The 144,179-nt window shown below is 40.1% G+C and overlaps 1 protein-coding gene across 3 annotated transcripts; it reads right to left on the reverse strand.

Moving 5' to 3' along the window:
* Positions 1-57,059: 57,059 nt before the first annotated feature.
* Positions 57,060-104,746, reverse strand: PXYLP1 (2-phosphoxylose phosphatase 1). 3 transcript variants are annotated; one of them, XM_064666558.1, is made up of 7 exons: positions 99,359-99,471; positions 96,631-96,760; positions 90,304-90,435; positions 69,440-69,601; positions 68,442-68,568; positions 60,872-61,011; positions 57,060-59,414 (listed from the first exon to the last, which is right to left on the reverse strand). In XM_064666558.1, the coding sequence occupies exons 3-7, from the start codon at positions 90,380-90,382 to the stop codon at positions 58,483-58,485; spliced, it is 1,440 nt and encodes a 479-aa protein (XP_064522628.1). In that variant the 5' UTR covers positions 90,383-90,435; positions 96,631-96,760; positions 99,359-99,471; the 3' UTR covers positions 57,060-58,482. The 3 variants fall into 3 exon arrangements, with proteins under 3 accessions (XP_064522628.1, XP_064522626.1, XP_064522627.1); XM_064666556.1 differs by lacking the exons at positions 96,631-96,760; positions 99,359-99,471 and adding an exon at positions 104,627-104,746; XM_064666557.1 differs by lacking the exon at positions 96,631-96,760.
* Between the last annotated feature and the right edge of the window lie 39,433 nt (positions 104,747-144,179).

The raw sequence follows: 144,179 nt of genomic DNA on the forward strand, positions 1-144,179 counted from the left end.
CACCTGGATCAGAGGCTCTGAAACCACTGAGCACACACAGCCACACTGGAAACTTTGGCAGGGGGGGCTCAACTCACAGCCTCATTGTAACCAACCTCCTCTTCAAGTAAACTAAGAGCCCATTTTACTGGTCAAACTCAGAAAACAAGAAAGCATGAAATTGGAATGGATTAAGTTATGAAAATGGCTTGCTCAGCACAGCTAACCAGGCACCACGGTTATCTTGTACAAAATACAACAAAAGTAACTCATGGCAGAACATATTTGCTCTATCCCAGCATTAAAAGCATCACCATGGTTGTGTCACATCTCAGAGCAACTACCTGTCAGACCACGATCACAGAACTGTTGGAAGGGACCTCCAGAGATCATCCAGTCCAACTCCTCTGCCAAGAGTCACCTGGAGCGGGTGACACAGGAACACACCCAGGTGAGTTTGAATGTCTCCAGTGTGACAGCAGTGAGATTCCTTGTCACATGGAGGAACTAATCTCTGCTTTCTCTCAGATAAAAGTGTATTTATTTAGGTAGGAAAAAAAAAACAGCCTGCAATGACTGTTGTTGAGTTCTGGTATCTACTGTGTCATCATCCAAAAACATCTTTATCAGAAGTCATCCTTCCACTCAGTCACCCCAAAACCAGGGGGGAAACCGATCTTCCAGTTTTGTTTGCCTAGTCCTCAGCCACACTGACCATCTATTCACTCTTACAAATTAAAGTATTTTTGTAGCATGTGATTTCTCATGCTGGAAAGAGAAAGGCACAACCCCTTATCTCTACAAGGAATAACCTTATCCAATGGCATTTTCATGGGCTTCAGTCTATTTAAGGAGTAAAAATTCAGCATTATAAAAGAGACATTGAAATATAACAGTGCCATTTTGCAACTCTTCTCCATCTCTCCATGCTGTCCATCAGGTCTGATGCTTCAGTCATAAAATTAAGTTTGGGGTGATCTCAGAACCTGTATGGACTGTATATGTTCACAGTCAGGCTCAGTTCAGTTCCTGCTCCTTGAAAGGTGAGCAGATAAATGACATGCAAGAGGATGTTGATAACACTTTCAAAAACTTCTCTCCAAACTAGAGCTTACTGAATCCAAGGACACCAGCCAGTGTAGAAAATACAACTCGTGTTTTACATCTAACTCCATGCAAAGTTTGAGTCTTGCATAAAATGATCCTATACTGTGGAGAGTTTGGTGGGAATTTTGCCTCAGATCAAAAACTGAACATCCTACTGTGCAAACAGGCTGGCAAGTAACTAAGGGTCGAGATAATTTCTTTTAATATGGTAAAATTCAATATGTACTTACATTATTCCTTTCCTGCAACAGAAGAATATATTTGGATGCCTTAACAGGAAAAAATATTTCCTCACACCATGCCCAGGCCTTATCCTATATGGGCTCAATCTGCTCGTGCCTTGGCTTCTTGGCTATAAGAGACACCCTAGAGTCAGCATAGCAAATTCCTCCTCTCCTGAATATTATTCTAAGCCCTTTTAATTATATCTTTTTCCTCTTCCATGTCCTGGGATTTCTAGAGGTCAGTGGAACTGCTGAAGTAGGTGTTCTCCATTTAGGCTGGGAACTTGGTGTGTTTATCTAGGCTTTCATGTCTTCTTTCTGCTCCTGGCCTCTTTGCCTCAGGACTTCCTAAACCATAAAAACTCCTACCAATTCTCCTCTCTTCAGGCTCATTGCTCTCAAATGTGACAATCCCTGAGGTTGTCCTCCTTGAATTTTCCCAAAGAACAAGGTATAACCTCTTCCTAGCAGTAACAGGCTACTTTACAGGCAATCACTACTTTAATCCTTCTTAAGTCAGCCTCAGTCAGAAAGGAGCCCGAGTAGTACAGCCCAATAGTACAGTGACTATTTTGCAACATTTCCTGTCACAAAGTCCACAGAAATTGACTTTGCTTACCTAGTCAATGCGTGTTCCCTAGAGCCATCCCTTCCTCTTCTAATTAATTCTTGAAATATTTGATGCAATCTGTCTCTCTCAAACATGGAACAATAAACAAATCTTAAAGCAACAGATTCCCAAACAGCTACTTTTGGGTCTGATTTTGAATGTATGGCAGTCAATAGCAAGAGTCAAAAGTAGCATGAAGAATTCATGCTGTCACTGGAAGAAACATCTGAAATAGCCTGCCAAGTCTCATTATCTTGAATTTATTTGTAATGCTGTCCCATATAGCACAAAGATGTACATGTATTATTCCACCTATTTAATATACGACACTTTTTCTATCAAATTCATCCTCTGAGATATTCACAACCCGAAGCTTCCTTAGAAGGGCCACAGTTCATTGAAATATCTACTGATTCAATGAAAATATGTCTGGCTTATATATTGCAAGTCCAGTTGAAACCACAGAATTCAGTAATTCAGGTATTCCACGGACCAATGCAGAAATATGATAGGTTTTTGTGGGACTGTGATACTAATATTACCTGATTAAAAATTTGGGTCCAGCTATGTGTATTCAATTAGCCATTATCTGACTAAAATCTAGTTGAGGACAATGGAATTTAATGAATTTCACATTAGTTTGCTCATTCCATGTACAGCACCTGCATCTAGCATTTTCTGTGTTAATTCAACAGCTAAAGAGGCCAGACATCTGCTGTGAAGCAGCAGCTCATAATGATCTGCCATGAAAGATCAACATTTGAACAATAGCATTTGGCTTTAGAAATGCAGAGAATTTAAAAGATTTTTCTGCTACTTTGCAAAATATTTTACGTGCTTAGAAGGGTTCTACTATAACAAGACAGGTGGAAGTCTGAAATTCAGCCACAAGGTTGAAAATCAGACTTCTAACACTTCTGTGAATAACCCAACAGACAAAAAAAGGGAATACATATATTCCAGGGGGAAAAAAAGTTGCAGCTCCTCTTTTATGGCAGAGGAACAATGTTCTCTAGGTGAAGAAATTTTCTGGTCTTTATACCAAAGACAAGATCAGTGAATTTGACACTATCAAATTCAGATCCATCAATGACAAAGAATATTAAATCCAAGTTATGATTCAGGCATAACAAAACTTGAAGAGATAGAAGAGATTAAAACAGAATTATAGCTGCATGAGTTTTCCCCTGAAACTTTCTTCCTACTCCAAGAAAGTGTCTTTCATAAAACATCCACTTCTACTATACCACATGCACTTCTACAATCCAGGCAAAGGCTAAAGAAGATGATCTCTCTCCCCCATCCACGTGCATTTTCTCAGAGCTCCTTGTTCTTAAGCCTACACTACGTTAAGGAAAAAGGGCAAGATGCTCACAAGCTCAAACTGTGAAATACAGTCTTTTAAATACTCTAGGAAAATTATCATGAGTGTTAATGGGTTCCAAGACTCTCATTTCCAAATATCATTTAACTTCCAGGCACCAGCTGCAGGCTGTGATAGAAGTTCATCAGTATTGAAGAGTGGTTATTTTTTCTGAAAAACCATGAAAATGGCACATCCGTGTGATACATACATGTGTTATGTATATACATGCTTTTTTCACAAGTCTGAAGAAGCATACATACAAGTGTCAAAGAACACAGTATTCCCTAGCACTGACTGTTGAACATCATATAACAGCTTTTCAAAATCTGTCTGGACAAAACACTGGAGAATTAACTGCACAAAACAATCCTGCTTTGGCATTCGAATGTACTCAAATTGTACTTCATAGGCCCTTTCCATTTGTAATTTCTAGGATTTTGTAACTGTTTAGGGATTACAGATTCATAAATTCCTTGGCCAAATTGGCAACAGGCTGCAACAATTTCCCACTCTTAAATCAACTACAGACCACAGACCTCCCTGGGAAAAGTACAGGGGAATTAGTGTACCTGAGAACTAAACTTACAAGAGGATAATGTGCCAAGTCCAAGTCCTCAGGTACCTTCCATATCCCTCCAGTGATGTCAACACACGTATGCAAGGTGTGACAGCACTCTTTGGGCTCAGCACGTCAGTCAGTGCTTCAGCACAACAGTTTTGACTCTCAAAGAAGAGAAGCATTTTAAAAAGAAGGGAAGTGGTGTTTCTGTGATATAAACTCAGATATAGCTATTGTGCTCCACTGATACATTAATTGACCATTAAATAGTTATCTAACCTCACTGAAGCATTCAATTTGTATTATGACGGCTTTTATGCTAACAAAAGCTGTATTTTTAAGAGGTACAAAGGAAAGCAAGGCATTCAACTCACTATGAAATTATGATCATCCTTAAGGCTGACTCTTTGCTGTGTAGATTTCTACTCATCTGACAAAAGGGGCATTAGAAAGTGAAATTCTGCCCCTTTATGTAGAAGGTTACCTGCAGCCCTAATGCCCAAGAGGGGGGAGTTTAACATAGCTTACAGGTTACAGGGGATTGTTAGGTTCCTTACTTGTCCTGTTCTCTCTCCAAAATAACCTCCTCACAACAGAGTCAACACACACTGCATGTTGGGGGCAAAGAGTGCATCTATAGGGTCCACAGCTGAAGCAGGCTCTCCCAAAATCTCTTGCTTGGAACTTTGCATGTAACTCCACTTGCATTAATATTAATTCATGAGCAGAAACCCTACCCCCAAGTACTTTGCTCAACCTCCTCAAGGTTTCATTACTGAGGTCTTAGATCTTATGTCATCAATTACATTAGAGCAAGTGAGCACAGACCACAATGATGTTGAAATAACTACTTCACACATGCCTGCACAATGGCACATGTAAGAAGGACAAGCAAAGCCTGTACCAGGCTTTAGAGACTGGGAAAGGGAAGAACTATCCATAAGCTTGGTTCATTTTGACTTACATACATTTCACACATTTTCTCTCTTCAGTCAGGCTACATTATAAAAAACATAAGACCATAGGAGCTGACAGATCAGATCAATCCAAAACACAGTAGATGCACACAAAACAGCACAGAAAAAGGAAAAACATGCATTGAAATACCCTCTAACAGTCACAGCAATTTGTGCTGTAAGGACTCTCCAGTCTGAGGCATTTTCTTTGCATTTAGTTGTTCTTGAGAGATTTTTCTTTTGTGAATGACGTGAGTCTCCTTTTTAAACCATGCAATATTTTTCAAAATCACTTAATCTTTCAATAGGGAGGGCCAGAGTTTAACTCACATTATGGGAGTAACTCACACTGTTTACTTTGAACTTCTCACTTCAGTTGTATAAGTTTCCATTGGTATCAGCTTCTAGATTTAAGTCACAGCACAGCAAGGGATCTATTTGGGCAGGTAAATAATAAAAGTGTCTTCTATCCCTTAGTTAAAGAAAAAATTACAAACAAAACCACATATACAAATTAGTGTGCCTACATAAAATCAAATAGGCAGGAGGGCACACTCATTTGTGATATGGAAAAATCACTGTATGGAAATAAAATTAAATTATATGACACAGCACATGCCCTTGGCACATTGGTGTAGGCAGTAAAACACTAGAGTGTAAAGGGTGCAGACATTATTTCGTTTCCCTACTACATTTTGATGCCATAAAATAAAATGAAAGGCACTTTGTCATTGCTATAAATACCAAGGAGAGAAACAAGCAATAGGATTAGCATGAGAATCGTCTTTGGAACTAATGTATCACTTAAACACATCTGTAGTATGCTGTATGTCAAACAGCAGCAGGGAACAGAATTTGAATCAAACTTAAATCTATCAAGATGATAAAAGAAACTGTCTCAAGAATCCACAGTTTGTCGCTTGAAATGGTGACATTAAAGTATCTTACACATTTACCCATTATATCTTAGGTTTTATCCTGGAACTTAAATAAAATAGCCTGAGACAATGACCAAAATTAGACCATAACCAGAACAACATGCAAATGCAGGATCTCTGTGCTAGCCCACCATACAACAGCCCACCTCATAAATTATAGCTTAATAATACTTTTCTATATGATGATATGGGTTATTGGTCATGGGGTATTAACACAACGATGCCTGCAAATGGGAATTTTACGATCTCTTAAAATGCATTTGTCACTTCACTTGGTCCAATTCATTGTTCCTTGCTGGGTAATTATGGGTGCTGTCTTAGATTAGGCAAAACTACAACTGATTTGAGCAAATATTTTGGTCAAAGGGTGCCTGTAGTTTATTGTCCTGTTTCACTTCCTACAAACTGATGCTAGCATTATTTAAAAGAAAAAAAGAAACAAGAAACAAAACAAAAAAACTAAGCACTTATTCCCATTCCTGGTCCCAAGGAATTCACATCAGCAGCAACATTTTCAACGAGTTTGGGTTGAGCCCTTAAACTTGCACCTCCTACTGAACAACACTAATAGATACAGGTAAGAGAGCCAATTTTTTATTCAAAGATATTGTCCTGAAATCTGAGGTTACTAATTACTTAAGATATCTGCTGGTATAAAGTCATTACACAAATATTGTGAGATTTCAATAGCCTACACAAGCATGAGCTTGAGCTTACAAGTTCTAATATTTAACAATGTTCAGTGTCTGCAGCTTTGATTGGTCTTGATCTGCCATTAGATTTGGAGTCAAGAGTACCTGCCCCCAGCCATCTCATTCTCTTTGTAAACCAAGCACCATTTGCTGGAGGTAGCACATGCACTGCATGTGGCTCAAGCTACTAGCAAGCAGAAGGATGAATGTATTTACTTAAACTCCCTCAAAACTTATCTTTTAGAGTGGGGTTTTATGTGGCATGGTAGCTTTCCAAGTGCAAAGGATTAAATCACCAGGAAGTGCCATCTTTCTGTTTTCAATTCCTTTTTAAAATGTGTTATTTTGTGATGCCATCGGATATCAGTAGTGATGCTTGGCAACATTACATACTGCTGTTTAATTGCCTTAAAAACTATTTCCCTAGTAGTATCATTAATAATACCAAGCCTAAATTGGATTAAGCACTACACCACTATAAAGTTAATTCACTGTGATACTAATGAAATGTCATGTGAAGCTTCCTGTAAATCCAGCTAAACAGTCACTGCCAAGGATCATTAAATCAATGGCACATTCAGCTATTCTGCTTAGAAAGTATTGTTTTAATTGCTACCAGGTGATTTTCATTAATGTAAGCATCTTCCATTTTACTGACTTTTTAAGTCTGATGGTATATAGAGCCTTTTGTAGTTCAATAATGACAATACTTTGCCATTTCTAGGAAAGGAATGAAGCTCACTTGAGAAAGTGGTTGAACAGGAATGGCGGAACTTCAATCAAATTATTCCACTGTGTATTTATGAAGCACCCAAGACCTGCTCTAATGCTCAAGCAAGTGAGCAGGTTTTGGCACAAACATCATCTGAAGCAATCCGAAATGTTAAGTATCTACAGCTCCTGCAGGAGATTTCCCTTGGACAGCCAAGTTTGAAAAACTGCAGCCTTCATCTCTCTGCATCAGCTTACTCAGATAGAAAACAGGAAAAACATTTCTCTGCCCTTGTGAAAGACTTCTAATTCATTGAGGGAAGAAGACAACTGACAGTGCTGGGCTCAAACACTGGCTAAAAACGTTTGCTAAGTGGTTAAAAGTATGCCATGATCTTGACCTGCACAACACATTGCTTTCAGTTTATTGTATATTCTCAGAGGAGGCTGTCTTAAAATTTAGTTTTGCCCAGATTCCCATTGGCTTTGTTCTGCTTTTTCTCTCATTTTTTCAAAAACTATAAGCATGTGAAAACAGCCTTTCCAAGCACTGTATCCCTTTGGCTCTGGGGTTTGTTATAGCAACAATTCAGAATCTGAAGATCTTGGCTACAATCTTAAAGTTCTTAGATTGCAAACAACTGAGGTGGGAGGAGGGAGGGGGGAAATAAAGGAAACTTTTTCCTTAAACAGAGAGAAAAGGTAAACAGGAATGCCCAGAGGAGCTCAAGACACACACACCAGCTGTTACACTTTTCAGATATATAGGGTAGGAGATGATAAAGGTCAATTTACTGCCCAGAAGATAAGTGGGGAGAAGTAGCTTTAGAAGACAAAGGTGAAGTGGTCTCACCCATCTCTGAGCCTCTAACTCTTACTAACAAAACTACCTCTCAGCAGTCTCTTATTAGCTTAATAGCAGGCACAGGCTGAGACAATTAAGGGGCTTTGGACAGAGTAAGCTTGCACATGTCTAGAGAAGATCGTGCACACATGTGATTTAGCACTGGTTGATCCAGAAAGTGGTGAAGCTCTTGTAGCCTTCAGTTACAGCAGCCTCTTTGGAAAGTTAATTGTCTCTACTGTCAATGTTACCTCTTCTGAAGCCTGTGCTTTCTCTCCCTGCATATGCCCACTGGGCAAGGCAAGACAGCCCTTGGAACATGGATATGCTCTGGTTTGCAGCATCTGCAGGAGAACTTAAGCAGGTCTGAGGTTTACAGAGCCTTTCCTACCAGCTATGCAAAAAAAGCCAAAATTTGGGCAATTATTTCCCATGTTCCACACCATTTACTACATACAAAAGTCTAACTTCTGATCTGTGTTGAACCATGTATGCCTTCAGACGTAAGGGAAACACTCAGTAAAAAAAGTGGAGCATAGAATTTAAGAATGTGATCATCACCACTTATTTTGGTCCATGTATTCAATGTTTTTGGTCCCCAGACCTCAATGGAAGTTCTACATTAGATAAAATGATGTAATTCAATCTGAATGTCTTATCAGTATTGGTGGAAAAAAGCAGGATTTTGGTGATATTGCACAAACATGCAATGAAATCCATGTTTTGCTAAAGGGGAGGCGAACAGGGCAGAAATCTTATTCCCACTAAAATCAGTTGTAAATGCTCCTCTCTTCTTAACAGCCCTTCTGTATTATAATTTTCATCCAACTCAAGGCAATGATAGAACCTCATTTCAAAGAAACTGCATTCAGGATCACTTTCAGTAATGACATTGCTTTAAATCTTGCTAATCTGACACAAAAAAATCATTGCTAAAAAAAAAAAAATCTCCCTTTTCTCTCCAAGACATTCTTCAGCAATAGTTACATTTCAAGGCAGCATTCTTTCTCTTCTGTTGCAACCCTGCCTGCCCAAAGCACTGATAACGTGGACAAGCTGCAAAGAGAAAGCACTTACCAGTCAGATCTCACTGCACCTCTCTCTGCTTTGTAGCCAGATTTCCCCCTGGGGGTTCAGAGCCATTGGGTAATGCCCAGCAGGGGAAAAACAACTCTGAACCACCTGTGGACAATATGCAACTAAGAACTAAAATTTTCACCAGTGAAAAACTAACTGTTCTGTTAAGCAATAGGACACACACCTGGCTTTCTATCCTCACATCCACCTGTCAGCTTTCAGGGATATTTTAATTTTACACACAATACTTGACTTTTAAATAATATTTTTAAGGATTCCCCTACAAAACTGCAGATTAGCCCAGAACACCATAGTCTGAAATCCTCTCATACCATTTCTTTGATAGTAAAAGTCCTTCTGGTTAAACACCTGCCCTCTAATTTTATAAAGCAATGAATGAAGGTCACAGGTTTCATACAGCTGAAAGCTAATTTATGTCAAGTATGGTAAAAGTGTCTCAGGGGCTGCTGTGGCTGCTGTTACAATTACTGCAAGCTCTTTGCTGGCCTGTGGATGTTTAGCTTGTCTCCTGAGCAGTCAGCACAACCTCTTGTTATAAAGAGGGCAAACTGAATAACAGGGAAGTCAAGGACACTACAAAGGACACTGAAAACAGGTTGCTTGGCACTAATTTTGACATCAATACTCCTGGAACAGGAAGGTGGCCTCAGCATAAATGAGGAGTAGACTTTTAACATCTTTGCCTGAGTTTTCACTTTATGAAGTGATTAGATTTAGTTCATGTTTATAATACACTGTGCAAATGCTGATTCTCTTTATTGATTTGTATACATACATGTGCTTGCTCACCCTAGGAAAATTAAGTCATAAGATAATACTCTCAGCATTCAATGTCAGCACAGTGCTTTTCCCTAAAAGTGCAGAAAAGCCAAGTTTCCTTTTGACAGAGACCTATACAGTAGCAGTGAAGTTTTTATTCTCATTCTTTTCACCACATGCCACCAGATCAGACTTAAGAAGCAGTCAGAGCACTCAGAGTAAACACAACATCTATTTGTGTCCTGTGTTGCCACCTCTTCAGCTCCATTTCTCTGTAGCAGTTATTCTTTTATCATGAATGGCTTATCAAACATCAACTCCACATCTCTCCAGACAATTAAAGGCTGTAGATCATATAATAAACTACTCCACTGTCAGCTGGCATCATAAACCACAAGGAGACAGTTGTTTGGGATGTCATCCAGCCTCTGACCAGAGGAGAGATGAAAGCTGAACTCTGACCCGAGTGATTGAGAATATACTGTTTGTCACTGCCTAAAGAAAACGTGCACTGCCTTCACTGGCACTTTCTAAATTTAGTTCCACGTTCAAGTCTTGAGATTAGCAAAACCTTTCAAAGAGGAGATGATAATGCTTTGTGTTTTATCCCAGGACAAAGCTAAATCATGTTCTTTCCTCGGGAGACCTTACAGCACATTTCTAAAATAAAATTCTGGATGCATAAATTTGGACAGGAGACATTCATTCAGGTTTTATGCTCAAGTAAATGGGATCAGCAACCTAGGCTTGTCAGTTCAGGAATTCAGGCTGCTAAAACACTCCATCACAATATCTGATAGTTTACCTTCAGATAATTATGGTGCTTTCTGCATGTGCTTTCAAACACTGGCCTTCCATGCATATGTTTTACATGTTTGTTATGATTCAGGAAGAGCTGCAGTTATGAAAACATTGGAGTCAGAACTGAAAGCTTGGTGGTGGTGCTGTTGCAAGTAACTGTCAATACCTGTCAGTCTTTGCTGGGCTTTGACAGAATTTCCAAATGCCCTACCAAGAGGATCAAATGCAGTCCCTCATCTAAAACAGCAATTCTTATCAGTCTTTCTTCTCTCACCTTCTTCATTTTCCCTCCCCAGCACACATCAGGAGTGTGGTGCTCTCCATCCTACAATTTGCTACCTTTTTCAGAGGGGAGCCTCTAGTCATTTTACACCAGAACTTGTCCTCTTAGCACCTGCCTCTGATCTGTTTCTGGTCCCTCTGTCTCTGAAATAACTGATGTAACATTCACCTCTGAATTCACTGCTGTAAATGTGGAGCTCATCAAGTCAGAGGTGGCAGTTAAATATAATTGTTCCCTTTCCTCCAACACACACAGACCAACAAGATTTAAGTTAATGGTAAAACAGCAAGACTAGGATCCAGGAACTTGATATTGTTTCATCTGCCCCTATAGCTATCCCAGCTTGCATATGGGGCTTCAGCCCTCCTCACTGAAAGTAATGGGAACACTGAACTGTTTTCAAAAATCCCAGATCAGACACAAGCCTATAAAGGGTGTCTGCTCTGTGAAGCTGTCTGTGTGAAGCTTTCCAAAGCTGATAAAAGAAGTTTTGTTGAATTTTTTTTCTTCCCAATTGAGTCCAGTGTTTTCAGTTCATCCCAGAAACTATGAAACACATATATATATATATAAAAAGTTAAATTATGCAAATTTTAGGACATTAAGCCCATTATAACTGAGCATTGATGCTTTCCTCCCCTTCTCTGTGTTGCTGTCTGATTATTTGACTGTGCACTGCTGGCAGTGTAATACCACCATGGGCAGCACTGACTCATAGCAATTTGTCACACAAAATAAAAAACACCACAAAACACACACCTTTCTGCACATTTATGCCATGAGGGAGGACTAAGGTCTGTGTGGCCCTGTGTGACTGCAGGATTAGTCAATATGCGTGAACTTGAAGGAGTAGAGTCTCCAAATATCTAATTTCATGCACCCAAACAAGTGTCCAAGGTCAGAGAGAGAGTCACTGTCACTCAGAAATGGAAGTTAAAGACTCCTGATTCAGTTCTTTGAGCTGACCACCCAACTGTGCTTCATTTCACATCCTTTTCAAGACTCATCAAATGTTTCTTTGAGTGTAACATAAAATTACCTGTATTGAGTACCTAATTTTTATGCTCATACCAAATTTATCAAGTCCAATGTTTTGTTAGCATCCCCAAAAAAAAATTGTATCAAGAAAAGTCACATATTAGTCACTTATTTCCCTGTTTTATTGGAAAAAAAGCAAAGGATATCTTCTTCCCCATAACATATTCACTAACTATAGGCCATACTAATTTAAAACACAGAAAGAAATATTTTTTGGAATGACAGCAATAAGAGGTGACCTTGCCAGATTTAAGTTTGTATTTGTAACTCGAAAATTGGTTTGGTGAATTCTTAAAAGACACTTCTGATAGAAAAGTCCATTAAAGTGATGTGACACTGTATGTATGAAACTACTATGTTGCCAAGCATTTTCCAGCTGCTTCACCATTACAGTTTTAAACGTCATTTCTTTCTGTTTGACAAGCTCAGCAAAATCCAAAAGCAACAAATACTGAGTCAGTTCAAAGTGGCTTACATTGTGAAAGGCTTCTAGTTTTCCACATATAAGCAAAATCACAGTGTTTTTCTTTCTATCTTTGCAATTTTAATTACAACAGTAAAGTGTTCTATAAAAAAAAAAAAAAAAAAAAAAATGCCAAAAAGTAGATTATGTGCTTCACAACCTACTTGTAATGCAGTTGCCCCTAGGTGGCAGGGACTAAGAGTCCCTCTGCCCTATTTAACCCTAACAGGGAAAGAATTTACTTTATTAATTATTAATATTTATTATTATATATTATTTATTTACTAACTTGGAGTCTACTGACTAGGTCAGACCCAAACTACTGACCAGGCACCAATTTGCTAATTCCAGGCTTCTTGCACTGCAACCACTGCTTTCCATATCACAGCTACAGCATCAACTGTCTGCTCTACAAGGCAATAGAGTCTAAATAACTGAGGTACTAAACCTTACTGATTGCAGCACACACCTCCTGTGCAAACTCAAAAGACCAATCCCTTCCCATCTCCCTATTTTCACCCTGATGTCCTATTCATCATACCACCACCATCCTATTGTTTTGTGATGCAGCATGTGTCCAGTGGGAATTCCATATCCACCATTCATCTGTGGAGCTGGAAGGAGCAGTAAATGTTGCATAAAGCCACAAGGGAAAAGAAAAAAAAATAAGGTAGCAGGGGTTTGGAATCCAAGTTGCTGCCTCCCAGTAATAAAACAACACCATCTGAAGTCAACTTTGGCTTTTCCTTTTTGCCCCCAATGTGGAGTGAGTGACAGTGTTGCACTGGCACGTAATGCACAGATTATTAAATAGAGGAATGAGAAGAATTTCATCTCATGATGAGAAGTGGCCAGAGCTGAATGGCCAGAGCTGACATGCCTTAAACTGAAGGTCAACTTCCTGATGAAAGATACAGCCCCCTGGTTCAAGCAGTATGTTCATTTATAAATGTGCCCTAAATTTTCATAGGAATTCATTAATGGGAGTTACCTGATCAAGAAAATAAGCTTAGAGCAGGGCAAACATTTGCAGTGATCAATTTATCTGCCATTTCTAGCCACTTCTGTTCAAGCAGAACAACCTTCTTAAAGGCAGATCGACCCACTTCAATTTAAAACAGCATTTTAGTTTCTTGAGTTCTCATGCATGGGTTGCTGTGTTGCCACATATATTCCTTATTTGTACGTGTGAGATGCAACTGGTTAGAGAAGTTATTCTCTGGATTTGTATGATATTTGTATGAACACTTCCAACATGAATAAGCCAGAGTCACTCCTCTTAATTTAAGTCGGTTACTTCACCTCTCCACAAACACTGTGCAGAACCATTCCCACAAATAATAAATAAAATGGGACCAAAAAAGTCATCCAAGGAAAGAAATGATCCTCATACAAATACATCTCTGAAGAAAGCTCTCACTTGTGCATCAAAAAGTTGGATGCACTTTATGACAACCTAATCACCTTCCCCTTACATACCTGTGTCAGAAGAAAACACTATTCTGCAGCCACAGACAAACACCACAAATGTCTAGAGATGCAAAGACAGTAACTGAAAGAAAAACTATGTCTGGGCAGCACCCAAACCCAAATCCATAACTTCTACAGGCAGCAACCAAAACTTACACAGTAGTCAAGTAGGTAACATTCCCCCAAAACAAGCCTTTTCCATGCCCATCAAGTGAGAGGTGTTTTGAGCAGCAGACCAGCTCATTCCCCTTCTGAAATTCCCTAAAATGGAATCTTCTCTCTCTGGCCAATTAAAATCTTTCCCTCACCTTTAAATTCCCATTCCCTTCTAAAAAGTTAACTAACCCAAACAGTGGAGATTAAGGTTATATTGGCATCAAGGATCATTTGGAAAAGAAGTATTTTTAATTGACAGGAAATCGCTTTCAGACAAAATGAAGGCATGAAAGAACTTGGCAGGGGGAATGACAAGAAGAGAGAAGGAGAAAGAGCAGGAATGAGGAAAAATGCCCTAATACCTCTCCTCATGAAAGGATTTCCTGCTCTTCAAGAAAGAGCTCTTTGATTCATCTAATTAGTAACAAAAGATGAATATGACCACAGTATTTTCACTCCTGTACCTCCCTGCTGTATTTACAAACCCTAAGGTTTGCTGACCTTAGCATAAAGGACATTGAAAGGATGGAAAGAAGCCTTCATATTTTATTGTTTTCAATATGGCACATTATACTAAATTACAGCTAGTTACTATTCACAAAAATTGAATAGTAGAAACCAGGAATATCAGTTGATGCCTGAATTAACTTATCAGCATTCTGTGGTGCACCCTGTCCACAAATGTTCTGTCTTAGTCTTTAGGCTGTTAAGGATAGCTGTTACAGAACTAGGAAACTACTCGAGGTCACCTAAAACACACTTCCAGAGAGCTTCACTGCTAAGTCTGTTTAGAAAAACAGAGAAATACCACTGAATAATATTTAAAAAAAACAAACAAACACACAAACAACAACAAAACAAACAAAACAAAACAAAAAAAACACCAGTTGAGATTTCTCTTGCTTCTGGTTTGGGTCACACCAAACTGTGCCTAAGAGTAGCAGGTCACAGTGAGAGGTTCATTCATTGCTACTCAGAAGCCACCAAGCAAGACCCTTTTTTCTGGCCTCTATACCAGGAGAGGGCAAAGAGGCACCGAGCACTGGGAAGCTGCTCCACCAGAGGCAACTGTATCACAGAGAAACAAACACACTCCAATATCTACTGTACCTTTGTTCCAGATGTATTACAGCAGCTCTAGCACTGACTCTGTCTTCCTCTGACACCCTGTGACCACCAGGAAGGAGGCAGCATTTTAAAGGGTGGAGTGGGTGAGAATCACACTCCTAATATGTAACACCTGCAGTTAGAGATAATAAGGCACAAAACAGCTGTAATTAGTGATAATACTGAGCACCTTGTTTCTACCCTTACTGTTTCTTTAGCCACAACCACCTCCTGAGGGGAGAATTAAGAGCCATCAGCTCTGAGGCTGGCACTGAGGATTTAACAGTAAGGCTAGTAAAGCCAATGATGTAAGAGTCTTACGGTCCTCTTTGCTCACGTTTTTAGAAAACATCAAATGATATATTTACTGATAAATCAGACACAGATGTGGGCAAGCTCCTGGCAGACAGAAACACACCTCTTGCTTTTGCAGAGATTCCAGGGACACCTCAGAGCCCCCTTAAGAATTAACTTTTGTTCCAGCTGGTTCCTTAAGGCCAGGTCCTCAGCAGGCATAAATTATTCTAAGCTCTAGTGAATTCCTTGTAAACCCACCCTGATTTACATCAACAGAGAAACCGGTCCTTTTTTTCCTCCCCTTGCAATTCCAAGTGTTTGTTTCCTTTTTATCCAGCAGTTATGCTGCTGAATGCTAATGAGATGAGACGTGATTCATTCCCAATCAACCATTTCCAGAGTAATTAGCACGAGCATCTAACCTTTACTCCCCCTGCTTTTTCAGGTACTACACAGCCTCTACTATCCACAGATACTGGGATACTGCATGGAGTATTTCAGCTGTATCCCAGCTGTAATTATTTCCTCAAGTATACAAGACATTTTGAAGAATCACAACCACCCCTTAGTGTTCTGATGGAAATGAAGTTGTTATTTTTCTATGTAATTATTTCATCATATTTATTACTTAAACCATCTCTAAGAACAAAAGCTACACAGCAAAAGCAAGGCTTCATTTCACCAGGTGCTCTCCTGACGGTTTGAGGAAAGCTATTTAGGAAAAAAAAAAAAACAACAAAAAAAACCCTTTTCTTTTAACTTCACTGCTCTGACAAGCACAAAGGCTGCCTGACATTCTTGATAGCTCTATTTATGATGTTACATTATCCTTCAACTGTGAGGAATTCTGTTTCTACTAACCAGGCTTAGGTCTAAATAGAGCTGTGAGACAAACTCTCTCTCTTTCCAACCGTGTGACCTCCTGGAGAGTGAACAAAAAGGGAATCAGAAACTACTGAAGGGTTGCAAAGAGGGAAACAGTCATGTCCCACCTCATCCTCCACCTGGAGGGCAGTGTGTCTGAGGGAGTCTTAGACTGGGAAGTTCCCCTGGTGGGGAAACAACAAATCTATCACCCAGCTGTGAACAACTGCAATGTACACCACGACAAAGAAAGCCATTTCAGCAGCTTGTATTCTTTCTTTTATATGACTTCAAGTAGAAGAGGTCTTGGACATCCGTGATGGATTGTGGCCTTTTGGAACTTTAAGACAGAAAAAGTAAGGCAGTGGATTCCAGAACAAGAGAATCAGAGCCTGTAACCCCCCAGGTGACCAGTTGTCTGCAGACCCCAGATTTACTCTCTCACTTAGGCTCATTTTTTTGCTTGTTTGGGTTTGGTTTTTGACTTCTTAATGAAATGGAACTGGTGTGATTGAGCTGCCTATTCTCTCTAATGTTCTTTGGCTCTGCTAATTTAAACCAAATATAGAAAAGATATGGAAGTTTAAAAGTAACTACATTCCCACAGATCTTAAGACTGGTCTCAGGTAGTGCAGGGCTGGAACCAGATTAGTCCTGTCTTTCAAAGACCCTGCCAGATATGGCAGCAGACAGAACTTACAGAAGACAACAAAAACATTTTAAAAATCTATTTTTGGTGTTCATTTTTTAATTTATCCTCAATTTCCTGTTGTTTACTGTGTGCATGAGTTTGCATTTCAGTGCACTGGGCAATTTGAACATAGCCTATCTAAAAGTACAGCAGGTTCTCAGGTCAGAGCTGATGTTTCTAAGCACATTGAAATCCATGTAGATGCTTAGCAGTAAAAATAACAGCTATTAACTGGGTTTCTGGTTGATTGCTTTATTATCATAAAACAACTAATTCATCAAATTAAAATGATTAATTGAACAGCTTAGAAATTTCTAAATAAATAAAGTTGTAAAGCTTTCACTTTTTGGCAGTTGCAAGACAAATTATTACCAATGTTTCACAATTTTTATTCCATTTCCTTCAGAACAGCTATCAGAGACTAGGCCTTCAGTGTACCACAAACACTTGGTCTTAATTTGGCCAAGAATTTCCAAAATTATATCTTCTTTTAAAAATAACAGATATTAATATGTCAGATCTCTATTGTTATTTCCACAAACCAGATTTAACAAAAAAAACCCATTGCTAAATTTGTGGAACAAAATCTGAACTCCTCTGTATGTTAAAAGATCACCCTGATGAAGCTGAAATATTTGTAGGTCTATGGACAGAAATAAACTACTTTTGAATGTCAACATAGTCTGAAACACCATATCACATACCAGCACCTTTTGTAGCAAATCCCCCATATAGTTTCTCCTATAGCTCCTGTCAATTATCATGCAGCAAAATCATTCCCTCCACAGCACTGGAGCTATTTTTAGTAGTTCTGACTGTTTTCTATTAACTCTGTTAAAAATTGCCTATTGCCCTTGAGCTTCATGTCTAAGTAAACTGAATAAGTTGCTGAAACACTAATATATGTCATTCTGACTTTTGCATTATTTCATCAAGAATAACACCACAAACATTCATGAACATACTGCAAAAAGAGGATGACGGTATAGATACCATACAATTATTTGGAAATTGAAGGCAGAGATGTTAAGAAATGGTGTTAGAAATGTGTTAGAAATGGTACAGCTCAGTCTGCTGTCGAAGATGAAGTTACCAGAACAGCTTTCAGACATGCAAAACACAAGAGAAATAGAAGCAACTGGTGATTTTGTGTACACATAATAATTACTCATACAGGGTCAATATTCTGACCTCAGATTCTGACTTCCATTAAGAAATTTGACCATAAATAGAATGAAGTACATGTAGATGAGAAACACTTCTTTCACTCTGTGACACCCTTCTCTTAGGCCATGAAGCCTGTGGCTTAAGTACAATCTTGGTATTTGAGATTCAAATGGGAAGTGAAAAGTTTTCACTGCAGAAGTGTTGCAGTTTTGTTTTTCTGCTTCAAATCCTCTACAAGTCTCCTCCTTGTGCTGGTGACCAATTTGACACTCCCTTGCTTCCCAGGAGAGCAGGGAAGCTGAAATCCCACCACCCCATTAGCACACCCAACACAACAGACTGCCAGGAAGGTCACTAGCTCTTGCCACCCCAATAACCAGCTAAGCGACTAAACTCCAGGCTGGGTTGCCATTGCCTCTTCAAGTTCTCTCAAATAACTACCAATTTTATTTTTTTTTTACTCACAGAGATGGATTATTTTGGGGCATTTATGACCTTTACAGTGTTTTCTACATATACTTGATAGCCAAATACAAATGGTAGCACTTATGGCTACCCATAAGTGTTAAGGACTCTTCTGCCATGACAAATCTCTTGGTCACCCCGAGGGGGTGTGTTGTGTCATGGGTGTTTGTCTTTACCCCAGGAAGTCACTCAATTGCACTCTTTCACGTTTTTGTAAACTGATGAAAAACCTGATTTTCCTAACATTTAAGTTGAGTAAACAGAAGTATCTTGTCAGAAGTTAAACCTGTAAAACAGATCTGCACCAATGCCTAGACTTCCTCTAGCAGACTAACAAGTTTGCAGGGTATTAAGAACATTTAACCAGAAGCTGAATTATTGAATGTTAATTCTTTACAATTGCAAAACTGAGAACATCCATGAATTACTAGAATGGAAAAGGCTGTTTTAGCTGGGTGGAAGAGCAAAGCTACATTTGTCAGCACTCAGTGCAATCCTGCTGGTAGCTTGGTCCTTCAGGGGTTCCAACCAAACAGGTTGAACTATAAGAGCAGGTACAAGCCAGTTTAGAGGAAAGTTTCTCCAACAATATTTACTTTGATTGTTATTTTAAAATCAGCATGTTCTTTCAGAATGCAGAATCCCTTTCTTTAAACTGCTTACTTTCCTACCTGTGGTTTACACCTTAGTCAAGATGATCTTTAAAGTCTCTCCCAACCCAAACCATCCTACAATTCTATGATTTCTGTGGAAATCTTGTGAAGTAGCAAATCTTTCAATTTCAAAAGTCAAAGACACTCACAGTCCAATATCATCACCTGAGGTGAGGTGTGAGTTCTGGTATGTTTGGCAACACTGATACAGTGAAGCTCTTTGCTGTTTAGACAGTTGTGACCTTCCCAGCAGTTCTGATAACAAGGTGAAGAGTGGAATACAGATGCAATGGTTCATTCATGGACTGAGGAAATAACATGTTTTGTAGAAAGCACATTTTATTGGTACTTGCTCCTGGATAGAAGCCACAGATGTCACAGATATTTTCTTTGTCTGTAGACTACTATTCCAGAGGAAGTGCCAGAAAATGAGTTGTTTAGTGATATTTAAGCTATGCTAGACAAATGGCTTGAAAATTCACTACAGGAAAAGATTCCCTATTGGCAAGGGAATGAACTGTATTACACAATTCTGCTCACACTTACTTTGGATTCACACTAGCGTTGCTGAGATAAGAATATGACCCCAAGGGCCATTTCCATCTCTCTTTCTCATGATCCATTTTCCTGCAACAGAGCTTTAAGGTTATGAATACAGTGACTTATTTGAAAGAGAAGCTGCTAGAGACAATGAAGAAAGTTCTTATTCAAACACTTGGGTCTTCACTAAGAACAGACAAGGAGAAATTACTGTCAAGCTATTTGCTTTATAATGTGCTTCATTGTCTCTTAAAAATAAAGACTCTACTTTTCCACACTCGCATGTGCAATTTAACCATTATTGTATTGTACTCGTTGGAATGTCAATTTAAGAACCTAAATTTGTTAATTTTTTTTTAATTGTCAAGGGGAAACAAACTTTCTGTCTCTTGTTCGGTTTCTTATTCCTTTTATTGCAAATTGTCCAATTTCACTGTAACTCCAGTTTTTTGTTTCAGTCCCTAGAAATTCCCGGCTCCCTCAGCTCCTGAGCAAGGTTGTCTTGTTCTGCCATCTAGCGAGCCCTGCTCAGGATAACACGCTCCTTACCAACCAGCTAGGTTCAACTGAAGAGCTACAAACCAGGGGGATTCTTTAAAATCTTTATCTCCTATACATTTGTTCTTTCATAAAACCTACAAATAAAAGGTTCCATCATGTTGTAGATTAAACATCCCTAAACATCTAAACCTATTATTGTAGTTTACCATTTGATTTACAAGGGGTTTAACAGGATTCATCTTGTGACAGGCAGTAATTTAAGCATTACTCACCACTGTATCATAGCAGATGGTTTGATGCAGTGTCTCTTTTCAATAGGTATATTCCTGTGATGGGTATTTGTGGATAAAGGTCCTGTTGTGCCAAGGTAATTAAACTGCCAATACGTACATTGATATTAAGGAGAAAAGCTTTTTTATACCACAAAAGCAAAAGTATTTCCTGCAACCAGCTGAGCTTCCCTTTTGTTAGTAAATCAGATTTTGGTCTCATTTGGACCAGGTGGCTACTGGTTTTACCATGTTAGATGACTGTCCTATACATACAACCCACTAATAAGTATTTCTTAATACACTTACTGTCAGATCCAAAGCCCATTGCAGTCAATGAAAAGACTTTCAATGGCCTTAAACTGGCTTTAGTCCAGGTCCTTGTTCACTACAGAATTCTTAATTGAAAATTAAAAGATGCAAGTAAAAAAAAAACAATCAGGTGGGAGAAGGGGAGAGCATTTTTTAACCAAAGAAGTGCTATTCAGGCATCATGCTGGGATTAGACTGGAATTAAAACCCCACGAATAAGATCATCACTCACAGGAAGCAAGGTCACCAAGCAGCTTAAAGCAAATACAGTGAAATACTCTCTTACTGCTACTATTGTAAAAATCTTTAAACAACACAAAGTATCTAAGAAATCACCACAGGAAAAAGAAAAAAAGACAACCATACGAGAAGAATCTCACATTTTCTACCTCCTAGAACTGAATTAACTTGTGCAGAAGGTCCATGGCCTTGGTTAATATTAGTGATTTCATTTTGCTGTTTGTATGGGAGTTTCAGAAACACACTGGGCAATGTTTGAATGCACACACACACACAGAAAACAAACTGATCACTTCAATCTTTCATTACTACCATTTGTTTGGATGGTGCAGGGAAAACAAATAATATCCTCAAACCAAAAGATCTGGTCACTTTAGAGCTGCATTGCCAAATTAGCATAATGCCTTTGGGGTCTACCATAAACAATTTGTTCACTTGAAGGTATATTCTGCCTTGGAAAAGGTTTTAAAAGCCAAATCAGATTTTCATTTGCTGTGAATGACAGAAAAAAGGTTTTTATCCACATGGATAGGTATTTTCCCAAGTCTAAAGAGAGAGGAGGAAGACAGGGGTAAAAAAGTATACTTGGAAATGTACTTCTAAGCTACTTCCAGAAATTTAATATCCTTAAACTGCCTGCCACAGTTCAGTACAATGCAAAAACATAAACCAAAGCCAGAAGCAAACATCCATTTCAACTGCAGAAAATGCCCTACATTACACCTTACTGCAGGCAATTCAAAAAAAGCAAGTTTAATCTCAAATCACCTTCCATGTTATTGTGCTCCTTGTAATAATGTAATATACAACCATGAGTAAAAATTACTGACTGTGGAACTGACAGCTGCAGTCAGTAATATATGGGGCTCTTTTCCTTCTCCAGTTGGAGTTTATGTATTTCTACCTCCTCCTGGCACATTCATTCATAATGACATCCAAGGCAGATTCCACTGTAAATTTTCCTGCTTTGAACAACTCTGATTCATTCAAAGCACAAATTATTCTTAATCTGATTTCCCAAAAACTAAAAAAAAAAAAAAAAAAAAAAAAAAAAGACTAAAAACTGAAGTTTCTATAATGATATTCTAGATATACTTGTTTACCTGTCTCTCCGTTTCAATCTTTCAATATTTACTATTTGTTTGGATGATGGGGGGGAAAACAAGTGCTGAACTTATTGGCCAGTTTACAATTTGACAAAAAGGTTGGAATCCAAACAACATTAATTTCTTAAAATTACATCAAAACCAGGAGGAATTAAGAGAGATAGATTAGTGTTCTGGGGAGAAAAAGAGATCTTAGCCTGCTATTAGATATCAGCTACACTACCCCAGTGCTCCCCTGCAGGACATAAGTCTTGAGAAAATCAAGTTTCATCAGCTCTGCAGTTGACAGGAACTGTTTTGCCCACGCTCTCACTTGTGTTAACAACCCCTCCATGCTTTGGGCATGCCAGTTTGTTCCATGGCAACACCTGGGATCTGGCTGTGTGAGCCATGCACAGTCAGGCACAGCAGCACCGGGACACGCCTGCAGGCTCAGCATTCCTGAACAGGAATGCTGCAATAAATACCAGCCAAGCATCTGCATCGAACACTAACTACTACTACTACTACTTCAGGAGCAGTTACTTGTAGTAAATTGCACATCTATCAACAGAAAACCTCTGAGCACCAACAGCCAACAGCTGTGGCTTAAGACACTCCAGTTGACTCCAGGAGTAAATGGAGCACGGTGGTGCATGCAGGCACTTCCCAGAAATGAATGCCTGCTTGCTGCAGGTGCAAAATGTTTAACACACAACTTTGCAGCAAAACTAAAGACTCTCCTGGACTTCCAAAACACAAGGATCTTTCCTCAAAGTTTATCAACTGCTAGAGAGGTTGGACATCAGTATCAGAGACACCTTCCAGCAAGGGAGAAAACAACCAGTGTCGTAACATGTATAATATTCTGGGGTTCAGTGTCTGAATGGAGACATTGTTCATGGATGTCCTACTCAGAGGACTTCTTGCCTGATCCTACTTTCACTGAAACCAAGAGCCTCATGTTTTTAGATCCTGTGAGCATTGGGATTCAATTCCCAGGGAGTGAAAGCGGCACGGTGGGAATGCAGCCCCTGCGCTGGTTGGCACAGGAAGGTATGGACAGGAGCAGGAGAGACACAGTGACTCTGAAAGGAGGGAGAGACAGAAACAATCTGCTTCTCACACAAACCACAAAGTTAACAGCCAATCTGACAAAATAGGCTGGATAATGCTTTGCTTATCAATATTCTTTTAAAATACGGAATTGTATAACTCTAATAATTTTATAATTCAGGTATTTATTAATGCACTGGAGATTTGCTTTGTTTCTGTGCTGAAGAGACTCAGATCTAGTTGGAGATATGTATATTTTCAAGGTGTTTAATTTCTAGAATTTAGCCATTTATTTCTTCAAGATTATGGAACTCAAAGGAAATCCTGGGTTTACTGAATTCACTGAGGAAACTCCCTTATACTTCAAACTATCAAACAAACAAATACAAAAAGCATCTTGATAGGACAAATAAATCTAGCTGGAAAATATTTTGCATATATGCAAATTTCCAAACATATTTTATGTATAGAAAAATCAATAAATGTGGAAAAGTCGATTTTGGAAAAGAATTCCTTCATCGGGTAGAAATAAAAATGTATTCATTTTACCACTCTCACTTTCAGCAGATGTGGTGATGCCAAAAAACATGTTTTTACCTTTCAAGAATATGAATTGTCTGGGGGTTGGAACCATGTGGTCTTCAAGGCCCCTTCCAACCCAAACCATTCAGTGATTCCATAACACTGGAGCAGAAACTAGAATTTAACTCTAATTATTCTTCTCAATATTCTTTGTCAAATTCTGGCCACATTCCAATCTACCAAACTCTCAAGCTGGAAGAGGTAAAATAAAAAATAAAAATTTAAAAAAAAAAAATTAAAAGAAAAAAAGAGAGGGATAAAAGGAAACACGGACAGAGAGCAAGAAAGAAATGTTTGTCTCCTATCTTCTTCCAAGCTTGACATCATGTAATGTCAACACCATGCCAAGCTGAAATTTGGCATAAATAGTAGAATATCAATCATTTTCTAAAAATCACAATACGTTTTCTCTATTTAGTATTCACATCAAAAAATCAAAATATGTGGAGGTTATGCTTTAGAGTACTGTCACACCTTAAATAAGTTCTGTTGCAGACGTACTTTTATTGATTTTTTACTTCCTTATATTGTAATTCTTTCAAATAAGCTAGAAAATATTCAGTAATTTTGCAGCTGGGACCAGAATACTATGATTACATAGGCTTACAAATTCAACTGCAACTTCTGAGTTTGTTTTCTACCCCTGTCAACATTATCAGCAACAGCAGAATATCTTCTGAAAATCCCTGGTCCACACTCACATCTCCACATCTGTCTACTGACAAGTAGCACAGAGCACACAAAACTTAGTCAGGGATTCTTGGCAGATAATGTCCTGTGAGAAGCTTCCCAGGTTGATTTCAGGACAATGTGACAGAAATCAAGGCACGTACAGAGATATTCGAAATTACTGTGTCTGGCATACCTGGTGAATAAAGAAAAATCAGTTCTAATCATAATCCCTTTAGAAAGGGGGAACAAGGAGAATAAAATCGCCTAAATTTTAACTGAGCACAAATGCTGTGATCTATTTCTTCCCATACAATCAGCACAACTGAGAGCAGATACCAACAGAGCTGATACCAATGAGCAAAGAAGGATCTTACTGCCTACAACCTCTGTAGCAAGAGGGCATAGCTGCAGTCCTGGTATGCCTCTAAAAGAGGTGCTGGAAATCCTGCACTGAACCAGATGCATCCCAGTCCCTGAATGTGGCCGTGGGCTTCAGATAAGCACCAGGTTTGTGTTGAATAACATTGTAGCCTGGGGTTTCCATTGTGGTTTCACAATCTGCCCCAAAGATGAGGGGAAACTTCTAAAAGATGTTTGGATGCTTTGCTACTAGATTGTTCAGATAAAAGGGCTCCTTTGTGCAGTGTTGGAGCTGCTGTGGGTACTAAAGGTTTCTGGAAATGCTGTTATAATAATTCTGACTTGCTGGAACCCAGAGCTTCCGCCTTGTGGAGATCAAGGCACTGCTGACTGGTGATACCATGTCTCTCAAGATAACCCACTTCAGCGGTTTCAGAATCAAGCCTTTACTGTCCAGGCAGTCCCAGTCCCACACTTCTAGGATGGGGTGCTCTGTACCTCACCTCTGGCAAATTTTTGAAACATTTTTGTGCCAAAAGTTTTTAAAAAAAATCAAAACAAAACAAAACCAACAACCAAAAAAACACACAACATACAGAACCCCTGTATATTTTAATCCAATAAGTGGCTTAAAAATCCTGCATCACCTGACAAAGGCACAAGACAGAGTGTGAAATGCATCATCAAAGCACTAAGAGCTGCTGACACAGCACATGAAGTCATTGCTGCCTAAAATGATCCTGGCTCAGACTTGCTGAGAAGCAGAGAGAGCTCCAGTTTCATTTTGATTGCTTAAAGCTGGAACGTAAATCAGGATGGTTCAAGAAAGGTGAACAAAGTCACCTCCATATCGGACCAACATGGGAGATCACACACAACACTTGCTCTCTGGTCCCCACCCAGGACTGTGAAACATTTCTCAATATTGTGCTCTCAGTGTATCTCCTGGATACACTTCTACCCAGGCAGCCAATTGGGCAACAGTGTGTGAACTTTATCTAGGAATTTAAATAAGGTGCAACCATACTGGAAGTCCAATGAAAAACCATGATGGATCTGAGCGTGTAGTTCCACTAGGATTGCATTAGTTCAGTGTGTTTGCAGGTGTTCCAGTGTACTATCATAGCAATGGAAAAGGAGGAGAGAATTAGGTGGGAAAGGAGTGGAGTGAATTGAACAATAATCTTTTACAGATCAAAACACTGATACTTCAAATCAAGGGTTCCTGTGCCGTGGCAGATTTCACCCAACTAAGCTGCACAGTTCAGGAAACCTAAACACTGATCACCCATCCTTTCTACCCCACCAAGCATTGTGGCTTCTGTGCCCTTACTTCCAATTCCTAAGAATGCAGTCTGAATCCTGAGCTATTCCAGCAGCACTGCTTCTCCTGTTCCAAACTTCACTGCCTAGGAGCTGGCCAGCAGCGTGAGGGAGGTGATTCTCTACTCCACTCTCATGAGCCCCCCACCAGTGTCCAGCTCTGGGGTCCTCAGCACAGGAAAGACATAGACCTGTTGGAACAGGTCCAGAGCAGGGCCACAGAAATGATCAGAGGGCTGGAGCACCTCTCCAGGCTGAGAGAGGTGGGGTTGTTCAGCCTGAAGAAGAGAAGGCTCTGAGAAGACGTTATTGCAGACTTCCAATATTTAAAGGGGTTCATAAGATGGGGAAAGACTTTTTTGCAGGGCCTGTTGCAATAGGACAAGGGGGAATAGTTTTAAACTAAAAGAGAGTAGATTCAGACTGGATATAAGGAAGCAGCTTTTTACAGTAAGGGGGATGGAGCACTGGAACAGGTTACCCAGAAAGATGCTAGATTCCGGAAACAGTCAGGGTCAGGCTGAGGCTCTGAGCAACCTGACCTAGTTGAAGATGTCCCTGCTCATTCAGGGGGGTTGGAATAGATGGCCCTTAAAGGTCCTTTGCAACCCAAACCATTCCATCATTCTATGAGGCTTTTCATGTTCCATGTGTGCTTGATTATTCTCCAACACATAAATGACAAAACCAATTTGAATACTTGCAAGCAGACACAAAAAATGCTCCTTTGGTTGAGATAGAGAAGGTCTAACACTGGGCAGAAGTGAGCAGCAGCAGTGTTCCTACAATGGTCACTTACTAGGATGACTGTACTGAAGTCATATGTTTCTTAACAAGCAAAACAAACACCATCATCAGAGTGGCCTTACATGTAATTTCTACACAGATGTTCACATTTCTTTCCTTTTTTTTTTTTTCAGCAAAAGTAAAGCTTAACAACAGAACAAAACCCCTTTGACTTCACAACAAAATGAAGACAAATGCAGCAGAACTTGAAGTGGGGAAGCAGACTGGTTTATGCTACAATTGAACAAAAAAGCAGAGGCTTCCCATCAAACACAAAGTCTCTGCTGGCCCATAAAGCACTTAGGTGATTTCCTGAACCATGCCCATGTTCAAATGTGTTTTGAAAATGTGAGCTTGCAACTCCTTCTTCAGGGGGATGCCTCCTGAAGCAACAGCCATGAGCTCTGTGGTAGAAATTTGATCAGCAACTTGCAATAACAATAAGCAGAGAGAGAACCCTGCACAGTCGTGACACTCCATGCAGGGAAATTGATGGGATTTAGGCTAAACCAAACAGCTGGCAGCTTCTCCACTAAACATTTTGGCTTCAGCAAAAACAATCAAAACCAGAGTCCCAAAAGAAAACAGAACAGTGCAAGTTCTGCTTTAGTGTGTTATTTCAGAGCCAACATAATAATTTTAATAGTGCTTCTGAAGAAAGAAGATGTAGTCGTAAAAGTATAAAATATGAGATTTCTCCTGTTTGTTGCAGGGTAATACCCGCTTGAAGGATATCCTGTCGCTAAAGCTTTTAAAAAGACAGGGACATCAGGCCCTTCTGATCTCATCACTTGCAAGTCACTACGCACACTGTGCATTCTCCACTGATTGTATCTTTAGCTTTGTTTTGTTTTAAAACCTTATGTTACCACATTAACTATAGCCTTAGACAGCTTCTTGGCCCAGGCTCTGAGACTTTTGGAGAGTCAGGACAAAGCAGTAGAGCTCTTTATGATTTCATGACAGACCACAAAAAGCACTGCACAGCCACCCGCTGGCTCTGTTTACACATTCTTTTAAAAATGCAGAACCCCTCCAGTCTGCTGTGCTGCTGAAGGTGTGGCTGGTGTCATCCTGCAGGGGCCATGAATCCCAGCTGAGATCTCTGAAGTGCTGTTTCTCATGCTAACAGAGAGGACTGTCAGGACTGGAATACCAGCAGTACAATGCAGGATTCTGAAATGGGAACGCTTATTCTAACATCATTTCAAATAAAAAGCAGGGTGAAAGCCTGGATCCACTGAGATCACTAAAGGTTTTTGCCAGGATTTCATGGACAGCTTTACTTTAGCTCATCAACGTAAAAAGATATCCTATAGGAAATCAATGCCATGAAAGATTTAAGACAGCAATAGGTTTAGAAAATAGAGTATAGCAAAGTCTCATGTCCTTCCTGCTCTGAAAACATCTTGCTAGGTTGGCTTAATAGAATAGCCATCCTCCTTAGGTTAGACCTGGGCTCCTCACAGCGTGTCACACAACTCAGAATGGCCAATGGCAGCAGAAATGGCCCCTCACCCTTAATGAAACCAGCAAAATGCCACAGAAACACTGTGACAGAAAAACACCACTGCAGTGTGGTGGAGAAAGAATAGCAAATATCACTCAGAAGACCAACAGGATTGAGAAATAGGTCACATCTGAGAATGCTCATGAGGTGTGCTGCTATAGTAACTCTGCTATGAGGGACTTGAAAGGAACCAGCTTCCCCTGCTCTTTTGCTCTGCTGATGGGTGTTTCTAGCCATGGCCATTTCTAAAGGATGGTGGGTTTCCATTGTCCCCCATCCCACACAGCCATCAAGGCTTTCTGCTAGGCCAGTTCCAGCCTAGTAGCCCAGCCCTAGTGGGTGGTGTTGATCCAGCCAACTGTCCAGCAGGGAGCAGAGCGAGGAGGATAAATCACATCCTCAACATGCAGAGGGGAAGAATTGGGGAAAACATTAATAAAAATTAGCTGCTGGAAGAGAGAGCTGCAGCAAGACAAAACTAGATCAAAGGCACACATTGCTTAAAAAGCTCCCGAGGGCTTTTCTCTGCCACAAAGGGCTCTGTATTTGAACAGCCTGGAACACAGCACTGTGCCAGGAGCTACAGAACCACCAAGGAACAAGCTACTTCTATTGTAACACTAAACAATCTTCCACTTACCATGAAAGGTTTGTTTGATAGTTCATAGATACAGACTGCAGATCACTTATTATCACACAGGTCTGCAATTCTAGCACTGCCACAGTTATTAAAGGTAGAGCGAACCAAAAGATGAAATAAATCTTTGTTCTGACATGTTTTGATTTCTTAAAAAATTGTGAAAGTAATTTGTAACAAAAAAAAATGCCCATGTAAACATCAAAATTCAGCTGTTTCATTCAGAAAACACAAGGATATAGCACGTGTGTCTTACTGCAAGAATCAAATCCAAGGGAGAACAAAATTCAGCTGTACCTGGGCTGACAGTAATCTTTTACGGAAGATTGGGCCTTAAGAACCTCCTAATATTGACTTGAGGTGGGGAAATCAATGCAACTGGGATGTTATTACAGGAATGAAAGTTTCCCAAAGTAATGGGGACTCCATTCTGCTGCATCAATGTATTAATAAACACAAACCCCAGGTGAAAGAATCCCTGCTCACCTCGTCATGGGCAGTGATGGGAGGGGAAAGAAAAATTAAAGCCCAGAGTAGTGGCAAGGAAATGGGATTTGCCTGAGGTTGTAGAACTAAGCAAAAGCAAAATAATGCCATTGTATTCCCATTCCCTATTCTCTGTGTTCCACAGGCATGCTTACAGGATGATGGCTGAATATACTTAGAGTTAACTTTTAGTAAAAACAACAAATGATTTAAAAAATTATGCTCCTTCACCTTTGAGCCTTCAAAGAGATATAAAACCAGGCAACATGTCAAACACTCTCAGATACTGTTATATCACCTCTCTGACCTTTGAAACAACATACTAAAATATTTCATTTTTTAATGTCACACAAGGTGTTCAAATTGTAACAGCTTTCTCTAAGAAGCCACATTAATGGCTGAAGAGCATGGAAGATTTACTACCTATTGCCTTTTTTTATGTTCTGAGAATTAATTGGGTGGAGGTGTCTTGCCAGTTTTCAAATGTTCCTTTTCTGTTTTATGCCATTTGCCTCCCTTGTTTCAGGGGATCATTTGAATGTCGAATCTCATCAACTTTGGGTGTTCAAAGCTGTAATTCTAATTAAACTTTTGCAAAGGTAGATAATAACTTTTACAATAGCTGTAAACTAGAACATGAGAAAAATACATTAAAAAAAAAAAGAAACAGATAAAACTATAAGAAGAGTGAGCACCTCAAGCATTTCTGGAGGATGTGCCCATTCCCCCAATTTGCTTTTCTGCACTTGACACCTTTCTTCATGCAGTAAGCACGAGTGCTTATTCCAGTGAGCTTTCCTTTGTGCAGTTTCCTGGCCCCAACATTGGATGTCTCTTCCATTTCATCTGGGTTTTTTTCTACATACATTCTTTTTCACGTTTTTGTTTGGGTTTTTTTGTGTCTGACAGCTCAGAATTCAAAGGCTGAGCCATTTCTGAGTAATAAAGTGACTAAGAATTCAAACCGGAATAGGAAGAACCACCAGAAGATTACGACCTGATCAAGAAGTGGAGCTATCAGAAACCCTCTGTACAACGTGGAATGATGCTTACAGGCCACACACAGCTTGTGTTTAAAAACAAACAAACAAAAAAAACCCCAAACAGCATTTTCTTGGAAACAGAATAAAAGGTGACAGCACAGGGAAAGATATTCTTATCCATTGTGTGTCCTGAAGTAATATTGTCATCTGCAGATCTGTATTCAGGTGCAGTCAAGCACTCAGTAGGAACTGCCTACAGAATCCTGCAAACAGTCTACCAAATGGGAACAACATACAGACAAGCAAGGAAATAAAAGCTTTTATGCATATTCCCTTTTCCTAAGGACCACAGAGGTTTGTAATAAGGCAGATCTACTTGAACCATGCTACCCCACAGGCAGGTTCCAACCACAAAGAAGTATCAATCTCGACAGTTTGACTAAAACCCAGTCGTGTTTATAGGCTAGTTTAGCAAGGAAAAAAAATGGTAACTTAGTCTTCTAAACCATGCAAGAAAGTTTTCAGATGTAAACAATATTTTTTCCTAAGGTACACCTAGAAAAATGTTGCACTTATAGTAGAAAGTCTTTCTGTTTCAGCTACAAAATGATTCTTGGGTCCATAATTATTCTAAATTCCTTCCAGGGATGGACACTTACAGAACAGAAGGACTGGATATAATTAGTGTTGATGTAACACCTTGGTTATTAAAGGATCCAGCAGTTGACATGTGCTGTTATTTCTTGACAAGTACAGATTAACTGCAGGACACAACATTTTGTCCTCAATCTCACACATGCATTTTGGACCCCCACAAGGTATGTCTGAAGCTCCAGAATAATCCATCATGTAACACATCAGATACAAATTATTGCTCATCTCTAGTTAAATAGATTTGCTTTCAAACAAGCATATTCTTTTTGCCTGCATCAGTCTTTGTGGAGAAAAGAAAATATGAGAGTAATTGCAAGCCTTGGAAGATCAAACAGAAATATATTTTACAGTAACTTCCAGAACATATAAGCTTTGATGAAACAAAGAATCAGCCTAGGGCCTGACTAAAAGATATAAGCCAAGTCATCACTGTCCCCCCCCACTGTATTCATGAAGTTAAATTTATTAGCTGAAGGTTGGAATTTTAAAGGCTGCAAGAGAAGCACCTTACAACGACCCTCCAGAAGACAGATGCACTGAAGCTTTTGAATATCTTCCTGGTAGTCTGGTGTAAAGTGATTTTCAAGCTGCTTCTTTTGACAGACAGTACAAGTGGGCCAGGATAAAAGCCCACAGTGCACTAGTGCAAAGCAGTGTGTTTGAATTGATTTCCATAGAATTAGGAACCCTGGTTTGGGGGTGGTTATTATGATTTTTAAATATCCTCACAGACAACTATGAGTTGTTTCAGTATTTATGGGAATGTGCATATAAATTGAAGAGACTGGTGGAACAAACCTTTCGGTAGCATTTAAGAAAACCAGCTCAGTAACCTTAAAGGAAAGTTTTCATTTCAAGAGGACAGAGAGATGACAGGAGGGGGGAAAAAAAAAAAACAAACCACAAAAAAACAACAACAACAAAAAAAAATAAAACAACACCATCTAAAAATCTTTCCACACATTAGAAAACGCTCTTTAAAAAAATCATTTTCTCCTTCCTTCCACAATTTTCTCAACGGACATCCAATTCTTTTTTAGAAATTACTCTGCTCTGGTGACACAGCAGGCACACCTTTCAGCTGGGTTCCAATCCTCCTCGTTTTTTAATGACTCATTAGCAATATGCATTCCTACACATCAGCTTGTCCCTATAGCCACTAAGCCAAAATGTAAATGTTAAGGTCGGTCATATTTACATGTCACCACTTATGCTAATAGCAATCCCAGTACCTTACTCTGTAAGGAATGTTATCAATCATCTTGAACATGATTAAGCAATAAAGTGAGCAAACAGCTCACAAGGTGCTCTCCCCTACTTCTCAGCCAATTAATGCAGCCTTGTACTCCATCTGTTTGGAGAAATGCTTCCTATTGAGTATTCCTTGCCTCCCTCCACACACAAAGAAGTAAACAGGAGCAGCACCATTTTATCATTATTCTTGATAGCACAGACATGCACCTCCAGGAGCTGCAGCTCCCTGAGTGTGTGCTTTCCCAGATGTAGTCCAGATGCCTCCTAAATGCATATGGCAGGAAATTCTTTGCAATCTTTTCTGTTTCCCGTATATTATTGGTTTATAATTGCTGCTATCCATCATAATTTTTTTTTTAGCTACTGACTACTGCCCTGCTCTGCAGGTGTGTAGAAGGAACACAGGCCTAGCACACGAGCTAGTTTTATGTCTATCCTGGTGGGGAGCAGTATGGCCAGTCTTAAGGATGTCTTATGGGCAAAATCTAACATAAACAAGATTAACACAGTGTTGCACAGAGTCTAGAAGAGAAATACATAGTATCTAACAGACAATTAGGCTGTTTTCCTGATAACTGAATTTATTTGACTGTTGTTTGGCTGGAACTGTGCTAACCCAAAGCTCAAACACAGTGCCTGCTAGGGAATAACAACACAGCATAATGCTACCCCACAGGTACACATTCTAGCTCTGAGAACACACAGGTCTGTAGTACAACACACAGGTCTCATCAGTGCTCTCAGCAGCAGTCTGGTTGTGCCAACATGGTGCTGTGCTCTGATTAGTTAGCCTGTCTCTACGACTGCCTCAAGGCTTCCCAGTAGATGTAGGAAAATTGTATCTGTCCCCAGAGCACAAGGCTGGGCTGTTCTTATGGTTGCAAAAGGCAGGGAGGGAGAGAAAAAGGACAGAGGTACTGCACAGGGACAAAACTGGATTGCACCACATCCTAAATGGAGAGTCCTGGTGAGCAAGGTTAGATACCACTGGAGATGGGTGACACAGAGGTCAAGTTTATTGATACACCCACCACAGCTTCTGAAAGGAGGGATTGGCTGAGCTGGCTGTTCCCAGCAGAGTACTTTGAGTGTTGTCCTAATTTACCTTGGGCCCGTTTGCTTCTAAGTTATAGACTATAAAGTGTATAACTTAGAAGCAAATGGGCCCAAGGTAAATAATAACACTATTCTGACTCTGTGGTTTCTAACATTTGATTCATGCTTTGTCTTGCAACACACAGTACAGACATATTATGAAAGATATAATATGTGGTGTGATCAGCCTTGAGTCACTGATTTCATTAGGTTATTCTATGACCTGCAGTTTCCCATGGTTTCTGCAGAGCTTTGCCCTAAAATAGTAAAATTACTGCATTTCTCGTGCTTGGAACCTGGACAGAGTTTCTAAGACAACAGTTATACTGTGATCTTTTCTGGAACATCTCACTAAATACTCCACCAATCATTAAAACCTGAACTATGAATTAAGGAGCAGCTTATCCAGTTTCAATTGATCAAAAAAGGGGTGAAAATCTCACCAGGTCATTCTAAAGTTCTCAGGAACTGACACTGCTAAGCACAAAAGGCCAGTCCCTGCAAAAGCAAGACAGTGAAATATTCAGAAAAGAATTGACAGGAACAAATAGTAAGGCATCTATCTCTCTCTACCATTTTATTTTGTATAAAATCCTAAACAAATTCCATCAGATAGTGCTAGCTTACTCTCTTTGAGAAAAAAAGTAAATCATAAGGGTTGGTTTGGAGTTCATGCTCTTTTCCCCAGTCATTTAACTCTAAGATTCAGCACTGTATTGAGTTGTAATTGTGTCAGTGTACCCCTTACAAATCCTTCTCAGTCAACAGATTGGATAAAAACTGACTGAGGACCTGGGGCCATTATTAACCTTTCCAGGGCCTTTATTCTTGCATGACCATAAAGGTTTGCATGACTAGCAAAGATGTATAGATTATTAATCAGTGCCTCTAATCCCTTCCCACGTCCACTTTTAGATCAGCAAGGACAACTACTCAGCACTGAATTTTTTCTAATCCATTTCAGCTATTTACAGACAATTCAAAAAGTCACAGAAGGTTTGACAATACAAGTCTTTTTTTAAGTTGGAAAGAAGTCTTAGAGTTTATTAAAATAAAATTTCTATACTTTCCACCTAGAAGTGAACTTATTATTAAGAACTGTACCAAAACAAATCACCTTCACTACCATATCTCATGTTTGACCTCTAAAGCAGTTCATAATTCAAGTCATGCATCTCCCTGGAGCACAATTTGTTCACCAGGCTTATTCAGAACCAAGATCATACATTTGTTGATCACCAGCTTCAGCCCCTGGGTGAAATTATCAAATCCTATTTAATATCCTGACAGTAAGCAAAGTTTAATAAAATAGCATGGAGTTTTACTTTACTCTTTTTTACATGGATCCTTTTGAAGACTATTAATCCAGGAAAATTAAAGTAGCATAAAATATCACCTCACTCCATAGAAAATCAACCCTAGAAATCTTCAGAGAGTCCTAAATAGAGACATTTAACATCTTTGTCTCCTAGCAGTACATATGTGGATGTGTGTATTCATGCACAACATGAAGAGGAAGCAGTTCTGTTTCACAAAGCCCTTAGCAGACCACATAGGTAGTAAGTATGTGTAATGGGGCTGAACAGAATTTTTAGGAATATATTTCAAAAATCATGTTCTTGGAAGAGAATTCTTACAATAGGGTTTGAATTTATTGGTCCTTTAATATTTGCACCATAATTTTGCTTTAAAAATGCAACAACCTTTACAGCTCTGCTGCCTACCAGAACAATACCTGCAGAAAATAGACCTTTATGAATGATTGCTGTCATAGTTCATGTTCTTAGTGATATTGGTTGGTTTCAGCAATCAGACAGGATGGCTTCAGAACTCAAAAAAGTCAGCAAGTAAGGAGCATCTTTGTCTGTAGATTCACACACCCTTTGAAGGTAGCACTGCCTTCCTGAAAAAGTCTTACTCGACAGCTGCTTCTTCCTGTCCTTCACCACCACATTTCTCAACCCAGCAAAAGCATTTGTACAGCACCATGGCAAAACATACTATGTAACAAATGGAGAATAAAAACTGACCAGTCTAAAATAGCACTTAATTTTAACCCAGACTATTTTCCGCTAGTAAATCCAGCTAAGAGTGCTTGAGTGCCAGCCTTGGTCTTTCCCTGGCTAAAACATACAAAGACATCATAGACAGTTCTTAGCAGCATTTCTCGTGAGTTAAGGCTTTCTAAGGGAAGGAAGCAGACAAGGAATAGAGAAAAAACTATACTGATTCTCACTGTTCATTAGAGTCCCAGTTCCCTCCACTGAAACCTAAGTAATCTCCTGGAAGCTGTACAAAAGAGATCACTTCTAGCTCCATGCTCTGAGGATGCTGCATCTCATGACCTGGGAGGTTCACACATGTAATCTAAGGGAACCCATTGCAGTGCCAGAATTGGACCCCCCAAGGTGCTCCTTAAACTTCTGAAGTTAAACTGATAAATTCATGTTTCCTGATATATGTGAGCTCTGGACAGTCTACACCAATGTGCAATAGGTGGGCTCTCAGCTCAGACCACAAAGTAAGTGTTATAAGGAATATGCATGCACATGCAGGGAACAGAGACAATATATGGCCTTAAAACCCACTCTGAACAATCCCAGAAGAAAAGCCAGCTTCTTCAGAGGGTGATTCAAAGCTCTATTAGATTTGTCCTGCCACATTGGTGTCACTTAGAAGTTTCCTTCAAACCTTTTCATGTAAGCCATTGCTGTCTTTCTCTTTTCCTTAATTGCTCTGCAGTGTTCTCCTGGAAAGGGTCATCTCTCCGTAATGTTTACCAGCCTAATTGTGAATGCCTTCTGTCTTCTGAGCCCCTTATTTAATCTTTATATCCCCTCACCCTCCTTTCCTTCATAGCTCTTTGGAGCAGCTCTCTATTTATTAATATCCTAAATGCACTTGGTTCTGCTGTCTGCTTGGCCAATCTCCCATCTATCAGCTCACACATTCTTTAATTCAGCTGCACATTCTCTCATCATTCATCAGTCCATTTACACATTCTTCTATCCGTCCTCAAGTTCTCTCTCTCTCTCTTCTTCTCACTTTGCTGTTCTGTCACCTCTCTCATTTTTACAGAGCTCTGCTGCTTGTCTCCTGTGGGCCTCTGCAGCCCTGGCTCTCCCAGAGTACCAAACAGTGTGTCATTGTATACCATCCTGCCCTCAAAACTGCCATGAAACATTTCACAGCTAATCATACCTGCAAATCCAAGTATGTTTTATACATTCAGTGGCCCTGATTCTGATTTCATTCACTTCACAGCAAATTAAATCAATGCTAGTGGGAATATACAGGTGTAAAATTAGTTTAAGTAAGATGAAAAAGAACTCATATTTTCTACCAATAACATAAGTATTAAAGGGCTAAATAGGAAGTTGGATAAGTTAAAATCCAGCAACTGATCTTTTGAGGAGACTGAAAGACCCTGGAACATTGGAGGATTGTTGTTTTCTTAGCAGAAGTGTGACATAGAAACACTCCCTGAGCTCATGTCATTCAGTCCCAGAGATTGTAATACAATGGAATATGTCTTTCTGAATAAAACAGACACGAGAAAAACACATGAAAAATAGTACAAAATCCAGTACAAATACAATTGACTCCACAGAGGTCCCTCTCGAGGTTCACAAGTGAGGTCCCTAACTAATGGAACTAACAGGCAGAAACAGTACTTGTAACAAACAGGAGAATCCGTGGAAACAATGGAAAAACAAAAGAAACATGGACAACTTTGTTCTGTTAACAGTCAGGGAATGCATGAAAACACGAGGCAGATTCTACACACACACACACAGATGAAATTAAATTGATGAACTAGACACCCACAACATCTAAGAGACCAGATGAAGATTTAGTTGATCCTAAGAAAGCAGATCTGAAATGGGCCAGTCTAATAGTCCCCAATATAGAAATAGTCACTGAATTCCATTTGTATCAATAAAATAAATCAGAGACAGAAATGTTCACTGAAAAGGTGCAAAGAAAAGAGAGGGTTCTGTGTCTCACCCTCAGACCTAAAGGAGGAAGAAAGATCTCTTGAGGGAGCTGCTGGAGATGTACCCAGAGTGCAAGAAAAGGACAATCATCAAGAATTGGGGACTGATAACAGATGAAAATCCAAGGAGGAAGAGACTGCAATGCCAACATTCAGAGAGTAACAACACACAGGAGAAGAAACGAGAGAGGAAAACCACAACATAACCTTAGTCTAAGGATGATCAAGGAATAATATAAAAAGACATTGAGAACCCATTTGGTTCCATCTCCCAAATGTAAAAGAATAAAAAAAAATCCTCAAGCTATGAGGAAACAAAAAATTGCTCATAAAAAAAAAAAAAAAAAACAAAAAAAAAAAAAAACAAAAAAAAAAAAAAAAAAAACAAACCAAACCAAACCAAACAAAAAAAACCACAGAAAATGCCACATGATCATGGAAAAAATTAGGGATCCAGAGGTTATGTCAACACTACATAATCACTTATCATCAGGATAAGAAAAGAGATATGAATGGACATTGCAGATCAAACTTCAAAAGCCAACCATAATATCATGTACAAGTTCTGTTCTCCCATTTTACTCATTTCACTGAATTGAACAGAGTTTGGTGAGACAGAAGAATGAAATTCAAGTGGTTCTTTTACATAAAGGTTAGAGAAAAGAAACCCATCAATACCAGGAAAACTGAATGAGGAAAACCAAGACCACCGACAGACTACAAGACCTGACAGAAAACGCTCAAGAAGCCAGCCATTATCACAGAAAAAGAGGTAACATGATTTTGCTTTCACAAATAGCTACCACATCTTGGAGAGTTTGAAATGCGTGTAAGTGGAACCCAGTGGAGGCCACAGAGAGGAAGAGAGGGCAGCAGAGGTTATTTGAACCCAGGAATATGCATCTTAACTGACACAGAGTCATGTTCAGCGAAGGTTTTAGAGGTAATGGAATGCAGATTTAAAGATCATGGAAGAAGTAAGGGGCAAATGAGTTCAAAGAGACCTCATTGACTCTGCCATTCATTCTTGACCTCTGAAATACTTGCAACTTATGATGAAAGCAGTGACATAGGCTTTGCCGTAGCCTTGTTAATTAACTAATTATCTAAGGCCACAACCATAATGAGAACTATTTAAACAGCATTCAGAACATATTGTCATTCACCAGATTAAGTTACAGTCAAGGAAAACTATTTTTGTGGTTTATTTCCCCCCTTTCAGACTCCTACAGAATTATGATGATGTGTTAATGGCTTAGAAGTACCTTTAGCAAGTTGGTACAAGGCTCAGTTTTCACTGATAATCAGCAGTTCCAATGAGCCCATAATGATGCTTTAGATTCAGTCCTGAGTGGCTGAGGGCCTTTCCCCTCTCCAAAGCATTCATATGGTTTTGATCTCATTGCTTTCTCCAGAGAAGGCTACCCCTAGTTTGCAGGGGAGAAGGAGAAGGGATTTTGGAGTGTTGTTTACATTTCCAGGAGACAGTTTTCTGATCTGGATGTTTTAGGAGCCTGCACTTGTTTCATGTAGTTCAACATTTCAATAACAGAAATGACTGGGCTTTGAAGTAACTGCAACCACTCAGGAAGGGAGAAAACCCAAACCCAACCAAAACCAAAACTCTGTGTATCAATGCACACCTCTGCTCAATGTGCATGAGTGTTGAAGAAAGCAAACCTGAGGCTGGCTAAGGGATGGTAGGGATATAAACACTAAAAATATTACACCTGCATCAGTTACCATTAACTTTCACTGGGTAACAGTGTGTTATGTTCTGATTATGCTATGGAATAAAGAGAAATAAAAGTCTTGTAAAGCCAGTGATGGGTATAAGCACAGACATGAACAGGTTTCTAAAGACAGATCAAAAGAGCCGGAGCTACCCACATCCATCTCTCCAGGGCAGCTGTTCCCTACCACACTGCCACACAAGGCTGCAGGAGGGCCCATGGGATGGGAATCACTTCTCCATGAACATCCTGCCAGCTCAGTCAGCACATGCACAGCACAACAGCAACTTAAGCATGCCCTTGTGCACTTCTGAGGGAAAAAGTCACAAATCAAGAAAGCTTAAACTTAAACAGGGATGGTTTTGCACCCACAGAACAACTGAAATGAGTTAAACTAAGCATAGAAGCAAGGATCTACCTTCCAGCACTGTGGCAGGAGTGGGAAGGGGTGGGGAGTGGGGAACACGACTGTTTATCTAAACTCTTTTTTTTAGATGCTGGCTGACTTGGACATTATGAATTTTGTGTATTTATAGAGTTAAGTATCTCAGCTTATGTTGTAACACAACTTGTTTACTAGTTGTTAGCTTAAAGCCTTTGCTTCTCTTTAGAAGATTATGACAGAAGGTTTTGGCATGTTTTTTCCCGAAGCTTTTACAAGCTTGAGGTCTTGTCACTTCCTTTTACAACAGGGAGGATGTCTGCAGGCCTGCTCCATAGGGTCTATGGCCTTTCATTTCTTTGCATATATTTTATAACTGATGTCTCACTTAAAATGTTCTATTGTGCTGTATTTCATTGCAGAGGCTAAAGGGGGGATACTTTGCTAGAATTATGTTTGAAAACCAGTCTCAGATTTCTACTGCTGCATGTGATAGATGAAATAACAGAGATGAAAGGAGGCCATGGAAATTTTGACTAATGAGGAGAACATGAAATGCAGTTAGCTTTTGGAAATACCTTAAAACAGCAAGTCTATATATACCATGTGCTCTTTCCTAGTCATACAGAGTTTTTATACAGGATTTACCACTGCATTACCTAAGCATTTCAAATACATCATTTCCACGGCATTTTCCTGGGGCACACCTCACTTTACTTGCCCATGCACACCTGGGACACGGAGGTGTTCTAGAAACAGAGTTTGGGCAGTGTTTCTGAAGGGAAGTACACAACTGTTCCACCAGTTCCCACGAAGCAGAGCATTGCTTACAGCACCTCTCTTTGAGAGACCCGGTACTGGCCTTGGGACACCTAGCAAGTACAAAGCAAGGCTAGAAATAAACCCCTAACAGATTTAATTAGAGGCTGGTATTTAAACTCTCCTTTTCCCTGTCATCCTTCTGACCAATGGCTGAAATCAGGCATTGACAATAAGAGCTTGAAACTGGTTTCAGGAGACAATTAACAAACGATCACTCTATCTCTCTGCATAGCTAAGCAGGCATATCAGCAACATAAATCTACCCAGCTCTCGGGCTCTATTTATCACAACTTGTTTGATGCTACTCAAATCACCTTGGGAAGAAGGCATGTTAAAAAAAAAGAAAAAAGAAAGCATGGATATTTTCTGAGAGCTGCATAATGTGTGCATGATCAAAATATTTTGGTCTCTTAGTCTTCTACAAGTTGTCAATACAGCATTTTAAAATAAATATTTGTGTTATTTAATTCACATATTATGCTAAAACGTCTAGACTGGAATTCTGAATTTAAATCTGAAGTAGTACACATACTGTTCACTGTATTTCTGACTTATTTACAGTGGTTAACAAACTCTTTTATTTTCTTTCTAAAATTCAGACAGACCTCTCAAAAGTGCCAGAACGTTTTGGCCAAAATCGTCTGCTGCTTTCTACACTCTCCATTCAAGAACATTAATTCTAAATTTCACATTTTTCCTCACATGGGCCACTGCTTACATGACTACCAGCATGACAAACAAGCCAAGGAGTAATTTAACAAGGTATGCTTCTGAAAAGAAATACAATTTTCATCAGTTTTTCCTCACACTTCTGGTAGAGACTTAATGGAATAGCTAGAATTTTCTCTCCAAGATGAAAACTCTGTCAAGAGAACCAGTAAAAATATGGACTGTTTGAGAGGAACAAGCAGTTTCTCACTCTATTGCTTTACTGTTTTAACTGACTTCCAGAATCTCTCTCATGGTGACTGTTCTTTTAGGCTACCAAAAAGTGCATTGATCTCTGTCACTGAAGGAGAGCACTGTGTGTCCACCCTGGGCTGCCACGATTAGACACGAAACTTCCACATCTGGACACCTGTGCTGTGACACTGAATCCCTGCCACACCAGCTGAGAATACAGAGCCAAAATTAGACAAAAATATTAAGTATGCAGACAGTGACAGAGAGCAGCCACTATGCGGGTATAACACAACACCAGCTGGTCTCTATGAGCATTTTTTTTTCATTTGTTCTGTTGCAAAACTTGTATTTTTGCCACTCAGCTTCCTTTGCAGACTCGGGGGCCACATGTCAGTTGTACTGAATTTCCAGCTGCCACAGCTCAAACCAGGGCTGTTGCATGTCAGAGTTTAGAATGAAACCTGTAGAATGCAGAGAACAGTTACAATACATCCTTTATGATGCTAATGAAAACATAAATAAGGAAATTAAAAAGCCCCCGTCTAAAATAAAAATAGCAGTCACTGACTGCATGAGGCGAAATGAGAACTACATTTCAGCAAAACTACACACTCCTGCAACCAGACTAGAAAAACCTTCTCCTTTGCTCAGTGGGATATTAAAGTTTATAGCTGTACTTCTTATTTTTAGATAGTTCTTTGAATGCATAGCTTCTGGCTTCCTTAATTTCTTTTGTATGTAATATGTTTTGATTTTTTTTTATTTTCATTTTTTTAAAAGAGCTGCACTGTCATAAATCAGTCCAGTCCACGGAGGTCTTAAAAATTGTAACAGTTACAACTGTAACATTCATAAATACTTTTATTATCCCTTCTAGGCTTGTGGAATGTCTTGACATTCATGTCTCTAACTTGGCACAATAACCAGCATGATTTTGGACATGTGCAAGCACACACACACCCCATCTCACTGCAGGCTGCTTGAGCAAGTCAGAGAGCCCGTGCACACTTCTTATGTGCAGCAAGTGCTTTAGTGCTCCAGCGTGCATGTGACATAAAGCAGGAGAGGAATCTCGAAGTCATTTCTCACAGGGAAGAGTCACAACTGCTAAAGGCCGATTCTGTGCTGCCGACAGACACATTCTGCACACCTACATCCACTCTGGCTGCTGCTTCCAGAGAGCACAGGCTGCGGGGGAACCCCGCTGAGTGAGTGCTAATGAACCTCTGCAAGAGAGAGACATCACCACGGCTCTCATAACGAGTTGGCTGATGATCTTTCAGTTCCACCAGCCAAAGAAATGAAAATGAGTCCAAGTACAGGATTTGTGATCCATGTCCAAAGAGCCACGCAGGGGGCTGAGGGAATGGCTGGCGTGCTTTAGATGTAGCATTATAATTGATGGGTCTGTTTGTAGCTGTGAATGGAGATCTGAATCACTGTAATACAGAGGATTTGCAAGTCGTTCTCATAAGACTGGAACCAGGTCCCTTTAGGAAACTTCAGTGAACGCAGCCAAGCATTGGTTTTCCTCAAATGTCATCTTTTCCATCGGACACATGTAAGCATGTGTTTGATACCACAGCAAGGTGAGTCTCTCAGCCATGCATTCTAATAAATGTTAAGCTTCAAATGTAAAACAGGCTCATGCCACAAAACCACATTTAGTTCTAATCCTTTAACTGCTACTAAACTAAGTATTTCCTTAGTTTGCAATCAAATTCACTTGGTTCAAGTGAATGCTCGGCAGCTGTGGAAAATATCTGAAAGAATTAGTGCTTGTTTTGTAGGAATCTCAGAAGAAACATTCCCCTTGTAGTCCTTTGGGGCAGCCACACAGCAAAGGCTGAGAAAACAAAAACACAAAGGGAAAGTCCAGAGGGGGCTACATTCATGCCCACATGACATGCAAGGTGTGCTGGCTATTTCTAGGCACAGGGAGGGCAAGGATCAGGCCTAGCAAACAGCTAGAATTAGCGGGAGAAAAACCCAAACACTACATACAACCTTTGAAGAAACACCTGAACCACAATTGCCAAGTACATAATGTAGAAATCGAGTACAACACACACACTGCCATCAACTACCCCTTTAGGTCCCATGAGTTCAAAATCTGAGTCTGGATTTGATTGATACTACAATTCATGAGCCAAATCAGGACTAGTGCTTTGATCCAGGTCTAATAACACCAATTTAAGTTACTTCTGTGACATTTGAGCACCACAGAACAGAAGCCTTGAGATTATCTATTCTTTTGAGGTGACTCAATTGACTTCCTTGATTAGGACCTATGCAGATTCCCCCAAAATGAACATTTACTACTGCAAAAATTAACTGCAAATGCCATTGAGAAGGCATGAGACACTTTAACCATCTTGAGAATGCTTTTGTAATATAACATTGATTATATTAAGGCTCTTATAACACAAGTGGTGTTAGTACATATAAGACTTTTTATAAAAGAATGATACAGAATCAGGGAGGGAAAAAGTATCAGATTAGGGTTCCCAGACTTGGCTGCATTTGCAATCCATGCCAAACATGTTCACTGTCAAGCTGTCATTTTACATCAGAAGTTAATTTTCCTGCTATCGATCCTCTCTCTGCTTATTCTTTTTCTCATTCTTCAGCTGCCAGGATTTTGGAAAACAATAACCAAAACTATAACAAAGAATTTGAAGCCCCAAATAAATTTTGCACACATTCATTCCACAGCCATCAGCAAGCCTGAATTCTACAGCCTCGTGCAAATTTCCATTAAAATTTCCATGCATTTGAATAACGAGTCACTGTTTAAAAGAGAAAAGGGTAAAAGAGATGTTGTTCTTTCATGTTGAAGAGCAAGCTAAAATCAAACAAAGGGGCTTCACAGCATAGGTGTATGTAATACTATAGTGGCTACACAGAACACACCCTGTTTCTGAAAACAACATCAGACAAGGACAGAAATATGGCCCACAAATCAGGTGCTGGATTTTGATAAGGAGTTAATGAAATAACAGTATAGGACAGATTGTTACATCAACAGAAAAAGAAGGTTGGTAGGTGCAATTGCCCTCAGTGCATTCAAGCTGCATTCTATGTTCCAAAGCAGGGCTGTTAGGAATATTCCTGGATGTTAAGTGAAGGAGCAGTATTACTCTTTACATCAACCTTCTCAGACACATTATTCTTTCTATTCTTTTTTATTTACTCTCATTTCTTCAAGTTGTTTTTGGCTGAGAGATATAGCATGGGAAAAAGCAGAGCAAAGTATGTTTCAGTAGATGTAAGATCCTTCCGGCACGCAGTGATGGGACACCCTCTCCTGGAGAAACAGACACACTTCCTCTGCTCCACCACTTTCAGCAAAGGAAACCAGTGATATTCCTGGGATCTGGAGACAAACAGCCACAACGAATCTGGATATAATGAAAAGAACTAGGAATGCTTCCCTTTGATAAACACAAGATTCCTCCCTGTGGCAAAAGCAGTTAAATACTGCACTCCTCAGAAAAATAATCCGTTCACATTTAAACAATTACCAGCTATATTAGAATCACAATTGAAGAGAAGAACCTCTAGATGAAATCAGTCATGATTTTTCATTCAAATTCAGATCTTCCACAAGAGGGATCCCATTTGTTGACTGACTACCTGCATTTCAAAATATGTCACCTTGAACCTGGCAGCACATCACCATTCAGGTGGCTACCTCCTAAAGTAAGAAATTAAAATAGCTCAGATGGAAACAAAGGGTCATTTTCTTTGGCTAGAAGTCCAAGGTCTACACATTTTCTCCACCCACTTCTTTAAGATGACATGGTTTCACATCATTATGGATTATGGCAATTCTCCCTGATCCATTCATTCATATTTGCTTAGAATGGCACCTGCAAAATTTATGTAAGGTAGGGCTATGAAACTTCTTAAAGGAATGCCTGCAAGAGGCAACCTGGAAATAATAATCAATATGCTATTGCCTGTGGCAATAAAAAGCAGCAAATAGAGCAGGGATTTGTGATGCCACTGACCAGGTTGCATGTGACAGAGTGTAAGTTCTGATTGTAGCCTTTGAAAAAGAAAGACCTCTACAAGTGCTGTGCTCCCAGATGAGCAGCCTGGCCTCCAACATGGCATGTTTCCACAGCAGTGATGTCTTAGACAATACAGTGGAACAAACACCTAGGGGATTCATTTTTACACCCTGAGCCCTGCTGGCTGCTGTGCTGTGTGCACAGACCTGGACAGCTCTCCAGGTGAAGCTTCTGACCTGGACACTGCTGACTTGTATCTTAATTAGATACAAAAGAGAATGGGAGGAGGGAGAGAAAACTCACAGTTCAGCATGGTCACTGATGTGAATTTTGAACTTCATTTGACATTGCTAACGTATTTCTCTCATTTGGAGAGCTTCTAACCACAGTCTCCTGTGTTATAACAAGTTTTCAATAAATTACAAATGATCAAACTGCAGGTACCTCTCTCAGTTTGCAGCCCAATTTAGCAAAAATATCAGCAGAACAGCAGCAGCACACAGAGGCTATGGCTGATCAAAGGGGAATTATTCCTCACAGCTTTGGGAGCGTTCAGGCACTGTTTACCTCAAGGCAGGAATGAACAGCAAGGGTAAGGCACTGCAGCCCCCAGGAAGTCCTCACAGTCTGCAGAGAAAATTTCTAAGATGCATTAAGCACAAAGGTTCTCAGTGCCCAAGGCAAACTGGAAAGTATTCCTTCCCTCAAGTTACTTGAACGTTAAATCATCACCTGCAGGCTCAAGCTGTCAGTTCACACCAAGTCCTGTCGTGGTATCAGGAGTTCTACTCAAATCATTTACTCTCCCCCTCCCCTCCTCAACACACACAGCAGTTTCCTACACAAACATTAACAGAATACTGAATTACTTTAAGGAAGGAGTGAGATTTATATTCATATATAACATACATTAAATCCCTAATTAAATTCAGCCACTTCCTTCCAGTCTTCAAACAGTTCTACATTCAATTACAGTTTGGGGTTTGTATATATATTAAAAAAAAAAAATAAATTTCTCGTCATTTCCTGGTGCAAGTGCTACCCTCAGAATGAGTGATCTGGTCTACAAACAGTAAGAATGGACCTTCAAGAATCAGAGAGGCAAGATGCAAATTAAATGCAACCACCTCAGAGATACTCCTGCACTGTAGGATTTATAGCATCCAACTGGCACTAGAGGAAATAGCCAAGGTTCTGGTGAAGATCAGGAAAACAGGACTTTGTCTTTCACTGTCTAGTCAAAGCTCTTAGTCCAGTTCACTTCAGTAAAAGGGTGATCTCTCAGGGTATATACACTAGCATTATGGCAGTGGGTCTAATCTCATCTGGCAGTCTCATGACTAAAAACACAAACACATTAAAAAGGCAGTCATATGTAAGCAACTCAAATTATCACTCTTATGACCATGCAAGCTCGATTAATGGAGGGGAACCAATAGAGTAAACCATTACCAGTTTAGGAAAATGGGAAAATTTGATTTACACACAAGAATTTAATGCAGTCTGTAATGTTTCACATCCAGCATAAAGCCAAAATTCAGGCTATAGATGCTGGAAGTTCTGCATTGCTGTGTTAGCAGTAGTGTGCATTTTGTAAATTCCCATCCACAGAACAGTGAACGCTTACTTTAAAAGAAAGCAATGCAAATGTCTTAACTCTGTTGCACCATAAATTACTAACTGGCTTCTTGAAGAAAAATCCTTTACAAAATTGTAAAAAACTGGTAAAGCTAAAGAGCCTTGCAGCAACCCACCATGCAGAGCAGCCCTCACATCACAACCTACAGAGTGACAAATACAAGGTAATGCCTGCATTTACAAAAGCACAAATGAGGGATGGCACACACTTGGCATCACCCAACTGCAAAGTACCTCTTTTTTTCACTGCCTCTCCTCAAAATAGAGGATGAAAGACTTTCTATTCCAGGTTACTGTGCAATGGGAGCACATTCTTTCACAGCTCATACCCACCTGACCAGCAAAGAGAACTCAGCAATTGCTCCTAAATGAGTTGCAGGGATTCTCAATTTTATCAAGAGGACCTTTCTCTGATCTGCTTTTAGGAGACAAGCTGACCTAAGTTTCAGGACACTGGACTGATGTTTGCATACACTGATCATATGTATAGTGCAGTTACATTTTAAGTTTTGGCAAAACACACAATTAAGCATAACAATTTAGCATCCCCAAAAAGTTAACTGATCAGCCAGGTTGATTAAAAAAAAAAAATCTCTTCAAATAGTATCTCATTTCTGCTGTGCATTTTATCCAGAGGAATCCCGAAGGGACTTTGAAAACTGCAACAAAGCACTGTATAAATTATATACATTATATTGCCATTTCCCTCCCAGATGAACTCTAGCACCTGTCTGACACTGAGCAGCAGAGCTGCACAGCAGGGTGCAGCTTGAAGCAGAGCAGCTTTTTATATGGAAACTGCAGGTGGAGTTCAGAGTCAATGTAATTACAGAGTCTGGAATTTCATCAGAATGCTAAGGTTTAAATTCCTTTCACTACTTCTTGTAAAAGGCTTTAGAATTTGAATTAATAAAAAGGTTTCCCTCCAGCCATTCTTGATTTGAATTGACATTTCTTCACTCAGCTGGCAATTTCAGTGGTCAGTAAAATAGCAAAGGAACTGTTCTCTATTAGGGCTTCCCGACAGACATTGCACGTTGGAATGAGTTCAGGACTTTCAATCGAGGTGCAGGTGAGCCTTTTCAAAGTTTAGTTCACAGCTGTGAAGGGGCCATGCTCATTTGCTTATCCTAGTAGCATCCATCAGGGAGATGCACGTATCATTTCTTCACACAAATAGCATGCTAACATTTCCAGCAGACTCATCTGGAATTGCTTCTTCTCTTGATATCAGGAAAGCAGACTGCCATGTCAAAAAAATAATTTGGAATGTACCCACCTGCTATCCCTACAGGGGCCTGTTTCTTCAGGGCAGCTGTCTGGGAGCATAGGCAGGATCTGGCAATGGTGCTTATTTGAACCACCCTTATTGACAAATGTCTACTGATGGAAAACAACAAAGTATGTTCAGGATTTTCGCAGCCTCGTGTCTGCGCATTTTGATCTCATCTCTGATCAACTTTAGTGGCTTCAGAACATGATTTAACTTCCCCTAGAGATGCAGCAACTGCAGGATCTCTTTCCTCTGCCTGGTCATACATTCTTACAAAATCTGTAGAACTCAGTAATTCTACATTCCTGTCAAATGCTGTTGAAATCAACTCAGGTTCAAAAATTACCAAAGGGAGACCTCTCCCCAAACCAGTACCAGGTGTGATTACAAAATCTCCTCACTTCTGTGTTAAGATGCTACCAATAGACCAGATTCACTCAAGTACTAGATTAAAGTGTCAGAGATTTATGCTCTTTTCTTTCATATACCCAAAAAACTGGTGATTTACAGAGCTGCCTACCAGGGTAACAGCAGCATATTGGCATCCTGTTGGACTGAGGAAAACTCTTCAATAAAAAACACATCTGTTAAGCATGTTTGATAAGGGCACCTAACTTAGATCAATATTTAACAGGACTGTAATCCCCTCTTGCAGAGAAGTTTTGTCATTACAAAAATTACATTCCATACAGGAAACATGGCTGGAAAATCACACAAACAAAATTTGAAAATTCACATTTAGGCGGGCCAGAGTAAAGAGAACAGTACACACAGAGAAAATCTCAATTCTGACTCAACAGATTTAAGAGCTGGGCATAAATAAGACCATGGTGAAAAAAGCTTTAAGAGAATCCTCTATTAAAAACTGTATTTCTATGCAGTCACACAAACAAATGCACATGAAGTCCCAGGCACCATTTGGATTCTGGAAAAGCCAAACTTTGCAACCAGATTAAATAAGAAGTTTAAAATAAGAAATTTATAAAATTTCTAAAAATAGTGGATCAGAGTCCTTCTAAATTCTGTGTCTGAAAAGAATCCCTCAAACACATACCAATATTTTGAAGTTGCCTGAGCTGTTACTGATTTAACAGAATAATATTTAAGCTTCTTTAGAAACAGAGAAAATGGGGAGGGAGGGGGAAGATAAGGTAGGAAGGAAGTAATGAAAGGTAATGGATTAAGATGATACAGATTTTTCCCTGAGGAGGTTTTTGGCAGGAACCCAGGAACAAAATCTATACTTGCACACTCCCATGGGAACTGAGAGAAATCCCAGCCCTGCCAAGTTCTGTGGCTTCATTTTGATGGATGAGAAGACATCAGATAGCTAGTTGAACATGGCTGGGAGACTTGGGAGAAATGTGCAACTTCCAAATATCTGAATTCATGAGTAGTTTGCCAGGAGGCTACCAGAAATACATGCCAGAGGTATTTTATGTGGTAGACATTAGGAATGTATTTCCTTAGAATCAAATTAAAATAAAGGTTGGAAGAGACTTGAAAGTCACCTGTTCATCTCCTACTACAAAAAAAAATAAATGCTCCCAGAGAGATATTTGTATTCCCCGTTCCTAAAAACACTGAAGACCTGTGGCTTCAGACTGCTCCCTCCAGTTCGTTCTGCCATCATGCTGTGCTTACTCTCACAAGTTTTTTCTTAAATATTCAGCTTCAGCATTTTTAACTGCAATTACTTCTAGTCCTAACCATAAGGAAGAAGAGTTTCAAATTATTTTTTTTCTGTCTTCATAGTAACCATACTTGCATTTGATAAAATCCCTCTCCCCATTCAGTTTCTCTCTGGAGTCTGTCTCACTCTGGGTTGTTTCACCATATTTTTGAGCTTTCTCATTGTTCTGGATGTTCTGTTTTCATAAGTGAACATGTCACTTGAAGTAAGTCCTTCACCAGCACTGAGAAAGTGGAAGGATTGCTCCATGGATTCCATAGGCCATACCACTTCTTTTGTACACCATCCTTTCCTCCCTTTGACTCTCCCTCATGCAGTCCCCAGACAGTATCATCACTTGGCTCTGATTCTCTCTCTCACTCAGCATTCAGGGTCCTCAAGAATACAGCCCCATCTGTGGTCTGTTAAAGACCCTCCTTCCTCCTTTGACAATGTTATTGCTAAATATTTGTATTTTGTCTTAATTAGTATAATCTGCAGAGCACTTAGTCTTTAAGTTATTCGGAGAGTTATTTTTAATAAATATAGATGGGAAAAATCTTCAAAGATTGCACCAGATATTTTAACACCATTTCAGACTAGCAAAATAATACATTTAAAGATCTTCAAGAGGCAAGAGGAATTGTGACTGTTTCCATGAAAAATTGAATGCTTAAGAGAATGAGGATGAAACATGTTTCATTCTATCTATATTCATTATTTAAAAACACAGACTGAGAAAGCACGACCTGGATTCTGTACTGATGAAACAGAATGTCATTTTAAAAAGAAACTGTACAACACTACATTTCCTATTCCAGAGCAGTAAGCAAATTGCTCATAGTATATTTAGAGTTGAAAGTATGCACAGTAAGCCATCTACTAATCTATCATCTTTCCATCCACAAATTAACCACAATACAACTTCATAATTTAAGTGCCACATCCAGAAATATTCAAAGGGATTTCATGACATATTTCAGTTCTGAGCTTTCATGCAAACTGTTCCCTGCACCTGCTGTTACCAGTGGTTAATATCTGACATTCTGTAACTTTGTCATCTCTTTCACATGCTATGAATATTTATGTTCTCTGATCAGACAGGTTCCAAGCCCTCCATACAACTACAAAAACACCTTCACAACAGCCAAAGATGGATGAAATCTATACTCATATTCATAGGGAAATAAACGTTTGTACAAAAGCTGATGACTCTCTGTCAAGTGTGCCAGTGCTCGTTTAGTCCCTCCATGGATACAGCAATTAAAAAAAAATTATTTGAAGCTGGAGTGCAACATCAGCATAGGACATGAACTCCACCTATATCCAGATTTTCCGGATGAAGCAAAAGGCTCATTGGGGTGGCATTCAAGTTACTTGGAGGAAACACCTTCTGGGGGTTTGCTGCAGGGAGAGGAGGTGCTCTCTCCAGAGAAACCCCCGGCTTGCACACTCCATGACACCCTTGCTGCTCAGATCTGCTCACTCAGAGAGCAAACATACACACAGAGTTGAAAACATATTCTCGTAACTCTGATTATTTGTATCCAATTAAGGAGTTGGAAGACAGTAAATGGGTCTATTACTCTGACAAAAAGCAAGACGTGACATTTGCATTGTCATCTAATGATGAGGAAGTATCATTACGACCCTATTTAAAACTGAAGCCACAGATGATGGCTTCAGGAACAGCAAACTGCCACTAAACGGTGCCGCTGCAGCGACCGAAATACTTACACGGCCCACAGGCAGCGTTTCTGTGTTTGCTCCACACCAGCAGAGGAGGGCAGCAGTGAAAAAGGGGACGGCTACAGAAACAAAGAGGAGCAAACCCGCCGGGTTTAACCTGGTCCCCGCTGGGGCGGGGCAGCAGGGAGGCGATGGCACAGCTGGGGATGGGCAGGGACAGAGCCGCGGCACGTCCCGACTCCAGCGGCTCCAGCTGAAGGTCGGGCTCGCAGCCTGAAAACCCACCTGCCAAGGAGCTATCAAGGACACAGAGGCTGTTTTCCCTCCTTCCAAGGACTTCTTCCAGGATTTGTAACAAGTTTTCCTCCTGGCCCAGCAGACAAAGTCAATGTCTGCATCCCTACAAAGTGCTTTACAAAAATTAAGGATGGCAAGCAGACAGTCCTTTGTGAAAGGGTGAGATTCAACCAAATCCAGTGGTTTCACATAGATACCAGGACACATGGATACTGCTGTGACAATTACCTCCCATTCTATGCCAGTCAGAACACTGTCAGAAGCAGCACAGACACACAAGCCCTTACAGCTAATGAGACCCTGTCTGTGTCTGCGTTAAGCTGGCTGCCTTCCTCCTTATAACCACCACTTCAGAGCAGCATTGGCTGGTTCCAGTCCCCTATTAAAAGAAAAAGTATTTTTATCACTCTTCAGCAAGCTGATGCATTTCAGTGCTCTTTCTTGCCAAAACCCCAATTACCACATCCCAGACTGAAGTTAAATATTAACAGGTAAAACTTTCCACAAACCTACTTAACTGTGGGTTCACATCTAAAGGGTTAGGAACACAGCTGAGAGCACACTAATTGCTGACAAATGTCATCTTACACCAGCCCTATTACATAGTCATGGACATCATTTAAACCCCTATGGAAGAGATGTAAGCAAAAAGATACATCTCTGGCACTTGAGATAGGACTCAAGCCATTATTGTTGCCCACTTGACAGCTAGTAATGACAGAAGCCATTAATCATCCTTCAAGATAAGCCTGAACTATGCATGTATGAATGTAGCAGAAAAGCACTGTAGCCTATTACTTATAATTGTTTAGTTGTTAGGGTTGTTTTAAAACAAAAAAAGCACTGAACAGGTCAAAGGGCAGTTATAACTGGCATTGTTAAAGGAGAACATTAAGTATGTGACCAGCTCAAACAGGAGAATGAAATCAGCAACCAGTGGGCCAACACTGATTCACCAGAAAACAGGCTCGGTTCCCTCTCTGTTACCACTTTTGGAGCAGACAAACTTTTTAAAAGATGACACAGTCCTATCAGCATTACAGTCATCCCTCTCATCACATAAATCTGCAGAACACTCTTTTCAGATCACACTGTTTCTGATGACAAAATCGTTTGGTCCTGTTTGATCCACTAGCTCTAGAGAGGCAAGACTGCTGCAGCACTGCCTGCCCAGGTCCAGCCAGCAGCAAGTCAGCACTCCATCTATCCAGCACTCCGTCTATCCAGACCCTTTAATCTCCCAGTTTCCTTCACACACTCCCGGGTACACATCAGCCCTCACACATGCACACTGCAGATACCCCTGGAAATGACCTTGGCACTCTTCTGTCCCGTAGCTGGCCCTGGATCCCCAGTCTCGTGGCTAATGTGCTTAAAACAGCTGCTTCTGTGTACCTGCTCCAGGGAAGATGCATGCAAGAATTTGCAAGAGGCCATATTTTCTACTTGTTATCTATTTTTCTTTTTTTTTTTTTTTTATCTCATGTATCCTGTTTTGCAAGGAACTACAACAGTAACAACTTCAGCTCCTAAACTTTTCCTCTCCAGATCCTCCAACAACCATTTTACAATGGTATCGTAAAAACTGGCAAACAGAATTTTTTTTTTTTTCTCTGTACCACAACAACTGTTCTTAGAATGAGATCTGGACTGCTTTACATTACAAATGCCATCACTTTTCTTTCACCCTTTTTACTTTCAACTGAAAAAAACCTTAAAGATGACTTTTGTCAGGGGATCCTAAAAGCCTAGCTGAAGTGTAATTCTAAATTGCTTTTGAAAACAACTGTCCAGGACATTTGGAAACAAAGGTTTAATGGTATTTGATTTCAGTTTGAAGGAACTTTGCAAATTCAGAGTCTGTCACGTCTCAGCTACCTGACATAATACACACATGCAGCTGCTTTCATTGTGAAAAAGGGGAAGAAACAAAACCACATGGCAGCCAAACTATCTGAGACCAAACCAGAACACTGACAGGCAAAAAAATATTCTGCTTTACACTTCTGTGTAGTATAGGCTTTACTGATTTCAAAAATAGCTCTACTGAAAAGTGTAGGACTGAGTTCAGTACACGGGACAGCACAGCTGTAGTGACCTGCAGAATACACCTGCGTGCAGCACTCTGAATGACTTGCTTCAAAATAACCACCACAGTTGTTGTCGTTACTCCTTCTTCACCCCACAAGGTTTTGAGCATCTTCCATAAATAACCATTCGCCGAAACCATGGAGAAAGAGGCCTCTTTTTCAGGCTGGAGGGTGAAATCCATCTACAACTTCCCTGGTTGTACAATTTTTCCAGAGCGTTGCAGTTCCAGAGCGAGGGCGCATCCTTCCCGGTGTGATTCCCCCAAACCCGATGCTGTACCGCACACAGCGGCCGCGAGAGCGCGCCCCAAACCCGGCTGTGCTGGCGCGCTCCCGCTCCCAGCGCGTTCCCACGAGAGCTTTCTTCCCGAACTACTTTGCACCCGGATATTTTGCATTGAGATGCCTTCTCGCCCACTCCCGAATGCAAAAATAGAGGACGACAGCCCAAGCCAAGCCATTTGGCATTCACGGTGTGCGAGGAGCGTTTGAAACTAAAACTGTTTTATACGTCTGAGAACAGAAACAGAGAAAGGAGGGAGCCGGCAGGGAGGGACGGCACATCAGCACCGCGCTGGAAAATGAGCCGAGCTTTGTGAGGAAGCACTACACACATTTCACTCACAGTACAAGTACCAAACAGGTTTAAACATCAGCTTCTAAATATTGTGTTTAGCACACAGCAAAATACCACCCTCCTACATCAATTTCAAGCCAACAGCAACATCTCAAGAAGCACTTAGAGCAGCAGCTCTTACTTCTGCTCTACCATTTGATTAAATTGTGCAACTGCAGAAGTCAATGTTTCCCAGGTAGGTCTAATTCATCAGTGCAGCCCTATAGAAAAACTATTCATAAATTTCAGCATAAATTCCCACCAGTTTCTCTTTTCATTGTTCAGGTAGTTAGTTACATTTGTTACCTTAATCCAAATATAAATCAATTTGAAATTGCAAATTGAATCATAAATTAGGTCAGACTTTGAAAGCTAATGATTAACCAACTTCAGTAACGCAGTTTGCTTATCATTTTGTCTCCACAGCCAGGTAAGAGGTTTGTGAGAATGATCTCAGTCTTGCAACTCTTTTAGCACTTCCAGTGGCACTGGAGATGGATCAAGTTTTTCATTGCTGCAGACCCTCTGAGTATGTGGCTTAGAAGAGATGAGCACATCTTAATGAACTATGTATATACAGAAGAATAATTAGCTTTTTTAAAATTTATTTTTACCTTAGAGATTTGGTACTGCCCACCCAGTGACCCCCAGACATACAGGTGAGCAGGTGCTGGTACCATGGCAAGTGAGTTATTGCTCACACTGAAAACAATTTATGACATAAACACAAAAATATTAAAAGACTGGAAAAAAATACCTTTTGCTCTTACTTATCTGCACCTTCAGCCATCTAAACAATATGAAGAACCTGACCCTTCTGTAACTTAGAAATTTTTGTTCCAGATTTTCCTTAAATTCCCCAATCCAGGTTTCTTGCCACTGCCCTGACCACAGTGGAAGGCCATGCTGGCTGAAACAGCTGCCATGCTCTTTATCATACCCAGGACAAGAGATGGAGCTACTGGAGATTCCCCACTGATGGGCCAAGGTGATGAAGGGACTGGAGCACCTCTTCCATGAGGGTAGGCTGAGAGAGCTGGGTTTGTTGGCCCAGGGAAGAAAAGGCTCAGGGGGATTTCATCAATGTGTATAAATAATAAAGGGTGATTAAGAGAGAATAGAATTGAGTGAGGAATAGCAGTTCTCATACCTCTCTAAGCATAAGGAAAATTCTGGCTAGAGGATATCAATACTTCATATTCACAGTTATTGCCATTGCTAAGGACACCCTTCAACACAGCAGCATTGGCTGAGATTAGACAGGACGAACATTTGACATCTGGGGTAATCTGAGGAACTGCAGCTACTAACAACCTGATCTTTCTGCATCTCTCTCACTTTCTTCTATGGCTATACAGATGAACACATTTTCTGGCACCCAACTCACCTGATTTACATAGGGGAGTTAACCCCAAGGTCTGTGTGAGACATAAAGCAGAATTCTTGCTGGTTGACCAGCTACCAGTGGTGCATAAAACCAGTGCTTTTTTTGTTGCTCTGCAAAAAAAGTTAAGCGAAAAGTTTGGAAAACTGCTGTGATATCCATTAATATCTGGGATTCCAGTGCTTCTTTGAGCCTGACAAATAAAAAATCCATCCAAATTCACCTCTCCTCCAATTCACAGGCCTACAACAGACAAAAGGGATCTTTCCCCACAAGGAAATAAAAAGAAAACACTTCTATGGTCTGTCTTTAAAAGAAGATGCAAATTAGCTGCTACTCCTAACATAGGCTTTTGAAGACACCAAGACTGGCATTTACAAAAGCTGTTAGGGGGGTTCAGTGTTTCTAAATAAACATCAATTATAGGCCTATGGTAATGTTTTCTGCCCTTCAGGATCAGTCCTGCAAATGGTCACAAACAGCATCAAAGCTCCAACAGATAACACTCTGAAGAGCTACAGGTGCCCTCTGTTGGTACCTCAACAGCTCTGGAGTATTTGCTTCTAATATTGGACAAATGGTCACATTCACCTAATTTATACACTGAGCTCAACTTTCAGATTCTCTCTTCCTGTTTGCCCTCCAGCACAAACGTGGATGATGGAAAACAGAGCCAGTTTCTTAGACAGAAAGAAAATGTTTCGAATCTAATGTGGTACAAAAGCCCCAAATATTTTATCAGGATTTCTAGTCCAGTATTTACAAAACACATACTTGCTCCTTCTCAGGCTGGGACCCAGAACATATCAAGTGCAGAAGTTACAAATGCAACAAACAGCTTAACAATACACACCCTGTTGCTGCAAAGAGCCAAAGAAGTCACAATAAACATAACACACAAGTATACAAAGAGTCCCCAGAATTTTATTTAAAGATATATGTTCAAATGCAGCATTGAAAAAAGAGAGAGTGGAATGCGAATAGTCAGAGAACTTATGCAGAGTTATGTTTTCTTTGATAAACTAGCACCATTGAATCACAAGTCACAGACTAATTTATTTCTAGAGGTGTAAAAACCCTCCACCATTATAAAATTTCTATGAATTCTAGTAAAAATTGATTCTCAATTTACTACTCCTACAGAGATGAAAGCAGTCTGAAGTACAAGTTTTCACATCTACTCATTGTTCAAATTACCCATAAACTACAGTTTTTTCTTGAGTCTAAACATCCCAATCAAGGGGAAAAAAATGTCTAAAAAGTGAACTTCACAAGTCTTTACAAACTAAACAAGTAAGAAAAATCTACTGTGTTATAAATATACACAGTACAATATGTACAAGTCTGGTCTTATAAAATAAGAGCTTCCTAGTCCATAAAAATACTAACTCAGCTACAAAATTTTCCCAGTATTTAGTCAAGCTGTCTCAAGCAGTCACCATAGCAAATTCCTAAACCACTGATTTGTTCCATAACACAACAGTTTGAACATGTTCACAATGGGAAAGAGCCCAACACTTCACCATAAAACTGCTTTCTAACCCTAATTTCCCACTCAGGTTCAGTGACGCTGCTAGTGTTTGCTATCTATTTTAATGTCACGAGACCTTTACATATTTCTAGACTGTGTTTGAACTATTCAAAGTGCTGAAAGTGCAATCAAAGAATAGAGTTCTGTATCCATTTTCCAGTGCATCCTTCTCTGGCACTGGCAACAGTAGCCACGTGTTTATAGGTCTGTGAGGTCAACAAGGCACACACTCATTTGTACATGCTCAGGTAAGTATGCACAGACACACACATGCACTTTGCTTTAAAGACCTGCCCCGTAACATTAGAAGGCTTCTTTTGAATAAGGAAATTCAAAAATTCCTTACAAATGCCTTAATGCAGATCCTGGAATTCATAAAAGACCCTGACACAAACTGCTTAAAATGACTGTGAGATGGTGGTGGGAAAAAAAAAAAAAAAAGAAGTTTTGGTTTTAAACTTATAGTATCCAAGTATTGCTCTGGAATACAGAGACACAAAGTCTATGCTCTCTCACTCTTTATCAAGCCATGTCCAGGTTACAGTAGCCCATGTGATTTATCATTACAATTAACAGCATTTGTGAGCACACACATACGTAACACTCGGTATTTGTTCTTCTACTGGAGACCATCTGCAGCCTGAATGAAAATGAAACCATTTGAAGAATGTTTCAAGCAATATCCTTCTGTACTTACACACACAAGTACAAGAAATAACAAAGCTGAGTTGTGCCTCAACCAGAAAACAGATTTCACTGAGACAAGTTAACACTGCCTCCTTTTCTCTCTCCTTCTCTACAGTGCTCTCCTCCGACAGGCATCATAGTAACTCGTGCTGTTAAAAATTAAGAACATATCCCTCTTGACAAAGTTGACAAATTTTTCTAGTGGGCACATTGGCTTGCTGGAATGTTTATAATGATCCTTGCAGAACGAGGTCTGGAATGTAACGTCAGCACCGTTATACAGGATGCGGATGAAGTGTTCTTTGGGTCTCTTCCCATCCTGCCACAGCTCAAAAACTAATCTGGCAGCAAATCTAGGAAATCTGGCCTCTGTAATGCCCAAGGCACTGAGAACAGGTGACAGTGTGACATCATGTGCAGAGTAGAGAACAAATACTTCTTCTTTCTTGCCTTCAGCGACACGTTGCAGCCGATCAACAGTCTGGTTGAGGAAAGGATGAGTGGCCAATAGCGCATACAAGAAATAAAGTTTCTTTTCCTGTCTTTCTCTCTCATCCTCCAGCTGATGTCTCTTGATTACTTTGAAGTGTTCCATACCAATGCAGCCAGTTTTGGTACACGGAAAAGTGACATTGTGGCAAAAATAGCACAGGAGAGAATCTATAGGGTTAGAAGCTCTCAGCTGCCGGGTGGGAATGCCCACAATCTTTGCCATATCCACATATATTTTCTCCAAATCATTGTTTTTCACCCGCAAGCTGTACTGTCTGCGCTGCTCCTCCTCTAGGTAGTGGTTTCTCATGGGGCAGTCGCAGCTTCCAGAGCAGAAAATGGTGCTCCACTGAAGCCTCATGTTAATTTTTTTCCAGTCAAAATCTGGCAGAAAGGTGTAGAGCAGGGCCAATGCACTCTGCAGGGTTCGACTTTTCCCTGTTGTCTCCAAGTAGAGCTGTTTTGCTGTCCAGTCACTGGGAAGCAGTTTATGTTTGTTTATATAAATTTCTCGTAATTGTTGTCCATTCCTCAAGTGTTGTACAACCCCTGAAAGAGAATTTTTGAAGAAATTACAACATATGATTTGAAACTTTGTAGTTTTGAAAAAAAAAAAATACAGCTAGTAGCCTTACTAATAAATGAACACTTAGTTAAAAGCTTATGAACTTACAAAACTGAACTTCACTTATGATTGAAGATTATAGTACAAAAATCATCTGAAATATGAGATACCTATTATTCTTCAGTATCTCTCAGATTCTAGGAACTAAACTGAAATATAGGCAGAAAAACCTGGTTCCACAAGATTTGTTTAAAACTTTAGTGGCTTAATATTTGTTCCTTGGACCAAGACAGAGACTGAATGGATCTAACATGACTATAAAAGTAGTTTTGAAGATGGACCCAGACAGGCAGAGAACGCTTTGCTCCCTGAAAATTTATGGCAGCCAGTAAAACCACCAACAGTCACAAAACAAATACACAGAATGTAAATTAGTGTGTAAACTCACAAAACAGTGGTGCCATGTGCCAATCCCATCAAACTTTCTCCTCCAGCCTCCTTCAGGAGGCTTTTTTAAACAAAAAGTCGTTTAAATTTTAAACAATTTAAATTGTTTGATAATTCTTACACTAGAGCTCTGCCAGCTGGGAAGGAAAAGGTGTGCATCCTCCTGACACACCAAGACCTTTACTCCAGAATCTGTGTTTCCTGTATTAGCCTCTCACAGCAGCAAAGCAACAGGTAGGAACCATCTATGCACCATAACATACATTGCTAGAGGCAACAGGAGTCCCCAAATACCAGTTACAATCCCTGTGTTGTGTGCAATTCCACATACAACAAGCTGTGCTGGGAAGTGTCGGGAAGTGGTCCATGGTATCCTGCCTCAATTTCTCCTGACATCACTTGGCAACACTTGACACTGACCAAGTTTTTTTCCCCATGGGAACACATAAGGATTTGACAGGCACCAGATGTATAAAGTATTTCTGTAATACAAGCATCCAGTTTGTCTGTTACATCAGAACCCCTTGTAAGGGACACAGCAGCTACAACACAGGTAAAAGCAGGCCACTAAGTGATTGTTCTTCAGTTCCAGGGCTCCTCTGAATCACAAACCAGTCAGTAACAAAGCACCAGAATCTTCCTCAGGAGGTACTGAGCAGTGCTGTTTGTCACAAGGGTAACAAAGCAATTTTGTGGTGTAAAGCAACATGATGGAAAGGTGCTCTGACCTGCTACAAATAAAGTTAAGAGATGCCAAGTTTGACCAGTCTGTAACAGAATTGTCAAGCTATAGGATAAACCATGGTTTCTACAACTGCTGCCACTTTTTACAGTGGAGAGACTAATACTTTATTCATATCCCAGCATAACCTATGCTATGACCAACATGATAAGCTTCCATAAAAAAGCATTTATGTGAACATAAAGAAAATAAATCTCTTTCAAGCAGACTATGTTTAAGAGAGCAGAGGACAGAGCTGCTATGGAAACTCACCTGTCTGTGTAAGCTCTCCCATCTCACACAGAGAATGACTGGGGTAGCGAGGGAGGCTGCTCAGGGAACCATCCATTTGGGCTGCAGACCCTTTGGACATATGTTTAATGAAAGCTTCAAGCTGAGGATGAGAAGGTTTCCTAGAGAGGTAAAAACCAAAATGTGAAAACTCCCAAAAGCATATGGGAAAACAGCTCTAGAGAGTCAAGTATTCCAAGTATGTCAGCTCCGAAATTTCATGGTGTGAGGTTATTTCCCACTGAGACAACATCTGCACTTACTCAGGACTTTTGCAAGTATGGAAAAGAAATCCAACTAGTCACTATCTACCAAAGAGATACAGTGAAACAGATGTCTTCTCATGTTAAGACTATGATACCTTTCAGTAAGCAATTTGGAAAGATTTTTTTATTTGTTTTTTTTTTAAATGCAGTCACTAATACTGGTGTGAATTTAAATATATATAAAATCCTTATAAAAAAAACAAACCTCTCTCCAGTTTCTGAAGTACCATTGCACTTACAGCACAGCCAAGGGCACTACCAATCTAAAGGGGTTCAAACAACCAGTATTTTAAGTAGCTGATCTTGAAGGAATTTTTGAATTCTGTAATGTACAATGCTGATTACAATCTCAGCCTTTCTTTCTAATTACTTCAGACCTTAGGCACATGTAGTCTCCATTAAGTAGTACCTGGAAAGTAGTATCCAGAGGCCCCATTAAAATTGAAAGTCATTGTTTTGGGTATTGTACTATAACTCAGGAAGGAAGAGGCCAACACTGTTGGACACTTGAACAGATAAGATACCCCCACCATGCAAATAAAGAATACAGCTGGAAAAGAAATATACACCAAAATGCCTAACTTAACTCACTGAAACAGAATTCAAGTCCATGAAAGAACTCTCAGATCTCCTAAACTCATCTGCAAATTTCAAAGACACTCTGGACTCAGCTCACTGTGGTACTGCTGTGCAGAAAACTACAGATACAAAAAAGGCCACAAACAGTGTAACCCAAAGCGGTGTGAACCTTTAAAAAATAAATCTGTGCTCACATTTCTACAGCAGAAATGCATTACATAAGCAGGGATTTCTTTGTTAAATGTCAGCGGTTACCAAATGTCAACAGTTACCAAATGTCACACAGTCACTTCTCTGCTTTTGTGCAGAACTAAAACAGAAACTGTTTGGCAACCCAATCTGCCCCAGATGGTTGTCATTTTAATAGGACTTTCAGCCTGAATAAGGTCAATATTTTTGAATGTTGCTTAAAAAAACCACTAAAATTATATATATAAGATAAATTTTGCCTGAGATATTTTACAGAAGTCTGAGGTTTGTGTTTATTCCTCATATTTCCATTTGCTAGAATGATAAACTATTTTGATATAAAAACCTCAGGTCTAAAAAACAAAAGAGGAGAGCTGCAGGACCCACCAGAGGGAGCAATAACACTACTAAAGTAGGAATGAGTGTCGGGAATCAAAGTTTACTGGGACAAAGACATCCCTGCTTATGTAGAAGAGCCAACTGAGAAACTCTCATACACTAGAAGACCTCTTGCAGAGCTGTGCTCACAGCATGAATATACAGGAGATCTCATAAGAGTCAGTGCCTGTCAATAGAAAGGTTGCTCATATCATTTTGTAAAACTTGAATTTTCCAGTATTTAATTTACCTTCAGGAAAAAAAAAAAACCTTCTGGAAGGAAAATGTTACAATAAATCATGGTACAAGTGCCAGTAACAAAACAATGCAAAATGAGACAAAAAGCGTAATGAGATAAAAGGTCAGATTAATCATTCCATTTTTCCTTCAATTAGAAAGGAAACCCAGCCAACTTATGACATTGTAACTCCACAGCTTCTTTTGCGTATTACAATTTTAACAAGGCAAATGAAGATTAATATTTGCAAAGCAGAGATACATAAATCAGGCTTTGTTCCTTTCTCAAGCAGTCGAGGCTTCCTGTTGTACAACTGTACATTAGAAGCTCACTCAAGCTCCAAATGAGAATTTCAAACTGAACATTTTGTACATTACACTATTTTCACAGCCCAGCACTGCAATCTAAAAATGGGAGAAGTGGAGAAAATTAAATTAAACCCACTAGCAAATTGCTCTTTAAGCTTATCACAAAGGTAGGAGGCTGAACTACCAATTTTCTAAATCTTGTACTTTACAAAAGTCTACACATGAATAAATTGTCAACCTCAATTTTCCTTAAACTCCATTTATTTAATTAGCAAGTTCTGCAAATACATGTGAAAGAAAACTTTGAGCAACTGCATTATCCATTTAACTTCTTTTGCTGCTTTGTTTATAAAAACCTGAAAGAATTCTAATGGAATCAAACCTGTGCTGACGAAACTGCCAGCAACCACTTGTGGGAAGGAAGAAAGGAAAGAAGAAAGAAAAGTATTTGTCAGTGCTTTGCAAAAAGATTTCTCTGAAAAAATGGCAGGCAGGTCAAATTTTTATATAGGTATCTAGATGCAAGTTACTTAGCTTTGAATTGCACTATATTTAAAGTGAAGACAAGATAAGCACATGCTTGCAGAATCAAATTATGAAATATGACAAATTCAAAGCTTACTACTTGATAAATATATTCCAGGGGGAAAAAAAAATAAAAAAATCAAACAAGGGAAATAAGAGCCATTCTGCCTGAAGGAGACAGACATCTCAGGCTACAGAATACTTTTATCCTGAATGTAATCCTCATGTATGGAACCAAATTCTGAAAATACCCGAAATTCTCCTCAATTAACCCTGTACAACTGGGCAAATAAACACATATTTTTCTCAGCAGCAAAATTTACAACAGCATTCAGGCTGCCAGCTGACAAACCATTCCCCCTCCCACCACAAGATTTCTCTTTTATTTAGAATATGAATCCTCCTGTTGAATTGGCCAATTTACAGATGCTGCAGGAGATGGAGTATCCAGGCAACCCGGCTGGGGCTGCTGGAGCAGGAAGCAAAGGAAATTGCTCAGTTGTACAGCTGAAAAGACTGAATTATCCTTGAAATTTTATTTCCATAAAAGTAATCAGAAAATAAAAATGGGCTAAAAGGATATCCTTCTGTAATTTGCCCAGCATTACAATAGCAAGCTACCACATTTGGTAATAGTATTAGTACAATAAATATTTCAAATTTTGTCAGAGCATAAGCTTTTCACTTAAATCCACTAGCAATAGCCACAATTCCTAATTTTGAACATTTGTTTCCCATATTTCAAGTCTGATAATTTGCCTTTTAATGATTTTATTTTCGTAAAATAGAATGAATTTTACCTGTAACAAAACTGAGGATGCTTCTTTTCCCTCACAGTAATTAATTCAGCTTATCTTTTCCTTATTTACAAACTAAACACTGGGATAATAGATGCCAGATTTAACACTGTGGTTGTCATGCACTAGCATTAAAATGGACCAACATTGAAATCCTTATTCAACACTTAAATATCTTATTTGTAAAGGTCTTAAAAAGCTTTAATACTGAAATATCACCCCTTTATTGCTACACTGTAACCAGTGTACATGGAAAGAAATCACACTGCCCAACTATTTGAACTCTATGTGCATTTCTGCCAGGATCTGAGCTGACATCCTTCAATAAAAATTTGCTTTTTCCTTGAGGCATTCAGATACACAAATATGTATGGCACACAGACATGACCTTTCTGTAAGTGTACCTTTCTGCATGTGATTCTGTCTGCAAACTGTACCAAGCAAGCCCCTTTTTTCTTTACTTAAAATGCAAATTATTTTATAATTTCAAGCAAAAATAACGTGTCTTCTCTGTGAAGCTCGAGTAGACAAAAAAAGTGTCAGATCAAAGGACTGCACTGTTTCCTTTTTGGAAGGCAAATGAATGGAAAGAGCCACTAAACCCAACAATAGATCAGTGTAGTCTACAAAAGAGATCCTAAGGCACTAGTAGTACTGTTGGGGATTATTTATTCATAGAGGTCTCACAGCTTTTACATTTTTATAACAAACTCTACAGTGCCCCCCTGGCAGGGGCCTGGGACTGGATGATCTGTAAGGTCCTTTTCCACCCAAACCATCTTTTCATTTTATAATTCCACCTACTTCACTGCTCTTCTGAGTCTTTAGAGTCGAGAGGAGACCTTTCTTCACCTAATTCTGGTCTGGATTGTACTTTGACCTCACTCCAAGTCAAATCCACACCTCCTTTAGCTCACAGTATGATACTTTCCTCTCCCACACTTTTCCATCTCATTTTTGTGGCAGTTTCAAAACATGTGCCTATTGAACATAAAATTTCAGTATTTGTTACTAAGCTTCTTATGATTAACATCAACACCTCTCAAAACGCCTTAAAGCATATGCTAATTAACCCAGTTTACTATCAAATTATAGCAGTCTTCTGAAATCATTTTAGCATCTTCCAAAAAACATTTCTTCTCTCTCTCACATACAAACTCAGTGAAGAAACACTGCATATTTTTTTACTTTTGACACTGTAAATGTGATCTACATAAGGAACAAAAAGTGGGAGAATAATTCATTTCCCTCATAAGTAAACACTACAATGAAAAGATTTTCATAACATCATTCAATTGATTTTCTCGAGGAAAAAAAGTGTATATTATTCAGTTCCCTTTGGAAATTTGCATCCAGAACAATGAAAATAATAATAATAATGTTAATTGAAGTTTTAGACGGAAGAAATCTCCAAAGCATTTAATCCATTTGCTTATATTCATTCCACACTTATATGTCACAATCCGTCATTCGCAAAACCAAAGAGTGACCTCAAGGCTATTTTGCATATCCATTAGAAGTCCACGGGGCTGTAGCATAATCTGCTTAATTAATGAATTCCATCAGCTGAATGCCAAGTCAAATAAAGAACAGCCTGCATATGAGCAGCATGCTTATCTGATGCTATAAGTCCAAAAAGCCTAAACAAGCCAGACTTTCAATCAGACATCTCAACTGTACAGCACCAAGAAGCCTTCAGTTCAAAGGCAGCGATCACAGACCTTGTCAGACTCCCCTTATAAATATGTTTACAATCAAACACCACGTTTACATCACAAAGAAATATAAGCCCAACAGCCAAACGCAGCAAATCACTTCCTGATGCTAAAGTAATAAATGTTCCCTTCAAAACACCTGCCAAAGCAGAAACAATTCCAGCCCTATTCAGGAAGGTCAGCTTTAACACCTCTGGACAGAACAGTGCAGAGCCAACTCCTTTAATCTTTCTGCTGCCCTAAAACAGGATATTCTATTTTACCTAAGTTCTGCTCTTGGGGAGACAAGGTCTTGCAGTGGCTGTGAACGTTAAGGGATGTGTACAGATGTATCATCTGTACACTGATGCTCTAATGCTTCATAAATGGTGTGAGCCAAGGGTATCTCCCCCGCTGGGCTCCTCCGAGCCTGACACTGTGCTCTCTTAACTGCTCCACTTGGTCATTCTGTGTCAAAAGCCACACTGCTTCCTTGCCTTTTATGAATAGTTTTTATGACTCCAGGGCCTTCATATTGTATTCCTTGACTGAAGCTGAAGTGGAAATAGCTATAAAAGCTTCTCTGACAAATACAAAACTGAGGTCTCATGTGGCACTTTAATATTGAGAAATACAGCTACTAATCCAACATTGTCACTTGCAGTTAACATCTTCTCAATAAAGCTTTCTCACATACCTTCTAACATGACAGATATTAAGCAAGATCAGAAGATCAGAGCCGCTAAGAACTCAATGGAAATCTGGATCATATTTCTTTACTTAGTACCGCATGCTGAAAATAGTCTCACCCCTAAAGGCAAGTCATTAATAATGTTATCATAGCTATTAGCAAACGATTCATTTTCCATCTTGTTAGAGAAATTAATTGCCCACTCAGCTCTATGGCAGAGATAACTGGAGTTTGGTCACCATTGACCACAACTCTCTCTGCCTCCATTCAGCCAATTCCTTATCCACTGAGCAGTCCATCCTTCAAATCCATGTCTCTCCAATTTGAAGATAAGGATGTCACGTAGGACTGTACTGAAAGCCCTACAGAAGTGCAGGTAGATCACACTGGTCAGTCTTCTCTTGTTGACTGTTGCAGTCACTCCATCATAGAAGGCCACCAGATTGGTCAGGCACAATTTGCCCTTAGTAAAGCCATGCTGGCTGTCTTGGATCATCCCCTTGTATTGCATGTGCCTTAAAATGCTTCCATGAGGATCTACTCCATGATCTTCCCAGGCACTGAGGTGAAATGCACTTTCAGCATGGCCTTAACACTTCCAGCATGACAGAGAAAAGCCAATTCTGAATGAAGAAATAATGCTCTTGCTTTTCTGGTGTAGAATTAAAGACAGAGGAGATTCCATGCTATTCTGGGAGAAGGTATTTATGGTGTATCTACAGTGCTGTGTTTATCTATTGTGCCTCTTTTCCTGAGTAATGTATGCAGGAACACAAAGCAGACCCAGCCCCCAGTCACTTGGAAATCTCCACACCTGACAGCGCTGAGGTGGCAGCAGCATAAAGATGTATATTTGCCTAAAGGTTTTGCTAACATATCTGACAGCTTTTCTTGATATTTTTCTTTTAATTGTAAGTATTCAGTAGGTTCACTGGTAATTTCTTTATTGGAAAAAAAATAATACCACAGATCCTTTTAAAAAGGAGAAAAAACACATGCAATCTAGGGCAAAGGCTGCAGATTTACATCATCACTGTTTATTTCTACTGCTTTACACTATAATTCATCTTTATCAGCAAGTAAACTCTAAACAAAAAGAAAGGTTCTTCCATGGGGAAGAGAAGCAATTCAGATCATATCTACAGCTCAAAGTGGTTCAGGTGAGAAAACAGACATCAGCAACCTACATAGACGTGACCTCAGGCAGAAGCACTGTACTGATACAGAAAGGAAACCAGTGTTTTAAGGTCAGTCAGACACAAATAACTTAGTGTGACAGTACTTAACAGTGAGTGCTAACTACAGGAAAAGGGTAGTTTACAAGTCACAAAATGCATTTTCTGTTAATTTGCATTTTTAAGTTAAATGTACAACTCCCATTTTTTCCTGAATTTTGGCACAAATCATTAATTTAAGGGAACTCTGATAGCCTATATTTCTGAAAAGTAAAAGAAAAAATAATATAAAATACAAATATCAGTTTTCTTATGTAGTGATGAACTGACTGAGACCTTTTTGTATTCAGATGAAAGGAAGCATGCTGAGCTGAAATGGAAGAGACTATCTAAAATGCTGCACTTACATTTTGAAAATGTGTAAAAGCTTATCTAAGAGGAATGGTAACCTAAATATTCAAGTAAATAGCTTTTTCTTTTTAAAGAAATACGAAGAACTTATTCTGATCTGAACTGGTAACAGGTAAAAGTTCTTGTTTCAAGGGAGGTATTGTACACTACTGAGACAGGGATTGTTTTTTTAAACTATAACAATACACAAATATCTGAAGTCACAACGTACTTCAGGCTGCACAAATTGTTTCCTGAAGAAGAACAAAATAATTCTCAAGCAAAACAAGCATTTAGGAATGACAAAACCCAAGAATTTTACCTGCTGGGCACCAACATACAGTCAATGTCAGGTCTCTTTGTCTTGGGAATGGCATAGAGTGGATACCTATCACCATGTCGAATCAACACTTGAACTGACACCAGCTTAAAATAATGAGGTGCATGACCTAAAGTGAAGAAAGAGGAAGAAAAAAAAAGAGACAAAATATGTTACCTGCCCACACTTTCTTTAATAAAAAAGCAGGTATAATTAGCTCGATAGCTTTGTTATTGCAATGAAAGAAAACGCCCCTAAGAAATTATAACTTACCATCCCAAAAAACATTTCACTTTAAATTGCAAGATAAATTATGCAAGACTGAGTTTCTTAGAACATCTCCATAGGACCTCTAAAGTCCAACAACCACACAAGACATTATTCAAGCACCGAACTCTGCCAACACAATAAGGTTATTCCACTTTCATAATGCCTCTCTCTTCCAGACCCCCATCATAATGCTGGATTTTGCAGCATGTCTAATCTGGAGCTTTTTGATATACTAGTTTGTAATTTATTTTATATGCATTAGTGGGATATGCTAATGAGGGAATTCATTCAGACTCCCTTGCTGCTGCAGCCACTGTAGGGTAAAGAATGCAAATATGCCTTCTAGCTGACCATGTCTAATGGTTTGGAATCCAAAATTAATTACTTCTGTAGGGTTGGGTTTTTTTCAAAATTCCAAGTCAACTGTTTGCAACGCATCTCACTTGTACTAAATATTACAATTCAATTACAATTAAAATTCCCAACCCTTTTAATTTTAGACCATTGGCTGGAGACAGAACCACTTCCAAAAATCAAGACAACATAGAGGATACAAAGAGAAGAAAAGAAGAACAGCATATTTTGAATGACTTAAGGAAATTCAGCAACCAGTTCATGTTTGTTGTACCTTCTCCAAGTACCAAAGAATGGACCATGCACAAAGTTATCACTTCCAGTGACAACACACAGACACAAGCAACTAAGCTGTGGTTTGCACTCCCAAAACTTACCTTCCATGCTGCGTTCAGCAATGGTGGGAATATTGCAGTAAACATGAGCTTCATAAACAGGATCTATGGCAGGAGGCTCTGTCAGCAAATCAGGCATTATTCTCTTTCGACTCTTAGGATTCAGCCCATCTTCCCTGACTGGGTTTACTGGTATTAAATGCACTGAAAGATACAAAACATACACCATACATCTTTAGGAAGGTTTAAAGACATAGAAGACTATGGCTTTTTAAAAATTATTTTTAAGTAATTAGGCACAAAGACTGTGGTTTCCACGAGAGGATGTCTCTCAATAGTATACAACTTTGTTGTGATTTTTTTGCTGATTTACACAGCCCAGAAGAGCTCCTTGGCAAAGTCAATGCTTGGCTAAGACTTCAGAATAGACCTGGATGTAGAACAATGCTGCCTTTTACACTCTTCTTGAAGGTACTTTTTCTGTCAGTCTCTGATGAAGCTCTAAGAATATGAATTGAAGAAAAAGGGCCACAACAGGCCCAGCTGTTTCTCATCATTTTCGCTTAAAAACTGACACTGAAGGACATCAGCACAAGACACAGCACAGTTATGATGATGGTAGTACAAACCATTGGGAATATAGAGTAGTCAAGATTGAAGGATCTGGAGTATTCATCATTTTCCTCACTAATCCCTGCCCTTACTTTGCTACTTTGCCAGCCTTAAACAGTCTGGTTTACCTAAAAAAAAAAAAAAGCACACAAACTATATTTCTTGAAACATAACTCAGACTACCCAAAAAACATGAAACACAAAAAAATGAAGTTAATGCTCATACACAGTGGGGGAACTAACAGAAATACCACCACTAGGTCTTCCAACACAGAGAATCGAGCTGAAGCATATCTGAATTTAAGGCCAGACTTGTAATGACAACATCCTTTACATCCTTGATGTGAAAGCATTAGTTAATTTATGAGGCTTACAAAACTACACTTGTAATAACAAATGCCCAGATTTATTTTTTTCTATTAGTATTTTCTGATATTTTAATCGGAAGTTTTAAAGGTAAAAATTAGGAGGAAAAGTGTCTGTATTTTTACCCCATTAGTCTTCTATGGTGGGGGGGGAGAAAAAAGAAAGAAAGAAAAGAACAAATTTCAAAGCAAAACTTTACTAATTCTTCTGGGTCAGTTCCTCAGTTCCATCTTGACTCCCAACTCCAATTTTAGAGGTTAATTTGTTTCACAATAAAGAGTTGTGCAGAACAAGAACACAACAACAGCAAACCAAAGTGAAAAGCATGTAGACTCTAAGAGCACGTAGCCAGTAATACAACAGACTCTTCATTCTTACACTACACTTCAGATATTTTTATTTGGTTAGCCTTTGCCTGCCAAAACCAGAATCCAAGCATTTTCCATAGCCTTGCTAGTGCTGTTGACAAGGCCAATACCCACAAAGTGCAGCGACCTCAAACTTTTGATTAAGCTGTTTCAGTTCATGCACACAACTGTGCTTGGTGAGAATATTAAACTATAATTTTGACTTTGGCCACTTAAACTGAGGAGCTCAGCTGCCATTCCAGCATTTATCTACCAGGTTCATTTTTTAGCTCCTTCCATGCTTAGTCTCATGTTGTTGAGAGACATTGCAAACCACTGACCAAGAAACCAGCAGTAACACAGAGCCTTGGCAATATCTGTCAGAGGTTGGTAACTCTGGCTTGAAGGGGCTTGCAGCAAACCTGGGTTTGGGGTATAAATCCCAAACCCAAGACTGTGTTACAACAGTTGCTGGACTCTGCAAATAGAAGGCAGTAGTTGTCTAAAGAGTATAAATGGCAAACTACAGCAGTTACATTATGTTGGTCAAGTTTCCAAGCCAGAAAAGGTTCCAAGCAACAACTCTCAGCTTTCTGTAGCAATTTTCTCTAGAGCCACCCACAACGTTGCTACTGCTCACTTAATGTCACAGACACACACAGGCTGAAGTACTGGAAAGGTGATGTAACTCAATCCAGCTTAGACACATGAGGGTTTCAGAAGACAGGGAAACCACACCCCAATGGCAAAAACTACAAACTCTGGGGCTAAAACTTAGTTGGGGGGGAAAAGGCAAAATAAGGATCCTAATCTTTTACCCAAGGTAGTTTTAGCTGCGAAAAAACGTGAACAGATTACATTTTGCACTGAGACAATTAACTGCAGAAGCCAACAGATGCATACATTAGCTTATTAAAATCAAGTGCCTATGATTCCCGGGGCCAAATAGTCTGTTTGCAGAGAGCAAATCTCATTTCTAATCCAACTGGTTGAATAAATACTTTAACACTGCCAGACAAATTTAAGGATAAGGAAAAGAACTAAATCTTAAAGAGAAACACCTACTGCCTTTAAAATATTAAAAATAAAACTGAATATTAGAAATAACAGCTACAGGATTGCCAGATTACATGTTTGAAGTTAAAAAAGCCACTCACAGAACACCCTTAAAGGAGACTCAAGTCAGCACAGCAGCAATGGGTGCAATTTAAGAATATTTTGTGGACTGGAAATGGACTCAGATTAGGAATAACAATAGTTCATGTAATAACTCCAACTATTGTCCTTACTGCACAGTGAACAAGCTTGCCTTATACCAGGGAAGGAGGAACAGAGCATTTCCTCACTAAACTATTACCACTCTGTCCATGTTTGGGTACCTCAGACAGGGACCAGGCTAAAAGAACTTTAACTTTAAACCCAGGGGTTCAAAGCTGAACTGGACTAGATGCTCTTTCAAAGGTCCCTTCCAACACAAACTACACTATGATTCAATTTAAATGATTCAAATTGTTCACAGGTTTGACAAAAAATAATTGCCAAGGTGGTCAAAAAATTTCAGCTACTTGAATTAAGTGCAAATAAACACTGCCATGACAAGTAGCATCTACTTTTGGCACACTTGAAATAACAAATAGTGGGTGAAAGCAATAATAACAAAATCAACCAAACTGCCTGCACAAATGCCTGTGTCTTCTGTTTAAATACATTAAATAGAAAATGACAAAATCATATGAACTAGTCACCAGTTTAGGCAGTCTACTGGAAATTTCCACTGAATGTATATACATGAAAATAGCAAGTATTTCAGAATGGAGGGGTGGGGGCACAATGAGGGAGAATGATGCCACAGGGCCAAGGAGAGATGAATTCCAGTTGGAGATCTGCCTTCTCTTTGCTCAGCACGGTGACCCTGAAGAGCCCACTCAGCAAGGCTGGTCCTCCTTGCCCCTTGTTAAAGCTCCTCAGAACCCAGAACAATCCTGCACTTTCAGTGCTTTGGGATGAGGCCCCTAAGTGACACAGTTCCTCTTTGTATTTCTGCCTGCTCCAAACACAGAGGTATTTTCCATATCAACAGCTAAACTCTCCGTTGTTTCTCAATTGTTTTCTCATCTTCTGCCATTCCCTGGACATTGTTATTGCCTCACGTATTTAGGATGTTTTCTCCTGTCCCCTTCTCATTTCAAGTGCTTGGTCTTTATACTCCCTTGCTGTCTTCATTTATCTCCCTTCCTGGCTCTCAAGTCCTTCTTTGCACATCTTATCCTCTCCAGCTCCCTATGCACAGAAGGCTCAATTTGTTCCCTCAATTTTGTACTCCTTATAGCACATAGAGCAGTTATCTAAAGCTCTTTGAAGAGCTGACTTTCTCTCCGTATCTGAGTATTTCATTACTGAAAATCCTCCTCTGCACTGTCAAACCCACTTCTGTCTCCCAAGTGGGTTTTCTGGTCCACATGTAACGAGCAAACCTACAAACAGTATTGGGCTGACACAGCTGAGAGGGGGAAAGGGAAAAAAAATAAATAAAAATGAATTTTAAAAATCCCCCCATATGAAGTTGAAATTCATCTTTTTTTCCAAACTCAGTTCTGCTCTTCCAGATGTAAATCATTACAATATCAGAATTCTGTTACAGAGTTTTCACATCACTTTTTATAGCTTAGCACTATTTTATATGACTTGCTCTATTAGTTCACAGTAACATGCACTTGCCCCAAACAGAAGTCTGCCAACGTGTACATAGTCATACTTAAATCTATGAGCTTTTGAACAGGAATTTTCCACTGCTGTGCCTTTCAAAGCTCATGTTTTACTATGACAGGAATACAGCAATGTAAACCAGAAATGGAACAGATGATTTTGATGTGCATTTCCCACAGCCAGAGCAGTTAATAAAATATATCTGAAACATATTTCATCATCTAACTGGAAGCTCTGCCAACACTGAAACTATAAAGAATATGTACATATTATTACAGAGGTAGTTTGGCAACAGAAGGGGAAAGACAATATTTTTTATTTCCCAATATTCACAAACTTATTTTTAAAACTTAAGAAGCTACATAAAAACTGCTTTGAAAACATTAATTTTGAAAAATTTATTTCTAGGAACAAAAAGTAAAAGGTTATAGAAACTATAAAATTAAAGAAACCTCAGTGAAACTCTGCCCAATGTCCCACCGAGCTAAAATTGCTTGAAACATGAAGTGAAACTAAACACGTGGGCTGGTATCAGACAAAAGGAAGATCTGATTGAACTTAGCAGCAACTTCTGTCCTATGAGAGACAGAAGGACACTGGTCACATACTATTACAGCTAAATACTGCCACAGAATAATTCCTTCAAGAATTCTTGCAGCTCCAAATGGAGATTATTAAGTCAACAAAATTCAGAAGAAATAAAATCCAAACTCTGATATTAAGTTTAATTAAACCAAAAACCTCCAACAATTTTTATTTTAATTCATACCACAGAACCCTAGGACCAAATTTTAAAATTAGGTGACCAGTTTGACTAAGAAAAGTCTTTATGAACAAACCCAATGGTATCTCAAACATTACGACATACAGCTTTATTCCCAGTGTACATTAAGGACAACCTATTTAAAGAGCCAAAAGTTAATTTGCCTGACTTCCATACTCCCCTTCCCTACCCCCCACCCAAGTTCTGAATGCCACAAAATATACCAAAAAGACAAATATTAGGTAAGTAGTTTCTAAGCAAGAGAGGCAGTCATTCAGAAGTGCTTTCAGTGGAACCACCATTACAATTCCTACATAGCAACTAATCCCCTCTGGAAGAATGTCAAGCTTACCATATCAGCTATTGTGCTCAGAAGCCAAAGCAGAGAGCCAGTCTGAAGCACATTAGGGCTACAAAATTAACATGAATTTGACAGAATTCATTACAGCAGAAAACCAAAACACAAAGCAAAGTGCACTTCATGTAGAAGAAACACCAAATTAAACGCCAAATCACTTCATTATCAATTTCTCTCCTTCCTGCAGTCCTACTTTCAGCTTGACAAGCAAAAGGTAGCACCCCTTTTGAAAAAAAAATAAGAAAACAAGACTTATCCAACAAAAAAAGACTTATCCATGAAAAAAAAAATCACTAACATTTACCTAAAACCAGAAAGATGAGCAATAAAACCGGTTTCCATTGCTGTTTTCCCTTGTAGCTCCAACCAGCCTGAGAAGCAGCAGCCATGTTAGTCTCGATTTTCTGACTAAACAGAGACCTGAAGTTTTCATCTATTATAAAACAGAAGGTTCTTTCAGCCCCATGCAAACATACTATTTCAAACAGTCAAACAGAAATTCAGCCACACAGCTGAAATGAAAAAAAAGCACAGCAACCCCACTGTAGGTAACCTTATGCTGATGGGTCAAGAAAAGCAAATGCGCATGTCAGGGAGCACAAAAAGTTATTTATCCACTTCCACCTTCCTCCCACCCCCTTTCTGCTCCTACCAGGGCACTAACAAGGCTGCCTAGCACAGAGCAGAACACTCAGGCTTCTGAAAGTCTGGTGATGAATATGGACTTCAGAGATTCATAGACTCATTAAGTTGGAAAAGACCTCTAAGATCCAGCCGTTAACCCGACACCACCACGTCCCCAAGTGCCACATCCACATAGTTTTCCTCATATCCAAACTAAACCTCCCCTGGCACAACTTAAGGCAATTTCCTCTTGTTCTATCACTTGATACGTGGGAGAAGAGACAAACCCCCACGTGGTACAACCTCCTTTCAGGAAGTTGTAGAGAACGATAAGGTCCCTCTGGGCCTCCTTTTCTCCAGGTAAAACACCCCCAGCTCCCACCTGCTCTTCTAATTATTTTCTCCCTGAAAATAATGGAAGCTAGAAAAGGAGAAGTATAGGGAGGAACAACCAGAAAGAGGCAGGAATGCCTCAAAACAACTGAGATGAGGGGAAAAAGGTAAAGATGTGTGCAGCAAGAAAAACAATCTGGACAAAGTAGATAAGGCACACATGGGCTGAAGAGCACACAGAGCAAGACCGAAGGGACACGGTGCCAGCTGAGAAGAGAAGCAGCCTGAGCACAGCACTGCCAGAGCTGTGACATCCTGCCATCCCAGGTCTGATCCCTGCCATTCCAGGTCCAGTCCCTGCCTCCCTGGGTCTGATCCCTGGTGCCCCACACTCCCACCTGAGCAGGACATATCCCCAGGGACAGTTTTAGAGCTCTGCTTCAGATTAAAAATGCACATTTGGACATCAGTGAAGTTCAAATGCGCCCGTGTGACACACAATACACTCTTCTCATTTTCTTCTTTTGGATAGCTAAATAAAGGCTTTGGCAGTCTCGAAGGTAAGATCCCTAATAACAGTGAGGGCCTTCATCCATAATGCATAACATCACTGTCACTAATGTGCTGTATTTGAATGCTGAGTAATCACACAAACAAAAAAAGGCTTATTAGCCTCACACTGGTCAAACTATCAAGTACTATTAAGAAAAATAACCATAAAAATATTTTAAAAGGCTTTCTAAGCCTGTGAACATAAGCTTCTAAGTTTCAGATTTTATATTTATATAAAATATAAATGGAGCTACTAAATTTTTACTTTTAAATTTTCACAGGCTTTCACTTTATTTAGAATGTGTAACTTAATTTATGAAAACACTCCAGTAATTTTTATTTTAAATCAAATCCCTTGCCCTACAGACCCTGACGAGAATTTTTTTTATATAAAATCTGTCCATACTGAACTTATGAAGACGTGACAGCCCTCATTGTCTTTGCAGTCTCTACCCCTTAACCAACCATGTCTGAACCTACTTCTTTCACCATATCCCTGCTTCCCCAAGCTTTTGCCCTTCCATTTTCCCCGCTTCTGCCATGTGTCCTGTATGTTGTGGAGCAAGTGGGGCCCCTCAAGCACAGATTTATTCTCCACAGGCAGCTCCCTGTGCAACCACAGCCCTTTCTACTGCAGAGCAGGCTCTGAGCTTCAAGGTTTTCTTCCCACAGTGCTGCTAAATTCTCTGAGCACGACTACAAAGAATAAAAGAGTAAAGGGAGCTATAGGGAGGTGGGTAGTAGAAAGAAAAACAGTGGGGGGCAAAAGGAGACACACACCTTAATTTAACCCACAATAGCAACAACAAAATGCTCTCCCTTGACAACCCCTGACAAGATAAAGAAGGTTCTTTAGAGTGTAATTTCTCCACAAATACTTCAACCTAACAATTGTGTGTGTTTGAAGGTGACATAGGTACAGCCTTCAGATTGCAGCTGTACCAGGGTAAGCACTTCCCTCCTCACACACTTCAAATGTTACCAACCCAGATCTCTGAAAATGGATGATTCAAATACAGACTCATCAACCTCAGTACAGAATTGGGCAGGAACTTCCAACCTCACAGCATTCACTGAGCAGTCAAATGTGAGCAAACAGAAAACAGAGACTACAGATCCCTTACTCTGAGTTTCCAACAGTTTGCAGACATTCAGCACTAGTGATGAGTTATGGACTGAGACATGCCCAGATGCATATACCTATTTGAGCCATCCGATTTCTGGATTGCTGCTGCTGTTCTTCCTTCTATAAGGGAGTTCATAATAATTTAGAGACTTTTCAAAGAGTCTGTTGACTTAAAACACAATCTTCTTGCCAGCACCCTATGTGTCAAGTTCTAGGACAGACTTTCAAAAATATTCACAAAGAATGCTTAAGTGTAGTAGCCAAGTAGCAGATATCATTGAATAAATATTCTTTTCAAGCCAGTGCTTCTAATAAAAAGTGCTGAAAAATGCTTGCTACAGCAGCCCTGAATACCTGCATTTCATACTGCAGAACCAGAGTGCTGCCACAGCCTTCAGCACAGCATATTCTGACACCAGAAGTTAAAGCCCACTAGAACAGTTCTATCGATCCTATCAAGTAAACATAAACATAGTCCCTTCCTACAGCAAAAGTAGCAATTACTTTTGAAGACCGTGAGGAATCCTGCAGCAGACTTGTGAAACACAACATCGTATTTTGAATTCTTACATCTAAATTTTAACCTGCCAAGAGAAACTGATTACATTCACAAAGTTAGTGAGAGGGGTGGATGGGGAGATGTGTCCATTTTGGTGCACTGGTCTTTGCAGAGTAAATTTCTGCATTACTTGGGTCAATAATCAAAAAATGCTGCTTTTAAAATTCTGTTCAGTGCTATGCTTGTATTTCCTCATATTTCTTAAACTACATCTTCTGTTTCAAAGTGACGACAGAAGTTACAGTCTTATTTCCTTCCCCAATTACTTCTTGTGATTTAATAAAGACAAGAGGTGGATTTCCCTTTTCTTTTACCCTTGCAGACTCAGCCACCACAGAGCCTGAAGCACCAGGTCCCTTGCTGTCCCCCTCCTCCACCTGGACAACTCAGCTACAGTCACTCTTCACCCCAAAACATCTGGTGATGGGAGCAGGGCAGCCACCATAAGGAACCACTCCAACTGGAAGAACACTCATGGGAAATTTGAATTCAGATTGAGGATAAACAGATAGTGATTCTTCATAGACAAAGCGAGAACTTCAGCATTGCCTCACCTGTTCTTCAGCAGAGAAACATTCTGCAGGAGGAACCCCCAGAGCAGCAAAACCCAGAGGGGAGCCTGCAGGGTTCCACATGGCCCTCTGCAGTGAGCACACCACTGCTGTACCAATGCTCCTCAGCTCCAGCAGCAAGCTGACTGCTAGAAAACATCAGCTCATGCCACATTTGCTGTCAATAAATACTTAAGAGTAAAGGCATCTCAACTGTCTTTTAAAGACTGTCAAGGACATCATTAGAGGATAAATCGCAGCAGACAACACAACTAAGCAACAGCTACAGCTGCTCACTGTTATTCAGCTCACAGGGAAACAAACAATAAAACAGATGCTCTCTTTGGTTTGCCTGCTACTTTTTAATTTGTAATCCAAGAAAAAGCACCTGTCCCAGGCTGAGACGGACATATCACAGGATATTCTGAGCTGGAAGGGACCCACAAGGATCACTGAGTCCAACTCTTAAGTGAATGACCCATACAGGGTTCGAACCCACAACTGGGCACAATTAGCACCAAGCTCTAGCCAGCTGAGCTGGTTTTCAGATCCCTAAAGTTTTTCACTGGAGATGCCAACGTCCCTGTGGACACCTGAGAACTACTGTAAGTTAGCTACTTTTCTTAGCTGTTTTTCACAGACTTGGACAGAAATAGCCAAACCTCCCACCCCTGTCCAGAAGTGGGATATTTGTCTGCCTATTTTCTGGCTCACAAGTTATGAGCTTCTTTAAAGCTTTTCCTCATTTTGTGACAATTGCCTTGCCCACAGAGCCATAGCTTGCAGGTACTGACCCAGGGCCTTATTCCATGTCATACTCAGGGAAAAAGACCAGATTGCCTTGTCTGTGTACTCATGTTCAAAGATAAATAGAGCAACTACACACAACCAGCATGTCTGATAGCTTACCAGCTTTAAAAACTCACACCAGTATTGTAGAGAACAAGTTTCCTATTTCCAGCTGCATCAGCTGCATGCATTGCTGATTTTTTTTACAAGGTCCCAATTGGACTTACACAAGGAAAATAAATACATTAAGAAAATCCTTTTTGCACAAAACACAACATGGCAGGCCTTGTACTATTGTGTTTGAGACCTAATTTAAGCAGATACATTAAATTATATAATGGGTGCTTGCATTTATTAAGTCCAGATGTGGCTCTGAAAAGAGCTTTATAGTTTTAGAGGTTCCCCCCCACTGTTTTTCACTGGACAGCTCAGAAGGGTATATGGCACTGGTTAAATAGCTTCCAGGATTTTCAGCCTGACAGCAATAACACAGCAATGCTGACTGCAAATCTGAGCCTTTTCAAGCTCTAGAGATGACAATCATCTTCCACTTCTCCACCCAAAGTAAAAAATTACTCCTGTATTTTATCCTGTTTTCCCACTACACTGAAACTCTACAATGTTCACCACGGAAAATATTTATATTTTCATCAAATAAATATACCTGCATAGTAAAGCTTTTCCTTTCCAGCTTGTCACTAATTACCTCACTGCTTGGCTCTGCAGTTTGTCTGAAGGGGCTGGGGGAGGTTCCTACAAGACATCGAGACAGATTTCCTGCTCTATAAAACACATCACTCAAGCCAATCTTGCTTGTTCTCCAGGTTATTTAGTAACAAGATGCAAAAGGAGCCCATCACCGCTCATGCTGAGGGAGTTACGTTGGTCCCTTGCCCATGGCAGGCTCACTGGGGCTCACAAATGAGAAGAGCAGCACTAAAAACCACAGCGCTCTGAATGAAGTCCCTCCTGTGTCCACAGAGCTGCCACGTCTCAGCAGGTTGGGAGATGACTTCAGCTATATCAGATCAGTGTGCTGAGGGCCACCAACAAGGCTTAAATAGACAAAGACTAAATAGGGGGGGATTTATGGTCTATGTGCATGATTTTTGTACATACAGTAGATCTAGCCATTGCTACTTATCTAACAAGATTCATGAGCACTACAGTAAGATTTTAAAGCTCTGTCCTGCTTCTGTCTACAAAACTCAGCAACTGCTCAATGAACAAATCCAGCTGAATTGTCCTGGAACACATTTTCAGAACAGCTTTTATCAGCTGTGTTCAGAAACTGTTGGCAACTCTTCCCACTTCCACAGTATTGTCTCAAAATAAAGATCAACATGAAAAGGTAGCTGCTATATGCTGATACACAATGTACTGAATGCCACACTGCCATCCTTTGCTGGGGGGTGGGGACCCTTGTTTTTTCTTTCTTTGTTTTGTCCTTTTGTTCTGTATGATTTCTTTTTTGTCCTGTATGATTCTCACAAATACTGGAGTGGGAAGCTGTGCAGCAGTGATTGCAACATGACTGAAAAAGAGATGCTTGGCAGATTTCACATGTGAAAGGAACATCAACAGAGCAGCCAAGTACACTAAGTGTTCAGCATAGCAGAAGAAAACATGGCAAAAAGTATTTTCTCAGGAACATGGACCACAAATCCTCTGCCTTCAGTGAAACTTTCATCTACAGCAGCTGAGAATGATACAAAAACATGCCCCATACAGTAGAGTTCAACATAGTTCAGCAGTTGCTCCTGTTCTCTTACCCAGCACTCTGTTGCTAACACTTCACATCTTTGATATGGGCGCTCTGCAGCTGAAACCATCGTGCTCCCTGAATCAGTCTTCATGGAATTCACCAATGGATATATCCTCAAATGGATATGAAGGGGAAGTCTGCACTACTGTTTTCTATAATCCCAGACAAAGTGGGTTTTCCCCCTTTGAAAGACCAAATAATAGGAGCATATAATTATCTACAGCTTCAGGTGCATGTCATTCCCTCTTTTCCTTAAGGTTTTCCTGAGACAGCATTCCAAAATACTCAGAATGTCTTTTGACATTCATGTCAACTATTATTAGGGCGTGTACTAGAATATCCAGCTACTGAAATAGAAATCACAAAATACATAAGTAAAGCAATGCAATAAAGGGACTTAGAAGCACACCTTTGCTCTGCCCACCACATCTTTACAAGCATTGCTCCCCTGGTGTCAAAACACCAAGTCAGCAGCTTTTGGGGGGGCAACAAACTACATTTGCTCACTGTGAAAAGCATCCTTTGTCATCTCTCTACAGAGCTGCTTCCTGCACCTCTCAGCAGTATCTGTCTGCACCTGGGTCAGAGGCAGTGATCTCTCTCTCTCTCTCAAAGGGCTGCCACCCCAAAGGCAGGGAAACCCACCGTGTCTGCAGCTCAGCCACAGCCTCTGCAAAGGCACAGGGCACAAACTGTTTAATATGTTAATGTCATCAGTCAGACACAATCCACAGACATCTGGCACTTCTCTATCGCAGTGTCCTTCCAAGATAAAAAGCCTTACAAATTCAAATCAATATTTTCAGTACTGCATTAAATTAGCACTTTTCTGTTTCACATCTAATCCCAACTGTTTTCTGTCCACAAACTGACCTGCTCAGGGAAGTGATCTCAACACCATATGCCACTGCTTACCCAAGCCAAGCCAGCTCACTTGTTTGTCCTTGTCAGCACCAGGGCACAGAAAGCTGCCACGGATTTGCTAGCAGCAAACCCTGAAACAACATATTTAATGCAGTAGAACCTGACAGATTTTTGTGCTGGGGAAGCCTGCCATGACAGACCTAGTCATTCATCTCAGAAATTCAGAACAGTACTCTCTGGATCAGAGAATTATTGGTGTCTTTATGACTCTTGCCATAAAACAGCTTAGGGGAAGACGGAGAATCTTATTCCTTGTCTTCGTTCAGTATTAATGTGCACAGTTGGTAAAGCCAAAATTACACCACATACAGTTCCAGCTCTTTTAATCCAACCATCTCACAACAATAATGAAGGGAGATCACTTCCACTTTCCAAGACTTCATATTTCACTGCAGCAAGTCTACAAAAGCCCCAATCTCTTAAATACTAACTATTTAGACATTACCTCATTTAAACTAAACCACAACACCATTCAGTATGTGCAAGCACTGCTTTCTCTCAGTGAGTGAGGTTTGAAAAGTTGAAAGGGAAGGAACTTTGGGAACAGAGATTACTCTTACTAAAAAAAAAAAAAAAAGCAATAAAAAAACTGTCTGTAGGCATTAAAATCTTCAAAATCAGTACAGTTTAAGAAACCTGATTAATCAGAGAAATTCCACAAGCCCAAAAACACATAATACATTTTAAAAAAAAATCTTCTGAGTCAAATGGATTGAGTCAGTCAGTCTATCATTTCAGCAATAAAACAGCAAAAGCACAGATAAAAGAACAAAACTGCCTGAAAGATAACTCGCCAGAGAAAATTTAAAAGGACTGAGAAGAAACATGAACAACAACTATGTGAAGAATATTAAGCATCTTTGTTTCAGATACACACAGGCAAACTATAAACCCGATGGTTTTCAACTCAATTTGCAGCAGCACAGTGGGGATTAAGGCAGGCACAAAGTACAGCTCAGAAAAACAAACCTATCATCAAAAAAAGTTTAAGTAGTCCTCTATGCTTTATTGAAGGCTGCACATGGCCTAGAAACAGGGCAAACGTGACTGTATTACACTCACTGATGTTAAGAGAGTTTTCCTGGTACTGTCCAGTTGAAACTCTGCTCACTGAACAAGGAGAGAAGGGAGACTTGGGTCAGAACATCCTCTGATGAAGATGCAGAACATAAATCTCAAACAGCAAATGATTAATGTATGATGAATCCATTTGCAATTAGTAGATAACACTGTCTTAAAAGCTTTCATAAAAGTAAAGTAAGAGGGATAAAGCTAATAAAGTGTGAATCGATTGTGAATTCTCAGAAAACTGGTCTAACAGAGTGGTCAGCAAAAGATTAACAAAGACCTCACACTAAAACAAAGCAGGGTGACAAGGCAGTCTCTACCTGCTTAGCTCAAGACATCCTTTTGATGTCATCATCTCTGTAACATGAAACAAGGGAAGGAAGCCCTATAGCAAAGCCCATCTCCCAGAGAGCCCTGGCAGCCAGTGCCTGTAGGTACTGGACCCTACGCTGAAATCTGTGCTCCTGAAAACCCCAAGCAAGGGCTACAATGCAAACCCCACACAGAGGGACTATGTTCTTGTGAGAATTGAGACTTTATTTTGTGCAAATTTCACCACCCGAACTAACCCTGAATCACCAAACATGTATAAAGAATGTAACAGCTGCACATTAGAAAGAAAACTCTCTCTGCTATTTCTACAAACAAAATAGGGTGAATTTCTGAATTTAAAAACAACGTTTCAGTTGTTCAAACACAATTTAGCTCAGCATACAACGGAAAAATCCTAGGAGTAATTTCTTTGGCTTTAAAAGACACATGTGCCATTCCAAAACACGCCTGCAGTGACCTGTGAGGCAGCCTGACTCAGCGTTAGAGAGCTGTGAAAAACCAAGGGCAGAGAACTGCTTTAAGGACAAAACAGAATTTGCTAAAACTTACATAAATCAAGGGACCTACGGCTACAGAAGTAACCTTACAGTAGCCTTCAAACATGTGGTTTAGCAGTTCATATTAATTCCATTTAAATACAGTTCAGCTAACCATCATGGATGAAGTCAATATGTATTTAAAGAAGAATTATGAAATTCTGTAGCCTGACATTTTGACCAGTCAAAACCTGTCTCAAGTAACTTAACCTGACCTATATTTAAAGCAGGTATTTTGAAATGATTACTCTATTTTTGTGGGAGAAAGTAAGACTGTCCCATAGTATCAGTCCCATGTACTCATTGTGTCTCCTCTCCCTTCACAGGTTCGTTTCTGGACTGGTACATTATACCATCACTTTTGAGAATAACAAAGAAGTTATTTAAATTTCCAGTTACAACATAAAAAACATCTTTAACAAAAAGCTATATATTTACAGTTAGCTCTCTTCATTCACTACTAAAATGTACAGAGTCCTGGATATATTATTTGTGGGTCATTTTTCCCTTTAATCTTAGGTTCAGATTAAATTAGTAGTTTGAAAAAACCCAAAGAAACTTCTCATGAATGGAAAATCTTCCATGCCTATGAGCTTGAAGGAAAAATTCATGAAGGGAGATATCTGATCTCCTTTTAATTTCGTATGCTGGTAACACATGACAAAAACAAGTTCTCTACATCAAGAATTCTAAAACTGCGGCTTTTTAAATATAGTATATAGCAAAATGCAATACTCTTTTTTTCTTCCTATAAAGAAATTATATTTTTAAAATATGAAACATGAGTCATTGCTGTTTCTTGGTATGGAACAGCAAGAGGAGGTAAGGAATGCACCCTAGAGAGATGGTGAGGATATGTATCCTGCCCAGAAACAGACATTCTCATTTTACTGAATACCTGGGGGTTTCCCCCACACACACCTTTTCCCTTCTCCTTCAGAAATTAAGTTTTGAAAGAACCCAACTCCCCCAGCTTTTCCACAGACTTTGCATGTGCCAGCTCCCCTTACACTCACACCACCCCCCTGCAGTCTTTGGGGGTTGCTGGTGGCTCTGCAGTACCACAGGTCCAGCTTCCCAGACTGTGGGAGCACATCCTGCTTTGCAAATGGAAAGGCTGAGCAGGGATGCTGCACCCCCTCAGCTTCCACCTCTGTTCCCACCTGCAAGTCCCTGTGAGCTGCTGGCACTGGACCACCCAAGCACCCATAGCCCCACGGGTTGTGCCACAGCAGGAGCTGAAGGAAGCCATGGTGAGGACAGCAGGCTAAGCCCCAAACACTTCAGTGTTGCATATGGTGCCCACACCATCCTCATAAAATCAGAGCTGCCTGCAGCACTCAAGCCAACGAAATAAAACTCTGCTACTTTTCCGAGTGGAGAATCCTGATTTCTGTTTCCTGTGACTCATCTTTAAAACCAAAACCTCCAGTGCAAAATCAGATGACAGAAAGTAGAGGGAAATTATTACTGGAACAGCAAAATGTCATTTCCAGGCGTGTTGAAACACCAACACCCATCCTGAACCATCAAGGCTGAGAAAGTATTTTAAAAAAACCTCCTAAAAAACCACAAAATAGCTCTTCACACTTTGCACAGGAACTGCCCTGCTGGGGCAGTGGCTGACATACTAAAAAGCAGTGGCAGATACCAAAATACTTTTTATTGAAAGACAGACCTGAGCCACTGACCAAAGTATCAAAGTATTTGGGAAAACAAACTCCAAACTAGAAGAGAAGCTCCATGTGCAGGACCTGTCTGAGAGCCAGGGGCTTCACGATTGTGAAGTGCCTGGAACAGGCAGGCTGAAAGGACAGGCTGTAACTGATGCCAGGGTTATGCAGCTTGTAAAAAGGGATGCTTTCCCACAATGGTTCTAGTCCTTCTCTCAACTGTTACTTTCCTTACACTTTCAGTAAATGATAATCAAAATTAAAGAAACAAAAAAGTAAAACAAAGGTATTTACCGTCATTGAAAAAAAAATTAATTTACATGCCTTCAACTGCAAAGTAAAAACCATTGTCAAGCAAACTTTACAGAGATTACACATGGCACCTTAACAGCTGGCTTTTAAATTGCCTTTCAGTCTGGTTTAGTCCAGTTAACTCAAAGATAAACAGTTCAAACATCCTGAGGAGATCCACCTTCAGGCTCCCACAGCCAGTCACAGATGTTCTAATGTACTGGAAGGTCTGTACTTGTCCAGTAATTGGCTTCTCATGTACTACACCAATCTTTAGGGAAAAAAGAAAGCAGCTCCTCCGGCAAATTTGCAACCTCCTGTTCCTGAGCTGACCTGAGGACTAATCAATGCAATTAACATTGACAGTGGAAAGATAAATACTATAAGGAAAATACTTCTCCACTCTTTTCTATAGATCTAGCCCAAAACATAAAACAAGAGGGGAATAATGACCATCTCCTATAAAACTTTGAACTGCCAGTCATATTTGATTTGGAAGACAACCAATCTCCCTATCCAATGGGTTTCCCAAACAAAAACTCTCATTGATATAATTATCCATTGGAGACAGAGTACGTTTCAGAAACAAAGCCTGAGGCATTATTTATCTAAATAAATACACAGAGCTTGAAAACAGTAGAACTTCTTGAAGAAAGTTCCCTCACCCTACTGCTCCAAGTGTGATTCCCAGGGAGGCAGCTGGCACCTCAGGCAGGTGAGCCTGGCACCTGGGGCAGTTGGAGCAGCACAGGAAAAGACTATACACAGAACCTGGGCCTTTTGCTCCTGAACAAGGACATAGAGAGCAGAACTCATGAAGTGCCCCATTGCCCAAAATGTACACGACAGACAACTCTGGCAGCAGGAAGGATCTTAGGGGATCCAAAGCAACTGCATCACTTGGAAGAATAACCATTACAGTTTAAAAAGAGTCCTTTCTCCAACTATGCAGCAAAGCACACTCTGCTTATATGTCTCCCTCTTCTCAGGATGAGGAGATGAAGATTCAGCTGGCATTTGATCCAGCAAGCTAAGCCAGCACACAATGTGTGCCAAACATGAACCCACTGCTCCACAGAGCACCTCTGGCACACGGCTCTGCAGACACAAGGCAGCTCCTGATCTTGGTCCTTGCCAATCACTCCACCTCTATCCAGTGCAACTGCTGGTGGGAGAGAACACTTCTAGCACTCAGAGCTGTTGTTTGCTCTCAAGAGAGTCTTCAGGGGAAACTTTCTCAATGACTGACCCTGTAAGTTAAACTGTTAGCATCCAAGCAAAGCACCAGCCTTGTGGTGAAAAGAATAATACAGGAAATCAAACTAGTTTAAACCAGAACTCAGAAACCACAATAGAAGAGAAAGGGACCAAGAACAAACAAACATCAGAACAAGGCACACAGTTTTCTATCAATTCTGGGTTCATTCCCAGCCTACCAATAGGCTGGGATTCTGAGGTCTGGTACTGGTTGTTTTCCCCACCATTTTTGTCCTTTTGTCTGAACTTGAGATGTGACAACTATTAGCTCTGAAAGAATTGTCTCAGGAGTCTGTCTTACAAGGAAGGACAAACTTGCATTAGGATTGCTAACAGGACACCCATCACCTCCACTTCATCATGGCTGCAGAAATCACTGCTCATAAAGCACTTCCAGACCTTTCATAGCACAGTCTATTAAAGTAAACCAGCATCCTTTTCTGCTTGACTGGGTGGCAAACTGCTGCAAGCAATTCTTGAACCCTCACAGCTCAAGCATAGGCCAGACTGTGACCTTGTCAGCCATCCCAGTGTGGGCTGTCTGTAATATTGAGTCAGAACCTATGGAAAATCAGCTGAACTTGGCCTTTACTACTCCCTTTGCTTCAGAGTCAGCTACAACTCACAAGTCTGGCTTCAAATTGCCACAGTTCCACGTGTGGACAAGAGGGATAAAATATCAAGCATTTATAGGAGCTATGCCCTGCCCTAAAGCAGAAGTTTGAAAAAGGAAGATAGGCACCTTTTGTATAATTATACATTTAGTGTTACTGTTTCAATTTTATAAACAAATTTATCACAGAAAGGAAGAGACGTTTTCAACATCTTATGCTTAGAAAAGCAGTAGTGTGTTTTAAAATTACCAACCCTCCTCCACAAAGCTGTGCACTGCTTGCTAACAGAGAAATGCAATCTCACAACAGCATAAAACATCCATTTCCACTCCAAATGCTTCAGCAGTTAACTCCCTTCAAACAAAACAAAACAAATCAGTGGCTTGGGCAATTTCCTGAGTCTAAATGCATAAGCACCCATTTTCATTCCATGAACATAAATCGTATCACAGAATCATTTAGGTTGGAAAAGACCTCCAAGATCATCAGCTCCAACTGTTAAGCCAGCACCACTGTGTTCCCCACTAAGCCATGTCCCCAGCTGCCACATCTACAATGTCTCTTAAATCCCCTCCAGGGATGGTGACTCCACCACTGCCCTGGGCAGCCTGTTCCAGTGCATGACTACCTGTTCTGTAAGACATTTTTCTTAATATCCAATCTAAACCTCCACTGGCACAACTTGAGGCTATTTCCTCTTGTCCTATCATTTGTTACCCAGGAGAAGAGACGGACCCCCACCCACCCCATACAACCTGCTTTAGGGTAGTTGTAAAGAGTGTTCTTTTCTTAAGGCTAAATACGTCCCTCTCCCTCAGTTGCTCCTCATCAGACTTGAGCTCCAGACCCTTCCTCAGCTCTGTTGCCCTTCCCTGGACTCTCTTGAGGGGCCTGCAGCAGGATGCTCTGCCTAAGGGGGGATAAAACAGCTTGAACTTTACTGTTTGCAAGAGTTATCAGTGATGGCTGGAGAAGGGGGAGTCACGCTGCTTTTGGTGTTGAGACCAGCCTGACCCAACAATCCCAAAGTTAAAACATTCTGAGGATGTGAAAAACAGTGTTTCCTGACAGAAACTGGTGAGGCACTGGTGAGGATGTGACAGGTAAAGTTCCTGATAAAGAGAGCAACAAGTGATAGCACTGACAACTCATCTAAAGCTGCTGAGCTACAGGTTGCTCAGCAGACAGAGCTAGCCTAGAAGTACATGATGATGGAAGTGAGTTTTCTCTTTGCTGTGGAGATGGTCTTGGTTCCAAGTTTGAACTAATTGCTCTACAACCTGAAGCTGGTAGAAGTTAAAACATCAGGTTACCTGTATGTCTTGGTTCCCACTAGACTGTATTGCAGATCTCATTATGGAAAAGTTTCTGTATCAGTGTTGGTATTGGCACTGAGCTTCATGACGGCTGCTTGCTGTAGCTTATGTGCTTTTTAAAGCACCCCTCAAACATCTTTATCTCCTGGAATTCCTCTTCACAAATGTCATGTTCTAATTAAGTAGAAAATAATTTCCTCTTTAGAGGAAATGTGATTCACTCTCCTCATCTCTAAATAAAACTCATTTTAGTTAACAATTCAGTTTCATGTTTCAGCTGCAGTTCCTCTAGGACCTTCACCCTATGCACAATCCATAACCAACCATACAACATCAAGGGTAGAGCCATAAAGAGCCTAATGGGCAAAACAAGCTGCAATCAGACCCACTGGCTTGTGGCCATTGGAGGCTGAAAAAGCCACACATCCCTGTCTTACATGCAGATGAGTTTAAACACACAAAAATAGTAGCAGAAAACCACAAAGTTTCTTTCATCTTCTCTCCCCCTTTCTTATAAGTTGTCTATCATATGCAAAAGACACATTCTAAATCTAAAGCAATCTTCTGAATTTTGGGATTTTTTTTACACTATGCGAAAGGAACATAGCCCAGAAGGACCGTGCTCATTAAAACAAGATGCAAGGAACACAACAACAAAGAATGTTATCCTAGCCTATGGATAGCATTTTTCCCTGCCCTCTAACAGCAACTAATTACACTGCTGTGTATTAGACCAGATTTACACAAAACATGGCTTTGCCTAGCAAATGTTATCTCTCAGAAGTAGGTGATAATCAGTCCTATGGCACAATGCTCACTTGTCACCTACCCTGCCCTGCCTTCAGCACCACCCTCCTGCTTAGTCATCAGGACACGAGGGCCCTCTGCACTGACCCAGGATTAATTATCTGAAGCACAACATAATTTATCTTTTCTTAAACAAACCAACCACTTGTGATGAGCCAATTCAACTGTTTAAAGTTTCCTAATGTGAGGGCACAAATAAGGGGAAGTTCCAACACTCAACCCTCACAGCAGTTTTCTCAATCCCGTCTGCTCTGATGCAACGTAACACAGGAATTGCAGCAGATTTTACTCAAAGGAATTGCTGCAGTTTTTCACTCAAATGTGGTTTGTCTACTTTCATGGAAAGATTCAATCACATTCAATTACTTAATTGCACTACAAAATGCAGGTTTTTTTGATTTAAGATAGCCTGATTTGAAGTCTCGAAATTGTATAGATTCCTCTGAGGCACACAAAACTGTTTTTCTTACTTTTTGGAAAAACAAACAAAAAAAAACCCTGAGGGAAAAAACCAACAAAACAAAACACCCAAGTATTTAAATACAGATAGAATGCTTAAATAACAAATAATCATGGCCATTTTTAAACACACCTATAGATCATTATATGTAGAAAACAAAAGGGGAGGGCACTTACAGAATTGTAGACTGAGGCTCAGAAAGGCCAACAAGGCTGCCAAGGCCAGCAAGAACAGAAAACGGTTTCGGAAAAGCATTATTATTCCTTCTGCTTTCTCTTCATGGTTCCATCTTCATATACCACTGGTTCCTGCAAACAACAAAACATTGGCAAATATCTTTCAGATGTGGAAGCATCAGCTACAGCAAAGAAAATTCAAATATCCTTTTGACAGTGTCAAGTTATTTCTTAAAGGCAAGCACACAAGGAAATTCAAGTTGGCAACAACGGTATGGATAAGTTGCCTTCGCCCTAGTTATAATATTAACTATATTTCCACATGACAGAACTTTCAAGTAAATTTAAAAAAATGCTATTTCCTGTAAAATTAAGTTTTCCCCTGCTAAGACAGGGTTAATACATTCACAATTCTTATTTAAGACAATAAAGATTAAGAAGAACTATCAACACCACTACACAGAAAATGGGAAAGTAATTAAACTTCAGGACTCAACTCATTGCAATAGTGAAAATACAAAAAAATCCCCAAGCCCGTTCCTGAAAATATCCAAACAAGAAGCATGCACCGTTAGGAAGAGACATTCCAAAGTGCACAGAATTTGCTGAAGTGCCCTGTTTTCACAGATGTACATTTTCCTTTGGAAAATAGCTCTATATAAGGGATGGGGGTGGGGTGTTCTCCCCCCTACACTTTTTTTTTTTAAACAACCAGCTGCTCTTATGTGCAAGAGATGCCTCTTCCTAGCACTGACAGCGTGTTGCAGGAAATTGGTTAGTCTTGAAAGAAACCTTCTGAGATTCTCAGATCCTTTGAACTGAGCTCTGTTTATGACAAAACATTCAAACATGTTGACAAAAAATAACTTTTTTCCCCACACACAGTTTCATTTTGCCCCAGCACTTATTTCCTCACAGAAAGAGACGTCTCTTCCTTCTTTCCTGCTTTTGATAATGACAAGGTTTACACATCCATGTAATTAATACGTATTTGCTTGCCAAAACTCTTTTGCACTCCGAAAACTAACCATCTTAGCAAGATTTTAATCTTTACCTCTGAGTGCTGATAAAATCACAACCTCAAAATTCAGATTTCCCCTCCACCCCCTAATTAATTTTCTTATTAGTATTTGAAACGTTCTCGGGAATCACTGAACTTATTTTATCTATTGTGGTTGGTCTTGAAAAGTTGTGGGATCTACGATGTGGCCCAAAGGGACTTTCATCATACAAAGCAATGAGACCCAAGAGCACTAGTGGTGATCTCACAGAAATGAAAGCAGTGGGGCTTGCAGTAAGTGAAATCCATTATGCATGTGCATTTTGCAGGATTGAGGTCTTTCCATCTCGTTTTACTTGGAGAGCTGCTTTCACAGCTTTTGGAAACTGTGGAAAAATGGAAAGATCTGGAGATTCTGAGAAGCAAAAAACCAGAATCATTACAGTATTTTTCCCAAATGCCAACAGCACCATAAATGGCATGTGCAAGCAGTAATAAAAATAGAGTTAAAAAAAAAATAGAGAAAGACGGAACAATTTTAACAGTCTCAATTTCACAAAATCATAGCTCATCTGGGAACATCTTAGTGAAAGGCATGTGGGAACAAAACTGAACTACAGCACTGCAACTCAACAAAGCTGTGAAGGGTAAAGGTAAAAGGATTAGTGTATACAATACACCAGGAGAGAATAAAGCAGTTCAACCAAACAGATGGAAGAACAGAAGGGGAACCACAGGAAAAAGCAAAAATAGACTTAGCAGGGAAGAGAAGGTAAAATCTATTAAAAAGCTCTCAGGAACAAGAGGTCTTGTACACAGTCTACACTCATTAATAACATTTTTGCATAAAATAAAACTGCCACAAAAAAAAGGAAAAATTACAAGACTGGAAAATAGGAGATCATACACACCTCATAATACCAAAATGTTTTAGAGAATAAGCTTAATTAGCTTTAAGCCTTAATTGCAAGATCAGAAGTTTTAAAACATTGAATTTGAAATTCATCACTCAAGAAATTATAAACAAGGTGGAAAGACTTTTCTTTTAAATATACCTTGGCTTGCTAACAAATTAAAAGTTGCTGTGTTGCAACTTATGAGGAACAGGAACATCTCCTGTTGAGTAGTTGTTAATTAAAAGCCTGTCAATACAATTTGTCATCAGCTCTTACTTGGTAACAAGCTCGTGGGAATCAGGTGAACATTTGAGAGCCCGTGTACTGAAGCCTCTGCTCCTCTGTGATGGCACACAAGGTGCTCCCAGGGAAAAGCAGCACTTAGCCAGCACAGAACAGTGCAGGCAGTACAATAAGTATTGTGAGCACTCACTCAAGTGAGCATTTGTAAGCTAAAAAAGATAAAACGAAGCTGGGAGGCGGAAAAATAAAAGCCAACCAACCTTCTCTTCCCACAAACCTATTTTTACGTGCAGATGAAACAAAAAAAACAAACCACACAGCAAAACACATTTTGGGTTTTCAGGTTATACTACCATGTAGCAAGAGGCTGCAGCACTGCAGAGCATCTGCTGCTACGGTGACATTTAGGTCATGTCAATCTTTATCTATTTACTCTTGGCACAGGACGGAGTGCAGGTCGTGCCCCAGCCCCACCATCCCCACACTGTGAGCTCCCAGTGCCCAAAGGTCAATTCTGTCAACAACTGACAGCACTACCTCAATAGTCCCCAGGAACAGGCCTTGGCTCTGTGCCTCGGACACAAGGAAGTACTGACTGCTTTTCAAGGTGAGTAAGCCCCACACCGCTGCAGAACAGGTGGAACTCGGCACTGGGATCGGCAGCATTCCAGCAGCAGCTTCTGATGTGTGCTCAAAATGCAGTGATTTAAGCTCATCCCCGAGACAGGGAGGTTTAGATTGGATATTAGGAAAAATTTCTTTACAGAAAGGGTTGTTAAGCATTGAGACACACAGACTCCACACTGCCCAGGGCAGTGGTGGAGTCTCCATCCCTGGAGGGATTTAACAGATGTGGAGATGTAGCACTTGGGTGACAGGGTTTAGTGGTGGGCTTGGCAGTGCTGGGGGAACAGTTGGACTCAATGATTTTATAGGTCTTTAACAACTTAAACAATTCCACAATTCTGTTTCCATGAATGTAGGACTTGATAAAGGCAACCTACAGAACTCCAAACATTTCAGTGACACTAATTATGTGTGACACACTTAAGCAGTCTAGATATTCATAATGATAGCCATTATATCGAAACACAGATAAATAAAAGGCTACTTCTGAATCACCTTTTGCAGCATACCTACCTACCTACCCATAGAATTTAACTTTTCCTTTTAAACGTGATCCAAAACCTCAACTCATCAAAACACCTCAGAATGACTCACAGCATGTAGAGCATCCTCAGCTCTTACCTAATCACACGCACGTGTTAGTGTAAGGTGCTAAGCTGCTGTATGCTCACACAAAGGTAAAAACAGATTAATGATTAAAGGCCAAGCCAGGGAGGCAGGAGACTAGGCCATGTCCCTGGAAAAGTTAGTAACTCCCTAGAAATGTTGGGAGAGCAGCCTGTCTGCCCGGAGCCCATGGGAGGCAGAGCAGCTGCCAGCACTAACCTACTTTCTGTGCAGCACTCATGGGGCACCGGCAGCCACTGCTTCACAGAGAACCCCCCCAGCAACCCCTCCTCCTCAGCAAAATACAGAGAAGGCATTTTTTGCAGGGCTGACTAGCTAAACTATTTCTTTTGATTATATTAAGTCAGGCCCTGAAAATAACTTGACATCAATGCTTTCAAATGGCTTGTGAGGTTGGACGTGACACTAAACCACCACTGCCAAACTTTTGTGCCAATTGACTGATACTGCTACATCCTCTAAATCACCAGTATCCATCTATAATACAAACCTACTTTCCAGCATGAAGTGTAAGCATGGAATTATACTGACTCACCATGACAGCTCAAATGAATCTACTTGATTAAAATAGCATGTCTCCATAAATAATCAATAGTGCTCCTCAAGTCTGCCTCAATAAAATTACTGTATTTATCTGATGTGGTACATCAAAATGACATTGTCTACTAAAACAAGTGAGCAAAAGTGGTCACAATGAACCAGCAAAGAGAAATGGTGACTTTGCCCAAAAAAGAAGGTAGTGCTCAGCCTGTACCTAACTATAGACCAAAGACAGAGGTATACTTTGCAGCAAGTTTATAGAGCGTAGGAGGGAGAAAAAAAAATCCTACAGACAACATAAGGTTGATTTGGACTAACATTCATAGTTTTAGAAAAGGTCATGGAATAAGCAGGTCAGGGACCCACTTACTAGTCTGATGTCTCTTCACTGCAAAAGAAAGTTTTAAATTATCTTTTTGATACAGCTACATCTGTAGGCTTATTTTCTGACAAAACCTGTTCTGAAGATATCTGAAATGAAGGTGAAAGCTCCTGATACAATTCTAATGAAAATGTCTGCCTTGGCTTTCACTTTAACCTGTGATGCTCCACCAATTAACCCCCAGCCATTGGGCAGCAGCCCACCAGGCAGTACATTTTTCACCTACTAAAACCCACAAGTCCAGAGAACTCCAGACAGTGAGGAACTTCATACTCTTGAATTGGCAAGTGCAGAAAATAGTTGAGTCAGTAAGTGGCACAAGCCAAACCTTTTCTTTGGTGCTTCAAGGGATTTGCTTTTTTTTACTGCAGGAATGAAAAGCAGTGGCTGGGATTGACATGACCAAATCGACCAGTGCTATATAGATCTGTGGCAAGCACCAGACAGAGAGGAAATGGGAACACTCAATTCTCTGGTCAGCACGACCTGCTTAGCTACTCGTGCTTGTAATTGTCACAGTGAGGAAACCCTCACAAAACCCCCACAGCCGACTGTAACAGCAGCAATGTAAAGTGGGCAGAGGATCCCTGCAACACTGCAGCTGCATTTTGCACAGCATCACAAAGTAACACAGCCAGCACCTGTGACACTGTTAACCACAACTCTTCATTTTCCCACTGGAAAGGAACAAGCATTCATTCTTTTTAAAAAGAATGTTTATGAAAAATAGGTCACAACACTTGGTGCAAAAAAACCCATATTTCTAAAAAGAGTAAAACCAGCTCATCATTGAAAATATTAAATAAAACCTGCTCGGTAATGTTACTCGTGTTAGCCCACCCCACGACTCAAGCTGGAACTCAGTAACCACAGAACGCACAAACCTCAACTGAAAGTACAAACAGGTCAGCAGTCGTATTACAAAGAAAAAAACCCCAAACAAATAAACAGTTTAAGTGAAGATAAGGAAAGCCATGGTAAAAGAAAAAAAAAAAAAAAAAAAGCCATGTACCACACCAGAGTAGCCAGGCACAGAAACAGCAGGAAGCTGTGCCTGTCCAACAAAGCATGGCTACATGTTGATACGTACAAACTAATAGTTACTTATTATAATTTTATTTTTTTATTAGTTTAGCAGCAAATATCTGATTTAAAAAAAAAAAACCACCTAAGTTGCTTAAGTATAATATATTTTAGTACATTAAAAGTGTCTACATCTAAATTTCTCTTTTTTCCCATTCCAAGTTTCTCCCTTACCTAATCAGTACTAAAATTCTGAAACTGGCCCAGCTGGTCTTGTGATGTGCAAAAGCAATTGACAGTGGCCCAGCAGGGCTGCCCAGTCTGTCAAAGCAACCAGCACAAGCTCCCACTTCATAAAAGCTGAGGGATCAAACAGATCTTACTCAAACAATTTTGCCCCTCTCTCCAGCACTCATTATTTTCGCTGTGCAGCAAATTTACCACTGAATTTAATCAGTCAGCAAGGGTGACAGAAAGGATGAAGGGACCATTAGCAACGCTGAAAACTGACCACACCTCAAAGATAATCCACTGTTCTCAATATAAAAGGTCCACTTGACTCCAAAATCTTTGCTTTTAAATCTCAAGGTGCACAAGCTGATGAATCGGTGATCATTTCAAACACCTCTTTCTCCCAACCAGCTTTGAGGTGTTTGAGCAGGACTCTCATACAGTTTTACCCTGGAAATTCTGGAAAAACCATCTTCAGCTTACACCCTTCAGAGGACTGTTTCCATCTTTTGAACTCTGTCCCTATGAGCTGCCTTCTTTCAGAGATCAGATGCTCAGAGACACAAGCAGAACAACTGTTTACGTCGTTTAGGTTTGCGTTTGATTTTTTCCAGTCTAAGTCCTATAGAATATAACATACAAGTCTATGAATCTCTTGAAATTGGGCAATAAACACAACCATGCAGAGACATCTATATTCAAGTTTTGTGCATTAATGTCACAGTTAATGTAATGTAACACTAGAACATTACAACTACCTTTTACGGGTTTCCCAGCATTGGAAGTTGACTTATTTTGCATCCAGAAATCTCCCAGTTTCTGGAGCTTCCTTAAATTTACATCACTGTTCTGATTACATGATGCCCATGTTATCTTGAACAAAGACAACTGAGAAAAAAAGAAAAGTATAGGAACTGCTAAAAAGCATGAAAAGATCATTAAGTGTTGGATTTTATATATTTTTTCACCCTTGCACAGCATACCCTGCAGGTGTGTCAGCTCACCTCCTCTGCACTCTGACCACTAATATATGAAGAAAACTACAGCATTAAAATATAAATATCTAACTCCTTTAGTCATTTCCCTAAATCATCTTTTCCTTCTCTATGCTCTGCTATTCCTAAAATTATCAGCATATGTGAGAGAAGTTCTGAACAGTTGCAATTCAGACATAATTTCCATGACCTGCACAACCTTCTGTTAAAAACAAATAAATAAAAGTATTTTAAATTTAGTCTCCTTTTCCCCTCTTCCCAGAAGACTTATCCTTTAGAGATTCAACTTGGAGATAGCTTACCTTCATGCCCAGGCTCCAGCAGCATCCTGGTGGCAAAGGCATATTTCATCCTATCAGCTTCACTGTTCTATTTATAAAGAACATCAAGTGTTCCCATCAGCCAGGACACAGGGGTGACATGCCCCTGCCCAGAGGAACTTAACAGGAGTCTAAATTAGCTCTGACTGTCAAAAAAGAGAAAATGCAGGATTGCACATAGAAACAATTATGGAATGTTTATTTCAACATGTCTGTAGTCTCCTTTATGTTCTACTTTCTCCCAGATTTAGATACCTGTTTAGATCAGAGGACAAAGTGATGGTCAGCATCAAAATTCCTGCTTTGCAGCTCATTCATTCTTTCTCTTTTGATTAGTACTTTTAGTCATACTTGTTAGTCACTGATGCTCTGATGTCAGTTCATTCTGGGGGCTCAGAGCAGAAACGAGAACCTCTGTGCCCAAGTTCTGCTCCACATTATGGGAAACACCCAGGGAAAGCTCCACATGGCACCACAGGAACCTTCGAAGGCTGGTCCTTCAGCAGAGATGTCTGTTTGGCACCACCAACACTGCTGTAAGGTCTCAGAGTGCAGCAGAATCTCTGAGGATGAATGTGGTTTGGAATATCTGAAGCTGCATTTTGGACAGAACACAATACAGCATGGACTGCTTCCCTTCAAACCACAGAGAGGCTTCACTGTTGTGTTACCAATAAAATCCAATCTATAATAAAATCTGTCAAATGACAAAGCTTAGAACAGAGTTGAAATAATGATAGATCAGAAACCATTTCCCTTTCTAAAAAGTCAGACTTCATGGCATACCCAAATTGTAAGTACTGAAGAGACTACTGCAGTTCCTTTGCAGCTTAACACCTCTCATTTTCATTTTCCTTTAAGGAACTGTTGAAAATTCTCCAAGCTTTGGCCTTTGGTTTTCCAACTATGATTTTATAGGTATCACGTGGTTTACTTGTCTGAACAGCAAATGTATGAGAGTATGAAATATTTCCAAGAGTAGATGTCCTTAACTGTGGTTTCCTCTAGTCCACCTAAACACTTAGTTCAAGAGATCCTTGCATTCAGACAAACTTCTCAGTGAGTGCTTTGATCTGTCCTTGATTACTTCTTTTTGGTTGGAAACAATGTCAGTGTCCTACAGCTGTACATGTTATTGTGTAGAAACCTGAAAAAAGTTGCAGTCAACAATGACCCACCAGTCCAGCATATCACTTTGGAGGCTCTGTATGAACCAGATGTTTTAATATCTAGGAAAATCTGTCACAAGCCCAACTCTCCGTGATCCACTTCAGGAATGTCCCCATATTACTATTGCTTTTCCTATGCAATAATGAGTCATACATGTCTCTGAACTTCAGAGAAAGTAAAAACAAAACCAAAGGAAGTTCTTTTACTTCCTTAAAGGAAACTGAGCAACTCTTTTTTAACATTATTATGAAACTTGAAAGAAACCTTGTGATTTTGATGGCCCCAGGCCAGAACTGAATATTAACTGGCAGCAAAACCATTCCGGAACATACAGATACTTAAATAATTCTTAAAAAACAGCACCAGAATGTAATTTTTTTAAACTTACAATTTTAAAAGGGTATACCATATGCTCGTAATTGTATGAGCAGAGATCCTAATCACACCCAGATCACAGCCAGTGGCTGATCAGATAACACCACAGCTCCAAAAAGCAGCACTTAGAGTGCTTGAATTATGAAATTATTTTCAAGGGGTTTTTAAGTTAAGATTTTACTTTTTACAGTTTCAATTGTTTAAATAACTCCATGTCCTACCATAACACTCCCCTCTGCATCCGTTTCCTTTGAACATGCCTCTGAACAGGAACCTGCCTCCTTCTACTCCTGCATCAGGGGTTGTGTTTTGCTGCAAATACCTTCTTTTGGCACTCATTTCGAAAGCAAACACTGCAGGGGTGCACTCAAAGCTAGCTGTGATTAACCAGTGAAGTCACATTGAATAAACAGATCAGCGAAGAAAGCTCATAAATGCAGAAAAATGCTTATTTTCCCACACTGGGTCAAAGTTATCCCATCCAATGTTTGAGATGAAGTTAGTATTAAGGACAGCATTTTCTTCTGCATGTCAGCTCTCCCACTCAGGTTAGATGGATCTGAACTCCCAAATCTGCCCTTCTTTTAATTCCAGATGACCTTATACTGGGGCAGTTTATAACCTACCTGCACACACACACATTCTAATATGAGAGGTCCCACACCTGCAGTTCTCAGGAGTTCACACAGGTTGATTTGCTCACAGTATTCCAACTGAATGGACTTGGGGAAATTCTAGTTAAGCCAAAAGAGACACTGACTTAATAATCTCTTCAGCCTACTCACCATCCCATCTCATATCCTGTCTTCAGCTGCTCCTTCACCCCTCACCCTCTGGAATCATTGCTAGAATCCAAACCCACCCAGTTCCCCTGGCCCTTCACTCACAAGCTCCACCTATAACCACTACCCAGCTATGCCTTCAGCTCACCCTAAAATTGTCATTTTACATCTGGTGATTTGGCCCTTACCAAGAGCTTTCCAGGAAGTAAAACACAATTTTACTAAATTAGCTAAATTATACATGTGAAAAATGTCAGTGCAACAACCTGATGTTAGAAGTGTTTGTGCAAGAGGGATGGAATGGCTAACACTGATTTCATTACCCATTACATTTCTATTCTATCCTTGTGCTCGAGCGGTATTTTGACTTTCATCCCAAAATATGTTTCTCCTGACTTCTCCCTGCTACAAGATTCCATCCTATTATATGCCAGGTCACCCAAAACTTCCATATTCAACCACCTCTATGCAATCTCAAGGATCCAAAATTACAGGGTAGATACAGGCTTCTGTTTCTCTTCCAAATGGAAAACTTTTGCCTCTTCACAGGCTATACTATTGTCCATTGCAGCAACAACAACTGGCAGCTCATACTGGAGAGGAAAAAAAGGAAAAAAGAAAGGGGGAAAAAAAAAGACTAGACAGAGTTTATTCAGCAATTTTGTCATCTTCCTGCAATCTAACCCCAGAATGGTGATTACTCAGATGCATTAGCAGACATTCAGCATTTTCTGCTGCCCTTTCTTTCCCACAGCACTGTACAACTGCCAACTTGCCTGGCTGCTGGAGAGCTGAGTGGGGAATAACATAGGCATCACACTGGGAACACTGCTGTGCTCCTGGCAAAGGGCATGCCTGGCTTTTCCCTTGATCCTCAGGGCAGCAGCACAAGTTAACCACTGGAAACACTTCATGTTACAGTTACAGACAACTGAACACACAGGCGCAGGCAGAGGAGTTATTTCTTCAAAAGGAAAAACAAAAGCAGTGCTGCCATTAAACATGATGTCCCAGCATTTCCTCAGAAAGGCCCATGGGCCACATTTTTGTTGCTTAGCTGGTTTTATAATTTATCAGCCCACAGAAGCTCCTTATGAAGGTACCCAAAGGTCTTCAGAGACAGAAACACAAGCCTGTGTTCAGACTCCAGGAGCAATCAGTAAACCAACATCATAATGACAGATGCAAGAAAGATGAACAAAGGAAGAAAAATATGGCTTTGTCCTTTTAAAATAGTCATTAACAACAGCATGTAGCAGACATTTGCAGGGTCTTACACAAGCCACTGCTAGCACTGGGAAATCATAGTACAGTAGCTTCCACTACATACGTAACTGAAATTTATCACAGACATGGAAACAAAGTTACAGTATTTATTTTTATATTTTCACAAGGGAAGCCATGAATTACATGACAATTTCCGGGGGAAACTGACTTCATTCTTGGTACATAATAAAATTTGAGGTGGTTGCAGAAACTATGAATGGATCAGCTGGAAAACAACCACTGAGTAGGATTTCCAAGCAGCAGTTCTGAATGACTTTACCATGTGGCACAAACAAATAGGCCTAATTATTTCAGCTTCCAAAAATCAGTTATTTTTAAGAAATCTGCCAGCTGTCTAGCTGTTCAAAGCACAGTTTGTTTCTCTAATCAATATGAAATAGCCTGTCAATCATACTCTGAATTCTCTGCCTGTCATCAGAACCACTTAGTGCATAATCATACACCATCCACCTTTGTAGCTCTCCTGGCAAATGTTCCTATTATCAGCTTGCACAATGAAAAAAATGCTCTTTTTTGCTGCTTAGGATGACCTATTACATTGATGATTCAGGCATTATCTGATTTTTTAAAAACAATAATAAGTGCCATTTGTCACAGTACACCTTCCCACTCTTTATTTCTTCACTGAGCAAGAAAATGTCTCACCCAGCTGTAATCAGAGACTACCTAATACTTTCAAGACAAACAAGAACATTAATTTTGAATTCTACTCTAAACTCAATGCCACAAAACAAGCCACATAGGCAAAGCTCACATGCTCCTGCATTGACATGCATCAGGACTCATGTATCCTCCCCTACAAGTTTTCGACAGTAAAATTTCCCAAACTTTTCTGCCTAAATGATTTGCAAAGCCAAATGTTTGTTTCAGGGCACTCTTGGTGGGATTCACTGAAGTGCAGCCTGGTTTTAACAGAATATGAAGCGTGTCATGGTCTGTATGGTATTTCTAGCAGCTTTCTGGAAAACTGCTATATGAACCTTCAGTTGTCACCATTCTTTATGTAGCTTTATGATCAACTGTTTCCAGTTCTCTTTCTGTGTAACTTATACCATACACTGTCCTGCACTTACATTCCCTGTTATGGAAAACATTTTGGAAAGCATTTTGAAGAAGAAAAACAGAAAATATTTATTTCATTGCAGTACTGATAAAATATTGTGCTCCATTTTAGTACGAGTCCAGTAAAATTACCATGACACTAAAATCTATGCAAGTAGAAATCCTGCATGAAATCTACATCTAAAGTCTCCTCCCAGGTGTTTGACATTTTCTCCCCTTTTGCTGCACAATTTAAGTTTTCTTTTTTGTATATAATTTCCCACCCAAGCTAGAGTATTTTTAAATACACCCTTCTGAACAGGTTTGACCCAAAGTACACTGTCCAACATTTGGGCATTTCTTTTTAAGCAGATCTTTCCCCACCCAGGCTCCTGTCTAGCAGTGTTGGTCTGTTCTACTCCAGTGCCTGCCTCCTCCTTTTGGTAGAGGCCCTTGAAGGCTCCACCCTCTTGGACAATTAAGGTACCACCACCTCCTTTGTAGCACCCATCATAAATCTAAATCATAAAGCATATGTTAGTAGGTGGCTTAACATTTAATTCCTACACTAATTTCATTTATGTTTGTGAGCAACACATACCTCCCAGTGGTTTTTCACTTAATTAATTGCCAATGTTTTTTTATTAGTCAAAAGATAAAATCTTGGGGAGATGAGAGAATATGCAACTAGAACTGACCATAAATACAGATAAAAGCCACACTTAGGACCACATGAATCCACCATTCCTCTTTTGGGCAATAACGTGCAGATACACTTGTGATACAAAGCTTTTATACCTAAATATATATATATATATATATATATATTTCTCTTTTTTTACATCTGCAACTTCAGGAGAAAAAGCATCCAAAAAAAATTAAACTGAAGTCTAGTTTCAAAGGTCTCCTAAGAGATTACGAACATGAACAAAGACCTACATAAGAAACCTCACAGGACACTTAAGGTTTCATTTGTCTAAGGAGGTCATGATAAATATGTAAAAATATACACCCCATTGTAAAACCACTGGAGGAAGCAAACTTCCTGGGGGACAGGGGGTTTTGCAAAACCCGAAGCACTGCTTTTTTGTGCCTTGACTCCAAGACGCCCACTTTTAAAACTAAAAGAGAAAGCCCAAAAGACAAATGAAGGCTGTTAGAGAAAAGCAAGTTCACGATCACGAAACTGAAGCCATATAATTAAAAGCCTATAACCCAACCTGAGCCCCACCTCTGCCCAGAGACACTGGTACAGACACACTGGTTCAGTTACACCAAAGCACTTTTACAGTTCTGGTGTTGTCAGACCTTCATATCAGACCCCGCTACTCCTCAGTGCTTCCTTCCGCCTGGAACAGGGAGCTTTTTTAGTATGTATTGAATCCTATAAAAAGTAATATTTCAGCACTACTGAGTTTACATAAAATATTTAAGAGACTACAATTAAAAGCCATTAGAGAAAGAAGCATCTGTGTTTTAACCATGTGCACTACTTGTAGTTACCTTTTTGAGAAGATTAAAATTAAGCAGCTTTTGCTTTTCATCCCACTCACACCCTCCCACTACAAATTCTGTCTGAGCTAATCCTCCTTCTACAGACGTCAAAACAGGGCATAAGTATTACAGCTACTTACTGCCAAAATGTGCTGGTTTAATATCCCATTACTATTGTCATACTGGCACAATAACTTATTATATGTGACAGCTTTAGCAGTTAGTCAAGGATAGAGCCACTTATTCACTAGGTTTTTTTTCACCACATAAAACTATATTTGTAAAATTTGTAAAAGAGAAAATTTAAGGTCTAAACTCAGACTATGATGCTAGACAAAATAAAAGGCTTGTAAGGTCATTACACACTGTCTTCTCACTCTGTAATTTCCACTGTCAAAGAATTCGTGTAGAGTGACCCGTCTGGAAATTCAGGTTACAGTATTTACAAATACACTGTTTAACCCTTTATTTCCCGGTATTTTAAAATATACTCTTACAGATTTTTGTTTCATTGTTATTTTGTAAGGGCCACATTCTGCATGAAGGCCAAGCCAATGTCCATGTCAGAACACACTTCCAATGAAAAGTCCATGCTTGTCAAAATGTTCAGTGTTATTCTTCAGGAACCTGCGGCACAGAAACACACTAAGTCTGTTCAAGGCTCTAAAAATATCTAGGTTAAGTACGTGCAGAGAAAGGGGCTGCCATGGGATACACTAAAGACATCAGGCAGCAGAAAACAGGTGAACTCACTAAGTTACTCCAACTCCGGCCACAGTGTATCCAACAATAGGTGACACAGTATCTGTCCCTGGAGCAGCACAGCAGCTCCGCACCAGCCCCGGAGCCCCCGCCAGCGCAGGCGGGGGACCCGAGCGGGGCTGTCAGCGCGGGGGTGCCGAGCGCCGTCCAGGGGGGCTGTGCTGCCGCTCCGCCCGCACACGCCGAGCCGAGCCCGCGGGTACCGGGAGCTGCTGCCCGTCCGCCCCCGGGGCCCCGCCTGCCGTCGGGGGCAGCTCACGGCCGTCGGGGGCAGCTCGCACCGGCCGAGCCCCTCGGTCCGCCCCGCTGCCGCCGCCCGCCGCGCTCCGGCCGCCCCGGACCCTGCGCGGCCCCCGGAGCCGCACCCCCTCCGCGCCCGGGCGGCGACAGCGACCGCGCCGCCGGCGCCGCCGGGTCCGTGCCGGGACGGGAGCACCGCGGGCACCGCCGGGTCCGTGCCGGGGCGCCGGCGCTCCCCGGCAGCGCGCCCCGGGTGCCGTCCCACCTGCCCGGGCAGCGGCCCCTTACCTGCCCCGCCGCGCTCGGCGCCTCGTCCCGGTGGCGGTGCCGGGCCCGGAGCCGGTGGCGGTGCCGTGGCCGGAGCTGGAGCCGCCGCCTCGACACGGCCGCGGCTCCGCGCCCGCCGCGCGCCCGACCCGCCCGAGCGCCGCCCCCGAGCGGCCACGGCGCCCGCCCGCGCCCCCTGCCGGACACCGCCCCCGCCGCGGGGGGACCGCCCCGAGCCCGCCGGGGCTGCACCCACCGGGACGGGACGGGCGGGTCCCACAGCCAGGTGTGGATCCTACACCTGGTACCGCCCAGGGCACACGCAGATTCAACCCTCAGCGGCCGCCTTATTTCACGGCCACAGCTGCGGAGAGCAGCGAGAGGTACCGGGGCCAACAGCGGGCACCTGATCCGAGTTACCCACTCCTCAGCTCTGTTTTTCGACTTCCCGCTGCTTCAGCTCCTAGCGTTGGAGTGGATGACCATAGGCTCCCCGGAGATGCGGCACAAGCATCTCCCGCAGCTGAGCGAAGTTGTTACTGCTGCTGACTCCGCTGGCATGTTCTTCTCATACTTAACTCACCGGGAGCGCAACTGGAAGCTGTCACGGCCCTTTGGAATGCCACAAATTTCAATACAAAGATAGAACAAACATATTCTCTTGTACAGCTGATACAAGTGAGTTCATTCCATAACTTGCTCAGTACTCAGCAAGATTTGTTCCCAACAAAGCAGCTCCGAGCTAACCAGCCTGTCCCCTCACAGAAGGGGATTCTGCTCCACCAGCAGGAGGACTTGTTCAATCCTAGAAGCTGATCATCTTTGAAATACACCAATTTTTCATGTATCCCTAAACTAGATTCTGAAATCAATTCTGCAGATTTGGGTAATGCCCTAATTCCCTTTAAACACGTACTCAGACATGTCAATGCAGAATCTGTGCAAATGCTGGGTGATCAAAGGAGATGCACTGACACTGAACATTTGGCACCAGTGTCTATGGCAAAGGGCTGTCAGGTGTTTTCTCACAGTCAGGAGGCACCTCAAAGAGTGTATATGGTTCTCATACTCCTGTGGTTCCACTTGCAACCCTGGATACTTCTGCCAGCTTCCAACTGTGCTGTCACACTGCTCTGCCAAACAAGCACACACACTTATCTCTCTGGCCTCTACTCTCAGGTCAGGGTGACCAGCAGTCAATGTCCCGCAAACTGCAGCATGGAGCCACTTTTTCTCTCTTTGATATTGCACATCCACAGAGTCAACATACCCAGCAAAAAGACCAGGCTTATATTTCTGGCTAAAGTCGTACTTTTGCCTGACTGGTGTGATTTCACCTGGAAACATGCTGAGGTTCTCCATCCTTCTGTTTGGGATAACAAGCAGAAGTTAATCTAGTTTTGTCCGACAGACTGCACAGTGGTGTGGAAAGCAGTTGTCCAGCTGCAGGCCAGAAGGGCGGAGCCTTTACCAACTGCTGCTCTCTACAAACCATCCCCAGAGCTGCTGAGCAGCAGGGTGGTTGGCCTGCCAACTGACTGCTGCACATCAAACGCAGGCGCAGCTGTTCTTCCCTGCACCAGCATCACATCAGATTACAGCTAATTGATCATAACGATTTTCTTGGGTTTTTGTAAGACCGGTGCCAACCATCTGAAAAGGAATGACGTACAGAAGAGTAGAAGACAAACTATGGGCCCCTGGATGTGGACAGTGAGATTTCTGACTGTCATTCATCAGATCCTTTAGGGCATGTTACGATTGCATAATGCCCAACAATAGCACAAAGAAATCTGGCCTTTTCCTACTCAAAAAGCAGAAGATACATTGCAGAAAAATCATCTCCATATGGAAACAGTGATTTACCACGATGACAAATGCTTGCCAGGGCAGTCACATTTCTACCTCCCTCTAGAGCAAAGTACAGTTCAAAAAGGATTTGGGATTCAGAAACTCTCAATCTGTTCTCCATGGAATAAAAGGATTTAATTTTCTTCACAGGATGTTTTTTGCTTTGGAGAATAAAATACGCTTGTCTATATACACGAAAGAAATCAACTTCCTTAGAGATAGTCATTATGATATTTATAAAACAATTTATCCTAAAACGTTGTTAATATCCTGAAAATGTCTCTGCAGAAACCACATACACTTGGATTTTAAAGATTAAATTAGAAGAGAACAAAGTGAATACTCACAGGGCAGAGCAACTGCAGCTACTGTCCTTGGAGCAGGCTCTGAGTTATGCACAGCCCCACCATATCACCTCACTTGATATTACCAACTGGTCTACTTTCTGCTACACACAGCATTATGCACCCAATGATAGTGCAAATACCATTTCATATCATCAAGATTTGCTCGTCTGGCAAATATTGTGAGGATGTCCTTAAAGTAGAGTGAATTAGCTATGAACTAACAAAAATTTTGTTACATTAACAAAACAGTAGCCATAAGCATATCTAGGTGCTAAAACAGTAAGTTTGTTTGGTAGTATCAACCAACAGCTACTGAGACAATCCACTATCACATGTGGTCAAAACGCTGTGGTGCTCCTCTGGCTGACCTCAATCCCAAGAGGTAAACTGACAACCTGAATTAGAGAGGATAGGTCATGGTGAAATACAGCCCCACCAGCCAGGGAGGACAGTTCTCATTTTAGGGTTTACTTAGATTTTCAAGCTCTTGGCCATAATCTTGTTGTTGTTGTTGTTTTGGGAATTATGCATATTCTAACTGTTAGGTGGGGCTTTTTTCTCCATCTCCTTCATTTCTAGTTACTGAGTCATAGCAACTACACATTCTTCTGTTTGCCAGTTTTTGAATAGGAGACTTTGGAGAGGCTACAGGTTGGTTCATAGCTGTCCTGCAGACAAATTCTAACACACATAGTACACAATCAGTTACATTTCACAGCATAAAATTATTCAATTTTCTATTCAATCCAACAGCTAATACTTCTGCAAGAAATGAGAATCAGGAAGGAAGCCCAAAGACTTTACCCAAAATACCAGCTAGATCCCAGCTACTACCCAAAAGCCATGACAGTAATGGAGTGTAGTGCATAAGCCCCAGTGAGTGGGAAGAAAGAGAGGCAAATTGATGCTCAACAGACAAGTTTACAATCAGTTTTGCACACAAAGAGAGGTTTGGAGCTCTTCTAAGCAATTGTACATTTGATCTATGTGAGAGTATTTTATAAGAAGTAATATTTGTATGCAGTGTTTCACTTCTAGGGTTATTTCTTCGCTGACAGTTTCAGACCCTCTAAGTCTGTGGGTGGGGATTTTTCTTCTGTTAAGAACAGAAGAGTTTCAGTGGTCTGAAGCATTCTTTCAGTTCCACTGTTTAACTTGGGCTAGATTTCTCAGCTACATGCCTGAATGCTTCAGAGTCCTCATCTTCATCTAGTAAAAGGTGGCTTCTGATAATCCATCATTCTTAGCAAGCACTGTTTTCAGTTTCCTAATTGCTGACTTTGTGTCCTATTGCTTTTAAATATATTAAAGAAACTGATAATTCTGGAAGGAAACCCCTTTGGAAACAGTTATTTCTGTCTTCTTTTTGCCACCACATACCTGAGGTCTGATGTCACCTCTCTCGGTTGCTTTGTGCATGTTCCTGCACCATTCTGGGTGTCATGTGATGTATCTATCCAATGCCTTACAAAGTTAGCCCTGGTTTAATAGCTTTGTATGCCTTGATGACTCGTGTATACTTCAACACTATTCTCCTAAAATTCCTGGGGTGACAATATCACTGCCCATTAAATTACCTCACTCTAAGTCTCATCGGATCTTTTGGAATCTTTTGATAATGTTGTAACTATTGGTCTGGATATGGTGCCACAGCCACTAACCCAGATTTCTGTAACTCTTCTATTGCATTACAGCAGCTTCTGTTCTCCTCAGAGGCTGTCTATGATCTTATTCATCAGCATTTCTACATATATGGCTTTACAGCATTTAAATTATCTCTGCAGGGAGTCAGTCAATCCAACCCTCAAAGATGCCATTTTGCAGTGTATCATGATCATGTTAAATGCTACGTTTTCATCTCTTACTGTCAGGCTTAACTTCCTGATAATATCATCACACTCAGCCTCATCAGTTTCAGCAGTAATCAAGTAATCAGTAATTAAAGTACATACTAGGAATATTACCACATATCTCACTATTTTCCTCTACTCTTTCAAGGGTTGATTAAATCCCAAATAATAATTACAAATTCTACATTGTTTGTAGGTAAAAAAAAAAAAAAAAAAAAAAACACAGAAGAATATGCCTTATCTGACTGTACTTGCCAATGTTACCTTTTCTCCTGGATAACATCATAGAAAATCCCACTTATTTTTCAGAATGAACAGAAGACGGCTGTGTGCTCATGCTCCGTGTCCTGGAGTATATAATAGCCCTTCATTTGGAAAATCACTTATTGAGTTGCAGGATTTAAAAAATAAATTAGGACCTCTGAACAAATATAACTTGGACAGTTGGTTTGGCCCATTACTTCTTCCTCCTTTTTTTTTTTTTCCAAGTTCCACTGTCATGAAGCTGGATGCATACCAGTCATTGGATTAAAACACAGCCCTCTGATCCCAGCAGGTCTGTGTTTTATCCCAGCAGGATCCTACATGGCCACAAGAGAATTGCCAGTGCATGTCAGGATAACAAAGACCAGTTAAGCTGTTCAACAGCAATGCAGTCAGCTACCAGAGAGGCAGTTTTAGCACTCATGGAACAGGTATCACCACATGGCAGTTCTGCCCATCACATTCCAGTCGTGCTTTTTCTAAATGTGCAGAGTGACATATTTTGAAGAAAAGACCTTGTTTTCACTTCTTTATGGAGAAAGTACTGCAAACAGCAGAAACCACAAACTTAAATTTGGGGCTGAAGTTTCTGAAAGAGGAAGTGTGTGTGGGACCACATGCTTGGAGGAATGTGTGCAGTATAAATAGGCTTTATAAGAAAACACCCATATCATGCATTCTTGATTTCTCCTCAGCAGAAAATCAAATGCTGTTTCCCACTTTGCAAAGGCTCAGCCATAGTCTCTGTAGCCAAATTTCTCCAGCATGACTTGCTAGCTTAAGAGACAGTATGGGAACCATAGCTCTCATTTTGCTCAGTGCCCCTGGAGAGAAAGCTTAAGTGGCTTCTCTATTTTGGCATAATGCATTATGACACACCATACTTCAGCTCTGATCAAAGGGCTCCTGTTCATATTCGCACTTCAAAGCAGGTTTAAATGAGATCCTACACTCATTTAAGTGCATAAACAAGTGACTCAAACTCTAGCTTTTGCTACCATCTAAGATCTCTTTTAATGAATATCAGTTACATTAATAATCAGTAATTCTATTCATAGATTTTTATCCAGGTGTTATTTTGAATGCCTAAGTTTGAACAGCACATGTTATGAGATGTGACAGACAACTGCTAGAAAAATGTTAAGCCAAAATTAAATGTTAGGGAACTTTGCTCTTAAATCACCCCTCTTTAGCTCTCCAAATAGCTGTCAGCAGTGTAGAGCTATGAGATGGAAACGACTTGGAGAGTGCACTCACCTTTGCCATTCTAATGGATAGGTGCACTATTTGACAAGCTTATTATTTCACCTATTTAAAGCCCCATTTAGTAATTTTCCACTAGGATTAACTTCTGAAAAGAAACTCCACAAAGGGTTTAGCTTAGTCCTCCAAAACACAGGTCTTAGACTGTCTGAATATGTATCATTGCTTTTATTTGCATTTCAAACAATGCAGATGAAAGTACAAATGCCCAAAAAGGCAGCAGGTGCTTAGGAAAAGCCTCAAAAACAACCCTTAAAATAGCTGCATACATACACAACTACTCTCCAGTGTCATTTATGATCCCAAACAGCTCCTTCTGTCTCCTCGGGATAAGGCAAGCCATTCTTACAGCACTTAATTGGTTCTAGGGGTAACCAAGTCCAGCTGCTCCGTCTAGCAAAGCAGCACAGCTGCCTTCTCTCAGTCCAGAGGAGCTGAGGAGAAGGAAAAAAATGGAAAGTACCCACCACTTCAAGAGCTCCACTCCCTGGGTCTCGAAAACCTGACTAGAATCCAGAGCAGAATTTTAAACAGATCCTTTAGGAGCAGCAATCAGCTTCCTAGGCAACCAGAGTGGCCACATTGCTGGCTGCTAACATGGAGATAGGAGGAAGGGGAGGGAGTGTGGAAAAAAAAAAAATATATACAATTACCCATATACACTTACAGGAGGGTTTCCTAGTTCATAAATATTCTTGCTTCAAGCTGTGATTTTAGTTAAATTCAGAGTCAACTTGCCAAAATGGGAGGCAGTAAAGTTATTCACAGTGACAGCTTTTATCCCTTCTGTTGCCGGGCGAGTTGGGACCAGATGGTTGGATGCCAGCAAAACTGGCTTTAGGGAATCTGAACACTTCCTGGCTTCTGAGGAATGCCCAGGTACCATGCTGGGGAAGATTTCTGACCCTTCTGGTGTACTTGTCTATAAAGTTAGGTGAATCTAAAGCATATGATATTATCTCCCTCTTGTATTTAGTTCTCAAGGAAACTGCTACCTTAAAAAGTATAATTAGGGAAATCTACCTGGAAAAATAGCCCTCAGCACTCACATCATCACTGCCAGCTTCCTCCTTACCCTATTCTCTGATTTACTTCAAACCTGCTCATGAGGGATCCCAGCCAGACAGGAAAAGTGGTGGCTGTTCCTCCTTAGTCATGCATTAAAATCAATCACTGCTGTCCAAAATGTAAAGATGGAAAAAGCCTTGGAATATTTTATGGAGACATGCCCAGAAGTTCATGTTGGCATGCAAATATTATTCATACCTTACTCTTTGTCACCAGAGAGGCAAAGAAATCATATAGAACAGGACATTTTAGTTTCTTTAGCCTACAGTCAGTAACACTGCTTTGCATTGAAGCCAGCAGGTACAGCTCCATTTGGCAAACAGACCTGATGTTCCATCAGCAAAGAATGTGTGTGTGAACACGGATAACAAGGGTGGGTGTAGCAGAAACAACATTCAAAGGAAAATACTAAGTCACTGCTACTTGAAATATGAATAACACCGAATAATTTAAGTATCTGAGTATCTCAGCATCCTATTTCTGTGCACAAATTCATTGGCTGAGAATGCGAGACACATATAGTCTGGAGCCATGTTCTAGTTTAAGTAAAGATAAATAGCACTGCAAGATCTGTCTTCCCACAATTTCAATTCTTCATGCTTATAATTAACGCTGACTGACATACTGTGAATCAGCAGAAGACTTCTACACACGTACATGCACCTACTGCTGTATCAGATGAACTTCCAGGATGAACATATAGAATTGCTCCAGGCATGAACAGTAACATACTAAGCACGTATAAAGCCAGACACTTCAATGTCATTTATTTCTAACTATGTTTAATACTCGTGTCAGGAATACACCCCATTTTTAGTGCCCAATTCTTCTGCATTAACAGACAGAAGGCACTACCCCAGGGTGTAGGAGTAAATAAGAAAGTGTGTGGAATGTAGGGAGTGAATGGGTTGTGGAGTATTTTCTCAGTGTGTCAGATGAAAAGCAGTCAGTGTGGCTAAGCCAGGCTTCTCTGTTTTACACATAGGGCAAGGATTTCAAGAATTAATTTCCTACTCACTACTTTAAGATTTGTCAAATGAACAAAACCAGTAACCTTAAGAGTAGCTCCAGCCCTAAGAGAACTTGCTTTCAGACAAGGAAGTGAAAAAGCCATATTTTAGTACTTGATTCAGCCTGGACGAGCCCACTGTGAACACCAGTGATAAGCAGGCAACAGACAGTATTCCAAGAATATCTAAAAAACTGCCAATGTAGCATTGCCTGATTCATTTTAGATCATTTAAACTTCTCCTGCTCTTACAGATCTTTGTCTAGGAAAAGAAAATCCCCATTCTACTTTATATCTATGGACCCTTTAGCCAGCTAATTCCTAATTCTTGTCTTGCCTTTGGGTAGGGGCACCTGGTGAGGCTGGTCAGGACCATTAATGCCTGTTAGCACCCTTAGGGCCATAACATATATTTCCTCTCCATATAAGCAACATTTCTTGCTTACAGCCATGCACAGAGACACCTTCAGTGAACTGTGTTGTGTTTTAATCAGTTCTTTTAATATTCTACAAATAGCATCACTGGCTCTCAATTATCAGCTCTTACACGATTTCCACTCTCAGTTCAGGCACTTGTGAAGTGTAGCAAACACAAACAAGAGAGGCAAAGGGCCGGGACACTGAGCTGCCGTGTGATACAGGTCAGGAAAATGATACCTTCCCACAGCTGAAGGTCCAGCATGTGCAATGGGATGGCAACAAAATCTACTTCCATGGGTCTGATGATTGCTAGAAAACCTGTAACTTTTGAACTGCTCTGTAGAATTACAGATGCTAAAAAGGCTACTTGGAGATTTTCCTTTATTATATATGTTGTGAGGGGGAATGTAATTTTTACAGTTTTTAGTATGTTTAAGACAGCATCATTTTTTTTAGGTTAAATGAACAAATAACAAAATGAACAAATGATGGCCCTAGAGGTCACCTCTATCTAGCCTGAATGCAGCCTGTCAGCAGTCAGTGTTAATGAAGAGAGCCTGCCAGTATAAATCATTTGTCATTGTCACTCTGAGGACTCGTGTTTTTTTTCTTTTCAGAAAAACTGTGATTTCTTTGTCTTGTTAGCTTTTGCATAAAGCTAACTAGCATGTTTCAAGGGCAGGACAAGATCAAGAAGAGATGGGAGTGTGTCGAGGCAGGAATGTGAGAGACACAAATAAGTTTTGCACTGTGTGATGATAAAAAAAGACCATTTGATCACAGTCACCGCAGAGAATAGAAAATAACACAAATCCCATGGATGAGCATCAGATTGCCTATAATGAAAAGAATGAAGTAAGCAAAGGCCCAAATGCTTATTAGCTCAAGTACATGTCTGAAAACAAACATATTCATATGCATAGAGCTGTCAGTGAGAAACAATCCCAAATGAAGAGTGACCCAGCTGCAGCAGCCTGAAGAGCTTCGTTTGCATGTGTAGGACAGACAGGTAGAATTTTATTACTGCTACCAAGAAAAAGCTGCAGGGCCCCTTAAATATGAATCAGGGATCCCACATGAGGGATCACAGGTCCTGTCTAGGCATTAAGACCAGAGTGATCCATCAAAATACTTCTTTGTGTGTAGCATGGCAAGGAATACAATGCCATGGACCTCACCAACCAGACAGACAGGCGGGGCATGAAGTACTCTCAGTTTGTCACTTATTCAAAGGTCTACAGACAACTCCCAATTTGATACCTCCTCTTCATGTCCGTGCTGTGGGAGAACTGGGATTTGGATCTGTATCCCAGCACCAAACATCTATGCACACTGAGCTGCAGCCCAAGTGTGGAGAAAATAGAGCGACTTGCCTGTCTCTCACTGACTGTCATTAGAGTGAGCTCTGGCTGTTTATACAACTGCAGGAAACCGGGGGGCTGTTTGTCTGACAGCCTTCAAGCGAAGACAGTTTTCAATTTTGAGATTTTCATTACCCTTCCCCACTTGCAGTCATTTGATATTTCTTTCCAGAAGCTTGAAAATAATATTAGCCACTGAAATTTGCCTCTTTTTTCCACTGAAAAACAGATGTTCTAAAATGAAATTTGAAATTGAAATAACATTTAAGTGGGTTTTTTCTCTGTATGCAATGGCAATCTTAGTAGATTCTGTGAGCTTTTAAAATAGTTTATATTGGTTGTGCTTATTTTGCAGGCTGATTTCAGATAGACAAAAAGGACTCTGCCATTCCCCAGTGACCTCAGTGGGGTTATTTCAAGTTTACATCACCATGACTAAGAGGAGGAGAATTAGCCCTTTTTAAAAGGCAGATAACAATGCATGCCTCTTGCCCACAGCCAAGTGCAAGTTCTGAATGAAGAAAGCATTCTTACATTTAATACGTAGTTGAGTTCCACTGACTTGCTGCTAATATTAGGTACATGTTTAAAGTCTATTTAAAAAAATTCCTTTAAATTGGCTCATACAAAACAAGCTGCCTCTTACATTCTGCTCTCATCTATGCTGGTGTCAGATTTACTTCACCTCCTTGCATGAGAAGTAAGACCAAACCAGGTAGGAATTATGAAGATGAGCTGGGTTGTCTCAAAAGAACAATCAAAACCCCCCATGCCAAGTATGCCAGGTAACTCAGGTAAATCCTTTTAAGACTCTATGGCCCTTTAGGGAGACCATGTGCAACTGGGGAAAAGGGCAACTAAAACCAGACCTATATGGGGTGTGCTATGAAACTTTTGTCTCTTTGTCTGGCTGCCTGTATTTAAAAAAGTAAAACCACCATATAAATCTCAGTCAGGTTTATGGGCTAAACCTTCTCTGAGTAAAGTGAGATTGTACTGTTTGTATATGTTTGTTTATTTGATATCTGGCACACCAGGAGCAAATGCTTCTTTCTTTGCAGACTATGCAACAACCTGGGTTTCTCTAAGGGTGCTGTCTAATGTTTAGAGGCCCCTTTTTACAGTGCATTGAAAGTATGTTTTCTTTTGGATTTTTCTTTGGCAGATTAGAAACCCCCTGCAAGGTGAAAATGTTTAACTGTGGAGTTTTAGTAAGCCTTCTGATGTGGTTTAACCTACCCCAGCTGAAACCAGGGCAAGCTCTTACAATGAATAATTTGTTAATTAAATGTAACAGCCTTCAGCATCTTAAACAACTTTCTCACTGAAAATGGTAAGTAGGCAGTACAATTGGAAGAGGATATTATTTCCCAGAAAATCTAGCACTAGCAGTCTTGGGCATATAGTTTTCCCTCTCTACTGTACATAATTACTTACTCATATGACAAAGATACAGTTCATAGTCCAGTCAGTATAGGGTTCAATACACTTTATGTCCTTGCGATACTTGGTCTCATAATTCAGTCTTTTAAGATCTAATTCATCTCAGCACTTGTCACAGCAGGCAATAGTGTTGCAGCCTATTTTGTCCTCAGCTAATAGATGGGTGGGGTATTAAACCCCATATAGATGAGAAAGCTAATTTAACACCCTGCATGCTTAAACAAATAAGCTTATTAAAAGAGACAGTGATTTCGTGTGCTTTTCCTACGGTTATTTTTTTAAAAAATGGCACTTTTCCTCTCTGGTTCTAAAGCTGAATATTTCAGTTCTGAACAAAGGAGGTGGGCAAACCAGTGCCTTTGAGGACAGGAGGAAAACATTGCTATTCTTTGCACTGAATGCCCTAAAGTGTGAAAGCAGAATACTCTGCATTGTATCTGTGATATGCTGTCTCCCTCATGCACAAAGGGATGGCACATGGGCTCACACAACTTTGACTGCAGCAAAGTAGCAGGGATCCCAACGGTGTTCCCATGGAGCTTTCATTAGAAATGGAGACTCATGGTGTGTTTAATCTCATCCCCTCAAGATTTTGCTGTGTGTCAGTTGGCAGCAGTGCATAAAGATTAGAACAGCAGCCTGGGTTTAAAGTTGCACAATGTAGCGTAAACTGCCACGTGCACACACATTCCATTCCCTTAAAAAACCCAAACAAACGCCCCAAAAAAACAAAAACAGAAACAAAAAAGACAAACAAACAAAACTAAACCAAAACAACAACAACAACAACAACAACAAAGGCAAAAAAACCAACAAATTTAAGAGAAATGGAAGAAGGATCAGATTTCCATCCATCAAATAGAGAGAGTAGGAATTATGATGCCTCTGCTTTTCCTCAGCAAATCACTGTTATTACAGGACAAAGTTCTTTTGGAGTTGCAGCCTGTTTGTCACATGTGATTATGTACAGCTCTCGCCCTCAAAGTCAACAGAACGTGGGCACAAAGGCATCCATTAGTGAGCTCCCTGCTAAAACACAGATGAAAATTCAGACTCGAATGAGCTGAAACAGTAGCAGTAAATTGAGGAATTTCTTGCCTGAAGAGAAAGAGACATTCATTGTCTGATTGCCCTAAAAATCTGAACATAATCAGGTCAGACAGATCTGCCCACAAGGTTACTGTTTTATAAGATCCCAGGCAGTACCTCTGAAAAAGGTTTTCTACAAATTTTCTCTCTAAAAAGGCAATGTAAAAAAAGACTGCACTTTGTATCTCAGCCTTGCCTCTAATTATTTCAGTTTCTCTTTGTGTGTTTCTCTCTTCTGATCCAGGTTACAGCTATAGCTGAGACATTATTTTGTTAACCCAGAATCTTACAGGGTCAGCAAACTCCTCATGCCTGTATCATCTTGCAGAATTTTATCTTCAGGTAATTTGTGAATGGATGAAGAGCAAAAGTATTACTTTACATCAATTATGGATTAGTCTGACTGCTTCTTGAAGTTAAAGAGTGTTATAAGAAAAGAGTTTAATTCAGCCTTTATTCCTGTACATATTAAACATCTTTTAACACATTATCCAATCTGGTGTCATACAGACTTTTGACTTGAAGACTTTTCAAATACAAGTGATGGCAAACATGTTTCAGCTCTATAATTGCTTTCTCTTCTTTGTCAAAACTAGTGACAGAACACAAGTCCCATAGCTGACAGTATTGATATTAAAATGTGCTGTAAAATTTGGTTTTTTAGGCTAGTGATTCTTGTTACCCTGACAAGTGATTATTTCAGCATCAGCCAGTTATTTTGGCTGTGAAAATAATTCTTGAAAGTTACCGAAGTGTCCACAATGGATACAATATGTTCTGCTTTCAGTTCTGCCTCTTGCCTTTTAATTTTCGGTTTTAGTTCATGAGACAATGGTAAAGAGGATGATTTAGTATTAATGAGTACAAAAATATTCTGTTTTCAGTCCACTGCTGTATTTTATTTTGATTGCCTTTTCAATTACCTCCAGCTGAATTCAGTTAAAATATTTTTAATTGTACATATTTTGCTTCAAAAAAAACCCCACATTAACATGTGAAATATAAGAAATCATTATTGAAAAGGCTTCTTCAGGCTGAAGTCCTTAGGTTTTAGACCATGTTTTCTATTCCCAACACATTTAAACACCTGAATGGTGTTCCCAGAACTTTGTACTCAAACTAAGCTCCACTGGCAAACTGGTGATCTCAGTACAAATGTGAACAAGACATGAAAATCTCCCTCAGATCTGCTGGATTCTGCCATGTTAAGAGAGAAATCATCAATAATGCCCATTGATGCAAAGTCTACCTGGCAGTTAGCAAGCACTGGTGTCCCTCAGGGATCAGTGCTGGGATCACAACTGTCTAATGTCTTCATTAATGGTTTGGATGATGGGACAGAGTGCACTCTTACCAGGTTTGTAGATAACATAAAACTGTGAGGAGCTGTGAACATGCTGGATGGCAGGGCAGCCTGGCAAAGGGATCTAAACAGCTTAGAGAAAGGGACTTTGGGGAATACATTTCCTGCATCTGGGATGGAATGACCCCTTACAACCCAGACAGGTTGAAGCAGCTCTGCAGGAAAAAATCTGAAGGTCCAGATGGACAAGTTCACATTAATCAGCAGTGTGTCCTTGGATCAAAGAAGCCTAGAGGCTTCAACCTGGCTGTATTTAGTAGCCAGCACATTGAGGAAAGAGATCATTCCCTCTCTTTGACACTTGTGAGACCTCGCTGGGATATAAGATCCAGTATTGGTCTCTCCAGTACAAGACAGACATCGACATTCTGGAGTGAGTTCAGTGAGTGGCCATCCAGATGGTTAGGGGGCTGGAGAACGTGCTGTAAGAGGAGAGGCAGAGAGAAGTGGGCCTGTCCAACCTGGAAGAGAAAACACTTGCAGGAAGTGCTTACTGCAGCCTACAGTTCCCTGATCAGAGGGTACAGAAAGGATGGAGTCAGATTCCTCTTGGAGGTGCAGAGAGGTAGGACAGAAGGCAACGGGCACAAGCTGGAACATAGGAAAGTGATTAGAAACAAAGAATTTTTTTTTACTATGAAGGGGGTCAAATGCTGGTGCAGGCTGCCCAGGCAGTTGTGGAATCTCTCTCCCTGTTTGGACTCAACATGCCTGATTGGACACAACCTGATCTCGTTAGCACTGCTTTGAGCAGGGAGTTGGCCTAGGTGACCTCTGGAGGTCCCATCCAACCCAAATTATTCTATGACACTATGATTTCTAGATACAGAAAGAAATGCTGCAGGAAGCTGTTGACAGTTAACATGACTGGAAAAAAAAACAATTTAATCAACTATGGGACTGTTGGCCTGTCTTTCAACAGGTTTTAAGATTTTAGGATACATTTTAAAGGCAAGAAATGCTGAAGATGAAGTGATGAATGAACACTGAGATAATATCTTGTATCAGGTCAAAAGTACCACACCCTTCAGATCATTCCTTTGATAAGAAATTCCAAGTAGTTTAGACTTGCTATGTTTAAATAGCACTTTTATTTTTTCAGTCTGAGGAAAACATTTAGTGCAATAAGTATAAAGCAGTAAGGGATCTGATTAAATCAAGGAACTGATAATTTGTGGCAAAAAGGGAAGGCTGAAAATTGGTTCCTAGATAGTCTTTTCAAGGTCTGAAATTAGGACTACCTCTCTTTAATATTTAATTTTGCCATTGTCATTAAAAGGTGCAGGAGGTAATATTTGTCAGTGTCAAAGGTGGGACGTTATCAGTATCAGAGAAGACTGAAATAACCTACAGAATGAAATGAAAAATCCTGGGGATGACAGCATAGGAACTGGATGACATTTAATTGCACAGCATGTAAAGCCATGTATTTAAGGAGTTGCAGGCAGCTGGAAATGACTAAGGAAAAAAATCTGGACATGCTGGCAAATCACACACTGGCTGGTGAGTCAAAGGGGTATGAGGCAGCTGTGCGAGAAATACAGTGCAACAAAAGGTTGTAATTTTTACTGACTCTTTTGAGGCTTCTAGATTTCCTACCAGAGAGCAACTCTGAATATTATACAGCTTTTCAGAACTAACTTTTTAGTTTTTAGACACTCTTTGTTTCCCATACAGAGAACAGCAAGTGAAAACTATGTGTGTGTGCACAGAGGAAGAGAGATGGAAAAAGAGGAAAGACAGGGAAAACACTGAAGCACAAATATAATTTTTAGGGCTGTGATTTCCTGTTTGAATGAACAGCCACTAATTCCAGAAACATGTCCAAAGACTGCTTCTGAAAGCTTTCAGCAACAAATTCCATTAAGTAAGGTACTACTACAGTTAATGCTTTTTAGAGGGATAGCAGGTGATATCTTACCATCTTCTTTCCACGATTTTGCTGTTTCTATGCTAGACCTATAGCAATGATTCTGCATGCTTGAAGTATTCACACAATGTTGTTAGGCTGTGAAAGCCAGAACTAACAATTTTCTTGTATCGAATCACATTAATATGTTCTCTTATTCTACTCTCATAGTTTCTTATTTTATTATTATATACATTATTAACTATGCTAGCAGCAGGACATAACAAATGCAAAATACTTGTTCAAGAACACTACTGTTTTCAGCAGGGAATAATTAAGAATGCATGTCAATAACATTTAGGATTCTAATGAATAAAAGATAACTCATGCAGGCAACTCAGAGACCTGCATAATTTTCTCCAAGGAGGTTAAAATGCATGATGAGAGCCTAATTCATCGGGATTCATTGGGTCATATATTTCAATACCAGACAAGGTGTGATCAGGGTTCAGGTAACATATAGGTTTGAAATGTCATCTTTCCTGCAGGAAGCTTTCAAAAAGATGTCAGAAATCTTCAGTGCAATTCATCTGAAAAGCAGAAAATACCTTAGAGAGGTGGAATTTTAGACCTTCAGCACTTAGCAAACAGGATATGTATCAAACCCAGAAATTTTACCTCTTATTCATGGAAGTACTGGTTGCATTTTCCCAGCTGGATCTGGTAAACAAGTGCTAAGCACAACTGTGTTTCCATATCTGTAACAGAGACATAATGAAAGCAGTAAAGAATCTGACCATCAAACTGGCTTTCTTTCAGACCCTCTACCATTCCTCTATTTCTTCTAATTGCCAGATGCAGCTCTTTGGTTTTGTATCCCAAAATTGCCTTGATTTTACTTTTCCTAGAAAAATAATGAAGGACAAAATGTGTTTTTGTGGCTCAGTCCATTGAGACCATCTGTCTCATTTGTTTTAAACTTTGCTGCCTATTGCAAGTGTAGGTTGTAGCAGCATTGTCTTAATCCTCTCGGATTCCACACCACAATACTGTAACAGTTTGTCTAAAAAGGACTCCTGCCTCTTTAGTACTCTTCATTTCAACTGGCATTCTGCATGTATTTTGGGGACAGGGGAGTAGGATTGGGATTGTGGGGAGAGAAAATAACAAAGAAAGTAGAACAAAAGCTTCAGATAACCAGGACTGAAGAGACAGGCATTGGTACATGGATCCACACACAGTGCTGCCCTCAAAACAGCATATCTGAAAATTATCAGAAATTTCTAACACACAAAGCACAAACAAGATTAGTTTGTTAGTTTATAATTTTTACATGCCTGTCCCTCAGTCACCTCGATAAAAGCAAATGTTGTAGTGCAGTTGATGTTTGCCCCCTCCTGGCATAGCCTCCTCCCTTATGCAACTCCAGCTGAATGGTTTTTCCAAATTTCAAAAGATTCCTCTTAAAGCTTGAACCAAACCTAGAAAATACTTTTGGTTAGATTCCAACTGCCTGTCCCCACCAAATGAGCAGACAGTAGCCAGAACTCCAGTGTGAGGCACTCTGGGGTTTTCAGACTGACATTTGGATCTGGGAGGTACCCAGGCACGGCCAGACCTCTGGTGCAGGCTGAGGCTGTTCAGAGATGGTGTAAGGCACACAGATGAAATCAGAGGCTTTGTGTGGCCCATTTTACTGCCTGTAGAATGAGAACAATGATTTTTCTGCCACTTTTTGACAGTGTTGTTCAAAATGCTTTTCCTCTCGCAAATGTGCTCATCTGGCATCCCCCTTTGCCTTTATACCTGCAGAGACAGCAGCTAACCAGCTTCACTCCCATTCCAAGCTGAGCTGAGCTACAACAGAGCTACATTTAAGGCAGCTTTATCCTCTACCTCTGCGCTGCTGCCAGGACTAGAGAGACTGGGTTTGGCTAGTTTGGTTCCTATGATGGATGGGCACAACGAAAGCTCTTCTGCCCCTCTGGGTGCTTCTTTCCCCATCAGCAGAGCTGCTTTCCTAAGGCAAGCCCTTTCCCTTAGCCCACTACCATGTCATATGTACATAGCTTGGTTTTCTTTGTTTTATTCTTGCCACTCCATTTCTTTCTCTTTCTTCCTCCTGTTATGATAGAGACTAAATTGCTGTGTTCAATCCTGCAAGCTGTGTTTTTCTAAAAGATTATGCCTATTTCACCGATGGGCAGTGATGGGAATTTAAGCTGCTGATCCCCTGGCTCCATCCAGATTTCTAGAGCTAGTTGATGCATATCTGAACTTTTCAAGCTTCCATGGATTTAGAACAAAACTTAGAAACATTATCATAGCAAGCCCTACATTTAAATGCCAGGAAGTGAGCCAAAATAGACCTGCAAGCATTACTTTAAACCCCTCGATTGACATGTTTGTTTAAAGTCAGTATTCTTGGTGCTGCTTGGCCACAGGAGATGTAATTAAAAGAGTGTTTCTGACAGGGAAAACAAAACCCTTCGAGTTGGTCTCCCTTACCCATGCTTACTACCTGCAATTATTTAGCCCAAGGAACATATGAGGATGCTTTTACATCAGAGTTTTGAGGGTATTTTTTAAAGAGCAAACATGTGGTGAAGGTATATAAGCCAATTTACGCTGTAATATTGTCTGATCTCCACCAACAAGACTCTGCAACCAGCAGTGAGAAACAGGGCATCAGCTGGCAGCTCTAAATTCATATTCCAAAGGCTGAGGTACATTTTACAAGCCATCTGTGGCCTGCTCTCAGGGGGGACAGAAGACACACAGGAGTGCTTTGAATTCTAATGTGTGTATTGACTTCCCAGTGCCCTCTGGACTGGCACTCTGTTTCTCTTCACACTCAAAGTTATTTACCTCATACCTGAAAATCCAGCTAAGGACCTACACTAAGTCATCGCTGTACAGCTGAGGTACAATGCTTTGTCATATCCCCACCATATCCCACCAACTCTCCCTTTTCCTCCCATTCTTTGAGCAGACAGAGTTTCTTTCTTGGAATTAAGAATTTAATGAGGATGAAGAAAGAGCTTCTTTGGTAAAAACAGAGTTAAGGAGGTGCCAGTCGTGAGAATTGTTACACAGCAGAGATGTTGCGACATCACTTACCAGAGGCCAAGCAATAACTTACTTGATTTCCCTGCCTTTTCACTGACAAATCCAGGGAAATAATGTAAGATTTTCCACTCTGACCATTTTCTGGAGATGCTTTCAATGGAAATTGTTACTACTCCTGAAAAATATTCTGCAAATCCCAAACAGGGAGAGAGGATGACGAGAGAGGAGCTCCACTACAAGCAGAATAATTACGTTAGACTTACCATGGTGAAAATGAAGTCAGTATTTGGCCCTAGGCCTTTGTTTTAAGTATGTAAGTCCAAATTTCTTTCTGCAAACAGCAGTTACAGAACTTTCCAGCAAATTAGGCAACATTCCAGGGCTACACTTGGGTTTACTGGAAACGATCCTTTAATTCATGGTAAATGAAGGACTAAAAATTATGGTCAGGTCAAGAGACAGAAGGTCTGAGGTGCACTTCAGAATGTAGATCAATAGCCAGAAAAATTCAAAATAGACTCCCAGCTAAGTGTCAGTGCAGATTTTCCTCATGAAATGAGGAAAGTGCTGCTCTATTGGCAACCTCATTATTCACTACTTAGCAGATGCAGTAATGACTTGAGGCAAACATGAATATTGAACTTGAAAGGTCCCAGTACCATAAGTAGGAAAGGAGCATAAATGACAGTTGTGTTATGTTGTAGCCCCTCAGAGGGCCAAGAGAGCAGAAAACGGGAACTCAGAATTTGAGCAAATTGTTCTTCTAAAGCAGAGCTGCTCTGAAAGTAGAGGGGTGGAAAGTGAAGCAGAAAAAAGCCCTCTGAAGTTCCTTTCCTTGTTTACCATGTCTTTCTTTCTTTGAGGGACCAGGGGCCCTGTGAACGTGACACACTTCTAGTAACGTGCAGGGGTGGATGGATTGCACACACTCCTATTCCCCTACTATACCACTGATGGGGAAAAACATGAACCAGGGCTTCCTCCAGAGGAATGCCAAGCTAAGTAAGAAGTACAGCATGGGAAAGACACAGGAATTCTGCATGAGACAAGCTACTGCATAGAACTGCAGATTGTATTTCATCAGCCAATGACCCCTATTTTGTTTAACAGCCTGAATAGCTGCCTAGGCAGAACTGGGTTATTCCAAGAGACAGGGTTTTCAACAGGTCAGAGCAGGTTCAAAGCTTCTCAGAAGAACAGAACAGACTATTTTGCTGGCTCAAAACCCCTTTGAGCAGCAAAGCCTCAGTGCTGTGACAAAGCAGCTTTGGGGGGGGCCAATGAGACAAGGCCAATGGAATTTTGTGGAACAGAAATGGTCAGAAGTGTTTAAGAGGAAATGGAAAATGAAAAGGATTTATTTAGGACCTCGGGATAAGCCTCAGAACTGTGAACTGCAGAGTCAGTCCATAAATTTTCAGACAAGGGCTTTCCCATCAACAAGATTTGTAGGTGTTTTAGAAGACTTTAAATTATTTAAGTAAGATACCTGCTTCTCCCAGAGATCCAGCTCTTTGCTCTTCACTGATAGTTCTGTGAGGAACAACAACTCTTCCTCCACCAGCAATGTCCTTGGAGGAGCTGTGGCTTGCTCTGTAAGTTGAGAAAAAAAGTGGGTCTAGGAGAAAGGTATCTGCCCATTTCCCAAAGTACCCTCTCCTTCAGCTGGGGCCACGACTGGCTGGTTTGTGCTAACTCCTGTCTCCTTCAGTACAGGAGACAATCTCCCACCACCCTACACTGCCAGCTTCCTAGATAGGGCTTTAAACTGTTGAAGTGGTAAATTACTCAGTCTGATAACCTCTCCCCAAAAGTGGAAGCCACTCTGCTGTGTTTCAAACAAGAAAACATTTCTTGGGAAGATGAGAAAGTAACAGTTTTTCAAGACTAGATGAAGGAGGGAGCAGGATCTTTGTGAGGAAGCTGTATGCAATTTAACACATCACCAGACTTGGAGAACAGTGGTACTACATAAGAGCAATCCCTAGGTAACACCTCCCTAGTCCACTGTGCCTGAGACAAGTTAAGATGTCAGTGTTCCTATAGAAAAACACTGAATACTAAGGAACACAAAAGCAAAACTTAACTGAGCAATTCCTTCAATCCTCTGGTAAATCAAACCTGGATTTCTAGTTGTGTAAGCCATCCTGCCCTTCTGCTTGAAGTAGCATAGAAGTCTCTCACATGAAGAGTTTATTTCTCTCCCATCACTCAGTGCACGTAAAATTAGTTTATAAATTATAAATACAAACTTATAAAAAGATAGATTAACTGGCTAGTGAGATAAAATCTCAGTTCTTCCAAGTGCCACAACTTGAGCCTCTTGTATTTCAACCCTGGGGGAAAAAAGTGAACAATGCATTTTAATAGCATTAACATGGCAGAAGTTCCTGTCACAACCACCAGCACCAGTTCCCAAAACCAACATCCCCCTGCCAAACACATATTCTCAGACCAACAAGCAACCTACAGGGAAAACTGAAGCACCTGAAGACCACTCCAAATTCTGTCCAATTCTTATTTGTTTGCAAGTGAAAACCCTTGTTGCAATTTGGCACAGAACCATCCTCAAAAATGTTAAATGGGAGTGTAATTTCACAATAGACTGAGAGAAGCTGCTCTAGAAGAAGCTGTTATTTTAATGGCATCTGATTTACTGTCATGTGTTGCAGATCTTGGCCTATGTTCAATTTAAAACTGGAAACACCAGGACTACAACTAATTTAGCTCAGGGCAAGCTGTAGTAAACTGTACCTTCTAAAAGGAGTTATTTGTATGATGTGTGAGGGGGAACCTTGCAGTTTGTTACAACCCTACTGAGCAGAGAGTTGAAAAATAAAAAAGAAAAATGTGCACAGGGAGGAACTCCTCCAGCCTCCATCTCCCTTTGTGATTGCTGATCCTTGTATGCAAATTTTAAGTGTTTTTTAAAGGTCGTGGCATGGAAAAATTGAATGGGGCTGCTTTCGTGGTCTCCTAAAAACCACATTGTATATAACCATTGCTCCATCAGTGTAATTTCCTTTGCATACCAGCTACTGTTCAGCTCTGCTTAAAAAAAAAATAATCAAGCATCCCACCCCATGTCTCACTGCTTCAGTGGACTTCTGATCACTTGTTTATAACCTTTTTCTGCGTCTTTCTTAAATGCACAAGCAAAACATGCCGTCAATAGGAACAGGGACAACCTTTTGTGTTTTCAGGATGTGGCAAGTGCTAACTAAAGCTTGCCTGCCCTGCCTCCCTGTGGTCAGTGCCCTCCACGGCACATCACAACGCCAACCCCTGGCAGGTTAAAGCAAACCACCTCCTGCAAGAGTTGCCCGAGAAGCCTTCTTGACACGTTCCAGTGAACTAATAGCCTGTGCAGCTCTTGGAAAGGCAGACAGGTAGCTTAGCAAACAAGCTGCCAGGCCTGGAAATGGGAATTACTTACATGACTGCACATGTGGTCCCCCACTTCATGCATCGCCAGTGCTCCACCTGCGCCCTCTCCCTCGCACAGGAGCTGCTGCTCAGTTGTGCAGAAAAGAAACAAGCCCCCAGTTTATAAAAGCTCTCTAGGCACAGCCTCTGTGCTGGCATGGCCCTACCCAGGGACTGAGCAGGGCACAGCTTGCCAGCAGCACAGCAACTCATTTCTCAGACTTGTTTAAGCCTGAAAATACTTTGGAATAAGCAAAAGGGTGCTGTGGAAGCCAAAAGCATCATCAGTGGCAAATGAGTACGTCAGTAATCCTGGAGGTACTCTAGTGCCTCTCTGTCTACAAAGAGATGTTTAAAAATACCGAGTAAAGTAAGACACACTCTAGTGTAAATTAGCTGAACTCTGAGCTTGACAAACTGAATCAAAATTATTCTAAATTACCATATTAATCTTTCAGAGTGAAGCTTTTCAAAGGAAACTTTTATAAATCTCTCGGTTACAGTTCGATTAAACTTCTTTTCCAGCCTAAAGTGTGTTTCTAGCACTGGTGTGCTTTCTAGCACGTGTGCTTTTCAGGGTAGGTTAAAGGGTGGGTTTGATTATCCTTTTCCTTTGCTTTACAGCAAAGAATACTAGCAAATTACTATAAATACTGAAGCACTTTGCTTGGACACTTTAGAACAATTTTCATTATTCACATAAAATATTCACTTTTATTTAGAACATTCTCAAAACTCACCAATTCTCTTGGCCCACTGGCCAAGAGAAATATAGCTCACGAAGGGTGATGATCTACGCAGCTGAATTTTCAGTGTTTAAATACCACAGATACCTTGTAATATTTTTAATGACTCTTGCAAGGTCTGAGCTCAGTCTCACTTCTCTACACCACTAGAGGGCAAGATGTTCTCGTAAAACAGCTTTAAAAAAAAAAAAGACATTAATTTTAAAAGTACACAAAGTTTTCTGAAAACAAGAAGATTACAAAAATAAGAAAAGGAAATATCATTGTCCCCAAAACTTAGACAAAAAAAAATGTCTTTGGAAACCATATGAAATCTTCTTTAGCCTGAGCTCATATGTCTGCATTTTTCAATTATTCTGGAGTTATCAAACTAGAACAAAATTCTTCTATAACAACAAATAAATAACAATGCTCTGTGGGATATATGTCTGTCTGAAGTTCAGGAAAATAGTTTTAGTACACAATTTTTTGTTCTTTGCTAGTGCATTAATGCCCAAAATATCAATAGACCATGAATAAACAGAGCTTCTACACAAAATCTCCTGTTAATGCAGAGTCTAAATCAGATCTGCACTGGTGTAAGGAGATTTTCCCCCATGTTTTTATTATTTGCTTAAAGGCCATGATAAATGAAGAAAAGGAGTTTTTCTTCCCTTCAGATTCACAGACCTCTAGCATTTGGCCAACCTGACTTTCACCAAGCCTCGCCTTCAAGTGTTCTCTCAGCACTGCAATCTGAGAACATTTGCCCTCTGCACAAGCGCTTCAAGGTTCTAACATTCGTGAATATCATATTGGTTTGGCTATTTGGGCACATTTTGAAGGGGCTGTGCTGGCACCATCTTGCTTATTCTGTGGTGCAGTCTTTTCCACGTAGGGGTGGCCCACCAGCTCCTTGTAGTGAGATACAGGTGCCACAAGTATCACCACTCTCAGGTCTTCTCCCCTTTTCCAGTGGATTGCCATTTTAAACTGCAGTTAAAGCACAGCTTTTCCTGCAGACCCCACAGGAAAGGCAAGTGGGAGAACTCTGTCACAAATAGGTTTAAAGCACCCTCAGGCACAAAGTGCAACACAAAGCCAAGGGCACACTTAGCACTGGGGGGTGAATTCTGGGATGGTCATGTCTTCATCTTGCATCAATGATCCCTCCCAGATTGCACTATTTAAGGACTATTATCTCACTTACAGAGAGCTAATTTAATATTAATTCTCAGAATTGATCATACATTGCAGTTCCTGGGCAAAACTTATCTCTGCTTTCTTCACATTCTAGATAAATACTAGATGGCACTCAAAATCGCTGCAAGAACTTTTTAAAGCCAAATAAATTTTAGCTTGTACAGTAGTATCCTTACTGAGCAGCTCTCCTACAATTTAATAGGACATGAATGAAACATGACATTTTTACACTACATTACTTTCAACACTGACTAGTTTTGAGTTTGGTTTAGATTAAAAAACAAACATAAAATGACAATATTTCTCCTTCTAGCACTTTATAATCATTTCCTAGAAGTGACTAACACAGAATGACCAAGCTTAAACATGGCAGCAAGGCACAGAGCCTGAGAGCTGCAATGGAACAGGGAGATATAAAACACTGAACAATGCTGATGAGTGTCACTGATGAATTGACTCTCTAGGTAGAGTAAGTCTGTTTTACCTAAAAGCAGAGCAACAGGTTCCTACCATTTGTTTACATATTTCTCCTAAATTTTCATGTGTCAACTTGAGCTCTGAAGCAGAAAATGTGAGTGGAGACTGAGAAGTGAAGTGTAAGGATCTAAGGGTGTATTTTCAAATAACACAATTCAGAATAAATGAGAAAAACTGGAAATGCCAACCCCAAACTGTTCATAATCTCAGTCTATCTAGTAACCACATAAGACCAAGAGACTCTTTCAGTGTTTTTGTAAGTGCTTAAGAACCCAGTAAAGACATTAAACTATCTATATATGTTCCTTATCCCATTTATGTAGTTAGGAAAAAAATTAGAGTTTGTATGTAGTACCAGCTATAGCATTAGTATAGATGGTGCAGCTGGGAGCAGACACTGACTTAGAGGACCGTGAAAGACATAAAAAGAAACAAGGAGTGGAAAGAATGTTCTTTCCTGCTTTGTCTTTCAGTGACCCGTGACAGCATTTTGTTGAAATCAACAATGGGGCTGAGAGCTTGCCAGGGCAGTCTGAAGGTAAGTGATAACCAGACCAGGAACGAGGTCTGCAGCCAAAACACTTGTCAGCTTGGTTATCTCTCTTTGCATTCATGATTTCTAAATCATCCACAAGCCATCCAAGATTCCAAGCACTTTTAGCAGAAGTACCTGCCATGTTGTAGAGTAAGAAAGATCATTTTGTATGTTCAGTAATAACTCCTGAAGGCAAAAGATGAAATTCTTGCAAAATTATCATCTAATTTTTAAAGAGGTTGGCTTTTTGAATTCAGGTAAGAGAAGCTTTAACTACACAGTCATATTTATAGATACAGGTATAGCAAAATCCTGTAAACCTCTTATACCTAAAACATCTTACTATCCTAATTAAAATAAATTGATAGAGTAAAGGAGCTAAACAATTAGATGTTGGGATTCCACGTGGAACTGGGAACAGAGTAGTGATTTAAAGTGTTTCCTCTACAAAATAAAATTGCCCTTTTTTATAGCTCTCTGCTTCCCACGCACACACCACTGGCAATGAGGAAACATACCTTTTCAGTGAAAGTTCAGTACCTACAACAAGAGGAAGGAAATATGTGACATCTGTATCCACCCACCAGCTGTGCACATATAAGATATATTGCATAGTTCGCAAGAGATAGATGCAAACATCAGCCTACTTAAAAGCAAGATTTAAATAAAAGGTTTAATAAAGATTTAATAAAAGCACACGCAGTGATTAATGTTCAGACAAGATCTCATGCTGAAGGCTAGGATATTCTCAATCCTTTTACAAGTAACTCAAAAGAGAAAGGGAATAGGAGGAGCTCATCTCACATAATCTCCCCAAAGGCCATAGACCTTTCTAGGCCAGTCCCAGGTTTTCTAAAGGCACAGAAGAGTGTGAGAAGTGGGCTGAAGTCACCCAGCTCACCATGACACACTGAACCTCTGAGGAGCTCACTTCTTGACTTTAATTCTGCTGGTCCAAAGTGAATTCACACCACTTCAAACTGTTGCTGCAAATATTGTCATTGAAGGAGCCTAATGGAGTAAGAGCAAGTGTGTTAGAGAAATAAGCAGACAGGCAGACTGGGAGTCCAGATTTCTAGAATTTGTTTATGCAATCTAAACATAACTTTCTTTCTAGACTTGGTTTATTTTTGGCTGTGGTTTATTTTGGCCTTGGTTTAATTTGTCATGCTTCAGTTCACCAGGCTGTAAAGCAGGTTTTTAAATTGCATCACAGGAAAACTCTGTCAGGGTTTGGTAAGCAGTTGGCTACTTCAAGAAAATTTAATTAAAAGTAGTGTGTGTTAATTAAAAGTAGTGATCTTATGCACATCTTACTTGGGATATTTAAGTGATCGGTTCTTTTAGGAGTTTCTAGTGCTGTTAAATGAAGGAGGGAACTGAAAACACTAAAATAAGAGTTTCAAGTGTTGAAAATCAGAGTTGCAAAATTTGGTGCTGATGTTGAGATCTGGATAAACTTGTTCATGTTCCAAATGCAATTTTCAGGAGACAAATTGCATCCACTGCAATTAGCATTAATGTGTGGCATTTTGGCACTATCAAAAAGTGAAATGTAAATTCATCTATATTTTCACCTCAAAGAGTTTTCCCCAGATGAAGATAGGTCAATAAATACTTATGGATAGAATTGAAGTAGTTAGAAATCAATGGCAATTAGTAACTCAATACTTATCACCTATCCTGGAAAGTTTTCCTCCAGTGCTACCTAAAATATTTATCATGATCTTAAGGCTTGAGTCCTCACTGAATTGTAAAGGAAAACACACTTGGGATAATAAGATGTATGTTACCCCCATGAAAGCATTGAAGAATTTTCAGAATTTGCTAAATAACAGGCCCTGCATTGATAAGAACAAATGGGATTTATTTCTCTTTACAAAGCAGTGTTGTTAGGATAATTCCCCTACCAGTGCTTTTGTGAGTGATGCTCTGAACAAGCTGGTCTTAATGAGGTCTTGCTTGTTCAGGTGTCCTACTTTGAGCTTCTCTGGCCATGAGACTGAATGAATCTTTTAATTAAACACTTGTTTTTATAATTCATTGACAGATTTCTTAGGGACTGCTGGTACTAAGCTCCTTTCTAGTGTATTACTCATACCTAGATCAGAGAGATAATTGATGCACAGCTCCATTGAGACAGACTGTGCAAGTAGAGATGACTTGCAGTTTTAGTGGTGCAGGGTCCTGTTCTTTACATAGAGTGCTGGGTGCTGCTTCAATACCACAAAATAGCCATAAAGCTAGATGTCCTGTTTATGAAGGATACTTTCACCAAAAAAACATCTATTATCTTCCAGACACCTCATCAGGTGGACTGTCCTGCTGGGAAATCATGAGGTAGAGGATGTATCTCACCACTGGTACTCAGAAGCAACCAGTCACTTCAAGTACAGCAACAATACAGCTGCTATTGCCAAGTACTGATGTAAGGTCCTACAATACATGAGACGTAACTGCTGCCTAATTCAATCTGAGTAAGTCTTTAAATGCTTTTTTGCTTCCTATATTTGAATCAGAGGAAATAAAGCTGTGTGAACATCTGTTTTTCTAGGATTCTGATATCTGAGTGAATACAAAGAGAAATAACATTTTGAAAAGTATCATTTTGCTGCCATATAAATCCTTGCTTTGCCAACATCTTAAGTACAGCATGCAGTTATGGTCTCTGCACCCCAAAGACACAAATGCATTAAGAAAAAGTAAATAAAAGTAAAACCAAACAGATCAGAAGGATATGTGGTACTGTTTCCTAGATGTGCATAATTTCCTAGAGCTACATGTGCAGTTTTCGCAACCAGTGCCATTGTCCCCTGTTCTGTATCAAAGCAGGGGAGATTGTTCACTACTTTACTTGATAGAAAGAAAGTATTCCCACAAGCATAAGATTGACTTTAACTTTGCTAAATTCCTTCTCTTCCTCTGTCCTGTTTGTTTTATGTGTTTTTCCTAATGTAGTTTATCTTCAGTGGTACCTGACAATGGTCTGCCTGTGATTGATTCAAACTAGTGTGGTTGCTTCATGAAAATTACATCTTATTAGCTTAAATCAATTAAAAAGATCAGGGAGTTCTAAAACTCTTCCTATTCAGTCTCCCTGAAAATATTTTCTCTTCTGGGAATACATGCCTCAAATGTTGCTTCCTCCATGTTTCTTTGTGGAGAAATCCAAGCAAAATGAATGGAAGTTGTCTATACACAATGCTTCCAAACATTCAAAATAAACAGAAATCTTAGGCTGTTTGTTCTAATGCAGAGAAGCAACTCTACCTTTATAAGAAGGTAATGAAAACGTTATAGTAAAGTGATTTATTTCCCCTGAGCCACGAGTGTCCCTTTCATTTGTTTTCAAGTAAGTTACAGTATTTAATATTAATTACTCAGGTGAAAAAAAAAAGCAGAAGAATACAACTGGTTGAGCTGAAAACCGCTCCATAGAAGCAATACTGAGTGTCACTGATTTGATTTTGAGTAGACTTTCGCTTTCTCTAGAATATGCATTATAAATAAGTCTGCAAATTTGAGGAAATCTGACTCTGCTTTTGAGAAGCTGGATATAAGAAATGAAAGATTCACCTGCACAGAAGTGGATACTGTATAGGCAAGTGAGATCCAGCTCTAAGATTTTCTCAATGAATTGTGCCTGCAGCACTACCGGCTTCTCTTTGTGTTCTTCCACACTGCACCCAAGAGAATGGTTTTCCTCAGAGCTGGCATGAACCTTCACTGATGAATCTTCTTCACAGAAAGGAATTGTTCTGTTAAATTTATGACCTTTCTTAAAATCACATCTGTTTTACTTTTGGGAAAAAAAAATTACAGAAAAGTTTGAGGTCTAAGATAGGCCTCATTACTTCTGAAGGTGACATAACTGATTTTCTTGATTTAAAAGTGGTGGCTGCAGTAAATTTAAATATCTGTAAGGTTTCAGGATTTGTATCAATGAAGCAGGAAAACAAAATACAGGGTAGTTGTCAAGTGAATTGTCCAGAGATTCTCCAGCCAGGACCAGATTTATGAATACTAGAGGAGATTCTGCTCTCCCTTAGGCAACAGCTCAGGTGCAAGAAGTGAAGTATGAAATCCAATTACCCTGAGCTTACAGGTCTCATAGGATCAGTCATAAAATTATACTGCCTTTTTGACTGTTCATCCTCCTAACAGGATTAATTTTAGTGGCTCAATTTTTAACCCCCCCTCCAGAGTACTCACATTAAAATGCACAACTATGAATTATATGAGTGAACCCCTGTGAACTGGGCATTGATTCCACAGTCACTAGAAGTCTCCAACAGCTGAGAATGTGGGTCACTAACTGTCCTCCATTATTTTAAAGTAATGTTATAAAACAGATAAGACAATATTGAAAAAGTAAAAATTTGGGGGGTTGTTTCATTTGTGGTGTTTTTTACCTAGTGTGTTAGCTTTCTCTGCCACTGCTGGTCCTACTCTGGAATGAAAGTGTTTCAGAGAACAGGGCATCACACTTGACTTAGGCAAGTCATTTAAATGAGTATCACTGCACTGGGTGCTAAATGCACACTGGCTGCTCTGGTGTGCCATTGTAACTGTGAGGCCACCTTTAGTACTGGGGCAGCTGAACATCACAGACTCAGCATCTGGGAACACTCGAAATTTGTGAAGGAAGTTGAAAGGATCAGGTTTGCACACGCTGTTTGTTTCAAAGTCCAGATCCTGGTAGTTGTTTTTATGCCACTGTCTTTATTCTGGAAGGAGACTTGCTGATCAGAGCAAGTGAAAAGAGAACCTGTCCCAAAACTAGACATATTTTATTCTCAGAGAAAGCAGAATCCCTCCCTGCCCACAGAGTTACCCTACAGACTTTTCAAGTGGAATGATGTGATAAAGGAAGAGATCAGAATAGGCACATGTCACGTATGGAGGCAAAAGGAGCAGAGAAAGACAAAGTGTTGTACACATCTAGCCTAAAATGTGTGTTTGTCTGAAGTATTCCTAGCTTATGAACTGCCTTTTGGTTTTCCTTCCTAATATCTCAAATAATCCTAATTGGTAAAGTGGTCCTTTTCCATGGTCCTTATTTCCTGTCTTGCCATGAACATTTTAACTCTTCCAGTTGAGAAGCACTTGAGAAACTGAGCTGTGGTTTAATTAAACAGGTGGATGACTACATCTGCTTGTATGTGTGTGCTTAGGCAGCCTGGCAGACAGTATTACAGCTACCCCAGACTCTGTGCCAGCACACCTCATCATTAGGATACAGAATCCTGCTGCTGTTGTCCTGCCCACTGCTGTGCTGGGGCAAAGACAAGCCAAACAGTGGGATTGTTGGCTGGGACTAGAGTAGGGGAAGCACTTCAACCCCTGGGAATACCAACCAGCCCTAGGCTTCAGAAAAGCATCCCTGCATGCCATTGCTTTGTCATTCTTTCTTTTTTCTTGCTATACGTTTCATCTCATCCCAGCCACTACTAAATCCTTTTGATATTTGAACCTCTATGGGACATCTGATTATTCTGATATTAGGCTTACATTCTTTGAGCCAAAATCTCCAGAAAAACGTGGATAGCACAGGAATGGAAGCTTTCCAAGCAGCCATCATTTGGAAAATGACATCTCTGATCCACTTTTCTTTATGACTCACACAACAGGGCTTATATAATTTGTTACTAATATTAGAAATGAACTATGGGGTTATTTTAAAAAAGTGCTTGTTTCCATCTTTATGTAAAAACTACTCTGTTAGACTAACAGAGGGTGTGTATTTTTTCCAATGTCTTGTAGAGATAATTCTGTACCTAATGCTTATGAAATACACAAATTTCTTTTCATATATACTCTTATATCAAAGCCCCACGGAATCAGCAGAAACAAGCCTATTAACTACAGGGGCTACAGGTGGACTTCAGAGAACACAGTTTTGAAGCCCTATCAAAGGGATTTTTTCTGGAGCAAAGATAACAGATAGATGAAATTACTGTTTTTACAGAATATAATGTGCATAATGTCTCAGATCTCAAAATATGCTGTCAAATAGCTTGTGACTATCCACATATTTAGCCATCAGCAGAAAAAAAGTAGCAACTTTCCAAAAGCCACACTTGCTAGACCCTCAAGATACGATCTGCTTAGTGGTGGTAGTAGCAGCAATACTGTAGTAGTAGTAAATGTTTACTCACCTAGTGCATATTTAGTAGCTAGAGAGTACTGCTACAATGCTTTTGCAGCTGTCTGCTCAATATGTGCCTTACACACCAATCTCAGGTGTTGCAGTGCTTCTGATTGTTTTACCCCAGTGCTGAGGAGCCTTGAAATATATCACCTTGTGGTTCTACATTGCCTGTCCCAGCACTGCTGATAACAACACAATTGGCTGGGTTTCATTAAATGATTTTTAAAGAATTTATACAACACATAATTGTATTACTGCTTTTAGGAGGGCTACAGTTTTCAGCTCTGCCCCTCTGGAAGGCAGCTTGAAACACTCAATAAAGCACATCCCTGTCTGCTTCTAGTCAGATACATCTCTGCTACAACGAAGTAGTTTTAGGCCCTTTTTACCACACGTTAGGCCTGCTTCCAGCTGAAACTGGGTTCAAAGGGAGTTGGGGAGCACAGTTCAAAGCTTGGCAAAGTGTAACTCAAAAGCAAGATGGAAGACAAGTCAGGTGCAAGGTGGGAAAAGTACATTAGTATTTAATAACATCTAGAACCAGCCAAAGCAATAGTCAGTGTCTCTATGCTGATTGGTATTTAAGCACTCAGGATCAACAACCACATTCAATTTGTGTTGTTGTGGATTCGTTTGCCTTGATGGGAAGCTGCAAGGACTTTGATAACTGCCTGAAGAAGAATGTTTCCAGTACAAGTTCTGCTTTGCCTTATCAGGAGTTGTCAACACAGCAATTTTCTTCAGAGCTGTTGCAGGTCAGACAGGGGCAGATCATAAAAGGAGAGGAAGACTACAATATGACTTCAAAATTACCTTTGGCCTAAACTAGGACTTCTGAATTCCCATGTTGTTGGAACAAATCAATGTTTTATCAATATCCTGCTGAAAATCTGCTAAGTTTGGACCTTCTTTCTCTGAATACAGGATTGAACTGTGAGTCCAGCAGAAGAGTGGCTGCTCTCATGTTGCTGTGCACTCTGCCACCAGCTCAAGGAAGGAACAGACTGATGAGTGTGGGGACAGAGGCTCCAACCACTCACCTGTCCCACACTCACTTCCAGCCTAAATGCTCCTCGTGCAGAACAGCTGGTGAGTCACAGCACAGCCACAGTCAGCAGCCAAGGAGGAGAACAGACAGATAGGGAGGGGAAAAGTCTTAGCTCATCCGTCTCGTCTATTTGGAAATGTAAGCTGATTCCCTCTGCTCAATAGGGTTTTAAATTTCTTAGGAAAGCAGAACCTTTTAACTGAAACTAAGCCTTATGGATTTTGCTGATAGCAAAAATAGTTTTCCATATTCTTCAAGGTACATTTCATCATAACTAATGGTACAGCACTAATCCTCCTCTCCCTTGGCATTCACACCCACCAGAGATCTATTGACAGTGTATTTACACTCAGTACTGCACTAAAACTTAGGCAATCTCAACAGCTTTTTATCATTCCTTACCATTCTGTGAGAATTATAGTAAGAATATCTGCCTTTAGACTTAAATTTCCAGATATCAGACTGGCAGTTTTAATAGCACAATTACAGACTACTAAGACTTTGTTCTGCTAGGTTCAGGCATACTGGATGCAAATGCATGTCTGCAAAAAAGTTTATCACAACCCAGCTGAAAAGGCCAGACTTGGATATTTTGATGAAAATTTGGAGACATGCCTTTAATGCTGATCATTAATCAATGTGCAGGTCTGACTGTGTAAATGCCCATAATATGACTCATTCAAAATGCATGTTTTATAGGACTTCATGAAAAGGGCTTCAAGCAATGGAAGGAAAGGTAGAAACACGCTGCCTTTACTCTGAACCCTCAGGAGTAACTCACCAAGCCTTCTACTAAAGCATCCACATAGCTATGGCTTTGGGGTCAGCAGATGTGCTTGAACCACTTTCTTAAAGCTTACTAGTTGGAATATTTTAAAAAGGAAAATGGGGAAAAAATTCTATGCACTGAGCTGTTCTCTTCCAATTTAGTCACACACAGGTGTGACTATACACAGGTGTTTTCTTCCACTACAAGAAATGGCTTAAGTAAATTAATGTTACAATAAAAACATAAATTCATGAAGTTATCGAACTGTAGCAGTAAAGAGCAGCCACTTCATAGTTTCACTGCAGTTTTCTCTGTGGTCTGGATTGTGGCTAAAAAAGAGTTAAAAGGAGTGTAGACAGAGCTCCAAGCACTAGAAAGCCAGTTTGTACTGCTAATTCATCTGGGGACTCCGGAGGAACAGTTCCATCTTCTGCTACAATATGTTAAAATAGATGGATGTGTCAGACATTAAACATAATCTGAGCACTTGCTGTAGGCAGTTCCACTTGCAGGGCTATAGTGGAAATGGGACTTTATTCACTGCAAACCTTGTTTCCATCACTGCCTAGGCACAGAAAAAAGAAGCTTTCTTGCTTTGAACTTATCATGAGAATGGAGGAAGGGACAGACAGGAAGAGAAGAAACATCAGTGCAGAGGCTTTTATTGGTTTAGCACTTACAGAAATGCAGCTTGTCTCTTTGCTCCTGTCAGGAGGCTGGAACAGGAGATTCTGCCAAGCTCTGTACAATCAGTAAGTTTCCACTCTCCAGCAGCATGAACATGCATTTTTGTCTCCAGGAGGAATGTGAGAGCATCATGTGAATAGGAGTGGTGCAGAGTCCAAAGGGCTCCAGCAGACAAACAGCCACTGATACTGAGGAAAGCAGCATACCTAGAGAAGCTGAAAACATCACTGGAAGGAAAAGGAATTTGTTTATCAAGACCAATAGAAGAAAGGGAACTATTGTCAATTATAACTGCTCCAATTCCAGGTCATGGAAGCACTCAGCACTGAACCACTATTCTGAATCCAGCTGGTTTTATCTGAAAGTAAATGCCAAGAAAGGACAGGCAGCATGTCAGGCCTGAGCTTGGCTGTTACACTTCTCCCTGAATTCTCTGGAAATTCAGAACTGCCTAAAGCTGTCCTCCTCTTTTATAAGATTTATTAACTTAGCTCTTCAATATGGCAAAACTGAAAGTTCACTGGTTAGACTCCCTGCATCTAATTCTCACTATCATGTTCTCTTTTTCTGTGGGTGTTACAGGTTCTGAAAATACTAGGAAACTGTTGTGGCAGCCACTGCAGTCTGTCTTGAACCAGCTATAGCTTTCTAATATCCTGTATTGTGGTTCCTGTCGAGCAAGGAGTTTTCATCAATACCAGACACAAAGTCTTGTCCTGCAGGATTGATCCTGTAGTGGATGGCTCAGCTAAACTGCCCTATGGCAGGTATTTCACATATTTTGCCTGAAGTATATTTCATATACAAATGCCAAATGCATTTTTGAGTGATAATTAGTCATTCCAAAGGTTACCACTCATTTCCTTCTGAAGTTCATCTTAACTATTTGACAGCATTAGTACTATCAAACCAACCCGCTAGTCTGAAGCACTTTTACTCAGAAGCAACATTTACCTCTAGAGGCATTCCCAGATGTCCACAAGGAACTACTCCCACAGTGTTGTGACAAAGCAATTTTGGCCTTGTTTCTTGAACACCCTCTCAGTAATAGAAGAAGAGTAACTGGGCATTCTGGTGGTGATTTGAAAACCTCTCATCAGTCTTGAGTACTAATGGTGCTACTGATGACCAATTGTGGTGAGTGTCATCATACTTGACTGATGACAGCCTTGCTTTTAAAGACCCTGGGGTGAAGCTGCTGAGCAAGGCTTTTGTGGCACGTGGGTCCTTCTACTCCAATTTGTTTAAATTCAACTACATCCTTAAGCCCAATTAAAAACTCCCATGACATTGTGGCAAATCGATTGCAATACATTTAAGCTGAAATGTTGCTCAATATTTTGAAGTTTCTTAATCTGCATCTAGTAGCTCTAGTTGCTCTTTTCCATTCTTCTGGGCAGGGTCCAGGCAGTCGGACTTGTTGTTAGTGCAACAGCAACTCAGCTCAACTACCACAAAGGCCAAATGGGAATGTATATGTCAGTTCTTCCAGCTCCTACTGTCACCATAGGATCACAGCAGTAACAAAAATGAAGACAAACAGGTAGAAAATAAGAACAGAGATAAGTGCCAAAATATGAGATGCTGAGCCCTCTATTTTTCTGTTACAGGCTGGAGTAAAGGGAGTCATATCTTTCAGATACCTTACCACCAGCTCTTCCTAAAGTAGGCAGAATGCAGAACTTCCTGTATCTAGAGAATTATATGTATCTATTTAATATCAGGCAATTTAAACAGTGCTCAATACATCCTGATTAGAAATCAAGTGAGCTAATCTACCACAGGGATAATGCAGCACTCTATCTGGTCTCTTATGCTCAGAAGTACTTAATAAAGCATGTTACAGGATATAGGGAAAAGATCACAATCTCTAGGACACTGTAATAGAAGGAAGGACCCCTACATCTCCCAAATCATGCAACACACCCAGTGTGTAATGTCACATAGCACAGTCTGCACTCTCATATTTGCTCACGGGTGTTGTTTCTAGTCAAGCCATGGCCAGAAGAAAATGCACAGCTAAACTGGGACACCATGGCCTAACTCATCTGCTGGAACTGTGACTCCTCTTTTCAACAGTGAAACACTAATAGGCCAGATATGCTAGTGTTTACAGCCCACCTCAAATTATTTACAACCTCTTAGCTGGCTGTTTTCTTGAAGATGTTTTACAATAAATGCAGAATTCCTCAGCCTACAGGAATCCTACTGTCTGAATTACTTTTTTGATACACTCAGGTCTGTCCCTTGCAGACTAGTCTTCTCCAAGACAACATGGCCAACATTTTAGCAGTGTTAGTTATCTGCAGCTCTTCAATTTCAGTTTGAATTGAAAGTCTGTTTAGTTTCTAAAGACTAACAGCTCTTCAAGGAAATACACATAGTACCTAAAAGAAAAATAAAAACAAATTATGCATCATATACACAGGATTTGTTCTCCGATGAATTAAAAAATACATAAAATATCTGTCCTCAAATGTTATATTTAAAAGTCACTTTGAAAGTGACTGAACAGCCTAGGAATGGAATCTTTACAATTATGACTACAGACAACATTTGGCTTTGCCAACTTAATTGTATTCTCCCTCGCCTGAAATTCTCTGTGCTTCATTTAATCCCAGTAGTGATTTTTTTTTCTTGCTTACAAAAGAAAGAATAGTAGTATGAAACCTTAAGCTGACTGTAACAAGGGAGGGGAATTTGTTAGGAAGATCCAGATATCTATCTGCAAATTACCTTTGGTGCATTAACTCATCCCTCAGCTGTTCTTAGCTGTACACTCTGAGAGCTCAGTCCCCCACAGCTCTGTTCTAATTTTATGTTCACATCAGAGACTTAATAAGGCTAAAGCATGGGCAAGTCTTTTCAGTCCCATTGTCTCTAAAAAGGCAGAAGATTAAAGGAGGAAGTTATAAGAGAGAATAACAATATGAACACTTAAAAAAAATCTACTCTAACTCACCCCAAAGACAACATCCCTTTTGCACATGTTGGCTCTGAGGTGCCATGTGCTCCAGCTGTCCTGTGTAATATCTGCCTGCTATGGCCCAAGGGTTCTGCTGCCTGGAATCAGAGCACTGCTGAGTGAACTTTATTCCCCCTACATGATGCTACAGCCAGCAAGCAGGGGCCTGGCTGGTGACTGTTCTCTGCTTTCTTGCAGAGGCTCAGCACAGCAGAAGCTCTGACCTCATTTTGCAGAGTTTTTTAGCATGTAAGAGAGAAAAAAATGTGGCATTGCTCTTCATTAGACTTTCCTAGGTGGTGGTAGTGGTAAGGTGCCACTGGTTTTGGGGAAAAAGAAGAAGGTTGCACAGCCATTTCAGGTAAGGGAAAGAGACCAAATGCACAAGTTATGCAATTTTCCTGAATTCAGAATGGAATAATCTCCAAGTACTTCTTCACTATTTACTGCTTTATAGACTTCAATGGAATAAAAACTCCATTGTAGTCAGAAAGTTAACATAAAAACAATAACCAATCCATACAGTGCAAGTGAATTTATCTACAAATCCAGACATCTCTGTATGAATAACCTTTGATATCATTCCCTCAGCCTTATTCCTGACTGTATTTCTGTACACAAACCTTTCTCTTGGGTGGGGAAACATATGTGGTTCCATCTGTCTCACAGCTGGCAATGCCTTCTTGCAAAATAATTGTTCGGTATCCAATGCAATGTAAGAAATCACCATCAGCTACCAGAGTGTGTTGCCTTTTGGCTGTAAATCTTCTGTAAATCTTCTGAACTACAGCCAAACGACCTCATCTGTTGCTGAGCAGAACACAACCCCATAAAGGCCTCAAGTATTTCTTTCCTTTGCCTGTCCATTACCAGCCCTTGGAATCAGAGCAACCGAATTCCTAGTTTTGGGACAAACTCACTGCCAAAGCACTTCCCACCACATGTTCTGATTCAGCACACACTTTACTTGTTAAATAACAGCCTCAGTGATAGCATCTCTAACTACCTGGAGCATCATTGGTTGGGGCCTATGAAACAAGGCTGGGAACAAAAATATCCACACAACAAAAAATATCCACACAACAAAACCACATCTGAGGAATATGAAACCATGATATTCATCAAGTCTATTGGATTTTAAGACAATGGAGAAAAAAAAATGATATTTACATGAACCAGCCCAGGTAGTACAGGGCAGTGGATAAATATTGTAGTTTCACCCTACCACAGAAATTATCATCAATGACAAAGACACTCAGGAGATAGAATGCTTAGGTTCCATTGGAGCCTGAGGAGCTGGAAGTGACACATTGTTTGAGGTTTGCTCAGTTTTATTCAAACAAGTATTTCCTTCACACATATCCATCACAAACAACTTTCATTCTGAATGTTGAAGTCATGTTGAAATAATTGGAACAAACACTGGAAAATTAATGAGGTTGAAAAAAATCCCCACTGCTTTCTGTGAAGCAAGTTTGAACACTGATGTTTTCACTCAAAATCTACACCCTGCTTTCTATGAAACCAGTCTGAGCACTGAAGTTTTCACTGGCCATGTCTGTATTCTATCAGATATAAACAAAATCAATGATTTGGCACCTTGCTCTGAAGCTAAATTCATGCTCCCATTTAAGAAAGGAAAACTCTATTGCACTGGAAGAAGTCTGCTGTTTATTCTGCCTTTAATTGATGTCTCCATTACCTGACCTCTCAAAAAGGCTACAAAAGCAAACATCAGAGTACCTTTCTGACTGGCCTAATCTCTCCCTGTCCAGGCTGAGTTATTGATTTCAGTTGAAGATTAGCCAACACTGAACTGCAAGTGATTACATTCAGTGTGAATTAAGTTTTCCATGCAGAGTCTGACGAGCTGGAAGTGTAACATTGTTTGAGGATGGCTCAGTTTTATTCAGACTGAAGTATTTCCTTCACACACACACATCCATCACCTCCAATGCAGTGCAAGAAGTTAATTGATTTAATGATCTTGGGCCAAGTAAATCAACCCTCTATTGAGACTGTAATCCCAAATTCCAACTATTAAAATTCTCAGAAACTGTAGTCAAAATTGTGGATATGCTTATCTGACCTGGTGGAACGTAGCCTGTCTTACAACCACCGAGTAGTTTTGGTTTTGATTTTTTGGGGTTTTTTTAGAGACTGCTACCTAATTGCATATTGTTAACATCATGGTATTTGCTCTTTTGCAGCATTACACACCAGCATTGTTTAAAAATATATAAGCAACATCCTGCTTCAGCAATAATTCTGTTTCTTCTAAAGCAGTGACAAAAAGAGGAAAAGGTTGGATCTATATTTGTAAGCTATTTTTCTATTTCTTTCCAGAACTAGGCTGAAATTGAAAATAAACTTCCACAACAACCCATTCTGATATCATAAGCAAAAATAACTATGTTTCTGAAATGACATCAGCAGCTGGCAGTGCTGGCAAATTATTTGTCATCTGATTTTGATTGCACAGTTCCTCTGATTGGAAAATATCACTAATAACTACAAGTAAAAAGTGCAGAAGAGAACAGTTTTCAGCATATGCTCAGAACTTCAGTTCTTTCTGTGACTAAGTGGCTGGAAAAAAAAGTATCTTGGACTTGGTCTAGACTTGAATTCTTAAAGGCAACTCACAGAATTAGGAAACAACAATCTCATCTGTTCACAGCAAATATAAGTTAAGTGAAATTTAAAGTCTCATTTCTATCATTTAACACATGTTCAGATCTCAGGATTCCCAATCCTCCCCCCAATAATTTAAATATATCACTGCAATTGGTTTCAGTAACTTCTTGCATAATATGGAAAGACTGTTTCCTGTAAGTGCCACATACCCTTTTTCTTGCAATGCTCACCAGTGTATTTTGAACTATTTGTCACACCTACATTTCAAAGAGGTTTTGAACATACTCTTTATGAGGGCTACATCAATAGCTCTTTTATAAAGTGTCAGCCTGATAATCATAGGAGAGTTGGATTATAATGTAGAGGGTTTGTTTCACTGTTTTTTATAATCAACAGGGAAGCAGAGTTCTAACTGTGATAAATCCTTGTTACTTGTCAAGCTGTAAGAATAATACCTTCTTAAATTAACTTTATGTTTGCCTTAAGGAATCACCAGTCTTAGATCCAATTTAACTTATTGTTCTGGAAATAACTGTTGCAGAATGGCAAGTAACTTTTCCTCCAAATGCTATGAATTCAAATTTTTTAAGAAAAAAGCCAACCATCTGAGTACTGTCATTCAGTGCTTATTCCTAAAACAAACAAACAAACAAAACTAACATTTCATTAAGATTTATCTCAGAACAAAATCAAACTGAGAATCCACTG

Source organism: Pseudopipra pipra, chromosome 10 (assembly GCF_036250125.1).
Source record: "Pseudopipra pipra isolate bDixPip1 chromosome 10, bDixPip1.hap1, whole genome shotgun sequence".
Classification (NCBI taxonomy): domain Eukaryota; kingdom Metazoa; phylum Chordata; class Aves; order Passeriformes; family Pipridae; genus Pseudopipra; species Pseudopipra pipra.

Excerpts from the sequence above, each read along its gene's own strand:
- PXYLP1 (XM_064666556.1), bottom strand. The coding sequence starts at position 90,382 with ATGCTTTTCCGAAACCGTTTTCTGTTCTTGCTGGCCTTGGCAGCCTTG. Across the intron at positions 69,602-90,303 it reads GAGCCTCAGTCTACAATTCT|TGCATTTAATACCAGTAAAC; the intron begins GTAAGTGCCCTC and ends TGTATCTTTCAG. Across the intron at positions 61,012-68,441 it reads TGTATGTTGGTGCCCAGCAG|GAAACCTTCTCATCCTCAGC; the intron begins GTAAAATTCTTG and ends TTACCTCTCTAG.